Here is a 137497-nt window from a genome sequence, read left to right as displayed (position 1 = left end):
ACAGAGCAAGGGCATCATGACCACGTCCATGAGTGCCACAGCAAGCAATCATCGCATTCCACAAAACCAAGTCTCTCGAGGAAACTCTATCGAAAAGCTTTTGTGCACTTTTCAGGGAGCCGCATTTGGAGTACATGTCAAGGATGGATGTACCCAAAATACAGTTAAGCTCAAGCCTCCTCAAGATGAAACCATGTATAGACTTCCCTAGCTTCAGGAGTCCCATATCAGCGCAAGCTAGCAGCGCACTAACATGTGCCCCTGAATCAGGCTGAAGCCCAGAAGTTGACAACTCTCTGAACAAATCAAGTGCCTCATCCGCATGACCGTTCTGCACAAACCCAGATATCAGTGCGCTCCATGAGACAGCATTCCTGTACGGCATCATTCTAAACACTTGGCGTGCCACATCAAACCTCCCATTCTTGGCATACATGTCCACAAGGCTCGTCGTCACAACAACATCCATCCTCATACCATGCCGCAGTATGTACCCATGAACTGAGGCCCCCATTTGGGCATCCCCTGTTGCCGCGCACGCTTGTACAACCCCAACCATGACCACCTCGTCCCCATCCAGGCCATCCTCCCGCATCCTCCTGTACATACCAAGCGCCTCCACTGGCCTCCCAGCGCTCACGAACCCAGCAACCATCGTGCTCCACGCGACACGGTCCCTCCTCGGCATTCCGTCGAACACCCTGACAGCGTCCCCCATTGCACCGCATCTCGAATAGAGGTGGAGCAGCGCCGAGCAGACGAACACGTCCTTGCTGTAACCGGCCTCGAACGCGCGGTCCTTGATGCTTTCCGCGGCGGCGAGGTCCCCGAGGCGCGCGCACGCGGAGAGCGCGAGCGTGAAGGTGGTGCTGTCGGGGCGCGCGGCTGGCGGGAGGGCGCGGAAGACGCGGAGCGCCGTGCTATGGGATCCGCCCCGAGAGTGCGCGGCGAGGAGCGCGTTCCAGGCGGCTATTGAGGAGGGGGAGGCGGGGGAGGTCGCGAGGGTGGACTCCGCGGCGTCGAGCGCGCCGGAGCGGGCGTAGGCGGCGGCGAGCGATGCGAGGAGATGGTTGGAGGAGGAGACGATGAGGAGGGCGTGGAGGCGGGTGAGCGTCGCGAGCGTGGCGCTGGAGGGGGAGAGGACGCGGCGGAGGCGGCGCTGGTCGGCGAGGAAGGCGGGAAGGCGCATAGCATTTGGAGCGGCAAGGGAAGGGATCTCCGGCCAGGCGGGCTATAGGAGGCAGTGGTGGTGGTGCGACCCAAATTGGGCTAGCTATCACGCAGGTTAGGCCCATTAGAGAAAACAGTCTTCTGGCCCAAAATACCACAGGCCAGAGGTTACAAACAGAGTGACGGCCGAAGTTTCAATACTTTTTTTTTAAAAAAATACAGTGCTAATTTTTTTAGTTCAAGCTGCTGAGCAAAGTTAGCATCAGTGAACGTCCACATTACTGTTACGATACTAGTAGTATCACCTTACTTTCTCAGCTCCTCTGTTTGCGTATCATTATCACTCAGTTTGAAGGCGCAGCCGTGTAGAAAAACATCCCCTCCAAGTGAAGGTTCCATGGATTTTACTCTGCTTTCCAGTTCCATGAAATCACTTAGCGTCCAAGTACATCAACGAATATACAGGGCTCTAGGCTCCTTACACCTGAATTAGCGCCCACACCAACCCCCCCCCCCCCCCCCCAAAACAAACATTTGCAGTTCATCAATCCACACATCACTTACACCAAGCAGCTATACTACAAAGCTGATGAATTACTAGTTTACTATTACTACTAATAATCTAGTACTATCATTTAAAGCACGGTCTCATATAGGTTAGCATCAACTAGTATTACTGCTGCTGCTGCTGCTGCTGCTAAGCACTAACAGGCTGCTCTTTCAGCTCACTTGTCGTGGCGAGGAGACAGCCTCGGGAACGAGAAGCTGTCCTGGTGGCCGTCGCGCGGCGCCGCCGCCGTCTCCACAACGTCCACGCGCACCTCCTTGCGCCCGGTGTCGAGGCTCCGCTGCTTCGCCGGCGGTATCAGGTGCCTGGTCTGCGACGACGACACCGGCTCGGCGTCGTCCGCGTCGCTGTAGTCCGAGTCCGACAGCGGGCTCCTCGCGCCGCCGACGTGCGCGATGGTCTTGTAGCGGCGGAGGTGACGGACCGGCACCTCGTGCGGCCGGTGCCACTCGCTCGCCTCCGTTCCTCCTGCTGGTGTGTCCGCGCTCTGGGTCTCGGAAGGGTCATCTGACGACTCCTTGTTGTGCTTCTTCTTCACCACGGCCTTGTGCCACTTCTTCAGGGCCTTCGCTGTCTGCTCGTCGAAGATCGTTGTCTTCATTTGCGACCCCATCTGGAAAACAAACCTCTCCCCAGTTAGTCTTCCAAGGGATAAATGCAAGAGACAAATAAAGCTAATACTAGCTCAGGCTCAAGAGAGTTTGGCAGCCCTTCTGAGTTCTGAATGTTAGTGCGGTCTGTGCAGTGAAGTAATTCAGTTCTCGCTCCGACAAAAATGCTGGCTGGTGATTGATTTATTTATTGATAAAGTTTGTTGGTGATTGAATCAATGTCAGTATGCACTGTGAATGTGTGTTCACCTGAGATACAAGGGCATAGAGTGGAAGGGTGACATAGCTGCACGTAAATTGGACGACAGCCCTGTAAAAGGGAATAAAGAGGTAGAAATGGTTAATAAGAAGTAGAAATTTCTGAACAATGAAACAGCAAAATCATCTGAAACTTACCCAAGGCAGACTCTCGCAATAATAAGCTCAAAGTTGTCGTGGAAGCAGGACCTCAGCCCAAACTCGTACTGCACAGAGGTTTATTATCAGCAAAGTCTTGCAACATACTACAATTGTGGCACGAAAAATGCTTCCAAATCTCAAAAACAATCTTACCCAAATCCAAAAGAAATATGTAATCTCAAATGCATTCTGCAAGAAGAAAGAACACAGTTAGATAAAAGCATAAGAACTATTTGCAAGATTTCTTTTCTAAAAAAATATCTACCAGCACTGTTGATAAAAGTCATTATGGTGAAATCAAATGTTCTCTGCTTTTCATTAGATCTGCTTTTTTTTCATTTGATTAATGCACACAACTTAGGTTGAGAACGCCATGCATATGTTTGTCCAGATGCTTTTTCGTTATAAGAGTTTTTTTCATTTGATTAATACGCACAACAAAGGTTGAGAATACCATGCATTTGTTTGTCCAGATGCTTTATGTTCCAGTTAGCATGCTTGTTCATGAGGAACTTTTCTGGCTTTCTGGCCTCTACTGACCTGGAATGATGCGAAATGGATGAGATGGAGAACCAGACGAGGCTTCCCGAACCAGAAATGATCATCACTCAGTTTTACCACTGGCATGCCCTGAATAACTGTATGCCTCTCTGTAATTGCAATAGCCATCATAGCAATTATTGCCTGCAGCTTTGTTCCAACTGCTAGAATCAGCTACGAATAGGAAAGTGTTGTTAGCACCAGCCACGCAAAACCTTTTACCACCAAAAAGATAATAAACAAACACTGTAAGAACTTACTACAAGGGGAATTGTTGAGAACCAGAACAAATTGTGCCATCCTGGTAAGAGAATAATCAAACCAAAAGAAATTAATAATGGACCTCTAGAATTTCATGGTGTCCTGGAAACCATCAAGCCAAATAGCACATGAAGTATAGCCAGAGAGTTGGTCTGTTGGAGGGTTGGATCTTACTTAGGTGTAATCCAAGTTACTTTCAAATCAAAGAATGCTCCACCAGTATAGACATGCTACGAGAATTACAATAAATAATTTGGCAGCATGTAATTTTCTGGGAATATGGGAGTTTAGGAAATTAGATAATGACGTACCATGAACATTGACGAGCATGACAGCCAGAGCAGAGGCCCATAAAGGTGGACTGAACAAATAATTGATGTTGCAAATGAGTCATGATGTTACTAGACAGATGAAAGAAACCAAGAAGCCATAAAAAAAGAAACAAGCAGAATAATTTGGATGTTATGTGTACAAAGTTCTATAATTGTGAATGTTCTAATAATTCTTTGATTAAAAACATGAACAAGGAAAAGAAAACCTATCTTTTTCTTGAAATAAAAAGAATACCTATCATTAACACATTTTGGGAATAATACTGTCAACTATCAATGAAATGAAAGAGCCACTTAGAAATGCCTGAATTGTATTTTCTAATTCAGATAATATACTTTATGTGAATTATGTAGGTATAACAGTATAACTACACAAGCGAGATTATCAGGCTTCCTTACCTAATGGCAACAACTGTTTTGAAATCATCCTCCAATGACCTCTTGATGTACTTCCGAAAATTGAACTTGGTCCCCGGGGATAAATGAGCCTATACAAACATTTGTCAGAAGCTGGATCCGACAGCAGGAAATAACTCAAAATCAGAGGCTACTTACAGCAATGAATCCATGCCGCAAAGTAAGGTAGTCTGTCCTCCGAACAGATCTGAAGAACTGTCTAAAGAAGCTCACCTACAATTTACATCAAGTACAAGCATAGCAAGCAGTGAGCTCCAAAGGAATTAAATTCATCTCTGGGCATATAATACACATATATGTATAAGAAGCTGAACTTTAGTCAGATCATTTTATTCCCGTGTTGCATGCACATTATGACTTTATTATAAAATCTTTAGGTTCAACTGGAAATAACTCATCTGTTGAACTAAATACCATTGGCATTCAATATTTGGTACTATTAAACCATTTGTGCATATTAACCAGAGAAAATATTCAACATGAAGTAAAGTGAACAAATGCAGCCATACAAAGGAGCCATGAAACAACTTACAACATAGAGCAGGATCGTGCTTTTGCTCCAACAGCTTGCATGTTGCCTCACAAAGGATGTTTGATGAGTAAGCCTGAACTTTGAGGGATCTGCAAAAGTTTAATATGACAAAAAAATTTCAAATAAAATGGATGGACCAGACCAGCATTAGATTAAGAATCTAATCAATTATGTGAATGTAATAATTTTGGCATAGGAATATAGCAGTTTACAACTGTATGTCATACATTTCACATAAACCATATGAAACAACGGCCAATCAAAAAATTAGATAGCACAGTACCATATTGGAATTCATAGGTTGGTAAGCACGTTTCGTTTTCCCACACCTTCCATATACGCGTCTGCGTAGAAACAAAATTCAGAGTGACTGCAAGCTTGCAACTTTTGTCCATGACTGATTTGAGGTGGAAAAAAGTAATGCTTGAGAACCGACCATACCTTTGCTCTACCTAGGGACATTGTAAAGAAACTGAATGTGACATGGAAGACGGCCAAGAAGAACACGAAAATATGCAGCTGATGCATCCCGTCGGCTGAAACAAGCGACACCATGCCCTGCCATGTCATTTGGATCAGCACAGGCGAGCAGACAGATCGAAATGGCCTGGCACCTCTCCACAGATACACCCAAACATAAGGACAAGAGCTATTTCTTTACCCCGACAACCCGGGCACTCAAGATTCTAACGAGACAAATTCTGCCTATGCACAAAGTAAACTACTACTGCACCTTAGTCGCCACTCACTTTGGGGCAGGAGAAAAAGTAGCTCGGATCTTCAGACAGGTGCCGTCGGCCATGGCCCTCGGGCTGTTTAGCCTCCGAGTGGACGGACAGGCGGCAGGGCAGCATGGTGTTGGCGGCTCCCGCCGGGATGCAGATGCGCGAGATGTACCTCCCCGTCACGGTCAGCAGCAGCGATATGAACCCCAGAGTCATCAGCTCTGCGCATGCCGAACTCGAAACCGCGTTAGATTCGTGCTCGCTCGCCTGTGGATGACAGGAGTGCTACGGATGGTTCGAACTGGCGGAAAGGGACGCAACCGCTTACCGGATTTAACCTTCTCCAGGGCGTCGAACAACGCCTTCTTCCGCCTCTTGCTGAGCAACTAGGAGCAGAGAAACAGCGCCCAAGAAAACAAAATCAGCGGCGCCATCCAAAACGCAGCAGAGGAGGAGCGGATTAATTAAATTAGAAAAGGCTCGCGACAAATCGAATTATATCCCTCCTCAAAAAAAAAATCAAATTATATTTGAGAACGGGAACAAGCGAAGCGGAGAAGGACGAGAATCCCGCCGGAGAGGGGACTGATGGGGGGAAAACGGGAGCGCCGGCGTACCTGGCCGAGGTGGTGGAGGAGGCCCTCCAGCAGGATGGACGCGGCGACGATGACGGCGCAGACGGCGGCCACGGCCCACGTCGGCGTCTGGTCCAGCGACCTCGTGCCGCTGGCGGCGGCTCCTCCGCCGGCGCCGCCCATCTCCTCTCCGCTCTTGCGGCAGTGTTAATGGCCGGCCGTGCGCCCGAACCTTTCCCGGCGTGGAGGAGCGGAGTGTGCGTTCATGGAGACGGCTGCCGGTGTCGCCCGCCGCGTGCCTGCCCAGAGATAGGCGCTTGCGCGTCTATTAGTAGAGCAGCGCCCAGTTCAAACGACAGGGCGCAGTAAAGAACCGTGCCTTGCGGCGGTGGCTGATTTTGGGATTTAGTCCTTGCCTTTTCCGTATCGCTTCAGAATGGCCCCTGACTAATTTGTTTCCCTCTCTCCAGGGCTTTTTTTTTTGTCTGAAAGGAAAACATGAAGGAAAGAAAAGCATTGGTTTAGCTGGCTTTAGTCATGCTTTCCTATTTCATTACAAATCCTCATTAAAAAGCACAGCAATAATTGCCTTTTAAATACAAGCTAGCGTTTGAGGGCAGCTGCCTAGTCCAGTGACACTTTTTTAAAGCGTTCTCAATAGAAATTATAACTTGGATTTTGGTACCTTCCTATTCAAAAAGATACCCCACGTTCCAAAATTTAGTACTCCCTTCGTTCCATAAAAAAAAGTTAAAAATATTATAAATAGTGTAATTTTAGAAATTGGATCTCCACTATTTACCTAATTAATTAAATGGTCAGATTTAATTATATTAAAACTAAATGCACGTGGCTAACAAATAAGAGTACCATGAGAGTCCTTTTACACTACTACTGATATATCTTAAAAGACTAGAATTGTATTTTTTTATAGGACAGCGGGCTACACTCCGGTTATAATTATTAGTGGGGCACCTCTTGATATCCTATTGACGAACCATAAAGAGGTTCCTTCTCCGTTTTCATCCCAGCTTATTAGCTGCATTAGCGAAGACAGCAAACTATGTTCCTGCTGAGCTCGCGGTGTGGGGCAATCAGTAATGGTGCGCGAACGTGAGATCCGTCGTCCCTGGCTTCAGACCGGTCCCTTTCGTACCACGACGCGCACAACTTGGTGGATGCAACTGGAGCCATGGACCAGCAGCGTGCCAGCGTCTGTGACGCTGCCACACTCGGTGTCGTACAGTCGCGCAGATCTAGCTAGATACTGATCTGGTGCGCGTGCCCATAGAGATGTCCCAAATCGAAATCGATTTCGCTCCAAAGAGAAACAAAAGAGATCGATTTCACCTGCAACTGAATGTATGTGAGGTTCGTTCAGCGGCCGGCCTGGCCAAAAAACAAAAAAAAAAAAGAAAAGAGCTGTGCGTATCTTCATGTGGGTACAATTCGTCACGAACGACGTACACGCTACGCGTCGTCACTTTCTTGAAGGGAAAAAGGATGGCTAATGACTCTGCTACGAAGAGACGGGCATCTGGCTCTGGGCATCGTGACCACAATGTCTCCCGTCGCTGCACCGCGCGCGAAGGTAGCTACTGCTCATGAGCGCTGCTGAGGATTTTGATGGCAGCCGGAGAACATGGCATGTTTGCAGATCTGACAACGACAGTAGATGGTCTGAATCGGAAGAAAAAAAACACCGACGTGGTGGTCTTACCACCAGCAGTCTCTAGGCGGGCCATGCTTTTGTTTTAATCCTAAGCTAGAGCACCATGATGAGCAAGCAGCAGCCGCAGCAACAGCGCCAAAGTCTTACCACCAGCAGTCTCTAGGCGGAGCCAACTATACTGTACTGCAGCGCAAGAGCGAGAAGTTGAGAGTTCACTTTTACTAGTATAACAAGCGCACGGGAGTGTCGTATCGTACGAGGATGTCCTTGTTAGCTGTGGTTCTTGGATTGGAGTGTCGTGGGCTCGTGGCAATCATCATGTCATCATGGGGACAGGATGTCCATGTCCTCCACGCTCGCTTAATGATTCTGGATAATTGTAAGTATATGAGTATTCCCGTCCGACATGTATAAGTGTATACTAGGAGCGTGTTTGGTTCCAGTAGGATAAGCTATCATATCAAATAAAATCTTATCATTTAAAAGTATTAAATAAAATCTAATGGTAGAATTAATTGCAGAACCTCTGAGCTAATTCGAGAGACGAATCTAATCAGATGGTTAATATAGTACCACTGTAGCAAATTATAGACTAATTAAACTCACTAAATTCGTCTCGCGAATTAGCACCTATCTATGTAAAAAATTTTGTCCTCTAAATAGCAAAATTTTCGTTTGATGTGATGGGGCTAAACTTTAATCCATAGAAACCAATCGGGCCTCAATCCTCCTAGGCAAGTCGGCTTCAACTTTCTGTCACTCAGTCCGTGAGGGTGTTTAGTTCCACGGACTAAATATTAGTCTCTATCCTATCGAATATTTATTACTAATTAGGAGTATTAAATATAAACTAATTATAAAACTAATTGCACAGATCGAGGCTAATTTGCGAGTAAATCTATTAAATCTAATTAGTCCATGATTTAACAATATGATGCTACAGTAAATATGTACTAATGATAGTTTAATTAGGCTTGTTTGTCTCGCGAATTAACTTCCAAATTTTATAATTAACCAAACATTATATAACAGAGATTAAAATTTTACTCCCTATAACCAAACACCCCTCTATTAGCCGTCCCCAGTGGCGTAGCTAGGATTTCAGTCTAGGGTGGTCCAATGCAACTTAATATGAATTTTTAATAACAATATATAAATAAGAACTTATCGAAACCAACATTCTAAAATAAATATTTTTGAAATTTGCTTAATGCAGTCGACACAACCATAATGTACAAGCGTGCATACGTGCAATGGCGTCGTGGCTCGCAGGTCTCCGGACTCCGGTAGTCCCTGCCGTGGTGTTGTGCTTGCCGCCAACAAGGCCTAGCTGCCTAGTACCAAAGTATTTGCCGATGCTAGCTGCTGCAGCGCTGTTCTTGCTCAACGGCCTAACGTTCCGTGCTCTAATTTCAGTCAGTGCCGCACGGTTGTCTCGAGGGAAAAACTGAACGCACAACAATGCCTCAGTGAAAGGAGGCGACGGACACGATGTCTTCTTTTTTCGGAATGGATCGATCTAGATTGCTAGACAAGGGGGTAATGTGCCTTGGACTGGATTCTCAAGGTGGTCCATGGCCCATCCGAACCACCCCCTAGCTCCGCCCCTGGCCGTCCCGTGCCAAGGAAACAGGGCAGCGAGCCAGTGGTCCATCCATCCACAGCTTCTGGCCTTCTGCTGATCACTAATAGAGACAGAGGGTGCGTTCGTTTCTTAGGGCCTTAAGTTTAGAGAGGTCACATCAAAGAGAATCTTATCATTTAGAAGTATTAAATAAAGTCTAATTACAAAACTAATTGCAGAACCCCAGTGCTAATTCGCAAGACGAATATAATGAGGTATATTAGTCCATAATTAGCGGATGATACTGTAGCATTACTGTGGCAAATTATGGATTAATTAGGCTCATTAAATTTGTCTCGCGAATTAGCACCCAGCTGTGCAAAAAGTTTTATAAACAGATTTTATTTAATACTTCTAAATAGCAAGGTTCTCTTTGATGTGATGGGTCTAAAATTTAGAAGGTAGGAAACGAACAGAACCAGAGTCCGGAAACATTCATGATCTGGGCCTTTTAGATTCCAAGTTTTTGCAACAGTGCTACTGTAGCACTTTCGTTTGTATTTGACAAATTTTATCTAATCATGGACTAATTAGGCTCAAAAGATTTGTCTCGTAATGTACAATTAAACTGTGCAATTAGTTATTTTTTTACATACATTTACTGCTCCATGCATGTGTCCCAAAATTGATGTGATGAAGAGAGAGCGTAAAAATTTGGAATTTGGAAGTGATCTAACGAGCGCCCTGTTCGATAAGATAAAGCATGCTGCAACTGCTGCGTGGAGACACGCACGCGATGCGTCCATGGCCAGCGGGTGAAACTTGAAAGCAAGTGGCTGGCCGGTGGGAGACTTTGGTTCCAGCAGATTGACTCGGGCTCAGGACCCGAAGAAGAGTGTCAGATATCCACAGCCAGCCACCGCTAGTTTACTGTGCTGTGTGCAGAAATCAGAATGCCGCCGCGCGAGTGGTTGGGTGATTGGGCCAGGGTGCAGCAACCAGACTGACCGCCGCGCCGCCCCCGTCGCCGACTGCCCTCGGGCTCCCGGCAAATCCAAGTTTTCCTGGGGGCTCGCGTAGTTTACGCAGATGATTGGCATCTGCGCCGCGATTTCTCCCCGTCCCGGTTCCCACTTCCGTCGACGCGGATATGGCGGTCACGCGCGCGGGACAACCGGCGAAGGGCGGCGCGCGCGCATGGCGACCGGGCCGGGAACCCTACTCGTGTATGGATGGGTGGGAGGGCGTTCGTCTCGCGTGGGCTGCGTGCATGCACTTGGGCTGACGAACTCGTGGTAAAGCGAGCTGTTTGCAATTGCGTGCGGGGCCTGTTGGCCCGTGGGTAGCTCGTTCCGCGCCGCCCGTGGAAGCTTGCCTGGCCCGGTATCGTCTTTGGTGGATAAGGACGACGAGTCAACAATCCAGCCCGTCTGTCAGCGCTTGGTTTTGCTCAAGGAAGAAAGAGAAAAGTTCCTGTATGCTATTGGAATTTATAGTCATCTCTCAACTTTAGACATCCCTTTACTGCCATCGACTTTTGCTTTTTTATCCCTTCTGTACCATTCCGTTAAATCTACCGTTAATAGTGATGGTTGGTGCTGAAGACCATACACGTGCAAGGGGAAAAAAATCTGCTTCCTCTTCCTTACCAATGTTGCCGCTGCAGCTGTTCTTCAAAAATTAGTGACAGATCTACACACCCTAACAAACAAAAGCTTAAACTTGCCACCAGTATTAGCAAACATAAGCAAGCGGCTAATTCAATATCCGCTTATCTCTTCGGGCATGGCGGCGCTTGCGTCTCTCACCCGCCGCTTGACCAGTGCAATGGTGCAGCGGGTGAAGGATAGCATTTTTAAATTAAAGTTATAAATCGGTCTTTTATATCCACATGGTGGATACATACAGCTAAGAATTACCAGAGCTTTTAGACTATAAACCTCAAAACTCTAAAACCTCAAAACGAGGATTGCAAACACAAACACAAAAAAAAAAAGAAAACTCTAAAAAGAAGAAAGAAAAACTAGAAGCTCTACGGTTTAATCTTCTTCTCCATTCACATTTTAGTCTTGCAATATCTTTATGCAGCACCAATCCAAGACATCTCTCGTTTGTTTATAAATTTGATGTCTGAATTGTCCGTTGCTTGCCAAATCCTTTCAGGTAGAAACCATATAAGTAAACTCCACCTAGGCAATGAATTTAGGTGCACAGAACCTCCAGGACGACGCCTCCAAGGAGAACACGACGTTGAAGACGCCATCGTCGCCTATCCAACGAGCTGGAATTAGGTTTTCACCCTGAGAACTACTGACCTTTGCAGAAAGCATCGCAATAGCGCCTCAAGGGAGGAAAACGACGCTCAAAGAGCGCCACCAGTGTTGGCCCAACAAAACAGTCAGGTAGAACTTTCGCATGAAGCTCTTGCATGATAATATCATCGCCAACGTGGGTAAGCAAGCCACCGACGGCCACTGCAGTCCCATAAAACCGATCTGAGTCGGGTGGATCAGACCACTGGCCTCTCCCATGGCCACCACGAAAAGGGGAACCAGGGGAGGCATCGGCGGCCGCCATTTCCGAGGTCGAGGAAGCGCAGAACGGGCCTGGCCGTGGCGCCCTGTAGATGATGGCTCGCACGGGCGTGCATGCAGAGCAGCAGGACGGGGTGTCCCCCGCGACGTCTCCGCCACCAGCACGAGCACCGCGCGGCCATCTCTGCGGGGAAGTATCCCCTGCGTCCTCGGCACAGAATGAGAGATTGACGGGGAAGAAGGCCACCCCGAGCCACAAAAGGTGGATCTAGGACACGAAACCACGGATCTAGATGCACCGAGACCGACGCCCGACGGCCGGCGGCAGCGACCCAAGTGACAGGAGCGGCAAGCGGTGGAGCGAGAGAGGGAAGGGCACGCCGGCCCATGGCCCTCGCCCTCGCCACCACATGCGGCTGAGCTGCCGCACGCAGCCGTGGCGCTCTGCATCGAGCTAACTCGCACCAGATCCTGATGAGGGAAGCAGGAGATGTGAGGAACTAGAGATGGAGACCCGCCACCGCCGTCCTTGCCGCTACCAAACTTCCGACACGCTGCTCGGGCGGCGACAAGGTGGAGGACGGGGCGAGTGGCGGTGTTGCTGGGAGCCGCCCGAGAGGAGTGGATGCGGGCGTCAGAGGAATTTTGTTGAATTGCCGAATTGTACATGTGATCAATACTCCCCAAATGTAGTTTTTTTTATTTTAACCTATTTTAAAACTTTATTTTAAAAATAACCCACCCGAATAAATATTTTCAGATCTAAATCTTTTGGTCGCACCGGTCCGTGTGGCGTGACAAAAAATGTTGTCGCGCCACATGCATTGGTGAGACAAGGTGTGCACGTTGGAGCGCGCGGAAGGGGTCTGCCAGCATATTCCACGTGTCAAGCTTGTCACGCCACTTCCACCGGCACGATAGTATAGTCTGACCTTAGAAAAATTATATTTTTCATACGAACTCGGATGAAGCTAATTTTTATATGCAAATTGTAGCCCTCGATGAGATCTACAACTTTGTAGATTTGAGTTTTTTTCATTTGAAGTCATTAGGATGCTTCAATAACTGATTTAAACTTTAGACAGTATATTAAGCACTCGTGCCTCTACTAGATCGTCTCCAACTTGATATGTTCATCATGGTTCCACCAAGTAAGTTCTATATAACATTTGATATATGAAATACGATAGAATAGAAAATTTATATATTGATAGGAACTAATACAATGAAAAAATAAACTATATATAATTATTAAGTACAAAATATAATATAACACACTAGATATTAATGATAGCTCTAAGTTAGATCAAATAACTTGATGAAGAATTAAGATCTTAAAATATAGCTATGATGGTAAAATATAGTTGCTCTTCATTTTTTTTGGAGAGTTTTGCTACGATAAGATTAATATTATACTAAGTATGGTAGTTGACAAGATTTACCCATCTCATCAATATAAATAAATTTTTACATGGACTTGCCGACTTAAATTTTGCTGTAGAAGTTCAATAAGAGTAGATGCCTAAATTTTTAGGCATCGTTTGGGAAAGCTTCGGCTCCATGCATTGTAGCGTACTGTTGTGCTACTGTAGCACCACCGGAGCGGGAGCCGGAGCCGGTGGAGCTACTTTTTCTGGCTCCACCGGCTTCACCTCTTTTCTAGTTCATTTTGGACCTCATTTCACGTTCCGGCTCCTTGCTACAGTACAAAACAGTACCACTACAGTAGCCATGCCAAAGAGGCTCTTAATGTTGTATCATAAAGCTTTATTATGAGCTCTTCGTGGCTAGAGTAGAACTACAATAGTTTACATAGGTTTACTGGTTGCATATGCCATCATGTTATGAGTACGCAAAACTTGACCAACGAACGGGTATTCCATAATTTCTACTTTACGAAGGTGCATTTGTTGTTCAAACTTCATTCACAAACTTATACATAAAATCAATTCAAATTTTCATCTTTTTCACTGCATTCCAAAACTTAGGTTATCTTAGCTTCATCCTGAAATCAGCAATTTTATCCTATTTTGTCTATTTGATATTAACTCAAATATTTTAATTTTTTATTCAAACTTTTTTCTATGTTGTAGTACATGATTCATAATGTAACTTTTATATTGGATACACCTTCACTGCTTAACTAAAATTTCAAACTTGAAACTCTCCAAAATGACTAATTGATCAGATTTCCCTTCTTCAAACACTTGCCCAAATTGAATTTTTTATAACAATACTTGAACTTACTTCACTCTTTTGGTCAAGTCTCAATCTTATCCACCTATTCATACTAACTTTTACCATTTCACATTTTAAATCCCCAACTTCCTCACTTTAGTCAAATTTAGCTCAAATTTGACTAGATTTTGATATTATTATAACATGTGACTTTTTTTTCCTCAAATGCCACTTAGTTGATTCAAATAATCATCTATAGCTTAATCCCTTCTTAAAATTTTGAGATGTTATATTTGACCACCTTTTACTCCAAATTTTAAAGTTGTTATTCTTCTATGCTAAAGCACACGATAAATACTACAACATTTGGATTGGCCGTTTGTCAACTATTTAGTAGGAAATTACAAATCAAACCCCTCAACATGGCTACTTGATAACATGTTCAATATTAGAAAATTTAGCTAGTTATTGTAGTTGTACTTTCTTCCAACTATCAGTGTCTATTTTGATTATCTTAATCCAAATTTCAACCTTAGATTGATTCCATCGTAAACTCATGTGGATGTGTCACTTAGATCCATCAATATTAAAATTTTATAGACTTTTTAAGTTGTTCACCGCAGGTCCATACCTATCAACGTGTGCACGTAATGTACGTTTCCCTTCTCTTTGGGTGCCAATTTGGTTTACAATTAGAGTTAATTAATCTTCCCAAAGATAGTGGAACTCATCAGTTTAAATCAATTTAGCTTTGAGAAGACCTTGTAAACATGAATTTTAACGTTCAAAATCATGAGAAATCGAATACTAGCTCCATCTATGGAGCCTCGGCGAGCTGTCTATTGATATTTTGATCAAGAAGGAAGAGATGTGATCAAAAGCTTAATATTTCAAGAGAAATGCAGATTTTTTATTGCTTGATCACATAATTGTTATATGGATTAATTTTTTGAACAAATAAAATTCAATGAGTACATATTGTGGTGCAAAGCTATGTGTAATTTAAGATGGTAAGATGGTTAAGAGTTAGTAGGAACTTGGCTACGAGGTACTAAGCGAGGGAGAAGGGAAAGCAAAGGGCTTTGGCATCGATGAACCCATGCTAGTGTGAAGAAGCAAGTTAGCACTAGTATTTATGGACCAATCAAGACCATGGATAGTCACAAGTTGATAAGCATCAATCATTATTGAATCATATGGATTTAGGTGTCTTGAGGATGTCAAGTTGATTATTGATCATATATGGTGAAGAACCTCAAGGTACTAGCTCAAGAAGGATAGTGCTCAAGAAAGAGGCAAATGAAATGCTTGCAAACCCTCAAAGTGTGATATTAAAATAAAGCAGTATGGTAAACATATTCAAGCTCAAGAGGTTTATATTGTGTTATTCATTTGATGTTGACTATAGGTAGTGCAATACTATCAAGAGGGATGCGACATTAATAGCTTTGCTTATGTCTCGGTGCTCAAACCTAACATTTCAAGTGCTAACATGAGAGAAATATTTATTATAACACTTTCACCAGATATTCTTGGACCTCATTTTCAGTTGGAATGGATAGTCCTCTAAATAAGCTTTCTATAAAGTCCAAGATCATCGAATTTGGAGTCCAAAGTAAAAAATTATGGCGTTTTCTCTTTGGTCACCTAAGCTATCTGGTGGACCTGCGTAGATTCCAAAGATTTCTGTGGAAACTCCGAAAGTTTCAGAGATTCCGAAAAATTTTGTGGAGATTCCGAAGATTTCTAAGGAAAATGCCAACTTTGTCCAGAGATTTAGGAGATTTTTGCGGAGTCTCGGGACATGTTTTGAACCTAACGGCTAGTTTTTGGCTCCAGAGTCTCCGGAGATTTTCAGGAGATTCTAGAACTTAACAGCCCAGCGGTTAGTTTTTGGGGGATGGTACTTGTACCCTCACAACTCACATTTGTTGCTGCTGAGTTCCTCCATAAAATACACATTTCCACAGACCTAAACCTCTCCCGACTCTAGATTTGCAAGAGATTTCAGAAGAGAACTAAGTTGGGGTTGAGAGAGAGATTGGGAAGGAAGACTGAGAGAAAGTGAGCAAATCTATTTTTGAGCACTCGAGTTCATAATAAGAGGTCATCGAAGCATTGTTACTCTTGGAGGTCAAACCTCCTAGACGGCTAGGCGTCGTCCGATGAGCACAGAAGATTGTGGTGTGCTGCGGAAAGTTTGTGAAGGCTTCGATTTCGTCTCCGCAAGAGAAGAAATCAAGAAGTGAAATGGAAAAAGGGTTGAGAGCGATCCGGCTTCTTTGGAAGCACACAACGGAGACGTAGGAACCCGTGAAGGGATCCGAACTTCTGTAAACAAATCCTTGTACCACTTGTTCTTGATTTGTTTATTTCACTACTTGTTGCTTGTGCTAGCTTCTTTCTAGGTTCTTCTTGATCTATATTTTGAGAAGGTTTGAGCTGCAAGTATCTAGTGAAATAGTTTGGAAACAACTTACGCTTGTATGGTAATTCGTCGATCTTTTGGTTGTGGTTTCCATAGACGTGTTCTGTAGTTTGTGCTATTTCCGGAGACTCCGAAGATTTATGCGGAAGCTCAGGAAGTTGCGGAGATTCCAGAGAAATCTCCGGAGATTCCATAAGTTACTAATTTCGCTGCTAGTTTTTGTGTAAAAATTTCAGAACGGTATATTCACTATCTTTTAGACGATCTCAAAGATCCTTTCACCGCTAAGGCCACCACTTAAAGAGTCAGGGTGCCTCCTGATGGGGGTGGACCGCCGTCGCCGCCGCATCCCTGCCATGATTCACCTTCCCTACCTTCCATCCACCTAAATCAATTCTATTATAAGCATTAGGACAAGGTGGTGGTGCTTACTATCCCCTTCCCTTAATAATTGTTAACATATTTAATCTAGCTTAAAAGGTATTGTTAATATCTGGAGTGTTACACTCCATGCATCATTAATATCTAGAGTGTTACATTATATTTCATACTTAATATATTAGTTCGATTTTTCATTGTATTAGTTTCTATCAATATATTATTTGCTATTCTATCATATTCATATATCGAATGTTATATAGAATTTACTTGGTGTAACCATGATGAACATGTCAAGTTGGAGACGATTTGGTAGAGGCACAAGTGCTTAATATGCTTTAATATGCTATCTGAAGATTAAATCAATTATTTAAGCATCTTGATGACTTTAAATGAAAAAAACTTAAAAAGTTGTAGATCTCGTCGAGGCCTACAATTTTCATTAAAATTCATTTTTTATCCGAGTTCGTATGAAAAAGATATAATTTTTCTAAGATTAGACCTTATCACGCTTGACACGTGGAATATGCGTTGGCAGACCCTTTCCGCGCGCTTCAACGGGGCACACCTTGTCGTGCCAATGCATGTAGCGCGACAATATATTTTTGTCATGCCACGCGGACTAACGCGAGCAAAAGAGTTAGATCTGGAATGGAATGTTTGTTTGGGTAGGTTATTTTTAAAATAAAGTTTTAAAATAGGTTAAAAATAAAAAAATGTACGTTGTACCAACATTATTCTCCCTTGCGTTTGCCCTTGCGTTTGCTAGTCGAAGGATAGCATGAAGCATGCCAGTAACGTGTCCTCCCTGCTGTCGGCCTCATCGCAGAGCGTGGGGTCGGCCATCCGGAGCACGGCGGCGTGCTCCTCGCGACGAGCCCCGCGTGCCATTGGCACAGCTCCACCTCCGAACTGACCAGCCCGTCACCTCCGAGTGGACCTGAACCCGTCCAGTAGGCTGCGTTGAGTTCATCAACTGCTTGCTCGCGATCAGCCACACCTCAACTCTGAGGTGCTGCGGTGACGACGCCGTGAACCGCCCAGCGGTGCCGTGCGCCGTCCCCGTCCCAACGCTGCTCCTGCCTCCGGCCGTTCGCTTAGGCTGTCTCTAGCGATATCCTCCAAATCCCATCCTTTACATCCTTCGTTTACAGAATTCTCTACAAGATTCTCTCCTCTATATCTCATTTCTCTCCAACAACGTTCTCTAAATCTCATTCTCTATACATTAAACCCTATATTAGAAACGTATTTTGTTCCAAATTTTTGTATATACGTATTTATCATACCTCAAACGCTATAGACATATTTTATTTTTATTTAATTCAGTGTTTGAAACGTAAAGAAAAAATAGAGAAGAGGAGAGAGAATCTCTATATATAGGAAACCTGTAGCGTTCTCTAATTTAGAGGACCATTTAGATAACGCTGCTGGAGCAATAGAGAACGGAATCTTCCTCTATATATAGAGTACAGAACGCTTTACAGAACGCTGCTGGAGACAGCCTTACCTCGCCGGCGATCACGCATTCCGCTGCCTCCGTCGTCCGCTGCGCCTGCGCAGCTGCCCCGTGCGCCACCGGCGGAGCGAGGACCAAAATCAACCTATAGCGAGCCTGCTACTGATTTATATTAAAACACATGCATACTATAAAAAATTATAATATATTATAATTATCAAATAACATAGATATAATCATCAAATACATATATAAATATACTAGAAATTAGCTTGTGAGTCACCGGCCGGGCAGGTTTTACGATCGCCGTACCTTGCCATATTGGTGGCTCCGCCGCTAACCTGCGCTGCAGCTTGTCGCCCTGACTGCTGGCTGCCACCTGCCCCCGCCTAACGCGAACCAGCACATGAGATTGTGGTAGGTGCGGCTCACGCTGGGATGGCCACGGCAATCAGCGCGCATGGCGTGCGGCGCAGGGCGAGGTGGTGGTCAGGCTTTGGCCGCAGGGAGAGGGGGTGAGGGGCAGCTGATGCCCGCTAGCTGCTGCGGCTGAGGGGAAGGGGTACGACCTCTCTTGGAAGGAGAGGGGAAGGGGAAAAAGAACTGACGCATGGGGTCCATAGCATCATCTATCAAGATAAATCAGAGGTGGTGGTCAGGCTTTGGCCGCAGGGAGAGGGAGTGAGGGGCAGCTGATGCCCACTAGCTGCTGCGGCTGAGGGGGAAGGTACGACCTCTCTCGGAAGGAGAGGGGAAGGGAAACAGAACTGACGCATGGGGTCTATAGCATCATTTATCAAGATAAATCTAACGGAATGGATGAAATATTAAATCCAATAGCAATGAAGGGATGAGTAAATTTTCAATAGCATATAAAGGATAACTATAAATTTTGATGGCATTCAAGGAATTATCTCGAGAAAAAAACGATGCTAATGCTTGGTCTCTCCCGGGTACAGACTTGGTTGGTACCTTCAGAGTCGGCGGGCGTTCGCTCTGTTGCCACTCACCTTCAATTTTTACAGCCGCAAAGAAGACCTGAAATGCCAATTTGCCTACATCTCCCTAGGGACAGATGGGAATATGTGTACGCGACGTAGTAGGATTAGCTGATTAGTAGTTTTTGTTTGTTTAAGATCGTTGTGAGCTAGTACATGTTTAAATTCGACAGCTGCCTCAGCCGTAGCAAATCCAGCAACTCTATGACTGTCCCGAACCTTTCTGCCTGTGTTTCGAAATTTCACCTCAGGTCAGAAGAACAATCTGTCAAAACAATTTTATTCTTTTTTTAAAAAAATGAATCTAAAACACTAGCTAGGTTATCCCCAGCTTTGTTAGGTCACTGATTTGACACCTAGTAAACGCTACCTAATCATCGCAGCGATCTTGACTCGCTCCACTATCAAACCATGTCGGCCTACTGATTTCTACGCCGCCAAACAGCAGCACCCGAGAGCTGAAAAGCCCGAAACCAGTCGGACGCAAGCCGGTTTCCCCCTTCCTTCGAGCTAGATTCACCGCCCTCGCTGCCGCTGCCTCTCCTTCCATCCCAATCCCATGCCGTCAAAGGCGAAGCAAAAAGGATCCGTGAATTCGAAGCAGCAGAATACGATGCCGACAAGGGGGAAAGCGACCGGTCGAGTTGATAGGCATGGCCAGCCCATTACTGACCCGGCCGGGCGCCGTGCGCTGCATCCTGTCCGTTCCTTTGCCTGCCCGGGCAGGCAACAGGCGTCGGCCGTGACCGTGACCCACAGGCAGTACCAGTGGTACGTCGCACGAATCCCCGTTCGTGCCGCCGTCCGGCCCCGTGCACCGCCTGGCACGACGCCGTCGCCGCTTTCCACGCACGGCGGGCGTGCCGTGTCAGGGACCAATCCGGCTTAAGAAAAAAACAAGAGACCGCCAGCGGTGCGTGGCTTTTTTTTTTTCTGTCCCGTTTGTCCCGACATGGCTGGGTACCGAAGGCTACGGGGGCCCTTTTGTTCTTTCTTCCGCAGTTCGCCGGACGCAAAGCGGCTTTCTCCCTCGCCGGAGTTTTACACATCGGCGGCGCACGTTGGGGCGCAGAAACTTGTCGAGCCGGAGGAGTGGGTTACGGGTGGATGGACGGGCAAAGCGTGGAGTTGGACGACGCCGTGCTCGTGTGATGGCGGAAAGCAGCTTGCTCAGCTCACGCCGATAAGCTTTGCCTGCGCGGCTTCCACTCTTTCGGACACTTCAGGATGACTCCGCAGGAAAATATCCTTTTTTTCAAAAAAAACTCTACAGGAAAAAGGGACTCTGCATAATGCCACTGCGGCCTGACACCTTGCTCATACGGTTCCGGTAACTTGATAATAAATCACACGTGTACAATCAAGCAATATCCGAGCCTTCGTTTTTTTTAAAAACAATATCCGAGCCACGCATGTACCTTGTCCCTCGCAAAAAAAAAAAAATCCAGTTATCCACTGGCAGCCGAGGAAGAAGCACCCAAAATACCAAAAAGGAAGGAGCTGAAAAGGGGGAAGGGGAGAACCCGACAGGGACGCGGAGAGCCCAGAGCCGCAACGCGAGCGCCGCCGCGGGCCCACCAGCACGGCCCCGATCCGTGGGTCCCGCCCCGTGGTGAACACACCACATCCAGCCGTGCTCCACGGCACAGCTGCTGCCTGCTGCTATAAGCAGATGGATCACGATCGCACGATCCGGCACGCACCCAAACCAACCCCTCGTTCTCGTCCAGCCGGACTCTGAAATCCACGAGCTCCTCCTCCCACCTCCCCCGCCCTCACGCCCCTGGACCCCCCGCTCTACACCTCCACCCGTCGCCACCCACCGGCACCTCCGGCGATTCCCACCCCACCAGCCTCCTCCGCCGCCCGACTGCCCCGCGCGACCGCGGCCTCCACCCGGCGTCCCCTCGCGGCGACGGCGCGCGACCGTTCCGTTCCCCCCGCGGTGGTGAGCGCTCCCCCCAGATCCAATCTTGCTCGCACGCTCGCACCTTCCTTCGTTCGGCTGGGTTTCGTTCTGGTTCCTGGAGAAAGCTGGATCCTTTTCTCGGCCGGGGCTGCCGCGGAGAGGGCTTGGAGCGGCGGAAATGGCGTCGTTTTTGGCCCCTTTTTATTGGCTCCAATTTGTTGCACGGGAGGGATTTTCTTTATTTTCTTTCTTTCTTTCATTTCGTTGCTACTTTCGCGTTCCTGATATTCCATGCTCCCTCGATTTTCCTTTCCAGCAACGCTCGAGACCTAAGCGGATTGGAACGGCTGGATTTTATACCTTTCAAAAAATTAGATTGCTAACCGTTCGTCTCGTACAGGGACGGCGGTAGCCAATGCAAAACTCTTGCGCCTCTGTTCCCTTTCTGAAATGCTTTCGTTTTCCTGTGCTGCCTCTCGTCGCGAACAGAGTAACGGAGGGCCGGAGCCATGAGCGGGGGAGTGGAGCCGGAGACCCCGCCGGGTAGCAGCAGGAGCGGAGGCACCACGCCGGTGGGCGGCAAGCCGCCGCGGCACCACCTCACGTCCATCCGCCACTGCGCCAGCAGCGCCCGCATCGCCGCGGCCTCCGCCGAATTCGTAAGCAAGCTTGCTACCACCCCCCAGCCATGTGTCCCGCAACAGAACAGATTTGAGGACGTTTGCACGTTTTGTTCTCTTGCAGGAGCTGGATTCGGGGACGCTGAGCTTGATCTCGCCCACAGACATGCGTCCGGGCTTCTTACCCGTGTTCCGGTCGGGGAGCTATGCAGATATCGGGCCCAAATCGTACATGGAGGACGAGCATGTCTGTGTTGACAACCTCGTCGAGCACCTCGGATTGTGTGGCCCGGGCATTCATGCCCCTGGTGCCTTCTATGGGGTGAGTCGGGATTACATTTACCATAAAATCTTGCTAAGTGATGACTAACTGCTCAGTTAAATATTTAGCAATGTACACTCATTATGGATCTATGATTTGTTCTGGTGTGAGTGGCAATAATGTTGCTATCATAGCTTCTAGGCTTGCTGGTTTATTCTGCTTGGAGATGCATGATTAGTCCGGTAGTGTGTTCATGAATCATGATGGTAGAAATGATTGAACCGAAGAGGAATCGGTTCCACATGGTCAATAATAAATGCCTTGGATCAAAAAAAGAAAAAAAACATCCTCATGAAAGCATAAATGCTTTTCTTTCTATTGGTACAACACACTACAATTGGGAATCTTCGGAAGTGAGAAATAAGTGTCCATTGCTCCTTTGCCATGTCCCATGAAACTTTAACTAAGTATCACATTGCAGATGTTTATTGTTTTGTTTGCGGAACATTTAGGTGTTTGATGGCCATGGTGGTACAGACGCTGCCTGTTTTGTCCGGAAGAATATACTGAAATTCATAACCGAAGATTGCCACTTTCCCAACAGCATGGAGAAGGCGATCAGAAGTGCGTTTGTGAAGGCTGACCATGCAATTGCCGATTCCCATTCTCTTGACCGTAATTCTGGGACCACAGCATTGACGGTCCTTATATTTGGCAGGTGAGTTTTGATGTTAATACATCAAAAATGTATGATTTAGCAATTAATTGCCACTTCAGTAAGTTATCATTCAATATTATTACGTTGCTATTCACTAGCATATGACCACATGATACTTTTTAAGTAATAGTCCTTAATGCGCCAAAGATGAGTAAAAACATTTGAAATTAATGGCTTTCTGTAATTCTTTTGTTAGATCAGGTTACTTAGTTGATGACAAGTTACCTTTACAAGAGCAACTAACAATTAAACCCATGTTCACAGATTTATAAATCAGTAGATGCACTTCCTTTTGTTTTGACAGTTCTTCCACATTTATTGCCTCAACCTCCATATCACAACTGCACAGAAGGTTCTTTGCTGTACCAAGCTGTTCTTGGGGCCTTATGACCTTTATTGGTTGATAGCTTTAACATTACAGCCTGTGTACAGTCTTTTTGTATTAATTACGTACTATGGCATCTCAAAGTCATAACCTCACCAACCTCATTCAAATTGCAGGACATTGCTCGTTGCAAATGCCGGTGACTGTCGAGCGGTATTAGGAAAGCGAGGCCGAGCTGTTGAACTCTCTAGAGACCACAAACCCAGCTGCACAGTCGAAAGGCTCAGAATTGAAAACCTTGGTGGTACTGTCTTCGATGGCTACCTCAATGGTCAGCTGGCTGTAGCAAGGGCGATCGGTGATTGGCACATGAAAGGTTCCAAAGGCTCTATATGCCCTCTTACACCAGAACCTGAGTTTCGGGAGGTTAGACTTACCGAGGAAGATGAGTTCTTGATAATAGGCTGCGATGGCCTTTGGGATGTGATGAGCAGCCAGTTTGCTGTGTCAATGGTAAGGAAAGAGCTGATGGCGCACAACGATCCGCAGCAGTGCTCACGAGAGCTTGTCCAGGAAGCGCTCAGGCGGGACTGTTGCGATAACCTAACTGTAGTTGTCGTGTGCTTCTCAGCGGACCCACCCCCTCAAATTGAGATCCCGAGATTCCGGGTACGAAGAAGCATCTCAATGGAAGGGCTGCATACACTGAAGGGAGCCCTTGACAGTAATGTCTGAGCTTTAAAATACACCTTCGCCCGCAACTTTTGTTGTATGATGAGTTTTCTCTTTCTTGTTGTTGATCTGTTAAAGTTTTGTTCTGGCCATTGGGTTTTGAGATATAGATCTCGAAATAAGTTTGGTAGAGTGACTTTGAAAGAAAATTTTGATGAGGTTTAGGCTAATTAATGATTTTTGTTGAGGCAATGACTTATCTGTACCGGCTGCCATTTGATTGTTGATTATTCACAATGTAATCGAGCAATTAACCGACATTGTTGTCCTCGTATGAATGAGAGCTAAAGCATTTGATCAGTTTTCCTCTGGTTCTGAATTCCACTTATCTGATTGGGCGAGCTTCTTGTTCATTATCAGATCCAAATGACATCAAGGTTATGGGATGAAACCTCTCTCTCCATGTACCTGCTAATTGTTCGTATGGGAAAAACTTGACCAAAATATTCCTCGAGTTCCTGCTAATTGTGGTTGATTGATTGATCTGCCAGTAGATGTAGGCTCAGTTTTGATAATGTCCTGAAGCCTTTTTCCTGCTTATAAGTTCCTCCCTCCTATGCAGCTTGAATATCACGGCGTCTGAACTGAATTTTTTTTTTCTCCCATGCCATCATCCATGTGAAGTACTGAAGTAGTGTTCATTCATTGCCGTATCGTTTCACTCGACAATTTTCCAGTGCGTCTGCTGATGTGCAGGTAGTCAAAGAAAGAAAGAAAGAAAGAACGAAAGAGAAGACTGAGTAAATACAGCAATCAGCTTCACGAGCACTGCAGATCGGCTACGCTCCTGTAATATCTTGAAATGCCGGCGAGGCCGGCCGTCAGTCGAGCTACGAAAGTCTTCGCCCTCTCCGTAGGATCGTGCTGGGCGCGCAGCGCGCTCCCGGCTCCGGATCACGTGGTTCGCATCGGGTTCCAGCCGCCCGCCACGCGCGCAGCACACGCCCCACATGACATGCCGACCGCGCGGCGCGAAAGAAAACAACCCAACCCAAGGCGCGCGCTCGGGGTCGGCCCTTCCCCTTGGGTTGGTCCGCGCCTCGGCGGCCGAGGCCACGAAGAGCTGCGACTGTGAGCCACCCGCGTCCCGGCCGACCTCGGTTTTGGGCCTCGATCACCGGCCAGCCTGCGATCCAGATCGCCCGGGGCCCTCGATCCGTTCAGGAACGGGGCGATATGTCGGCACTGGCAATAGTTTTTCTTTTCTTTTTTTGCGCTACTTCGCTCGAAGAATCTACCCCCAACCCTATCTGTACCCGACTGCCCGTGAATCAGCGGTAGTTTCGCTAGCACAGAACGCGTCTTTCATGTTTGATATTTACCCCGTTCGAAGTTGGATCTGAAACTAAGGTAAAAATTAGTCCTTAAACATTTGCGCCGAATCCAACGGCTAGAGGATGGGAGGGATCTTCAGTACCTGAGTAGAGAGCCCGATTGAACGTGACTAGATCATCTACGGATTAGTTTAAAAGAAAATCATTCCAACTAGACTCATATGCGTTGTGTAGGTGGGTGGTAAGAAAGCTATACGACCGTAAAATTTTTTTAATATTAGGATGCTTTGATTGTAGCAACCGGGATTAAAAGTTGGAAAATTGGGATTAAAATGGGTTCCCAACCGTAAGAGAGCTGGAGCGTGTTTCCGTACCAGTGTTTCCTGCTGGAAAGCTCGAAAGGTCGATGCTCGTTCAATTGTGAGTGCGCGCCCAAGCCCAACTTAAGTCGTGCATGGGCTGGGCCGGTACCTAAACCAAGAGGGATTCCGGGCCCCCGATAGAAATGTAAATCTCGCCGGAGCAAATCCAAACAAATGCATCCTTTCTTTTTCTGCACCTTCTTCTTTACCCTAGTAGCTCTGGTTCTGGTTCTAGGTGTACATGGGCATGGACAGTGAGAGGTCCAAGCTGATCCTGTCTCGCCCGCCGTGCTGTCCCGAGCAACCGCGGGCCCCGCGACCAGCAGAACCCGTCGACGGGGAGGAAGCGAAGCTGCCTTGGCTGTTGCGCCGGCCGCTGTCGGCCTCGTCCCTGCTGCCGCAACACCCAGAGTCCAGCGTTAAGGAGAGCGACGGCGAGGACCGCTCGCGGTCCTCGCCGCCGCGTTTCTTCACGGCCGCCGGCCATCTGCTGTTTCCTGCCGTTGCATCGTGGCCGCAGATCGCTTCTCCTCCCTGCTCCTGGAGAAAAAAATAATAAGCACAAATTAGAGCGAAATGCGGCCGTGCATGTCCCATCCATGCATGCCGCGGACTCCTGGCCCAACTCTTTTTCAGGGTGGCGCCGCCTCACCTGCAGGAAGCACAGCGGTCCGGGCGGCGTGTCGGGAGCAGGAGCCGCGTGCTGTTCGCCACCATCTGCGGCGGCGGCTGTGGGAGTGGGGCACCGCCATGCCCGGGAGCGAAGCTGCTGCCCCTCGTCCACCGTGGCACGCGTGCAGTGGTAGCCTACGCCTGCTTGGTGGTGGTAATCTGAACGACGACCGCAGCGCATGCCGAAGGGCACGTCCCCGTCACGCATTCCGTGGCCTCTGAGCAGCCCCTCTTGGCGTTGGACTTGGAGCTGGAGGCGTGCCTTCTGTGTGGTCCGCATCTCTGAATCTGATACAGGTCTGCACGGGAGAAATGTTTCTTCAGGCTCTGGTAATAACCGTTGTTTCGAATTCGAATGACATTTTCCCATTGCTTGATGGCTCCAGGGAAGATGTTCTGAAGACTTAGCCAGAGTACTTCGATGTGACCAAACAACTCGTTACCCTGACAAGACGCATCTCTGAAGTCTCTCACTTGCAGCAATGCAAGCCACCAAAATTTGCATGAAGCTTTTAACTAACCTACTAACCTAGGTAGAGTAGGATTGTAGGAATATCTGATGGAGCCTTGACTCTCTGAGCATGCAAAAGGAATGCACTGTTTTTGCAACGTGAACTGGTACTGCGTACAGCTATCAGCCTATCACCATGTGAGAAAAGCGAATGAAATAGTTCCCTGACGTGACTAATGAGCCTAGGAGATGGCCGAAACAAACATGCATGCTACACAACAATAAAGGGAAAAGGAAGCGACCTTTTGAGTTGCAGGTCGTGCAGCAGCGATTCCTTTTGAGAATAGCAGCACCACCAGCAATAGTAGCCATGCTGATCTTGCTCCGCCATATCTGTCCAAACTCGAACGCCTCCTGCAAACATCTGCGTCCGATCCACTACTTGCTGCATCTCTGGCCACAAGAATAATGCATGGGAGAAAACAAAATGGTTCAAGAATTCAGCTCGTTGCTGCATGCATGGAAATGGGGGAGTGAAAAAATAGAAGGGACTCCTTTAAAATATGACTGTCATTTCTTTGTTTGCCAATGATTAATCCTATGGTTATATATGCATGATTAGCTAAAGTGAAGCTCTCATCATAGATAAACCTTTCATGTCCAGATCGTCGGTTCTCATGTTCCTGTACATCTGTCCAAGTGCAAAAGGTTTCAGTGAAAAACTGAAATATGCAAACTAAGCTCAGATAAAAAGGTTTAATATAGGGATAATAAGCGCACACGGTCTTGCATACCTGCAGATGGCTCTTGACATGGGATATGGTGAGGCCTCCCACGCCCATCATCTGCAGGACTCGCTTGGGCGTGGCCTCTGAAGCATGCACATCGATCACACGCAAGAATGCAAAATACAATCTATTAGAAACTACTAGTTGTGCCATCTGTAGAATGAAAAGATAGCAAATCAAAGATGAGGAAGTACTGTGTTGGCCTCCGAGGTTGTGTATGGCTTGGACAAAGCGGCGGTGGAGATCAGGCGTCCACCTCAGGCGAGGGACCTTGGACCGGTTGTACTGCCTCACCGCTCCCTCAACCCTCTCCCTCCCGGCCATTGCTCTCTCTACCGTCATCCCAAGGTCGGTCGCCCAAAGAAAGGAAAGGTGTTTCAGCCTTCAGAGCAGCAGACACTACTACAGATGACCTCTCCACAAGCCTCTCAAACCGTCTACGTGACTGATGACTGACTGAATGCTTGCTGCTTGGTCGCTAGTCGCTACCCCAACTATCCACGAGATACGGCGGTGACCAATAAATAGCCGGCTCTGCATCGTGCAATTCGTTCTTGGGAGCACGACGAGGTGAGAGCTTATCGAGAGGCATGCGGCGCCAGTGCAGGAAGAGACAAGAGGTTGGGGACAAAGGAGCTGCGCAGGCGTCCTCAGAGGCGATCATGCCGTTTGCCGGAGGAGGCCAGGTGTGATCATGGAGCTGGAGCAGGGGCGTTGACCCCAAGCGAGCATAGGACACGAAGAACGGGGGGAAGCATGCTATGCTAGTAAACAAGTACTACGCCGCCTGCGTGCACTGCCTCCCTGACACTCACCTGGCTTGTCCGGCTTTTTGCAGCACAGTTTGCATTAGTGGTCCGAGATTAGCTAATCACTAAACGATACCTCTATGTATAATCTATCCTGTCTATCACGCAAATCTACTTTTTACTGAAGAAACAAGTACTGTACATGTTCTGTCAGGAACAAGCCAATAGCATGGTGCAGTGGCGATGTTTTTGGCCGAGTCTGAAAACCAGTACAGTGCTGCGAGGGCACGAGAACGTGTGCACGTACGTGTTGAGTTCCTGAATCGACTCCACCGTCTCCTCACGCAGCACGATGGATCGAGCCGGTACGGCGCCAGTTTGTTTCTCTTTGTCATCAATTCATCATCATGGCATGCATGCAGCCATACAGAGGGCAAAGCGAACGGATCATGCGGCGCATCATGGCCTGCGGCCTTATGGCCCTGCGATTCTTTATGCTCCTGGCCTTGTCGTCAATGCCGGCTCTATAGGTTAGAGGGTCCTCGGGCTTAATATATTCTTACATTTGAACTAGTATTATATTAGTTTCCGACAGCGAGGCGCCGGTGATTTCGTCAATCTTAAAGATTCGCCAGTGCAGTTTTTGAAGATGCTCATAGTGGTAGGATTTGCATTCATACTCATAGGGGTAAATGTGCGTGCGTTATGAGTGTTTGAGTTGTACTGTGTAATCGCAAAAAAAGATAAGAGTTAATTTGCAATGCATGTTTTTAATTCATGATGAGAAATATCGATACTATAAAAAAACTAAAAATACCATAAAACAACTAGTCTGATTACCTCAAACAAGAACAATCGTATTTGTGGAGCTTTGTATCTGATACACACTCTTTATTCAACTCTTGCAACGAGTATTAGATAAAGATTTGATAGTCAGTTTTGGAACATTGTTAAACAAAATCTTCCAACTTTTAGTAGAACATGAAAACTTGTAAGACTTCGCCATACACAGAGAGTGCTATTTAGAGTGTCACATGCACATGGCATATATAATGCTCTTCGGTTAATTTCCAGCAAACATTACTTGAAACCGGAGAAAGACAAGTAAAATGCATAAGGCATACATCTAAATCTTTTACTCATCTTCACCATCACTTCTCCAATTGATGCCATGGAAAGCAAGAATCAGACCGGAGCCAAGTCCTCAACCACCGGTGAGAGACACCAAATTTCAATGAAGCCTTTGAACTCATTGACGAGATGGATCTAAGCCCGTGAATGAGGATTGGCCAAAACTTCACTCTCCACAGGAGGAAGAACAGGAAGGTCCCATCTCACTAGGCTTTTGTTGTGGCAAAATCACCAATTTAAAACTCAAATTAAGTGTAATGCCTATCATTTGAACATATCTGGCTCAAGTACCTAACAGTTTAAGTTGACAGCCTGCTTTCAACCAATTCAACAGTCGAAACAAACATTGGAAGTCTCACATGACAGTCACATTCATCGTGAACGATCGAGCCAAGATAAAACGGGGAAAGGTCCAGAGAACCTTATCCCATAGCGGCAACACAGACTTGGCCTCTCTGTTGTTGTCATGACACATAAATATCCATGCTGAATTACTGTGGAAGTTGTTGATATTGCTACTGTTGCCGTCATTTTTAATTTATTGGATGGATCCGCCACTGAGAAACCAAAGCCATCCTACATCCTCACTATCACTAAGAAGTTAAGGGAGCACCAAAACCCGCACACAGAAAATCACGGCACGAGAAAACCTAAACTATAGCACTACCACTAAGAAGACACAGGTCCTCGCTCCCATTGGCCGTTGGTTAGATCACCAGCGGCGGCGCGCGGGGTGTGTGTTAAGTGGTGGTGGTGGTGGTGGTGGTTTGGGGGGGGGGGGGAGGGTGGGGAGGTTGGGTGCGCCAGCAGCCCTGTTGCTGTTGCTCTAGAGGCTACGTTAGTGGCGTAATTTGCAGTTAATTATATTTCACTTATTAAAAATATCAACTAGGAGAGTGTTAAGTAAAAGAACATGACGAGTTGTTTCACAAAACCACCCTCGCTGTTCTTGTTGAAGTAATGGGCTAATTTATTTCTGCATTTCTCCATTCTTGTAGAAAAAATTGAAAGATAATTGTATAATGGGAATTCAAATAGATGGAAACAATGAGGCCAGAGCTATCATTTGTACCGTAACTTAATTAATTTGTTTAACTTGTCTATAAAGACACTAAAAACCACCTGAAGTCTGCACATATTTAGGGATTGCATTATTTTCTAGTAATGTTAAAGATGAGTAGTTTACATGCAAATTTAGAGGATTATTTATATAATTATTCATAATAACAGGTATGGCTAACTTTTTAGAAAAAATGTAATAAATTTAATGCTTATTATTGTCAATGCTGATTAGAGTATATCACTAAATATTTAATGGTTATTAAAGATGGTAATGTTTATGATTTGTTTTAGAATTTTTAGGATTCGCCTTTCTTTTTCTGGTGTGCCACCCTGTATAAACCTTTAATTAATAATTCATCCGTAAGAAATTGTGAGGTTTATTTTGATTCGTTAGGACATAATTCTTGGGAGACAAAATTGATACCATTAGATTCATATTTGAAAAATAGTTTCTTGTGAGTATATTTTATATCATATACATAAAATATAAAAAGAAACAGAGGAAGTAACACATTGATTAGTTATAACTAGGAAAACTGGCATCTATCCATAGCAGCATTTAAAGCATGGAACAAAATAAATAGCTAAAACTTATTTGCTACCTTGCATTTTAAGCAGTAATGGAAACACCCTAAAATAGATCGGTGGATATTGGGAGTCCCCTCTCAGATGATTAAGAGTTTTATTCTCTTCACTTTATTCAATTCCTCCTCTTCTAGTTCCAGATGTGATACATATGTATATACCCCTTCAAGCATCCAATGCTTTTTGATTGTCTTCTAAAGTTCGAAGGAGGCCAACCTCCGCGCAGAGGATAACCGCCAACATATGCTTTTCTCTGGACCATGCATAGGTCTGAAGGTGACACATTCGGAGGTCATGGTGGATGAAAGACGACTACCCGGTGAATCTTTCATCTCCGAAGTTAAAAGAGGGCGTGTGGCTGTGGCCGAAGGTCACAAAATCCATAAGGAATGCGTGAAGGCCTTGTCGAAGATTATACGAGTTACGAGAAAAACGTAGGTATAAAGAAAAGTTCAATTTATACATTCCAAGCTGTAAAATGACCTTAGAATATAGAATATTTTGGGTATATTTTAGATGACTAAGGGTATTCTTGGTAGTGTGCAATTATAGGATGGAGGTATAAATACCCCTCCCCACACTGTAGCACAGAGGCTTTTTCACCCATCTCCTTTGTTCATTCTTTTCTTCCCCCACTGGACGCACAACCAATCGACGATGGAGGCTTCACAGAGGAAGTTCTCGGCAGCCGTCGTCGTCCTCCTGCTCGTCATGGCCGCTGGTACGTGGACGTCTGAGATATGTAAGAGGTCATCCATCCCAAGGTTTAGCTAACCACGGTTGATGTGCTCGAATCGTGCGCACGCATTGTACCTGCAGAGATGGGGCCGGTTCAGGCAGGCGAGTGCCTGTCACAGAGCATGACGTTCAAGGGGCCGTGCTTCAACTCGAATCGCTGCAATGACAAGTGCTTGAAGGAGAGCAGCGCCTACTCCGGCGGCAAGTGCCGCGGCATCAATCTTATATGCTGGTGCATCACGCCGTGCGCGGCGGCGCCGCTGGCGCCGGAGGCCTCGCCAGCCCGACGGACCGGACTCGGTGGCGTTGGGGCCTCGTTAGAATGAACGCAAGACAAGAAGTGTAATGGTGGCTTGTGGCCACGGCTTTTCTTGCAGAAAGCCCGGTCGTGGTAATAAAGGGAAGCGCTGAATTTTAGATGACTCAAACTACAATCTAAATCGAAAAAGGCAACTCAAAAAACCAAGTATCAGAGTTAAATTCCAGTTTCACCGTTACGTTTGATATAACAGGATATTTAACATATGACCGGTCTTAAATATGTTTAGATGGTTTTTTAATTGGAAAAATTGCAATGTGAATGTACAAAAATTGTTCTACCTTTAAAATAAGATATTGGTCTGGAACACACAAAACTGTTTCATGAAAAATTATTCTGAACAAAATACACAATAAAAAATATAACCTATTCTAGAACAAAACGAAATGTTCCAAAACAAAACAAGATGGTTTGAAAAATAAAATTGTTCTGGAACACAAAAAATATTCTAGAAAAATATAAACTTAGTTAAATGTGATTTATTTTTAAAGATCTCAGAGTAGAAAAAAATAATGGTGCAATCGAAATTTAATTTGAATAATCGACGTTAGCATAAAAATTATCACGTAAACTTAGTTAATTGTGGTGCAATTGTAGCTTTTTATGTTTGAATTATTAAATGTATGTTGCACGAAAATCTATTCGCATCAGGCGTTGTTTTTATGCTGACTGATGAAGGACGTGGTCAATATAGGTTGAACCTCCAGAGGAAAAGGACAAAACAACAGCTTTCTGTTATCACCAAGACACCAACGCCCGCGGTCGGGGTGGCAGCCTGCTGCGTCCACCGCCGACATTGTGCGGGACACGTCATGGAAGGCCGTCATGCTCTGCTGCTCATTCTTCTTCGGCGCCAGCCAAGTCGATCCCAAGCGAACAAGGATGGAAAGCTCAGCGACTCCAATCCGATTTGCGATTTCCTAGCGGAAACCAGTAAAAGCGCTGCCGCCCCGAGCCCGCACCCGTTTCGGACTCGAGCACCGCCGCCAATCGCTTCTGCGGCCGCGTGGCGATACGCCCCACACCACGCCGTTCTCTGCTTCTTCCGCACGCAAATGCAATCCGATCGGATGTATCGCGTAATGGCGGTGCTCGTCGATCCTCGTCCGACTCGAACACAGCAGCAACCCCAACAGCATTATAAACCCCCACTCCCGCACCGCCGATCTCCCCACTTCCATCCGTCCACAATTCGCCGATCTCGCTCTCGCGTACGCCGCCGCCGCCATGGCCGGGCAGAGCCCTCTCCGCCGCTGGAAGCCCTTCTTCGCGGCGTTCGGCCTGGTGGACGCGGCGATCGAGGCCGCCGGCCCGGCGCTCTGCCGGGACGAGCTCCGGGGCGCGAGGGGCGAGGTCGTGGAGCTGCTCTGCGGCGTCCCCGCGGGCGGCGGCGGCGAGGCCGAGGAGCTCTGCGCCGTGCTCGACGGCTTCATGGCCGAGTCGCTCCTGACGCTGCAGGCGGTTCCCGCGGAGGCGGTGCCGAGGGTGCTGGCGTCGTCGGCCGATCTCGCCGAGGCCATCGGCGCCCTGCGGTGCCACCAGTCCGCGCGCGTCCGCGGGCTGGCGCGCGACGTGGTCCGCGGGTGGAGCGCGGCCGTCGAGGACGACATCGCCAGGGCCAGCGCCGCCATGGCGAAACTCGATGACCTGTGCCGTGTCCCGGCGGCCGAGGCCTCCCGTCCCTCGCCGGTGGCCCTCAGCGTCAGCCATGGTCCGAGGACGGTGACCCCGAGAGCTCCGACCGCGATTCCACAGTCGCTGCCCAAGAGAACGCCGCCTCCCGCTGGCCGCGCGACGCGTGACTGCCCCGAGGAGGAGAAGAAGATGGATGCCACCAAGCGCAAGCTCCGGGAGGGATACCGGGGGGTGGAGGACGCCAAGCGGCAGCGGAAGATCCAAGTGATCCAGGCGCCCAAGATCTTGGAGCGGAGGCAGCGGGAGATGCACCCGATCCTGCGCGAGCGGAGCCAGGCGAGATGCGGGACGTCCGCGGTTGCGAGGCGTCGGTTGCTCTCGTGATCTCATCGTTTAAGAGGGTCTAGGGCGCTCTGTTCCGTAGGGGTTACGATTAAGGCCTTCTCGTAGCTGTGGCGTTGGGCTATAGGAAGGTTGATAATGCATCGCTGGTTAATCTACTGCAATCCCCGAGCGATCGCCAGTGTCTGGATTATGGCACGAAATTCAATCGGTGCCGCATTGCTGTGCGAAGAAACCCATGGGTTTTGATCGAGTCTGTGCTTGGTTTAGTCACTTTCCAGATTGGCTACGGGAAGTGGCTAATCGTGATTATAATCCTGCACTGTTTCATTCCAAGAACACACGGAGATACAGTGGCACATGACGGAACAATCTTCACGACACCCATGCACGGATGGTCACTGTTATTTTCTCTTTCCTTCATTCAGGAGCGTACGTGTTCCTTGAGAAAATAACATCTTCTAGAACGGCTTGGAGGGTAGGTTCGTGTTGGCCAGGAAGTGCCTGAAGAGCTCGAGCGCTTGCGCAGGCTGCGTGGACGGGACCATGTGCCCGGCCCCTCTCACGGTGACAAATGTCAGGCCGTCGTACACCACGCTCCAGCCGCCAACCTACAAAAGCACGAAGACACAGCGCTGCATCAGAACAACAGACTACTAGCATGTAATGATGTGCGAGACAGTGACATGGAATCATTTTTTAGCAAACTTAATCTTGTCGCTGTTTCAAGTTGCGAAACGCATGCATCTTTTCTCTGGGACCGAATCAGGAGGTGCTGGACCCGGTCAGGGGCTCTGCGTTTTACCTGCTTGCGATGGAACCACGGCGACCAGTCCTCTTTGACGGGCAGGCCGAGCTTCTTCAGCGTGTACCGGGTTGACGTCGTAGGGATTCTTGCGTCCGTGTCGCCGCTGCTCGTCACAAAAGAACATGAGAGATTTAAACTACAGCGGATGTAGATCATGTTCTTGACCAGTGCTCTGCACTGGCTAAACACCATCTCGGATTGTGTTTCAGATGCAGAGAAATTTTACCTGAAAATCCATATCCGGAGCCCTGACTCCACGAGCTTCTTGACTACTGGAACGACCGTCAGGTCGGAGTCCTTCCATGCGTTGCTGATCGAATTGCTGAAAGAAAAAAGATTCATCGAGATCAAGGTAAAGCCTGGGCTGTCAAAAACGATAGCTCTGTTTTCACCATAAAACAAGCTTCTGGATCCAGGTAAAGCCTCTGCAGTAACATTACCGGCAAAGCGAAAAGGGATGCGGCGAGCCTGCGATATCTGCGTGCAGAGCCTTCCGCACATCTCTGCGGTTGAAATACTCGGTTGCGTACGTCTGCGTGCACGGGTCGTACCCCATCGGCATCTTCATAAGGTCGAGCTGATCATTCGCGCGGCACGAAAGAAAAAAAACATAGATCAATCAGACACACGATAATGAGACGATTTTTTTTTTAAAAAAGAGAGACTGCAACTCATGCTGGTGCTGATGAAGTTCAGGGCGCTTACACGCCCGCTGCTGGTCCGCCCGATCTTCGCCGAGGACGACGTGTTGAAATCCGGGTACCCAAGCTCGCACCGATCGGTGTACAAGCTGTAGATGTCGATGACCTTGTAGAGGGCGGTGAACTGGCCGACGGCCGCATCGCACTCCGGGGACAGCTCGACCAAGCTGAAGTCGCAGCTCTTCTTGAAGTCGCCGTAGAGGTTGTCCGAGATGATGGCGTGGTGCCAGGCAGAGTCGACGATGCCCCAGAGATCAGTGTCCCCGTCCATGTAGGCGTTCCCGATCTGGTTGGTACCCGAGTTCAGGCAGATGGATGCTAGTGGTCAGCGTCTTGCTTCTGAAGAAAAAGTTCAGTGATTTCTAAGTGGTTCAGAGCCTCAGACACTGACCAGGATGCCTTTGAAGTTGATGTAATTTTCCTTGGAGGCCTTCTTGTTCTCCTCCAGGATGACGTTTGCGAGCTGGGGAACGTAGTGCCCTACAAAGCAGATACGCAAGTGAGACCAACCAAATGTGCATGAGCTGAATTAGTCCTGAAGATACCTCTGCGAGCAAATAAAAATCCTTCAGTTAAGTATACTATGGATGACTTAGCTGTACCTGCGTAGCTCTCTCCGGCTATGTAGAACTCCTTTGCTTTGTGCTGGGGGAACCTCTGGAACCATCTGACAAGGAAAGTGTATGATCCGTGTGCTGCAGCAGGTGCAGACAGTGATTCAGTTACCTGTCATGTTTCTTACTTTCTTGTGTTTTAATTTTACAGTGAACAGAAATATCTGTCAGAAATATACCTGTGGAATTGTCTCCCGGTGGATCTTTTTCAAAGGGCGTGTTCGTGTACGAAAATCCAACGCCCGCTGGAGAGTCCAGGAACAGCATGTTTGCAGCTGAAATACCATCAGATAGTTAGTTACATGCTTCCATTGTTACAGTAAAAACAAGACTCTGACAGGTTAGTTCTGCCAATTTTGACATGCCTTGGTTCCAAGCATACGGGTTTAGCTCAAGCTCAGGCACGTCTTTCTTCACCAGGAATGGCCCAAGCTCCTGCGACTGTCCAAACCCAATTGAAGAACAGCCAGGCCCTAAACAATGCAAGAACGCACAGAGTCTGAATTTTTCACTTTTTAAAAGAAAAAAAAGATCAGATGTTAGTACATATGCAGTCAGTTAGTCAGTAACCTCCATTGAGCCACAGGACCAGTGGCTTCTCGTCAGGCTTGTCCGTGGCCTCGAAGAACCAGTAGAACAGTGCCTTGCCTAGGTACACATCGGTCGTGACGTACCCGGAGTACTGCTTGAACGCAGGCGAGTACCTCGGCTGCCCCGGCAGCGACAGAACACGGTCGAACTCTTGCACGGCTATCGTGGCCGCATCGAGGCTGCCTGCGTCAGGCCGTGCTGCCAGTGCAAGTGCAAGCGTGCTGATGAGCAAGCAGGATAAGGTGCAGACCTTCATTGTTCGAGGTTTCCTTTACCTGCCCCTTTACTTGCCGTTGCGAGAACGTTAGGGAAGAGGGTGCAGTATTTATAGTATGTACTGAAGCGTTGCGTAGGGACTAGTGACAAGTAAATCATCCTTTGCCGGCCTGAACTTTTCTTTGATAGCTTTGTTCGTGCCTCGACTAATTATATGCCTTGTTCGGCAAGGAAAAAAACTTTGGTTTCTCAGTGTTACTAAGACGGGAAAAAAGCATCATGAAAATGACTCAAACTTTAGTTATTGATCATAATCCAGTCCAGAAGATCCAAACATTTTTTTGTTCTATAATCTATATAAAGCTGAGCATAGAAATAGCTGTTAAAATCATATTGATTAAAAGACATGGATGTATCGACGAACTGTCCAAGGTTACATCAAGCTGAATTTTTCAGCCAAGTCTAATGCAATCAGATGCTGGTATATCTTGACTGTGATTGGGTAAAAAACCTGAAGACTAGCAACTGCAATCTGCAGATAGCTTATCAAGTGTTACCGCGTTGAGAGTGACAAGCACTCCACTTTTGTGCATCTCATAGGATGAACGCAACAAACAACTCGAACTGAATGAAAGAATCAAGAAGGCATTATTCCTCAAGGCATCATCATCTGAGAAGGACACTTTTATTGTGTAGTACAAAAGCTAGGTCTCCGATAGCTACAAAACCAAAGACAACGTAATACGATAGGAGTAAGAGGACGCAGCAGAAGCATCCAACCAGCATATCGAGTGGTCATCGCAATGGAATATTACAGCAACAGCAAACTGCACCGAGAAGCAGAAGGTGGAAAGTGCCCGAATTTGATGTCTATAGAATAGCAGAACTGTTGAAAGGCACATAGTGTTCCAAGTTCCAACATGACAGCAAAGCTGGAAGGCACAAAGTGCCCGAAGTGGAAATGGCTCAAGTTTGATGTGTACAATGTGACAGTAGTATTGCAGAATGATTCTTGGCCAGAGTAAATCTTCTAAAACCTAGGCAATCTCCCCTGCTCAATCACTGTCATCCTGATGGGATCAAACACGAGGGTAAATGTTGTGGAATGTCCGAAATTGGGAAATACTATACTCCTATAGAGGCCTATGGCCAATGTCATCTGAACATTTAGAAGTGGTGTACACTAGTTGACATGTGCTCTAATGTATTCTCATATTTCAAATAATCAATTATTCAAGATGGGATAACACGGCAAAATAATCAGAGGTACAAAATATTTATTGAATAGACAGTACCTCACTATCACTGTCAATAAGAAATGGGAATGTGCTATCGTCATGTCCTCCAGCGTAGACACTGTCGGAAGCTGGATGCCTTAAGTCAGGGTCACCTTGATTTTTACAACCAAGGCATCTTCCTGCAAAATAGTTAAAACCACTAATTAGCTTGTCCTAGATGTCATATATTTAAAAACAGAGGCAGTACACAAGAACTAAGAAAACAGTAAGGAAGAAATGCATGGCTCGAGATTTGTGTCGATACATTAGACAGCTATGGAGTGCACAAACTACTAAACATCAATAACTTTATGGAATTGTATAAAAATCAGAGTATTACTATTGGAACCAAATCATACCATTGTGATTATCTTGTAGAAGTCTGCAGCAAGACACATCACAACTCTCTCCATCCGGGATTACTTCAGCAAAAAACAAGTGAATGGCACTACGTTGCATAGCTGTGAAGTTAAAATGCCGATAAAAATTGACCGCTCCTTCAACAATGAAGCTTTCTTTTATTGCTTTCACAAACTCAAAACCCAAATCCTGAAATTATGTCACATTAGCATATAAATTTTTTTTTAAAAAGGAAAATGTAATATCAAAGACTCACAAACCTCATCAAGGTTTTGTTCAGAGTTGTACTTCTTTAGAGCTGACTGCATGTATCGTTCCATAAGATCATTATGCAGCTTCATCTTTTCTTCTTTTTGAGTGTTCCCTTTCTGTTGTCCTTGGCCTATTTGATTCATCCTCTAGGTGCTTAATGAAGTCTTTCTTAAGATCGCTCCACCTCCATTCTGTTATGGTCTGGATATAATAACGGCAATAGAAAAGGGTGAAGACCATGTTGAGAGAGGAGATGTGAGAAGAGGATCAGATTCTCATGTGCTTACACGGGCTCCGGTTCTTGAGTAGCCATCACGGTCTGCCCCGATCGCAGGTGCACACCTTGCGAAGAAGAAAGAGGCGGCGAGTTTCTCCTAGAACGCAAGACATGGACGGACGGACGGACGGCCGGTTATATATGTATATACACACGGCCCTGTTCGTTGGCAGTCACAAACCGATCCGAGTTCGTCGTAGCTCGGCCGCCGCCATCGAAGCCGTCGTGACCGGCGCAGCCTCGGCGTCGGAGATTCAGGTCAGAGGGAGTCTCGTGCGAAGTTGGGAAACCGTCCCAGATTCCATCAAGGCAAGGCGCGTCTCGATTGAGAAGACGCATTACGCAAAGTCAAAGCCTGTTTCTTTCGTTGGATTGGGAGTATAGAGCAAGCCGGCGTGACGGGCGAAACGGGCCGCGGCCATGAGATGGGTTCGAACAAAACGAGAAGCGGTTGCACGGACCACCACGGAGCAACATGGCAAAATCGTCCTGAGCAGAGCAATGAACGCAGCCAACCACCTCCGCGGTGGTCCATGCCCAGCGAGGCAGCGAGGGTACGGAGCCCTGCCGCCTGCCGGCCGCTGTCCCGCACCTCTGGATCGGACTCGGGGCCGAGCGAGACCTCTTCGTCGTCGTCGCTTTCCCGAACAGTGGCGATCACCCTGTTGCGGCAGCTGAGCGCGCGGCACAGAACCAAATTAGGTGCAGCTCCTCCTCAGTTTCGCTCATCAGTCGCATATTCGTGAAGGGAGCTCGCGCGTGCCGCCTCGCTGGGCGTTCGTTGCTCAGGCGATGGATTGAAAAATATGAAACGCTATTTAAGAGTTATTTTGATATTATTAGAATGGAAATATACCTGCATTCATGTTCCCGAAACATGAACCGTTACACCGTACCACGTTTCTGAGCAGCACTGTGGTTCCCCACTCTCTCACTCTCGCTCAGCAACAGCGGCATTGCGTGCATGCAGCTGGCTCCAGCTCCCCACCTCCAATCCCATCGGTGCCAGTTGCCAGCCCACCCTGCCTCCCACCACCGCTAGCCCTCCGTCCTTTTTTAATACCCGCCCCATGCTCCTCTCCCTGCACTCACTCACAGAGTCACAGTCGCACAGCAAGCACGAGCACGACCACCGCGCGCTCGAACAGGCCGACGAAATGGCGCTCGCCGCCGCCGCCGTCCTCCTCTTGCTGATCCCTGGCCTTCTCCTCACGGCGATGGCGGCCACGCCGTACCCTCACGGCGCCCGCGGCGACCCGCTCCTCGGCGCGTCCAAGAGGTACGAGGGCAGCTCCGACCTGGTGGACCTCCGCTACCACATGGGCCCCGTCCTCTCCGCCGCGCCGCTCCGCCTCTACGTGCTCTGGTACGGCCGCTGGGACCCCGCGCACCAGGCCCCCGTCCGCGACTTCCTCCTCTCCCTCTCCGACCCGTCCCCGCCGCCGCCCTCCGTCGCCGCCTGGTGGGCCACCGCCGCTCTCTACGCCGACCAGACCCTCGCCAATGTCACCCGCCGCGTCGCGCTCGCGGGGGAGGCCGCCGACGCGTCCGCCTCGCTCGGCCGCGCGCTCTCCCGCCTCGACATCCAGCGGGTGCTCGCCGCCGCCGTCGCCGCGGGCCGGCTCCCCGCCGACGCGCGCGGCGGCGCGTACCTCGTGCTCACGGCGCCCGGCGTCGGCGTCCAGGACTTCTGCCGCGCCGTCTGCGGCTTCCACTACTTCACCTTCCCCTCGCTCGTGGGGCACACGCTCCCCTACGCCTGGGTCGGCCACAGCGGCGGCCGCTGCGCCGACGTCTGCGCGTACCCGTTCGCGCTCCCGTCCTACATGTCCCGGAGCGGCGTGGCGGCGCTGCGCCCGCCCAACGGCGACGCGGGCGTCGACGGCATGGTCAGCGTCATCGCGCACGAGCTGGCCGAGCTCGCCACCAACCCGCTCATCAACGCCTGGTACGCAGGGGAGGACCCCACCGCGCCCACAGAGATCGCCGACCTCTGCGAGGGGGTGTACGGCACGGGCGGCGGCGGCGGGTACGCCGGGAAGGTGGCGGTGGACGCGCAGGGGAGGAGCTGGAATGTGAACGGCAGGAACGGGAGGAAGTTCTTGGTGCAGTGGCTGTGGAGCCCAGAGGCCAAAGCCTGCGTGGGGCCCAATGCCAGCGACTAGGCTGTGTTGTTGGTCAACAACGCTAGCATGTACTATACTAGTATTATTAGGGGGAAAGTAGCATTATTTTGGGGATTTGTAATCGTATTTTTTCGATTTACATATAAAGCTATTAACTTGATTGTCGTATTTGGGCTTGGTAAGCGAAATTCAGCTCGGCGGCATTGACCAGGCCGTGTGTTTCCGGCCCAGATGACAGAGTGCGTACGAGAGGAGTGGCGGAACCGGAGTCCAGTCCGATCTCGACTCGATGGTCTGGTCCACACCTTCCATAAATCCATCCGGCCTGGCCCAACCCAGCTGCAGGAACAAAAACCAACCTGGAGAAGAGTTGTTCTCGGTGGCACACGCAGCTACTTGCCGGCGAAGCCATCTGAGAGGAACCGATCGTCCGCCGTCGTCGCCGTGAGCGACTAACCAGCGTCGTGGCCATGGCCCAGATGCGTGGCAGGGTGGGCGACCCGGCGTTCTTCGCCGGCAGGCAGCTGCCCGGCTACGGCGCGGGGAAGGGGGCGCCCGAGGTCGACGCGCTCGCCGAGAGGATGAATGCGATCGACGTCGACGGCGAGCCCGCGGCGGACATGGCGGTGGACGACGTGGAGGTCGCCCGGAGGATCAAGGTCAAGACGCTCACGGGCAGGGAGATCGACGTGGACGTGGAGCCCACGGACCCCGTGGGCAGGATCAAGGAGCGCGTCGAGGAGCAGGAGGGCATCCCGCCCGAGCAGCAGCGGCTCATCTTCGGCGGCAAGCAGCTCGCCGACGGCAAGACCGTGCGGGAGAGCAACGTCACGGCCGGTTCCGTCATCCACCTCGTCCTCGCGCTAAGAGGCGGTCGTCGTAATAATAAGTAACTTTTGCTACAGTTACGAGGTTGCTGATTGTAGAAGGTACACTTAAGGCTGCTGTTCTTACATCCAACGGTTCATAATCCTTGGATGACTTGTGGATTTGTAGGTTTTTTTTCTAATTGTCATATTCGGGTGCATGGTGATCGTTTTTGTGTATGCTTTTAGTAATTTACACTCCCTTCGTTCCAAATTATAGTTCATTTTAATAATTTAAATATATAATTTTTTCTCTATATCTAGACACAGTATTGCGGAGGGAGTATAATTGATGGAAGTATAATAATATCAAAAAAGGACAATAAGGTTACATGGGTGTTGGATTATAGCAGGCGGGAAAAAAAATTAATCAGGTCACGTGGCTAGGTCACGACAAAAACGTAGGAAAACTATGAAGGAAGGCTATCTTACGCAAAATACTTGAATAAATTTCGCTAACCTGTCAACATTTGGGGTCAATACTATTTACAAACCCACGAACTATTGTGTCTTTCACACCCCCTGAATGCTCATGATCGACTCTTTGGAGAAGTTATTGCTCCTTTGTGCCACAAAGGCAAGGCAAGGCCTTGCTTATTCTAGCTTACATATCGAGATTGCAGCTTACAGGTTGTTACCATCTACAAGAAACAAACATGTCTTAGATTGTAACAATTCGTACACCCCATACTGTAACAAACGGGGCCTATGTTGTACAACTAGAAATTCTGATAAGAGTGAAAAAAATGTTAACCTTTCATACAAATTTTGTATTTTTTTTGCGAAAGGGATTTTGTATTTAAATTGATCCAATACCACTGCTTGATTCGTTCAAGGTGGTTGCCAAAGAGGCAAAGAAGTAAGCCATTGGCTAGATAAAACTTAACTAGAGCATAAGCTGAATGATCCCACAGAGATTCGTAGGTTATTGAATTTTAAGAACCCACGGACCAGCTTACTGGAAGAATCACGCTACGAGCTGCCTTTAAAAGAAGGTTTGGTTTGATTATAATGGCTAAACATTAGGCACCAAACCAGCATCTAATTTGGACCTCTATATTACTGGGACCCCACCAATCTTTATAGTGTCTTTGTTCCTAAATATAGATCGTTTTCGTTTTATAACAGTCATATTTCTATAACTTTAACTAACTTTATAGAAAAATACATTAACTATAGCATCAAAAAAACACAATTAACACAAATCTGGTATCTAGATGGTAGTGCATTTTTTATAAACTTAATTAAAGTTAAAAGTTTGAGTTAAGATAAAATTAAGATAATTTATATTTTAGGTACTTTTTTCAGATTACACAATTTTACTCAATTTTGGGGATGCAATTAAGTTTCTCCGAAACTCAATAACAATGAAGTTTGTGTGTCGGAGAGAGAAGACGGGGAGGCGGGATGTCTTTTCGTGGTGCTATACATGGCCAACTCTTGGCTTAGTGGGACTTTGGATCTATGCAAATGCTAACACCACATATAATAACAGACACCTATGCTGACTCTCTCAAAAGTTCAACATATGCAGACTATAAAATACGCAAAGGCCTAGCGCTGCTGCTCAAAATATATGTATGTCAAAGCTGCTGTTTGCAGCTGGGCAACATGCGAACCATACTGAGTCGTATATGTATGTCTTATGTGTTATTGAAACTAAAAACAAATTATTCACTTGTAATTATATTAATTATATATTCCTCCGTTTCAAACTGTAGATCATTTTGGTAAATCTAAATACATCATTTTGTTATATATCTGGATATAATGTATATCTAGATGCATAACAAAATTTATGTATCTAGTTTTGCCAAAACGACCTACAATTTAAAACGGAGGAAGTATGTGTTATGCATAGTAGAAATCACCAGATTGGAAACAATCTGTTAAAACTGCACTCAGCTAAATGCAAATTTTCACTTCAAATCAGCCCTTCTTCCACGGTTGATAGAAGGAAAGGGGATTACTGATCCAAGAAAATTAGTAGAAGATGGCCCCAGGGGAATGCAAACGTAGAGAAAGCAAGGCTTCCAAACTTTGAGATGGCTTATTGCACAGTGAGACAGCTATTTTCCCTAGCAAACAAATGACCTCTTCAGCATCCTTTGTTGGATCATGCCCATGATCCTCGCAGCATACTGCTGAGCAGAAAAGATAATACAGTTATTACAATTAAATGTATTTTTGGACCCCACAACAAAGTATATTAAATATTTACAAGTTTGCTTCTGATTTACCAGAAACCTAGCCAGACACAGAAACGGTTCTGACATGCTCAACGATACATATGAACTAAAGGAAGATCAACGAAATTTGATCATCTGGTTAGTATGTGACTTTCTCCGAGGACCCTCCATATGAACCAAGCTTTTTTATAATGATCAGTGCAGTGACCAGGCTACAAAAACTTGCCCTTTATTCCCTAAAATAAAACATTCCTCTTCATTCCTTAGAAAGACTTACCGCTACATTCCCTAAACAAAACTTGCCCCTTAAACAAGAAAAAATGATTTATTATGAATATTTATTGAAGAAAATACTTTTTTTAATAGGCATTGCTGAAAATACTTAACCCTTCTTAATAGCAGACATTCTTCTTTCAGTTTTCCTGATTCCATCAGGATCTTCACCTTTTCATCTTTAACATGCATACAAAAGGTGAAACTAGTCAAGAGACACATTCATCCATTATGAGTTTATGACACGAGTGCTGATGTGCAACAGAACCCCCTGGCTCCAAACATGAAACATGTGACATTCTAAGGGAGTAGGGGACAACTAATACTGTATCGATCAAGGATGGTACTAGCAGACTACCAGGGCAAGCAGTGTTGTTAATCTAGTTCAGAACATTATTGAAGAATTTCCCTGGGGAAAATCTACATTTAAACTCATTTTGTCCATATTTTTGAAAAGAATCATATGGCTCAGTTTTATTTTCCAACAACTAGGAGCAAAGTGTACAAAAATGTAACAGCATTATGAACTATGAAGTATCAACTTTGTGACAATGTCAGATGAGACCCTCACAAACAAAAAAAAAGGTCAGATGAGACTGCACCATCCTTGTAATATTTAAAACACTCGTCACAGCATTCAAAATACATAGCTTTGAAAATTAATGACAAATAGAAAGTGTAGAAGTACTACTAAAGATAAGTTCTGAAGATCCTTAACAAAAATTTGATCTCTACCCTAAAAAAATAATAGTTCGATCTCTCTGTTTCTCTAATAGGTATTTGTTCCTGTGAGAAGAGCACAAGTGCTTAGATCTGTAATGGACACCACTATAGATGTCAGATTATTCAATCTACAGGGAAAAAAAACTCTCACTAGAACTTCAAGAACAAAATTTAGACAGAGTGAAGATGTACCTTCTTCTGAGAGGCTTGTGCAAGTGCTTTAGATTCACCAAAGTACACGGAAATTCAACACAAATTACAGTGAAGGATGTTCAGACTATTTCAAAGCAATATCTTAGCCATCATGTAATGATGAAAGCTCTAGCTAAAACAACATGAATTAAACAGGTGGCTCAGGCTACAGGATATTACGATATACCAAAGAAGGCAAGAACGGAAAGGTTGCATGGCTAAAGACATGCAACTGACGTGAAGATATACACCATCATGTCTCACTGTGCAATAATTAGCAAACGAATCATACAAACAGATACTATAAGATTTTCAAGCCTTTTTTATAATATAAAGAAAACAGATATTATCAGAATCTCATACACTTTAACGCATGACCAAAGAAAATAAAATCTGATAAAAAACAAGAATATTCTGTGATAGATACCATGGTAAAAAATCTGGAAGTTAGCAAAATGTTTGCATAAAAACCAAAAATAATTTCTGATACGCATTTAACATTAAAGCAACATCATTGCTTTCATAATGATCAGATCACTGGCTAAACTAACATGAATATGTCTACAACATTCTTACAGCTTCATCACCTCAGACATAAAGTGAACAAAACAAAGATTTATGAGGCTAAGGGACTAGATGCAATTGGTGTGGTGGTATATCACTGAAAAAAAAGGTCATTGCACTGTGGTTGCAACAATCATCAATTATCAGTCTTAGACTCATATATTGAGCACAAAACAAAGCACAGCTCATCTTGTAGTGCTTTGGACTCATAACCATAAGAATAACATCCGAGCCAGAAAAAACAAAACTATCTAATCCACATCACATTTTCGTCGTTTCGCAGTTAATTATAGGCACCATGTTTGCATCAGTTCTTGGAACCAATTACAAACTAATCTATGATTTTTTTCAATGTACAGTGTGACATAAGGCACAAAATAGTCAAGATCAAGCACTTCAGGGGAAAAAAAAGATAACACAGGAAGTCAGGAATATTCCAAAAAGACAATTGTACAATATATTACAGAATACGAACATAAAACCTGATATACATTTAATATTAAAAGTGAAATTTATGTCACCTTGCAACATTTATTATGTGGTTAAATACCATATGCAGTTCATGTGGAGGTATATCACTGAAAAATGTCTGACGGAACCATAACTCAGAACAAAACATACACTCAAATACTACCATATTCTCAGGCTTTCTTATAACATAAAGTAAAGCAAGCACGCCTCATCTTACATTGTTTCAGAGTTGTAACCATATGAATACTCTGCAAACCAGAGAAAATAAAACCCACTAATAGTACATGCAATTTCAGTGCAAGAAAACAGCTTGTTCTACAAAGAACATGCAAAGCACTTCTGATTTGGAGCAGCATTATTCTTCAACTTCCTTCTTTATTTCTTCCATGAGTTCATCCTTGTAATCCTCAAATGTACCATCATATTTCTTCACTGTGCCATCCTCCACAACCCATATCTCACTCCTTTGCTCATCCTCACAAACACGAGATATCAACCGTGAGTCATGACTAACCAAGACAACACCTCCAGTGAACTCATCCAGTGCATCTGCCAATGCATCAATACTTTGCATGTCCAAGTGATTTGTTGGCTCATCAAGCAGGAGAATGTGAGGTTGAGACATCGATATAGAAGTGAACACAACACGGGCCTTCTGACCACCAGACAATTTAACAATAGGAGTGAGATGGTTGTGTCCAGGTAACCCAAACTTCCCAAGCTTAGCACGGACAGCCTCTGCTTTGCTCATTCCCTCCTGATCTGGGTGAAGCCTCAACAAATATTGAACTGCATTTTCCTCCATTGTCAACAAGTCAACAAAATGCTGTGAGTATCGCCCAATCCTAAGCTTCTGACTCCTCCTAACCTCCCCTTCTGTAGGGCTAAGATCACCAGCAAGTAAATTAAGCAGGGTAGACTTCCCTGCCCCATTGGGCCCAACAATAGCTACACGAGTACCCATATCAATGCCAACATCAACATCGGACAGCTTGAAGTCTGGCCTACCTGGGTAGCTGAACCCTACCTCAATGAGCTGAAGGAGAGGTGGTGTAAGCTCAGTAGGCTCTGGGAAATGGAACTCAACACTGTAGTCACGCCACTTCTGTGGCACAGCCACCTGTTTCTGGTCATCATCATCATCTGCTGCATTCTTCCCTTTACCCTTGTTCTTGGCAGCCTCTTTAGCAGCCTTTGACAGCGCCTGACCTTTAACCTTATCCTGCGCAGCCTTGCTACCAGACTTCCTGGCTGCTTTCATCTGCTTCTCGTACACCTCAAATTTTCGGTTCATCTCCTTCCTCTTCTGCTCATAGCCACTCTCAAAATCATCAAAATTGCCACGGTAGACATGCAGACTCTTATCATGCAAATGTATGATCTCATTGCACACTGTATTCAGGAAGTCCCGGTCATGGGACACAACGATCAATGTCTTCTTCCACTGTGAGCACAAGTATTCCTCCAACCATAGCACAGCTCTGAGATCCAGATGGTTAGTCGGCTCATCCAGGAGGAGCAGCGTTGGCTGCATGAAGAGCGCACGGGCAAGTGATATGCGCATCCTCCAGCCACCACTGAAGGACTTTGTGGATCTGGCCTGCATAGCCTGATCAAATCCCAGCCCCGCGAGGATCTTTGATGCACGCGCCCGGGCCGCATCCGAGTCCCGGAGATTCAGCTTCTCATACACCTCAACAAGACGCTCGTTGTCATCAGCGTTATTAGACGCCTCAAGCCTGGCCTGCTCAGCACGGAGAGCTGTGAGCTCCTCATCAGCAGCAACCACAGCCTCGAGGGCCGACCGGTCATCACCAATAATCTCCTGCTCCACGAGCAAGACATCAATGTTCCGGGGCACGGGGACCTGGCGCCAGGCCAGGAGCTTGAGCAGGGTGGACTTGCCCATGCCGTTGGGGCCGACGAGGCCGTACCTCCGGCCGTGCGAGATCCGGAGGGAGGCGCTCTTGAGCAGCTCCTTGCCGCGCGCGGAGATGGAGAAGTTCTCGAGCACGATATCCTTGACGTTGTCGTCGACGGCGCCGTCATCGGCGGTGGCGGATCCGGGGACGCGCGCGCCGATGACTACGGAGAAGGCGTCGCGGTCGTCGCGGAGCGCCTCCTGCCTGGCGGCCTCGGCGGCCGCGGCCGCCATGGCCTCACGCTTGTCCTTCTTCTTCGCGTCCTTCTGCGAGGCGACGCCGGCGCTGAGGTCGATGGCGGCGGCGCGGGACGGTTTGGGCTTGGCGGCGGCGAGTGCTTCCTCGTCCTCCTCCTCGTCGGAGGGGGGCAGGTCGATGTCGCCCATGTAGGAGGAGGCCGGCGCCTTAGAGGGCTTGCCCTTGGGCTTGGAGGGCGCCGCCGACTTGGAGGGCTTGCCCTTGGCCGCGGGCGCGTCCATGGAGGCGAGCATGGCGGAGACCGACATGGGCTTGTCCTTCTTCCCGCCGCCGCCAGCGGCGGAGGAGGAAGACGAGGAGGAGTCTTTGCGTCCCATCGGTGCGGCGGCGGCGGCGTGGGATGGGGGATTTAGGTTTGGCTTAGCGCCTCAGGGTTAGATCGGGGATGCGTTTATTCCTGTGGATGTCATAGCCCGATAGGAGAGATGGTCCGGCCCGTCTCCGTCTCCGTCTTCGGTCGGTTTCATCGCGGAATTTTTTCTGAAAAAGGTTAAAAAAAATTAAATTCGAAAAAGGTGCCGATACGCAAATTTTCGAAAAATGGATACCTCCCACCCGATCGGGCGGGAGGTATGGGGCCGGAGATCTTCCGCCCATCCAACGGGCGGGAGGTGCCAAAACTTTTTCTAGACCCCTCCCGAGAGTCTCTTCGCGAATAAGTAACTTTTCTTATTCACGAAGAGACTCCTGATGCGGCCGCGGGGGCGTCCCGCCCGTTGGGCGGGAGGTAGTGCGGAAGGGCATCCCGTCCGTTGGGCGGGCGGGAGGTCCCCCCTCCCCCGCTATATAAGCCCCCACCTACCCCTAAATTTCCATTTTATTCAGCAAAAACCAGGAAAAAAAGAAAAGAGAAGAGAGAAAGAGAAAAGAGGAAGCGGCGAAACCCTGTTCACACGTCGGTTTGGAGGTATATTCTCGTTCTAGTTGTATAATTACTTGAAAATAACTATAATCTAGGAAATATTTCTTAGAGCAGTTACATTTTGAATAGTTTTTAGTATTTTTAATTGTTTTTGTATAATTTATATTCTGAATAGTTTACAATCTGGAAAATATAATCTGAAAATCGCTAAAAATTAGGGTTGTTGTGTAATATGTAGTATAACTAGTTTATTAATAATTGACAGATATGTCTTATAAGAAGAGTACTTTCAGTATATATTACGGAGAAAGAAATGAGATTTATGGGCCGAATGGTGTAGATTTAAGTGAATTCAATTGTGCGGTTAGAGGAATTACCAGACCGCACGAGAGGATATTTGAATCCCTATACAACTGGTTAATGAGCAGATTAAGGATTAATCAGGAGACACACACTGTGAGTGTTCAGTGCGTTATAAATCGTACCACTCACGCTTTGATCTGGGAGCTGATGCCACTTGCAAGCAACGAGGATCTCGATCAGCGGTGAAAACCTTTTCTAAATGGATTGACAATGAACCGAAGGAGAAGCGAAGGAGAAGTGGGGGTTGCTTTACGATACCGATAGTGCAAGGTACGGCATAATGATCACCAACTTCGCCGAGGTTTACAATTGGATGATGCGAGGTGTTCGTGGCCTTCCACTGGTTGCAATTATGGAATTCATCGTCCACGGATGTACCGATTACTTTAGGGTTCGGTTCACTAAAAATCAGGCATACATGCAAGATTCTGACAGATATTTTGGGAGCATGATGATAGATTATATGACCAGGAAGGCAGCTAGCGCCTAGCTACACCACGTACGGCAATATGGTACACAAGAGCTCAAGTTTGAGGTAGCTCCTAGAGATAGAGCACGACGTGGCATGAGACGTCAGACTCCTATAAAGGAGTGCATCCTCAAGGTTGATGGTACTTGTTGTTGCTCATGCATGAGTCCAAAGTTGCTGCACATACCTTGTTCTCATTTAATGGCTGCTTGTGCGGATATTGGACATCCTGTCGATATATATGTTTCCCGTTACTTCAGAAAGGAGACAATTGCTAGCACCTGGCAGTATGAGATCTATGGGTTCCGTATAGTTGGAGCGTTCACTGAGGCAGCGAATCCTGAGATCTATATTCTAGATCCGAGAACAGTTCGGGTTAAGAGAGGGCGCCGTCAGACACGGCATATTCGTAATGACATGGATGAGTCAGAGCTCCGTACGAGGATACAGCGCTACAGTGCATGTAACCAGAGTTGACACACGTATAAACGTTGTCCGAACAATGATGCTGGGTCTAATTCTGCTGAAGCAGGCCCTACAGATGATGCTACAGATGGAAGACCTCCAGTTGCATCAAGGAGTGGGAGACGTCGCTGATCGAGTGCTACTACGACATCAGGCATCGTTTAGTTGTAATTTTATTTGAACGTTGTTTGCTCATGTGTAATATTTGCCGCGTTGAGTTTGTATAAGACCTGGATGTGTATTTGTAATTTTAACACACCATTATGTGTATTTATAATATTTGCCGCAGTGACTTTTAACAGATCATTATGTGTGTTTGTAATTGTAACTGTGACTTGGCATTTGTATATTTAAACTATTTTTTTATTATACTATTTTATTTTTAATAGCTTGATGTATCGTACTATTGTAATATTTGGATTCTACGTTGCAAAACGTTATCGCTTAACCATCTTCAGATAAGTTTTAGATACCGTAATCTTTTTCGTAAAATTGAACTAAATTTTTTATGTATACGAAAGAGTATGATGAATAAATCTTGTATTTGAAAAAGGTATGAATTTTAAATAGTTTGTAAAACATAAATTCCAACAAAAAATAAGAAATAGGGCACCTCCCGCCCGTTGGACAGGCTGGATGCCTCCCGCCCGTTGGGTGGGCGGGATGCCTCAGGGATCTCTTCGCGAATAAGAAAAGTTCCTTATTCGTGAAGAGGCTCTCGGGAGGGGCCTGAAAAAAGTTTTGGCACCTCCCGCCCGTTGGATGGGCGGGAGGTCTCCGGCACCTTCGGGCGGGAGATACCCATTTTTCGAAAATTTGCGAATCGGCACCCCTTTTCAAATTTAATTTTTTAAACCTATTTTTTAAAAAAGTCTTTCATCGCGGGGCGTCGGGGATTTCGTGTCCAGCCCGTTTCTGCTGTTGAGTCGGACCACCACCTGTCAAGTGCGGCGGCACCGCCACCGCGACTCGTGCCGCTCGACGAGATTCGACTTTTTGCCAATTAAGTAAAGAGTCTTTTAGAGTTTTAGCTTCAATTTATAAGATGATTTTCAGGATTTAGTTGTTAAAGTTGAAGCCTAACCAATGGGATGTCGTACTATAGCTGTTGTAAATGTTTAACACATTTGAAGTGATACAATACAGATTCCAAACTTTTAGTGACCTGAAGCTCATGACTACGAGAAAAATTTGTTAACGTTTGATGGAGTAATTTGTCAATGTCCTCAGAAAGTATGTTTGTGTAGCCTGCAACTGTAAGCATAGAAAGAGGCTCCGCATAAATCTAGACGGAAAAGTTGACTGTCATCTGTAGTAACATGCACACCTTTTCAACTGCTGTCACAACATTGCATTTGCCATCCCTTGGACTGGGTGTTCGCTAACTTCGGTGTTGATGCAATTTTCACTTAGCTCGTCTTGGATCTCTGCAACAACTTTGCTCAGCCGCGCGGATTCTTCTTCCAATAGTTTCATAATTTCGGCCCTTTGATATCCATACAACTTTTCAAGTTCTGACAGTCCATTTCTAAAAAAACCATCATACAGTGCCTGCACTCCAAAATAAACTGTGCAAATTAAAGACGTCAAAAGGAAGAACAATATGATACATCAAAACTGTACCTATCTTTTCTCTATATTCGTGCATTCCTTTGCAAATGTTGTTCCATTTCAAGGCCCTGCACGTCCAAAAAGAATAGTTCTCAGCTAACAAAAAAAATGATTTTCTGTTACACCTTAACTTCTCTTATCCTTTCCAAGCTTATCTTGCTATCCTTAAAATTGCTCTGCAGCTTCACTATTTTAGCTTTAACTGACTCTTCTATTTGCCTCAAGAGATGCCTACACAAAAAAGAATATGTTAAATACATAAAATAGAATATCTCCAATGCAAATCAATCAGTAGCAAGGTACAAGTATGCAAACCACATTGGTTTAGCACCAGATCAACTCGAAAAATTCTCAACAAACAGTACTCGTGGAAACTTTGAAGGCATCGGTATTGCAGCACATGAGAAGGAATTAGGGTCTGCCAGTCATGTTTTATTACATCAAGTACGTGGCATAATTTGGCCAAAGAGGACATGACAATCTCAATCTCAATGGACTATAACTTAGCTGAATAAGACAACTAAGGAGACAAACACTAAATATATGAGTATCATCAATAACACAGGTAGTTTTTATCCATGTATGGAGCAGTATGTTGCATGAGAAACTGGAACTGCACAAGTCCTGAAATAGCTGGCAGCAAAGTTTCATACTTTCATTATTCCCTATCTTTCACATTCCTTAGGTTCCTGGAATAAAACTGACCAACATTGCATTACGATGTTCAGTGTCCCAGATAATATGTATCTTGCAAGACAAGTGAAAGGAATTAAAATAACTCAGTTGAATATGAATTATTCTTTATAATGGATAAGAGCTTAAGGTTTACAATGTACTTCAAAGTTGAAGTTCCACCATCAGAGTTAAAAATTTCAATTGTCAGCAGGATCATCTGGAAAGATAGAATCTCTTCAAAATAAATGTGTGAAGGATATTCGCAGTCTCTGCAATGAACATCATAGAACTTTAGAATAACCTGAAAGAAAACAGATATACATTAGAAAATTACACAAACTGTAGAGACTATAACAGAAAATAAACAACCAAGTAGGTAAATTCATAGGTGCTGGAATTTCTTGTATACTCAGAAGTTCATCAAGATCACAATATTAAATAGCAAAGAAGTCCTGCTAGGTCCAACCAGTTCGCAACCTGAGAGCTGGGAAGAAGAAAAGACAAGACAATTTGAATCCTAGGTTCAACCAAGGCATATAGTAGATAAATACAGTGTGGACATAGCAATGTAGCAGTTTTCATAAACATACCAAATTGCCAATAAGGCAACAGATGCATATGCACATGCAAAAAAAAAAATATAGCATGTCATTGATATTTGTTATACTTCGCATGGGATCTATATTCATGTTGTGCCAAAAAAAAGGTACAGAGGAAGCCTCCCTCCCTACCTTAAAGTTAGAAAAAAAAAAGAAAAGCAGTTTTGAGACGGAAATGATTCTGACAAAACATATAAAAAATCCAATAACGATATCTTAGGACAAGTGGACAACCAAAGTAACGAACCGTTGTAAATTATAAAAGAGCGGTAACCTATGTTATGTGTTTCAAGTTACCTAAACATCCAACAACATAGTAGCTTTAGGCAACCGAAGTACAAATGTGTTCAGGGATAAAGAAGTATGAATGATCTTGAATCTTGGATAAAATTATAACATCTGCATTTGGTTATATTTAGAGCTGGGCAATGCTTGCACTGGCACATTGCACCCCCTTTAGCAAACATTTGGGTGAAAACTAAAGCTGATGTTTGAGAGATACTGAACAATCAATAAGCTTGCTCAACCAAATAAATGAACCGACAGTATTTTGAATCAGAGCAGCAGCAATTTTTTTTCTTTTGTGAAGAAAGGAAATGGGGAGATTGTTTCTACACTTCTGCCAAGTTTGCTATATTCCCTGTATACAAGCCAGAATCAGCACATGTTGTGGAAATAACAATAAGTTACTTATCCACCAGATGTGGTCAGTTTGATTTCTTTTGCTAGCCTATTTTCTGCACTGCCAGTCCTCTTCAAGCCAAAACTGTGCACATGGTCCTGGCTTGCTTTCATGTGAACAATCGTCAGTCACATGCATCCTAAGATCAACAAGAACATGCTTACATGACATGGCCAGGTAGAAAATTGAGTTTCTGCCTCAGTGCCATTTTTAGTATCACTCTCTGCTGGCGGAATCTGCCAAGTTTACATGAAGGCAAGACAGATTAATCACCGATGATTCCAAGCAAATCATCTTGCTCAGATGCGCTCCCCTCTTCATCAACCTCAGCAAAAAGGGCTGAAGCAGGCTCATATCCAGAGAGTTTCATCTCACCAATCAAATCATTCAACATCTCATACACCTCCGTCGATCTTGGATGGACCTTATCTCCTACAAGGAAACCATGCATCTCTGATTGCACTTCAATCCAGCTACAACCAGGTTCCTTTTTCAGCCGTCCCTGCCTCATTAGCCTTCTAGTCCTTGAAACATCAACCCATTTTCCTGATTCAGCGTATACATTTGAGAGAAGAATGTAAACTGATGAATCATCTGGATCTAGCCGTAGAATATTGCTAGCAGCAATTTCAGCCACTTCAACATCTTGACGGATCTTGCAAATGCTTAGCAGAGTCTTCCATATGACTGCATCTGCTTCAAAAGGCATGCTTCTGATAAATTTCAGAGCTTCCTGCGGGCCCTTTGACCGTCCTAGTATATCGACCATGCAAGAAAAGTGTTCCAGTTGAGGTTCCAATTTGTAGCGTGTTGTCATCAGATGGAAGTAGCGGCATCCGTCGTCTAGCAGACCAACATGGCTGCATGCCCGAAGAACTGCCACAAAAGTTGCATGATTTGGCAGAGCGTTTGCTTTCTGCATTCTCTCAAACATCTCTAGGGCTTGCAATCCCTGGCCATGGAGTGCATAGCCACATATCATAGCATTCCACGACACAAAATCCAGTTTCTGCGCCTTCTCAAACATCAGCAGCGAGTCTGGCATGTTCCCGCACTTGGCATACATGTCTACAAGAGTGCTAGAGATATATTCATCTCCAAGCATTTCCTGCTTGATAATCTGACCATGGATCTGTTTTCCCAACTCAATGGTAGCCAGATTAGCACAAGTATCAAGAACCGTGGCATAAGTAAAATGATCAGGCTTTACCCCCATATCTAGCATCGCTGAGAAGAACTTCTGTGCTTCATCACTCTGTTTGTTGAGTGAAAATCCTGATATGATGGAATTCCACGAAACAAGTTCTTTCCTCCCAATTCTTTCATGAAGTTTCTGAGCCTCTGTGATCATGCCACATTTACAGTACATGTCAACAACAGTGCTTGCAACAAAAGCATCGAAACCAAGTCCCGACTTGATAACTTTGTTATGAACCATCAATCCATATTCCAAAGATTGTAAGCCTGCACAAGCCTTAAGGACGCTACCATAAGTGAAATCATCAGGTTCCATACCAGAGCGCATCATTTCATTTAAGTGGGCTATGGTATCCTCATAACACTCATTTTGCTCAAGAGCTGCAATAATAGCGTTCCAAGAGACCGAGTCTCTTTGCTCCATCTCCTGGAATATAAGATATGCTTCTACCAACACTTTGCACTTCCCATATAGATCCAGAATTGCATTTTTGACACAAACATCCGCATCAAACCCTGATTTAACTGATAAGCAGTGGACTTGTAACCCTTGAAAGTACCCCTTAACCTCGGCACAAGCACTGAAAACACCTGATAAGCTAACTACATCAAAACCAATACCAGACCTGGTCATGAATTGAAACAGTTGCATGGCCTCAGGTCCGAGCCCTGTGCGCACAAGCCCAACCATCATGGCATTGCATGTCTCCACAGTATGGTTGGGCAAACCAAAGAATGCCCTTCTAGCATCAACCAAGCTATCAGCCTTGGCATACACGTCTACAATTGCTGTGCCAACAACACGGTCAGAACTAAACTTATTCTTTATGGCATGCGCATGTAACTGCCTAGCAGTGTTCAGACATGACATTGCTGAGCAGGATCTAAAGACACTGGCATAAGCCGGCTGGCTCACCCCAAGCCCCAGCCTCTGCATCTGCACAAACAGCTCCAGCCCTCGTGTGTACTGCTCATTTTGAACACATCCCGCGATCGCCGCACCCCAAGAGACCCAATTCCTCTCACCCATTCCATGAAAGAAGCACAGTGCGTCTTCCAAACTCCTGCACTTGCCATACATGTCCACGAGAGCACTCCCGGCTCGGACATCAGCCTCCAGGCCCGTCTTTACCGCCAATCCATGGATTTGAACACCAAGTGCCAAGTCTTCCAAACCACTGCAGGCCTTCAGCAAAACAGCAAACGTCGTCCTGTCAGGGGCAACACCCCCGTGAGCCATCTCCAGAAACAGACCTACTGACTCCCGAAACAGGCCGCGCTGGCTGTAGCTCGAGACCAGCGCGTTCCACGACACGACGTCAGGGCCCGGCATCGCGTCGAACAGCGATACGGCCGTGTCGATGTCTCCCGCGTGAGCGTACGCCGTGAGCATGGTGTTCCACGAGACTGTGTCCCGGTGGGGCATCGCGTCGAACACCCTGCGCGCGCGGGCGGCGCCCGCGCAGCGGGCGTACATCTGGAGGAGGCAGTTGGAGACGAACTCGGTGGGCACGAACCCGGACACGAGCATCCGCGCGTGCGCGGCGCGGCCCGCGCCGAGCGCCGGGCGGCCGGCGTGGGCGCAGAGCTGGAAGAGGTGGGAGAAGGTGGCGTTGGCGAGGGCCCCCGCCTGCGCGGGGGGCGGCCGGGACATCGGGAGCGCGCCGCGCTACGGGTGGCGATCATGTGCTATTGGCGGGAGACGGCGCGAGTGGTGGAGTGGTAGAAGTTGCCACTGGCGCGCAGCGCCATGCCGGGCACGCGACCTTGCTCTATAGCAAACGGCGCCATCGCCGGGCACGCGACCTTGAGATGGAACACCCGCCGCCCTGGTGCCGGGGTCACATGTCGGTGAAAAATCACCATACCTCTGACTGTTAGGTGGGCCGTGGGCGTGGGCCGGTTCAGCCCAGCGGTTCAACGATCTCTGCTCACTACAATTCACCCTCATCCTATTTTCTTTTCAGCGGGGTTTGGTTTTTTGTTCCCGCCGCAATTCCCGTGAGAAGGTTTAGGGGCAGGACAGCTGGATCTTCGAATCAGCGACGGGCATCAATAACGAGTACTGTGCAATTTAGCTCGTTTGATTCCTGCAAATACAAACGGCCGAGTGATAAACTCGGGCAAATTCAATCTGATTTCTGCAATTTAAGCACGGAACACACTGAATTCTGAAGCCTGGCTGCCTTGTACACCTGCTTTGGCTTGCTTTGCTTTTAACTGACGCGAAAGTGAACTTTTCGGTAGTACGGTACGTGAGATTGCATTGCGTGTCGAGTGCAGCCAGTTTAGTCGCCATTGGCGTGGTGGATGTCTTTTCCAGCTGCTAACCAATACTCCAACAGAATGCACTATACCACAGTACCAAAATAGTGTCGGATGTGGGTCGCTAAAAGTAGAGAATTATAACAAACTATTAGTATGTAAAGATCTCTAACGGACTATCAGTCGGTAATTCAAATTTTCCAACTGCATATCGGTTGGTATGGATCTTAAACCAACCGTCGGTAATTCATGGTAGTAAGGTCAAACTATCAGTTGGTATACATGGATCATAATGAAAAGCAAGCGTGTGGTTCATCTTTCTCTTTTTAATCTGAAATTAAAATTTGCAATTTGTATTTCTCCCTCATAAGAACTTCAAATTTGATAAAAAAATTTCCTAATTTTTTCTAAAATCAGGATCTTTCATTTAATGGTATTTTTTATGTTAATTGCTATTTCTTGGATCTTTTACATATGGCTTATTTTCTTCCACCCAATTAGAGAGTAGGAAAATATATTAGTGCATAACAATTGGTAATGTAACTTCATACCTTCTAATATTCTGATAAACATAAGGTATCTAAATTTAAGGTGCACACGAGTTCAAAAATATTATGAGATATTTCAAATCTCAAAGTTTGACTTGAGTTATGATAAACTGTGTGAGAGATGTATCATTTTATGAACAATGTATGGTCTTACTTTATTAAAATTATTTAATTTTTTTATGCTTATGTGCCAAAAATATGTTTCCATGTCAATTTGTAGAATTTTCTTACCAAATTTAAATATTTATTGTAATTATTATGTGGTGATTTGGAGATAGAAGTTTGAATTTTCTCTAAAAGACAATTGAAATTTTCATCTATCTCCAAGACATGAGCTAGAATGGAACATATGAGGCTAATATAATTTTTCCATAATTTTTCAAATTTTATTGGAGGTACACGTAGTTCAACTTGGAGTTACTTTCGATAAGCACGCAGAAATTTATTTAAATGATAGAAAAGACCAAATATGTTCTATAATTGTTGAAACTCCTACATAACAACTTATATGTTATGTATTACATGTAACAAATGTATTAGGGTATACAAGATAATTATTGTTGCAAGTTACTTCAAAGGGTGCCTTAATTAGTTATTTAAAAATTAGGAAAAAAACTTTTTTGCACAACAAGCGACAATGAAATCCACAAATGTTAATAGGATAGTTAAGTTAACGATATATCCAAATTTCAAGTGTATATGAGCAAGAAAAGAATTTAAGGTTGACAAACTTCATAGTTAGACTTAAGTTGTGTGAAATATTGTGAGGGATCTATCCATTTTGTGAATAGTGTATGTCCAATTTTTGTAAAATCTTATGAAATTTTTGTGTCTAAGCTCATACATCCATAAAATGACTCTATTCAAATTTACAAAATTTTTGGAGAAATTTATATATTATTATCATTATTTTATAATAAGGTGCAAGTAGAAGTTAGAATTACTCCTAACAAACATTGGACTTTTCATCTATTTTCAGTATATGAGCTACAATAGAACATAAGTACTTAAAATATATTTTTGTGTAAATTTTTAAATATTATTTAGATACATGTAGTTCAATTTGTAATTACTTTCAATAAACACTCAAAAATTCATTTAAATTATCGAAAATAGTAAATGAGTTAAAAATGATTAAAACTTCTACAAGACAACTTATATGTAGTCTAATATATATGAAAAATATATTGTTATATATAAGATTATTATTTTTGTGTGTTAGTTCACAAAGATAACTTAATTAGTTGGCGATAAAGAAAAACCAAATGGACTAAAAGAAACTTGAGATTGAGCCGTTTTCTCAACACTCATGCACAGCCCAAATTTTCTTTGTCCATCCATCTCTAATCCGACGGCTTAGATCGCTTCCTTATTGTATATATAAATTCAAACCTCAGATCCACGCCCCTCGCTACCCACCGACGCCTGCTCCCCACTGACGCGCGGCCCCGTAGGCGCTCCGCGGCGGGCGACGGCTTGGCCGAGCGGGAGCCGCTAGGCACGCCCGGCCCGCGCCGCGCAGGGGCTCCGCGGCAGCATTGCTGCAGGCGCGCCCGAGCGGCCGATGGGGCAGGGCCTGGGCCTTGGGCGCCGAGCACCTTGCTCCCTCACCTGCGCGAGCACGCGGCTGGCCGGCGGCGCCCTGCAGCGGTGCGGGCGTGCTGCATTCAGCCTGTGTAGCGAGATTTGAGGCTTCCCGACCTGAGTATGTTTCCTTCCATTGTTTGTCTTGCTTGTTTAATGTTGGTGTCATCTCAAAACATTAGATTTGTTGTTATATTCTGCTAGCTTGTGCTCATGATCTAGCTGATGTTGCTCTACCCATGGTACTCATTTTGACTAGAGTCCACTCACTCTTAGTTAAAATCTAATGCTTCTTGCCAATATGCACATATTTTGGCTGTGCACGCTAATATCTTTCCTTGGTTGACAGGAGGTTAAACAAGGGAAGGAGGCACACATCTTGAAAAGACCAGACCAAAGGAGGCAATATATCTGATGACATTTATTTTTGCTCTAATTGAAAATAGTGACTGCTAAAACATGAGCTCGTATAGAACTGTGACTGCTAAAACAGTAACTTGTATAAAAAAATTCACTATAGTGTTTATATGATTTCTGAAGAAACATGACTGTTGCCTTCAATATTGATTAACCATGTGTGACTGTGTTTTTTCCTTTTCTTTGTTCAGCACACATGCATTGTCAAGAGACTGCTTATAAAATGGTGTGGATTCTGAATCTCCAAATAATTTTGTATTGCAGGTAGCAGTTCCGAGTTCAATTTATCATTTGTGTAGCAAAAAAGCGATGCAGCTGCAGTAGAAAAGCATACACATACCTCTAAGTTTAAAGAAACCAAAGGTTTTGTGATAGTATGTTGATCTCTGTGTTTTGTTTATTGCTGCAAATGGGAATTGCTCTATGGACTTAATAGTAACTGTTCTGTGTGCCCAAATAATGTCTTGTGCTAAGTCAATTGCTGCTCTAATGATTAAACATATAAGTGTAGTTTGTACCTAAGTGAAAAATAGCTCTATACCAGATAGCTATTTTTGTCATCCAATAATATTAACACTAGCTGCATGTTGTGTGGTTGTTTGCCATTCCCTTTTCTGAAACTTTACTGAAAATTGTTACTCACATGTTCAAATTGACTTTCAGGTAGAAGTGTTAGGTGGGACGGTTGATGAAGACGGTTGCAAGTTGATCACAGTTTTCGTTGAAGCTTATGTGTTTGTTTTGTTAGGAACTTCCTGGAGATGAAATCTTTCGCCCACAACCTTGTAGTGAACTGTGATATTTCGATCACAATTATTTGATACCTTGCTCAAAATGATAGATGTAGCAATGTTGATTTCTTGACCATATGCAAATTTTATGGCTGTGAGCTAGGTCAGTTTGTTTTAATGATCTATGTGACATCACTGGGAGCTATTATTTATCTCCTCACAATTTGATTCATGCTTTTCATCTTGCCGTTTTGGACAGTAGAACAAGTGGCTTTCTTTTTTTTAATTCATATAATTGATCCCGTTGAACCATCAGTTGGTAAAGCTCCTAGTACCATCAAACAATCAGTCGATAAAACTGGTGACACACAATGGTAAAACTCTTGAGCTTGTCGAACTTGGTCGGTGAAAAGATGTCGGTCGGTAAAATTTTATATCGACGTCACTTACAGCGATAGATAGGTGGAGTCGGCAAAGCTAATTGATGGTTAGTCGGTATAACGGCTTATACCGACTCCTACGTAGTCGGTGATCGGGGGCTGTGGTACAGTGATGTTAGCCCTGACGCAAGAATTTTTTGTACAAGTTTTTCCGTTCCAAAGTTTCTACTTACTTCATGTCAGCACGCAAAAGCTTGCGCGTCAGATTTGTAGGAGGAGGACCGCAAATGGACCGGTTACAAGTGCCATAGGCCGAAAACTAAACGTTTGAGAGCTACAGGCAAATCTTTTACGGTCCCTCTGCATGAAGTGGACCTGAAATTTGATGTTCCCAGCCGCATAATAAGTCGTGTTAATTTCGCAGCACCTGAAACTTGAATCCCAATGGAATCTCCAGTGACAAATAATCTCCATTCACTTATCTTCTTCCCAAATTGTTAAATCAGAAGGACTACGGGAGCTCTGCCGTTTTTATAGTAGACCTGTCTGTCGCCTACTACATTGTTTGTCATATTTATTTCAAAAATCCGTGGTGCATTCCATTCCATCTTTGTGCAGATGCCAGACGTTGCATTGATTTGTTAGCAAAAACAAACAAAAATGCAAGGGATTCCTGAACACGGAAATTAGCTTTGGGACCTTATTGGATTCTGGCATACCAAAAATTCAGAGATGTCTAGGTGCCTCAGGGCTAACTAAGCGTGAGATACTGACGGCAAGATCAATCAAATTCATTCAAAAGCATAGCCTAGCATGAAAGGATTTAATTCAAATAATAGTGCAATCTGCATCACTATATTGACAACATTACAGGAGTTCATCAACGATCTAATCTAGGTCACGCAAACAGCATGTATGTGATGTATCCTCCGTCTCTTGGGCAGCGGCGACAACGCCTCCACTTTGTTTGGCAGATCCAGCGCGTCGATCTTGGCGAACCAGGGGTGCTCCAGCGCGGCAGCTGCCGTGAGCCTCTTGTCGGGGTTGCACGTGAGGAGGCCGCTGAGGACCTCGAACCCTTCCTCAGACAGCTTCGTCTCGGGGAACAGCTCGCGCAGGTGGTTCTCCCGCTGCATGTCGGCCAGTTGCGGCGGCATCACCACGGTGGACGAGAACCACGGCCATGTGCTGTCGTCGGGCGCGCCGAGCAATTGGAAGATCGCGTTGAGCTGCCCTTGGTCGTGGGAACCCTGGAAGAGAGGTCTCCCGCTGTCGATCAGCTCCGCCATGACGCAGCCGAGGGACCAGATGTCGACTTGCGTGTCGTAGTCGGGCTTCTCCAGCAGCATCTCGGGCGCCATGTACCACAGCGTGCCGGCCGGCTGGTACGGCGGCCGCTCGTCGGTGGACATGGCGAGCCCAAAGTCGCAGATCTTGACGACGTTATGACCCTCGCCGACGAGGATGTTCTGGGGCTTGATGTCGCGGTGGACGATGCGGCCGGCGTGCATCTTCTTGGCGGCCGTGAGCAGCTGCCACATGGCGGCGCGGACCGTGGCCTCGGGCAGCGGCGGGCTCCCGCGGGGGAGCTGGCGGAGGACGTCGTGGAGGCTGGGGCCCACGAAGTCCATGACGAGGCGGAGGTCCATGGTGCCCGCGGCGCGGACGACGCCGTGGAAGCCGACGACGAACGGGTTGGCGGCCTCCTCGAGGAAGCGCGCCTCCCGCAGCGCCGCCCCGGGGCCGCCGTGGGCCGCGCCGAGGCGCTTGATGGCGACGATCCGGCCGGTGTCGCGGTGCCGCGCCTTGACGACCGTACCGAAGGCACCCTTGCCGAGGCGGCAGGTGGTCTCCTCGTACTGCTCCGTGCTGCCGACGGCGATGCGCCTCCTCTTGAGGCCGGCCGGTCCCGCGGCGGCGTGGCTGCGGGCGGCGGCGGGGGGCTCGGCCATCGCGAGCGGTTCAACTGTAGAAGGCGGGACGGCGGATTTCTTGCCCTTGCCCTAGCCACTAGGCAGAGGATGACTGCGCGAGGCAGGGGAGAAGCGCGAGTTGAGTGCCGAAGCAAACCAAGCATTTATTATGGGAGTGCGTCCGGTCCGACCGCGAGTTGAATTGAAACCGATGTCAACACAAAATCGATCCCTGATGCCTCTTCCGGAGCAACCGCCGGAATGCCGGATGCGATCTGCAGACGCGGGAGCCTACTTAGGGAAGGTTTGCTTGCCCGTGACGCATCTCTCGGTGCGCATGGTCTGCGAAACCAGGAAGTTTTTGACGGGCCCCGCTGCCAGCAACGGAAGTACACAGATTAGGTTGGCTGAGCATAGGAAGTGATTACCATTTGAGCGGAATCCAAACACCATCAGACTATATCACCCCTAGGGTGTTCGTCGCGCCCGCCGCGGTTGGGCATGGCAGCTTGGTTTCTCCCAGACCGCGACAGCGCCGGCGATGGCGCTGGCAGCCGTTGGTGTAGCTGTAGTAGATGGAGTAGGTGCTAGGAATTTCGTCGCCGGCGTGTGCGGTCAGCGTCTCGCGCCCCGTTCGACATCTGGCGTCTGATCCTCTGCAGAGGATCACAAGATTCAGGTGCCGAATCTTCAACTTCTGCAACTAGCAGGCGATTTCCTATCTTTCAAAGAATTCAGGTGCTGGTTCGTTAGTCAATAAGTCAAGACACATAAATTTAGCATGAACTGATGATCATGCTGCCTGTCGCAAAAGGGCATGATTTGCAGTCTCATACACCACACACCAGGGTCGCAACCAAATTAAAGCATTCCCAAATTCAGGAATCCATTTTTACTGAACATTATGAAGAATAGCTCAAGCATTCGGACAATTTGTATCATTTTCACTAGGTTGACCTACCTCAATTAGTATAAATCCTGTAGTACTGCTACACGGCCAAAATAATACCAGCATTCCTCAAATCACAGCAACAAATTCGATATATCATCAGATCCTTGTGCACTGTGCCACTAATCTGGGTTCTACTCCCAACCCATTCACTGCCGGAGAATGTCACATTGGTACCAGCACGTTAGTGCCGGTCAAAAACGAGCCGGCACTAACGTGCCTGAACAGTGCAAGGCGGGCACGTTAGTGCCGGCTAGAAATCCCAGCCGGCACTAACGTGCCATCCCCCAACAGTCAGACGGCTGCCACAATGGTCAAAACGCACGTCAGTGCCGGTCGGCATATCTAGCCGGCACTAACTTGGTCAATTACAAGTTAGTGCCGGCTGTTTGCTCTAGCTGGCACTAAACGTACACAGTTAGTGCCGGCTAAAGCCACCAGCCGACACTAACTTGCCCTGTATATACCGGCCACTACATCCCCAGCCCTCCATTTCATTTGGCAGTCCTTCTTCCCGAGCCCTCCATTTCCTTTAACCGAGCTCTTCCTCTCTCTCTCATGGCGTGTTATAGGGGAGGTGCTGCCCATTTTTCCCCAAATTTGTGAGGATTTCACCCATCCAAGTGCACCAAAGGTTAGTAGCTTCTTCCACTCTTCTTTCACGGTGTTTATTCTTTGTTTCATGCTTTCTAGATAAAGAAAATAGTGATTTTAAGGTTGAGGAAAAATAAGCATAATTTTCCAATTTGTTCATTAATTTGAGCAAAATAGAATCAATTTGTTACTTTTTAGAGAAGGTTTTCTAGATAGTTTGACTATGACACATTTAGAGTAATTTTTTTGAATTATTTCACGGGGACATGTGTATATGTTATTATGCAAAATTTTAGGGATTTTAAGGATGAGGGACAATGAGCATGATTCATTAATTTGTTCATTAATTTGAGCAAGGTAGAATTGATTAGTTGCTTTTTAGAGAATGATTACTATATAGTTTGACCATCACACATTTAGAATGATTTTTTTGAATTATTTCATGGTGACATGTGTATATATTATTGTGCCAATTTATTTTGCTATTTAGTTTAAATTTACTAGATAGGTGGCCTATGACACATTTACATTTTTTTTAATTACTTCATAGTAACCTGTTTTTAGGGATAATGAGCATGATTTTTTTTAATTTGTACAGATGGACCGGCAATGGATGCACGGAAGCCGGAGCACCTCGGCGTGGATTCAGGGTTTAGATTCTTTTCTCAAGGCGGCAATGGCAAATAGGTCGCCAAAGGGTTTAATGTGTTGTCCATGCAGTGTTTGCGAAAATAAAAAGGAATTCCGAAAAAGAGAAACTCTATGGAATCACCTGGCCTTGAATGGTTTCATGAGTAACTATAGCCTTTGGACTAAGCACGGCGAAGTTGGAGTTATGATGGAAGATAATGAAGAAGATGACGATGGTGATAACAATCTTCCAGATTGGGCATGGGTTCATGAAGCAGGTGGCTTTCAAGATGAACCAATGGACGAGGGTGAAGCAAATGTTGCACAAGAGGAGCCACCTGACGAGCTAGGTCAGGCGTTGCTTGATGCACAGAAAGACAGTGACACTGTGAAGGAGGCATTAAAGTTTGAGAAGATGTTGGAGGATCACAAAAGGTCGTTGTTCCCTAGTTGCAAACCGGAGCAGAAGAAGTTGGGTACCACGCTAGAGATGCTGAAATGGAAGGCAACTAATGGTGTCACCGATAAGGGATTTGGTATCAGCTATTAAAGATTGTAAAGAACATGCTTCCTGAGGGTAATGAACTGCCGTCAACAACATACGAAGCTAAAAACATGGTTTGCCCTCTAGGATTGGACGTGCAGAAGATTCACGCATGTCTTAACGATTGCATCCTGTATCACGGCGAATACGAGAACTTGGAAGCTTGTCCTGTTTGTAGCGCATTGCGGTATAAGATCAGGCGAGATGATCCACGTGATGTTGATGGGGAGCCGGTAAAGAAGAGCGTTCCCGCAAAGTTGGTGTGGTACTTCCCAATAATACCACGTCTGAAGCGCTTTTTCAAAAACAAGGACAACGCTAAGTTGATACGGTGGCACAAAGAAGACCGTAAGGAGGATCGCATGATCAGACGCCCAGCAGATGGGTCCCAGTGGAGAAACCTTAACCGAGAGTATCCTCAATTTGACAACGACTCAAGGAATATAAGATTTGCTCTAAGTGCGGATGGAATGAATCCGTACGGTGAGTTTGGCAGCGCTCATAGTACATGGCCCGTGACCCTATGTATGTTCAACCTTCCTCCTTGGTTATGCCTGAAGCGTAAGTTCATCATGATGCCGGTGCTTATAGAAGGGCCAAAAGAACCTGGCAACGATATTGATGTGTTCCTGCAACCCTTGATGGATGATCTCTTACTGCTCTGGAAAGAAGAAGGTGTACATGTGTGGGATGAGTATAAACAGGAGTCTTTCAACCTCCGAGCTTTGCTTTTTGTATGCATCAATGATTGGCCTGCACTTGCAAAACTTTCGGGACAGTCGAACATGGGATACATGGCCTGCACCCACTGTTATGATGAAACCGATAGCATTTATTTGAAACACTGTAAGAAGTGCGTATACATGGGCCATCGCCGATTCCTTCCTACCGATCACCCCCTAAGAACCGAAGGGAAGCATTTCAAAGGAGAGCCCGAAACTCATCGTAAGCCTCTGTTCCGCAATGGAAAGCGTGTGTTCTCGATGATCAAGGATGTGAAGGTAGTATTTGGAAAGGGTCCCGGTAGCCAACCTGTTCCGAAGGATGACCAGGGACATGTTCCAATGTGGAAGAAGAAGTCTATATTGTGGAACCTACCTTATTGGCAAGTCTTACAGGTTCGCAACGCAATTGATGTGATGCATCTGTCGAAGAATCTTTACGTCAACCTACTAGGCTTTCTAGGAGTGTATGGTAAGTCAAAAGACACATTGGAAGCAAGGCGCGACATGTGGATGCTAGTTGGACGACAGGGCTTGCAACCCGAGAAGAGAGACAATGGACGTCACTATTTAAAACCTGCCAGCTATAATCTGAGTAAAGAGGAGAAGGAAAGATGGGTACTCCTCAAATATACAGGGCATAATAAATGTTAAAGAGAAGAAAATCCAAAACTTGAAGTCCCATGACTGCCACGTTCTGATGACACAATTACTTCCGGTTATACTGAGGGGTGTTCTACCAGAAAATGTGAGATTGGCAGTTGTAAAGCTTTGTGCATTCATGAATGAAATTTCACAGAAAGCAATTAATCCAAATAATCTAATAAAGCTGCAGAAAGACATTGTCGAATGTCTTGTCAGCTTTGAGATGGTCTTCCCACCTTCCTTCTTCAATATTATGACACACCTTCTAGTTCATATTGTGACAGAAATAACTATTTTGAGTCCTATTTTTCTACACAATATGTTCCCTTTCGAGAGGTTCATGGCAGTATTGAAGAAGTACATGCGTAAACGTTCTCGCCCAGAAGGATGCATTGCTAAGGGCTATGGAACCGAGGAGGTCATTGAGTTTTGCGTTGACTATCTTCCTAATCTCAATCCGATTGGGCTCCCCGTGTCACACCATGAGGGGCGACTAAAGGGAAAAGACACACTAGGAAAGAAATGTAATGTGAACGTCCACTAGTTGCTAGCAACCCGCTTGATAAATTTGCGATTCTTTCAGGCATCAGGATCAACGAAGCCTAAACGGAAACGTGGCTCCAAGAGGAATATGGTAGGATGTACGACCATCACGGAGATCAACGAAGCAACCAGCGAGCCACTAGCCCCTGGTCAAATTAAGACAACCTTTGTCAATCAATTGGGATATCTTGTTAGGGAGAACGTCCCCATAAAGTACAAGCTTTGGAAGAGAAATAAAGTCTCTGATCGACCTGAAGATATCGTGCCAGATTCAGAGAAAGATTTGTTATGGAAAGAGGTGTCGTTGCACTTCAACTTTCCCCCAGGCAAAGCTGACAAAGTAAAGGGATGGGCATTTAAGAAGATGGCAATTCAGTTCGGCTCGTTCAAGAAAAAATTGGTGGCAAACTTTGTCAACAAGGGCCTCACACCAGATTTTGATAAAGTCTAGAAGAAGCAACGAGAGTGGTGGAATGAATTCGTGAATTACAAGCACAGTGCTAACAGCATGGCAGCCTCGATTCAAGGCAAAATGAAATGCTAGCAAAAAGACAAACTTCCATAGACTTGGGCCTGGAGGTTATAAGGTTGCTGTTCCGAAATGGGAAAAGATGGAAAATAATTTAATTGCAAAAGGAATCGTACCGCAGACCTTGAATTGGCCCAAACGAGCAAGGTATTACTTCTATGCTCATGCGACATACTAAGAGAGGCTGCCCAAAGACTTGACGACGCAATGAGGCATACGGAAGAAGGAACCTTCCAGCCCAACAGAGAGAATGACGAGCTGACTTACGCTCTTGGGAATGCGGAACACACTGGACGGACCCGAGGCGTGGGCATAGTTCCATGGAAATATGGCTTTTCCGGAGATCTCGAAACCTACCGAAGCCGATGCAGAAGCAAGGCAGTAGTGGCAGAGAAGATCTGTAGCCTAGAAAACCGGATAATGTCACTTGAGGCAGCAGTTGGGCAACGCTCAGACCAACCAGCTGCCAATGTGGAGTTCAGCACCCCTTCTCAGCGTCGTAGCAGTGTTGCTTCCACAGAGCACCCTAATTTGGGTGCCGACAGGACGAGGGACCCCATCGACGACATCCCCGTTAGGACCCAATGTGAGCTTCTGGTTCTTTATGGGAAAAAGCTCAAAGTTTGTGCTGAGGGTTATGCGGAAGTCCAAGAAGAAGGCAGGACAATACATTGCCAGCCAATTCCTGAAGGATTCACCAGAGTCTTTGTTGACCGAATTACTGAAGAACGCTGGGAAGACTTGGACCTCCCGATCCCTATAGGTCCTGAAGAAACAGAACTACAACATGCCGTACACACATGGATTGCGTGGCCAAAGCGCGACATAAGATTGGTGCAAGCAGCCACAGATTCCGCTCGGTGCTCAAGGCAAAGATCACCAACGCCAGCTGACAGGAATCCTAGTGTTGGCCCACCTTCTCCACCGCCTGCACGGGACCCCAGCATGGATCCGCCATCACCAACCGCACAAAGCGAGCCAATTTCGGCATCATCACCAGCCGCACAACAGAATCAGAGCCAGCGACAGAAGGCATACACGGTACCTTCGGTCCAGCCATCTCATAAGCAGCAAAGAAAGAAGAAAGCGAAGGCTCCAGAAGAGAAAGAGGCAGAAGAATCGTTTCAAACCTTCTTGCTGAAGCGCAAGCTACTGAGGGAGGCTGCGAATAAGAAGCCAGAAATAGATCCGGTTGCGAAGGCACACTTCATTAAACACTTCATTAAAGATCCCACCAAGGAGAAAGAAAGGGAGTCGGATTATGATCGGCAGATCAGAAAGTGCTACAACAACCCCAAGAATCGACGGATCAATGCCAAGACCGTTCCCCAGCTCAGAGAGCAGTCCAAACAATCGATCCCTCCGTTGATAGTGCCGCGTGAAGAATGTCCTGATGAATCAAGAGATCCGTTGACCATGGCTGGGATGATATTGCAAACTGATCTAACAAGGGCTCAGTTGCTTGGGGAGGCCCTACAGAATGCCCGCGGCAAGAAAAAGTTTGTACTTGGTGAACCTTTGATATGGCCAGAGTTGCTACCATTCCTACCAACGAGAATGGCCGAGTTACACAAATGGTATGCCGTGCAATCTAAAGCTAATGAATTAGAGATGTTCCCAGCTCGGATTAAAGATGAGCATTTCTGGCGGGGGCAGATGATGTATATATCGAGTTTGAAGCACTTTACGATTTATACCATCAAGATGCCCTTCACAAGTCCCTCGTGAGTGTATGGTGCATGTGAGTATTGTCTCTCGTTTCATTATTTTTAGCCTTGTGTGTTGACTGATCTCCGTTTTTCTTGTGTCCCGTAGGTCAAAAATTCAAATTTGCTGAAAGAAGAACTTCCATAAGGTCGGGTTCTTCGACCCCAATATTATACACGAGAAATCGGTAGAGCAAAAGACTGAAGAAATAGTCAGTGTTATATACAGGGTGTTGCGTAAGAATAGCATGTGTCCCTTCATTCTCTTGCCATACAACCATCAGTGAGTCGTTCTTTGTTAGCCTATTTTTTTCAATCCCTTCATATTAATAATACTATTTAATAACTATTATAATTAACATTAATTGGTTATACGTATGTATATGCACAGCTTTCATTGGATATTGCTTTGTATTCGGATTGACGAGCACAAGGTCTTGGTGTACGACTCGTTAAGGCAAGATAAATCAAAGTACCAAGATCTCATCGAGGTGGTAAATACTGCATGGCGTCGCTACCTCCGCAAACACATAGGCTTGCCCATAGGTGAAATCGAGCCTCTTTGTTGGGTGACTGATTTTCCGGTATGAATATACTCTCGCTACTATGTCATTCGCAATAAACATCAGAAAAATTCTATATCTTAACCCACATTTGTCCATAGTGTTGGAGACAGGAACAAGGAAACAACTTATGTGGATACTACGTATGCGAGTGGATCAACTCTTTTGCAAGTGAAAAAGGGCAAATGACAGTGGAGGCATTCAATGTACGTGAGCACAATCACATCTGCTCATCATTTTAATTCATTATCTTTTATTCTCATGTTTTTATCGAAAAATATGACAGCATTGGCGGATGAAAGAAGAACTCATTGAAATGGCTCGGATCAGGGCAATTCAAGAAGCTATATGCGGATTCCTGCTCGATGAAGTCATAAATCTTAAGGGCGAATTTTATGGCGATGTCCGTACAAGCGTCGCCAAAAAAGATCCGACGACGGAAAAGCTGATAAATTATTATAGTTGATGTTCTTAATAATTTGTAATATCTCAAGTACTTTTGAACTCCTAAGTGTTCCATACATGATGAATATATATATATATATAATATTAGTGTAATATGCTGTCCTAATATTACTGTGCAATGCAAAAAGTAAAATTATGTAGTCGCATACGGTAGAAATACGCATAGCCATACATATAAAAATGAAAAATAAAAGATTAATAGGAAAAAAGATTTAGTGCCGGTCAGTTATACCAGCAGGCACTAACCTCGCTGCCAGGAGCCGGGCGGGGTCGGGCACGTTAGTGCCGGCTGGTATTTCGGACCGGCACTAACACTCGCCCTTTAGTGCCGGTCAATGTAGCCGGCACTAACGACTGTCACGTTAGTGCCGGCCATTTAGTGCCGGTCATAGGGACCGGCACTAAAGCTTCCTATGACCGGCACTGATGTGCCTTTCTCCAGCTGTGATTAAATCATAAACAATCTCTCCTGACCTACACTAGCAAGAGCAATGCTGCGTATAAATCTTGTTCCTTGGTTTTGGGGTCTAGATATCACCCACATCTGCTGAAGGGTTCAACTCATCCTGGGATGTCATTAGGGATCTACTCTGGCATTACAAATCTAAGAGAAGAAGACTGACTTATGGCGACTAGCTGTGTCAGTGTGATACAATGATTTGTTTCAAATGACATGGTACTTACCATAGTAGTTTCAGATAAAAGTATATATATTGACATCATCAACCTTGGACCTTGGATTTGTGAGAAGGGAATGTGGTATCGCATGAAATTCACAGAGCTATTTACCAAGATTCTTGTTTTATGGGTCTGTTCTTGGAGCTCTGGAGTCCGATGCCATAACGACAGTTGCAAAAACTATGGGGTTAGTTAGCAGAAAAAATGTGTTTCATAGTTTAGACGTCAATACTTGAAACTTTTGAAACTTAGTAACATTGTTTCCAGGCCGGAGGCGAGAGGCGCGCACCAGTAGAAACCCACATCCATCTCTTTCATTTATCGCGGTAGAATTTAGACTCCAACTAATGCCCTTATTAGTTCCGCGACTAAATTTTACAGATACCAAACGACTTTTAGTCCTCTGGACATTAGTCCCGGTTGATAGCCAACCTGGACTAGAGGGAGACTCTTTTATCCCGATTTTTTAAACTCTAATTGGGACTAAAGGATTTTTCGCGGGTTAGTTTAAATGAAAAGCATCATATTTAGAGTTATATATGCTGTGTAGGTGGGATGGTAATAAAGAAGCTACACGCGAGACTAAAGGTCATGGGTTCAAATCCCATGGAACGTATTGGTACTGGGTATGAACATAGACTTTGCCATCAACCCTGATAGGGAGGAGCGGAGGCTCAGCAGGGCCAAAGAGATTGTTGTTCATAGAACCTTCGGAGCATAAGACTCGTCAAATTGTAATAACAAGGGATCTCTACATGACGTTTTGTATAAGAGCAATTTCAGCAGACCTTCTAAACAGTCTTCTATCTCAAGTTTAGAGGGTTAAATAAAAAAAGGATGCACTCCAGCAGACTCTCTATTAGGTCCTCTATTTCTATAAGACCTACAAATTCCCTCCTCCACCCAAGTTAAAGCAAATTTGGAGAGCTTTAAAAAATATAGGCAACCCCATTTAGTATTTAAGGTCTGATTTAGGAGCTATTGCTGGAGTTGCTCTAGGTTCCGCTCAAACTTAAAACATGGACCATCAGTGACTCCTATAATATTCAAATTTGAGAATATAAAAATCATGTTGCACGTTTTGTTGCAGAATGCTTTCAAAATATATCTGAGACCTTGCAACGTACTTTTTTAGGGGTACTGCAAATTTAGTGAAAACAGTGAGCTCTATCTATGTCGATCTGAAAGGTAATAACGACGGCCTAGATTGCATCACGCGAGAGCAAGATGCAAGCAGCGAGGGCGCCTTCGAGCTTCCAAGGATCATTAACTTGTAGGCGTGTTTATTAATCGGTTTTATGATGATGTGTGCCTAATTTTTTAGGTCATCGATCATATTTTTTTCCGGATGTTGTCAACAAAATTTCAGTGGTCTTTATCCTTTAATTTATTTGGTCACTTTATGTTGTGTGTTGTTGTTCTTCTTCATTCTGGGTTAGCGGTTCACAATTGTTGTGTTTCTTGTGATTGTTCAATTTCAGCTCAATTTGCAGACGTAGCATTTTGTTTAAAAAAGTGGTTAGTACGGAAGGCTAACTGTTGTGTTCGTTTTTGTCACGGTCGTGCTTCCGTTTAGCAAGGTATGCGGACCATCATGCCACTCGAAGTCCATGGCCATGCGTATCTTAAACAGGAAGTGTGTCTAAAATCCCATGCAAAACGGCACACTTCTCAATTGTGCTTGTGGATCCCATTGCACTTTACAGCTAGGTAAGGATGTACTTACTCTATCCTGAAATATAAGATATTAAAGTATTTAAAATTTGTATCTAAATATAAGGCATCCTAAGATATTTTGGAAACTAATTATTCCTAAATAGTTATGAAATCAGCAAAATAACAACCAAATAAAGCATTTAATAGAGGTACATGCGTCCTTTCCTCATCTCCTTAATCTGTCATGAAAATACTAAAATACCTTACATTTATATGCTAGCCCCCCTATGCAGTCCACGAACACAAATTAAATTCTACTCTACAAATAATATCGTCCAATATCTTTCTTCTAGGTTATGCAACCTAAATAAATTATCATTATTAATGACATGCCAAGAATATAAATACGAGGCTTTGGTTTATGTGAAGATCTCATGTAAAATATTTTTATATTTATCAGATCATTTGCTTAAATCCAAAATAGATACAATCCACACTTGCATTCTTAGCGTATTGCAACATCCAGGAGTGGATCGAAAGTTTGGGGGTTGCTAACCTCCCCTTCATCTTCCTCCTCCTTCTTTTATTTTTTCTCTTATTCTTCTTTCTCCTCTCTATTAATGGCTAGAAGTTGTAGGAGGGCTTGGGGGCTCCATAGATTATATGAGGAAGGGGGGCTGAAGTTCCCCCTCCCCCCCCCCCCCCCCCCCCCCCACCCTACCTGGATCCACCCCTGCAGCAATATAATGGCTTCCAGTTCGCCGCTGGTTCCATTTCTAGCGATGGAGGGGGGCATAGGGAGCTTGAAGTCATAGGAGTTGGCTGCGGCGGCAGAGACAACTGTGGCGAAGACGATAATGGTTAACGTGAATCGTGTGCACACTCTGAAGGAGCCAACCACGTTGGCGAGCAGCGGGGCTCCGATGTGCATGGAGCTAAGGTCGATGTCATTCTTCACCGTGGCGATGATCGTCTCGAATGCTTTAGCACGTTGTTGATCTCCCCATATACTATAGTAGTTCATCATTATAATATAGCATTAAGGTTACGTGGAGACATCTATGGTGGAAACATACTTTGAAAACCAAATAATAAAGATTTAGATTTCCAAGCACACATCCTTATTGTGATGGTTTGAAAACAGAACGTACGGAAATAGTTTCATCAAATGTAACACTAGCTCATTCCATTTTCACATTAAGGCAAATGCATTTTGCAACCATAAATAAAGAAGAGGAAGTACAAAAAAAATGAGGGAGAAGAAGAAAAATGAGGAGAGAGGAAGATGAAAAAGGAAAAATAAATCTTCTAGGCTGAAATCTTGAATCCACTTTAAACCTACCAGATGTCAACAATACATATCGCGGCTGACGATGGCAGATAATAGCTGTCCAAAGATAGCGCTCATCGCTTCATCATGGCAGAATGTTGTTGCTCCCATTTTAAAGTGGACGAGATTTTTAAAATGTTGTTGCTCCTATTTTGAAGAGGTGTCTCTTTTTAGTCGGTCTTTTCACCTTTTATCATAGGCGGAGCCAGTATTGATACATAGGTATTCCTACGAATACTCAACTATTTTGCTTAAAAATCAAGTAGCGTCAAGTATAAACACATGTATATATTATCTTAGGCACGATTTCTAGTTTTTAATTTGTAACTCAGCCCAACGCATGCCCCACATCCCACCCGGCCAATGCATCACGCGAGAGAGAGATTAGAGATGTGCTGGCGCCCAACATCAAGTGCCATAGCTGTTGTTCCAGGAGAAGAAGAGGTAGCAGGCCAACCAGCACCAGCCCCTAGCAGTTGAATCAACCATGAGTCTATCAGCATTTGTGAGGGAATCTCACATCCAAATTTCTCTGATTTTCTTGCACAATTATTATGATTTTACGAAGGGAGCGCGCGACAGGCTGATCCACACGCGCGTGCCTGGCGGCGGAGCCCACGCGGGCCCGCATTGCACGCGATGCTTCGCCTCACGCTTGCCGTCGTCAGCGAGGGATCCGAGGATACTTACGAACGTGCTAGTCGCAGCGGCGAGGGCACGCACACCGGGGAGGCGGGGAACGCTCGCGTGGCCGCACGTGTCATCTCGGTATCTCACTCGCGCCCGCGTGTCCGCCCACCTGTTGCGCATGGCGCGCCACGTGCGTTCGCGGAGCCGGCCGGCCGCTCTAGAGAGCTCGCGCGCGGCTCGATCCAGCCCCAGCCCCTCTATATAGGTGGCCGGCCGGTGGAGCCCCCGTTTCGCCAGCGCTGCTGCTCTGCTCGCGCCCCGAACTTGGAACACTCGGCCCTCGGTCGGACAGGCAGCGGAGCCCGGAGGAGGGGAAGGATCGGAGGCATGGGGTGCGACGACAAGTGCGGGTGCGCGGTGCCGTGCCCCGGCGGCAAGGACTGCCGGTGCGCGTCGGCGAGCGCTGGCGGGCAGCGGGAGCAGCACACGACGTGCACCTGCGGGGAGCACTGCGAGTGCAGCCCCTGCACGTGCGGGCGGGCGACGCTGCCGTCCGGCCGGGAGAACAGGAGGGCCAACTGCTCCTGCGGGCCCGCCTGCAACTGCCCCTCCTGCAGCGCCACGGCCTGATCCACGCGCAGGCCGAATCCCGGCCGGCCGGCCAGCCAGTCCGGTAGACGTAGTCCGTCTGGCTCGACTCTAGAGCTGGAAGCTCGCATGTACCCCGTAGTTTGCAGCTCGTAGTAGTAGGTAGTACTAAAGAAGGGTAATAAAGGGCTTATGGAAATCCAGGTATGCTCGGAACTCGGCAACAGGCGATGCGGCGTGGTGATGTGCTACTACTGTACGAGAAGACTGAAGGCAGCATGTAAATTATAGCATGAGTTTGTAAATATGTGTGTGATAACAAATGAAATAGATGAATAAAATGTACTGTCAGTGCTGTTCATCCAGTTGAACAGCTTGCTCTAGCGACTGCGTGCTACTGTGCTGTGCGCGGCATACAACGTTTGCTGCCACTGCACCCGCCTCTCGGAAGAAAAAAAAAACTGAACCTGAACATGTTGATCTTGGCGCTGCCGCGTGCACCAAGGCCATGAGAACAGGGGAGAACTAGGTCACTGGCATACCGCCCAGTTCACCTCGCGGCAAGCTCATTCAGGTGCAGGATCTATCTGCACTCTGCAGTGAGCCAGTAAAGATGCACCGCCTGCTCTATAGTCGCGCAGGTACCGCAAAGCCACGATGCTTTTGAACCGATAACCATCCGTCAGAAAAGGATCAGCTCGTAGACCATCAGGACGATGTAACCCACCAAACGCGACTGTCTGCATTCACTGTCACCCCCCACAAGATCACTCATTCGGCACAGGACATGAAAGCAGCCGGTATTGGCTGCAACTTCGTGGAACCCATATCCTGAAGACTGGAGTGGCTTCCAAGGTCAGCAACTTCAGTGACAGATCATTAGTACTGTACTGGACCTCCTTACTGAAACCCCCAAACACTGCTAATTCCTCATGGTCTCATGGATAACTCTACAGCCATCACAAAACACAGCTCACATGTCAGCGTCGAAATGTATAAAACATACCTGAAATCCGGATGCCACAGACCACAGTGATCAACACTGCAATGCATCACCGCATTTTCCATTGAAAACCACCGGTTGAATCAGATAGATGGATAGATGGGGAATCAACAGTTGGAAAGACTACAGGCATATTCTATGGGGCAACATCCGACCGATATGTATGTACACCAATCCAAATTGCAAATACAACACTGTAAAGCAAAGACACGACGACCATGTATGGCAAAGTTAATGGCTGGCTGACTTCTTTTTTTATTTTGTTTTCCGAACTATGGACACCGCCTTCAAATTCTGGGGCTCAAAAAACAATAAGCCGAACACTCCTGCAGATGCACGAATTTTTGAGATTTTGGGCGGCGTCTGACTCAGCTTTAGCTACTGGCCAAGATTCCCAAGGAGGCGCTCCACCGCGGCATGTACATTCCCAGCAGTTGCAACCAGTGCTTGGATGTTCTCCGCATTGTCAATGAAACCCATTTCTCGGAGCTGAGTAAGCTGTGTTGCATAGAGCTCCTCCGGCGGCACTGAAATTAGATAATCTTTAAAGATTACAGACCAAGAAATAATAGTCATATATAAGCATGCGAGTTTTTCAGTAATAGTCTATACTCACCATTGGAATTATTTGGAACACCTAAGCCACCTCCTGACCCAAGCCCGCTGAGCATGCTCATCAAGGTGTCAAGACTAGGGTTTCCTCGCGTACCTGAAAATATATCATAGCAATTGCTCAACTAGAGTACTCTCCCACATACTTGTCTAGCAAGAATGCACAGCTGCAATCTAACATTGCTCTAGAATGGGGAACTCATTGCAGTTAGCCTGAAACTGGCCTGAATGCCTTTCACTTCATTATTTGGATGGTACAGTAAAGGAACTGTAAAGTAGCACAGGCATGTTCAGCACTTAACAAATTCACTTGAATGGTTCCAGTGTTTCCAGAGTGGCGATATAAAGACCTAGGGAACTTTCATATGTTTCCCAGTCATCAAATCCATTTGAGTGCAGCAGTATATAGTCATATCCAGACTAATTCAATTTCAGTATATTCAAGCATTGCCTGATAGAGAACTTGAATGGGACTTTTGGGATAAATGTTTCTGGAAAACTTAATGCACTTAAGTTACACAGCCTCAGCAGTTTGGCACTAAAGTAAGAAAAGATCAAATGGTAATCGGTAAATAGTTCTCATGCTAAAATTTATGGCTTAGATCAAGGCATGACTGAAACATTGAGGAATCCAGTCAGTCAAGCACCAAATGCAAAGCAAAGCAATAATTACTGCACAAGCAAAACAACACTCACAAACATTCACACAGAACGTGACATAGCAACATACAAATTCAAGTGAAAGAAAACATAGTGGGCAAAAGTAACTGGGAATTACCTGTGGCGCTGCCTGAATTGTTGCCATCCCTGAATCAAATCAAACAATTAAAAAGTAACTCCAAAAAACATAATAATGGCAGTGTTCAATTTCTATTTCAAAAACAAATGTAAAAAATGAAATTATAAGATATATGAAATCCAGGTATTGTTGAACTATGAACACTCACTGGCTAGGTTGTTGTTGACCAAGCTGTCCTAATAAGGTCTGCTGAAATGAGAGTAATTGCTGAAAGAAAGGGCAAAACATTTAGGCTTAGTAACGGATGGAAGTAGTTAATGTCTTGTATCATAAAGTACCTGCAAAGTCTCCGGAGATGTCAACTGGCGAAGAAATTCTGGATTTTGAAACATTTCCCTCAGCTGAGTGTTTGATTCCATCAGGTTGCGTGCATTCGGGTTGAAGTTAAGCAACTGTGAACAAGGAGAGATTACAAAACGCCCAATGCTAGGATTCCACCATCTAGAAAAGAACAAAAGAAATTTAACGTGGGCTCAAGTCAAACCCTACTGTACCTGGTTCATGGTCTGTGGATCAGACATAATGCTCTGCATCATCTGCATCATTGCCGGGTTTTGCAACATCTGATTCAGAAAAGAAGCATCAGGTGAACCACCAAGAATACTCCCAAGATCTGCTGATCCCAACCCTCCTAAACCACCAGCAGCACCAGATCTTTGACTGCCAGCAAGACCACCGAGCAAACTACTCAAATCTGGTGAACCCGACCCTCCCAGGCCACCAGTGGCACCAGTTCTTGCACTGCTAGTAGGACCGGACCGTGCTGCTCCTTGTGCACCCCCAGCTGGTGATTTTAGTAGGCAAACGAAAAATAGTAACACATGTCAACATCAATACCAAAACCCTCAAAAAAACACATATCCCAAAACTGAATTATTCAAAACCTACCATTGGTGCTCCAGGGATTTGGAAGTGGATTAGTATTTGGAGCAGGGGTTCCTGTTGTTGACTCTGAACCAGGAGTTGGAGCATTTGTTGCAGGTTGACCAGGTTGGTTAGACCCCTGATTGCCAAGAAGAGCTGCAAATGGGTTTGAGGCTGTGTTGCCTTCGCCGCCCATTGTTGTTGCATTTAGGAAAGGCTCCTGGACAGTTTCATACATGCGTCGGAGCATATTAAACCCTTCAGGAGAAGATTCAATGTTGCTCATAGCTCTGTCTGTGTTCCGCATCATCTCTCTCATGATTTCAGGGTTTCTAGCAGCTTCGAGAGTTTGGCGGAGGACACTTGGGTCATTGAGCACATGGGCAAGATCTGGATTCCGATCCATGATCTCGCGCAACTGTGGGTTGCTCATGATCATATTGCGTATTAAATCTGGGTTGTTCATGAGATTTTGCATTGCTGGCATATTCATTATCTCCCTCATCAAGTTGGGATTCTGGCTTAAATGCTGCTCAACTTGCTCCAATTCTGGAAATCCTGGCCCAAATATACCTGATGGCCTGCCACTTCTTGGAGCACCAACACCTGGAAATAGGCCTCCCAGGCCACCTGCTGGGCCACTGCTAGGAGTAGATGAAGCAAGGGGACTGGCAGCAGCTGGTGCACCTGATGCAGCTGGTGAGGCAACACCACGCACCAAGTGAATTGTGTGATCTGTCTCAACGCCTACAACATATAAGAAGCATGTGCAAAATGATTAATAATTCCAACATTTAAATTGTACATGCTAAACTGACAGAAAGAAAGAGAATGTTCCTAGATCTGATATAAACAAAACCAAGAGAACACCCAGATAGAATACCTACAGAAATTATACATGTGCGGAAGGCAAGCATCTTGTGAGTATGCCATAAATCTATAGTATCATTAAAAATGAAGTTGCCACCACATACAGTGGCCACTGCAATACAAATGTACTAATAATGAATCTATACAATAGCACTAAAAGCTTACTTACACTGAACAACACAATCATTTAGTGCAAAATTACATTACATCTTATACGATAAAAAAAGTAGATGGCGGAGCCATTCACTGGAGTGCTATCAACCCATAATTTAGTTTTTAAAAATAGCACTCGAACAATCAACTGTGGGATGCATCAGATAATCGAAGCCCACTGATTTTTTTGGTTGCCATGACCGACAAACCAAATAACTTTCAGGAAAGCTGAGAACTTTACAGAAATTACCCCCCCCCCCCCCCCAGAAAAAAAAGTATAGTGCATTAACACAAAACGAAACTACTCAGACCTAAGGCAAATATAAAATTTTGAACTCACCACATTAGCTTGATATCAATAGCTTATATCTACACCCACATAAAATATATACGAGAATCAAGTGCACTCTAGCAAAAAAATTACAAATGATATATAACGTATCTCCCCACATGCCAATCATAAGCTAAGAATGTACCAAATTTTACTTGATCTCCCAATCCATCCAAAGGTCATAAGTGTTTCCTACGAATACACACCGAGACATGCACAACCAACAGTTCTAGAAAGTCTGCATAACATTTGGAATTATTGCGAATCGTGACAAAAGAAGCTGCCTTCTACTTCATCAAATACTAGGCTGTAATAAATATCAATCAAGTTAATGCTTTTACGTTACGATCGGGACACTACGCAGCATCCAAGTTAACGGTATACGTTACTTACATCACCGAATCAAACGTGTCAGCTAGCGCAATACACAGTAAATCTACTACTAGCTAGCATGCATAGCAAGGAAAAAAACCAAATGCAGAATCTAGCCACCACTAAATACGCTATAAGCACAGGCATTTAGCCGGCAACCCGAAGCACGCATAACTCACAACCCCACCACCGAATTCATGAGCCGAGCTGGCCAATCCCACCCTACGAGGCTAAATCGCGAGCTACTTTACTCTACCAAAGGTGATTCAGCGTGGGCACGCACCGTAGCTTTCTAGGGTTTGTTCGTCCTTGAGGATGCGGCCCTTGTAGATCAGGCGCTGCTGCGGCGCCGGCACGTCGCAGCTCCCGGCCACGACCTCCTTGAACGCGCCCACCGTGGCGGCCAGGTCGGCCTGCACCGTGAACTTGGAGCCGTTCGCGCACCGGATGTGCAGCGTCGCCCCCGCCGGTGCCGGCGCCTCCCCCACGGCAGCAGGCGGGGACTCGCCGCTCCCGGCGCCTTCGCCTCCGCTCGCCATGGACTCGAGACCTTGCTCCGATCCGGTCGGCGTCGGCGGCCGCGGCTCCGATTGGGGTTTGGCGTGTGCGCGTGAGCTGCAAGGTCTCTCTTTTTTTTTTCTTCCTCCCCTGTTCCCCTCTGCTTGCAAAGGAAGAAGAACTGAAGAAGAACCAACAGTGTGTGACGCGTGGGATTTAACGGCGGGGAGCGGCGCGTGGTTGAGGCGATGGACGGCCTGGATCCGTCCCGTGACGTGGAGGTGTGTGTCTCTGCGGGGTGGGGCTGGGATCGGGGGCGTGGACCGGGAGCGTGATGGTCGGTGTGAAGAAGGTTCTAGGCCTAGGCTTGACCGCGTGCCGGCGTGAGCTATAGCGTCCCAGTGACCGGGAAGGTTCCTCTTCCTCCTTCCTTTTGTGGAACGGGTCCATAGACTTCGGCCTCTCGCGTGCAGGGTGCTTGTGTTCAGACTCCCGGGTAGGATCCATGATTTATGCTAATATGATCCATGGAATCTACAGGGTGGCTCTTGGTGGTAGGCGCACTGTGCTAACCGAACGAGATCAATGGTGCATGAAAGTTGTGAAGAGAAACCACTGAGCATAGACTTTCACCTTCTGACACAATACGATAATACTCTCTCCGTTCCGCAACGTAGGCCGGTTTGGAATTTTTAAATTTATTATATTTACTATATATCTAGATATAATATATTTAAATGCATCGTAAAATTTATAAATTAAAAAAATCAAAACAATCTATATTTTGGAACGGAGGAGGTAGTTAGTTACCGAGAACAACAATATTTATCTCCACCAATTCTACTGTAGCATTAAGGAACAACTTGCGTTGGATTGAGCAACTAACATATAAGAAAACCCAACTCAAGTTATTCAACCCGATACCTAGCTATAGCATTAAAAGCAAGCACAAAAAAATTGATTTTAGTGGTTGTTGATGACATCGGCAATAAGTGTCCCCAGCCACGAAATCAAGAATGAGCAAGCTGGGGGTCAATAAGATGGGCCAGCAAGAGTAAAGATTTAAAGTTTCTATAATTAACCTAGCATTTTATAATACATATGGCACGAGTCCTAACATAGAAGGAAGTTGCATAGAGCAATCTCTGCCAACATATCTCTAGTGTATCAAACTATCTATTTGTAAAATCCTAAATCGTGAGTAATAACTTTCGTATCTTTGTTTTCATTCTACCGAGGTGCCTGGCTGAAGTCTATTCATCATAAAATGTCATAGGCCATACTTTCACATGAACATGTATAGAGAAAAAAAAAAGCTTTGCAAAAAAAAGGCACAAAAATTTTGGAATTACCTTAGTTGTTCCAAGACGGGCCTAAAAGCTGATGATGGACTCAATGGGCCTAAAATGCTATTATCCAAGGCCCAAAGTCTAGAAAATCATAGCAAACTATGGGCCCAAAGATTTCGAGGCCCCAGCGAGCCCAACAACGAACAAGGTCGGGCACGACACCGAAGCAGCACATGAGTGCCACCTATCGCACCACGCACTCTGTGAGCCCCGAATGTCCTGGCCGCCCCCGCCAAAACCATCTTTCCCACCTCCTATGGTTGGGCATATTACCAAAAACCTGAACCCGAACTCGAAAAACCCGAGCCCGAACTTGAAAAACCTGAGCCCGAAAAACCCGATCACTACTTGGGATAGCAAGTCCGGTACCCAAAATTATTATAGGTAAATCAGGTTTAGAACCCCGGTACCCGAACTCAAAAAAAACTGAACTTCCAGGCAGTCCAACAGCCCAAGTATTTTCAACACAGCCCATTATTGTACCCCATAGCTGCAATTTCAGCCCACTCCATCCTTTCATACGTCTGACCTAGCTCGAACCCACGCACCGATCAACCTCAGTCGGCGTCTGGTAGCTCCTCGATCAACGTTGCCTCAGGGTCGACTGAGAGAACGGCTGCAAGTCCATGACGTAACACTGGACTAGGTCCCGATAGAAGTCTGGTCTTTGATTTTTCTTTTAGATGTCGATCCGTAAACAATTTAATGCTAGTGCTCTGCTATCCTTGAATGCTTCGTGCCTTTTAGCTGATGTGAGATCTGCTGCCTTTGTTTTGTAAGCTTGTTAGCTCGTTGTGCGGCTTTATTACTATTGATATTTTTTGTTTTTAATTTCTTTTTTATTCGTGCAAAGGTGATACAAATTTTGCAAACAATCTCACAAATTCTCGGGTAGTTTGGGAATACCCAAACCCAAATTTTCGGGTATCAGGTTCTTCTTTTTTCAGACAAATTTCGGGTAGGAATTTTGAAAATCCGAAATTCCTAAAATCCGAATTACCCGACCTGAAATTTTCGGGTTACCTGAATGCCCACCCATACTTCCAGCTCTGCGCCGCCCACGCGTCTGGGTTCGTAGCTATCGCTTTCATCTCCAACTGCATCCCCCAGATGCACGCTCGCTGCGCAGGAGCTGCCCGCGCGCGCAGGGTGTTCGACGCGATGCATGGTCCCGTGGAACACTATGATCACGGCATACGCTCATGCTGGGGACATTGTAAAACTCAGATGGAGTATTTGTAAAACTCAGAGCTTCCGCATACATTTGAAAGATTCCCTTATCACAGATGGTGGTGCTACTGATGATGCTGAGGCAGAAACTCTCGAAATGTACCTGGCCATTTCATGTAAGCACGTTCTCGTTGATTTTAGGATGCCTGCAACTGTCATCTGTTGGCATGAAAACAAGTAATGGCCATCTCAATTAGCTATGACATCATGAGGACCGAAGGTGCGGAGTTTTTTTTTCTCGAACGCGCAAAAGATCTGCGTATCAATATATTAAGAAGAAAGGTAGGTGAGAACACCCAGAGTACACAGTTTTTTTTCTTTCCAGGGGAGAAAAACAAACCTATAAAAACAAAACACCCCTTACACACAAACTATCCCTCTAAACCCTTGACACTTTTTTCTAGACCCAAGATTGGAAAAACCAAAACATCCTAGCCAGCTGGTAACTGGGCGAGGATGTGAGCAACAATACCCCACAAGTGTAGCTCCTCCCTGATGGATGAAAGAACTTCATTCAGGTTTGGCTGCAAACCATCAAACACACAACGGTTGCGGCGATTCCACAGCGACCAAGCCACCAAGGTTACAACAGAGTTAAGCCCATTTTAACCGGGGCATCCACCCTGCTGTTCGCGTTGTCCCACCAATCATCCAAGGAGTTTTCATCCGGTTGTGGGGCTAAAGCCTGCAAGCCAAGCCCTTGCAACACACTGAACCACACCTGTCGTGAAAAAACACAATGCAGCAGTAAATAATTTATTGTCTCCTCTTCTTGACCAGAGAAAAGGCTCAGGATGAGGCAGTCCCTTCCCAGCGAGTCGATTGCCGTCCAGCACCTATCATGTGCGACTAGCCACATGAGGAATTTACATTTGCCCGGGGCCCAACTTTTCCAGATCCCTTCCCATATTCTGAACTGAGTGGCTCCCATGAACATAGCCTCATAAGCTGACTTTGCTGAATACCTTCCTGAGGCTGGGAATTGCCAAATGTGAGTGTCCTCTACCTCTGGTTGTAACGCAACATCCGAAAGTAAATCCCAGAGCCCTAGATACTCAGCCAGGACATCCACAGTTAGGGCCCCTCTTATGTCAGATATCAAAGGTGCAGAAAATTGGCTAAAGAAAGAGATCAAAACTGATCTCATCTTATTTTGTTATATAACCTGATCCCGGCTTTTTATAGAGGGAATTGAGTAATGCTATGTTTTTTTTTTTACCAGATGTTTCTTGAGAGGTATTGGAAATATAAGAAGACAAGTCAGGTTGAACTGTTGTCCAGAGGAGATGCAAGATTCCGGAGGAAGCATTGTCCAGCCCTGAATGTTACTGGGGTATAAATTTGTCCAAGGTCCGAGGTCATTCATACTCATTTAAAGAAAATTATCATATTTGAATTCCTTTTAGTTATATTATTTTTGTCTGTTTAGGCAACTTGAAACACAACAATGACAAGCATAGAATGCTGCAAGAAAATATTTCTGGGTACTTTTTCACAAGAATGTTCTGGCTAGCTAGCAACGTCCATCAAGCTCAGCTTATATCACCGTAGTTTATAGTCTGTTACCAGTAATTCCGGTGTCATATACTCATCCCAACTGTCACTTTCCAGAGTTCCACTGCTCAAAAATTGAATGGCAGAATGCTACAAAAAGGGTGGAATATCTCATAGTTACTTGCTTCGATTACTGTTTACACAGAACGAGTCTGGTGGTCTGTTGGGTGTACAGACGCGAATCTGTCATACAGGATTTGACTTTTCTTTGCAACCGAATGGAAGGTGGTTGAACATATCTGGAAACAAAAAAAGCTCTGTTTCCGAAACAAAGGGCGAGATATTGTGTAGGTTCCATTTACAAAGCTATGATCATCTTTCATGTTGCAATTTTTTTTGAAACGTCTTTCATGTTGCATTTTAGTAATAGCTGCACCTCTCCTTTGATCAAGTTTCCTTTTTCGATCCAAAATGTTTAAAATACTCCTCATTTTGGTGGTGGTCCGGTTGGTCTTTGATAGTTAGCTACAGCAGAAATAGCATGGGCATCGTCCCTTGTCAGTGGGTTCAAGCGTCCTCCTCCATCCAAACACGTCTCCTGCTGGGAACCTTGACGTACATAGCATGACCACCAAGTTATGGATTTTAGTTCACTACTTCAATGAAAAAAAAATGTAGCATTTCACAAAGTAGGGCACTTCCTGGATTTGTATCATCTAATAATATGCGCTTTGGAGGACAGTGCAGAACAGATGCCTTGCATGCCTGTGGGCACTATGATAATCGTCAGTCCCCGAAGTTTCTCGCTAATGACGTGTGCCTTGGTTCAGCACAGTCCAGCAGGCCCCGATCGCATTTTGATTAGCCCAGTCCGGCGTGATTACTTGTTGTCATGGTTGTGCTAATGACATGCAACTAATATTCTGTCGGTTAAACCAGTGTGCTCCGATTCTTGACGGCTTAGCCCACTCCATCGCTGTTAACCCTGATTGATACCACTCGACACGACAATATAACTGCGTGCGCGGTAGCCGCAGGCCTTTCTGACCTTGTCCATGTCAATGGTTACCTTTCCTTCCAGGCGAACGCAAAGCAACCGGGCAGACGACATGGCAACCGCCGCTGCTGCCGCCGACCCACCAGGCCGCGGTTCGGCCGGCGCTAGCTGCCGCGCATGCAGCGAGCCAACAGGAAAGGTTTGGAGGCCGCGCGCACGGGCGGGTTCGCGTCGCGGACGGGTGGCGCCCCCCGATGCGCGTGGCGCGGAGCGAAACGGCGAAACGGTCCTGCGCGAATTGACGAGCTATTACGCGCGCGCGCGCACGGGCCCCGCACGGCGCGCCGCATGCGTCGCCGTCGGCCGCGTCGGCGCCGCGCAGCAGAGCACTGCGGCGGCCGAGAAGCTGTGGTTCGGAAGGGAACGGCAGGCGCGGCGCCCGCCAGCGCCCAGCGGCATCCGCGTCGCGTCTGGAACTGAGGCTGCCGGGCTGCCGGATCGCGGAGGTCACGCGGAGAGTCAAACGTGCAGCGAGTGGCTGTGGTGGCGTCGTATGGGACGGCTGATCGTTGCGTCGACGCATTTTTTCTTTTTAAGGTTTCGCTGACTGGCCGAGTGTCCGGGTCAGCGGGCGGGTGTCGCTGGTCCTAGTGCAGCTGCAGGACGGCAAAGCATGGAGCAGAGCAGCACAGCCGCAGTAGTAATTGGGAGGTCGGTACTCGTTACGCGTTAACGGCTAGCGGTTGACTCGGGCTCCGTCCCGCCATCGTGCGATACCGTGCTACACGGGTCCGAATCGGAGTGCCAGGGGCCAGCTACTACCGGCCCCAAAAGCTGTGTGGATGGATGGATGGACACCCAACGGTATTAGATCGGCGTGACGCCAACGATCACGCTCCACCAGCGATAGCATGGTCATTTGTGCTGCCTGCGCACGCGGCCATCTTGTCTTTGATCGGATTCGTACAAAGCGCAGTTGCTACGCATGATTTGAGCCCAGAATGCGACCCAAAAAGGATGCCGATACGTATAATACAGGACGTCCGGAATCCAATCATGGTCGGTAGGAGGCTACGGCCCGGATCCGGTCACTCTCGCAATAAGATTCGGAAAGGAACCCCAGAAGGCCCGAACCATGATGGTGGGGGTTCAAGCATGATTGGGAAGAGCACGGATGGTGCCGCCCACGGCCCCGCACTGTCACAGGCCACCACTCGCGAGCACACCATGATGAACAGCACCACGTACGTGGCACCACGGTCTGCCCCTGCCCATCTGGTGCGCTCTTTCACAGTTCATGGACGGATGGGATCGAGCTATACCTTCACGTGCAAACGGCAAAGCAATGATCCGTCGACGCCCTACAACAGTAGCGGTCTCGGCTCCCAAATACTAGCTTGCAAGCTCACAGTCTCGCAGAACGCGCGCTGCTATGCTTCTTCCTGGTTGTAGCTGCCTGCTTCCGGTAGGGCAGTCTTGCGCTGAAAGGGACGCCGGAAACATTGCGCGAAAGGGGAGGGCAGGAACGCCCGGGCCTAGGACCCAAGGTAGACCCCAGGTATCTGTCCTCTGCGAACAGCTCCCAGTTCGGTACGCGCGTGCCTTTCCCGGCGCGGCCTACCGCCACTGCTGCGATCGAATCAACGGAACGGGAAGTTCAGATCGAACTCGAACACACCCCATGCGCGCGCGCAAGAGACGGTGGTTATCCGGAGCGGGCGGCCGGCGAGGCGTCCGACGTGTCGTGATCAGGAGTCAGGGCCGGCAGCCGTGGTGGGCTTGGTTACTGCCATGGCAAATGATAAACGAGGCGCTTATCCACCGGAGCAGGGGCCCTGAGGGAGACCGGAGAGCGAATGGCGGCGCCGGCACGGGGAAGGAAGGAAGGAAGGGAGCAGCGGACGGACGCACGGTGGCACGCGATAAGCCTCGACGCCTTCCCTGTCCCCTTGCCGCTGGCTTCCCTGCTCGTAATCCTCGGCCACGTCGGCAACTCCCGGTCTTATCCCCTCGAATCAAATCCCATTCATCTCCAGCCCCTTTTTTTGTTCTCCTCTCATCAGGTCCTCGTCCTCGAACCCCTTAATTCCAGCAGCAACTTTTCCTCCCAACGCTGGAGTACATGCGGCTGTCAGCGTGTTCAATCATTGCCAGCAAAAAATTACCGTGGAGTGGTCGAATGCAAATCACAGGATTAATGAACGGCAACCGAATTACAGTCTGCCAACGGAGTGCTGGTCACCAGCACCAGGTTACTTACCGGCGTCCACGTGCCAGGCTGCCGGGAACGGTCTGCGCCAGGCTTTCATCCGACGCCTCGCTGACGCGCCCCCGCGCCGCGGCACGCGTGTCCGGGGGTCGGTGGCCGCCCCCCGGCCTCGCCGTCCTCTCCTCCTCCCTTCCCCATGTCCCCTCCCCACACCAGGCCACCACCTCTATATCCGTCCCACGGCGCCGCGCTTCGCCCCCAACCGCGTCGCGTGTCCAAAACATTCTGCGGCCTGCTGGAGGGCAGCACCAGGTATCATCAGTCCAGCGTCCACCCTGCTCTGGCTACTAGAAGCACACGCGGGCACCAGCTCACCTAGATCCCGCGCCGCGGTCGGAAACCAGAGCGGCAACCTTGCGGCGCCCGCGCCGAGCATAAAGCCGGCGCTCGTGGCATTCCAATCCCCCAGTTCAGTTCTGTGTTTCTGTTCTGTTCTCCCAAGCGAAACCAATTCGAGCCTTCTCGTCTTCGACCTCGAGAGCTCGGTCCGTGGCCGTCGCCATGAGGAGCGCCGCGCCCCTGTCCCTCGTCTTGCTCCTGGCCTTCATCGCGGTCCCGTCCCCGGCTCGCGGCTGCGACCGCTGCGTGCGCCGCTCCAAGGCCACCTACCAGGCCTCCTCGCTCGCCCTCAACGGTAACCAGCCGGCTCCGCGTCTCGATTGAGGGTTCATCTGTTTGCCGCTTGCAATTGATGGTTTTGTTCCTGAATCGCGCAGCCGGTTCGTGCGGGTACGGCCCCCTGGCCGCGTCCTTCAACGGCGGCTTCCTCGCCGCGGCGGGCCCCGAGCTCTACAGGGGCGGCGTCGGCTGCGGCGCCTGCTTCCAGGTAGGCTCCTTCTTCCCCCCAATTCCTCAGTTTTTCAGTCAAAGAATTTGGATTGAGCGAGGATCGCCCATTGCAGGTGAGGTGCGGGGACAGCGAGCTGTGCAGCCCCGCCGGCGCCAAGGTGGTGGTGACGGACCAGGCGCGGACCTCGAACCGCACGGGCCTGGTGCTGAGCGGCGCGGCGTACGCGGCCATGGCCCGCGCCGGCATGGCAGCGCGGCTCAGGGCGCGGCGCGTCGTGGACGTCGAGTACAAGAGGTAGGTGCCCGCCTGCCGCCCGGCTCCTTGTCGCCGCCCGCAAGTACGGCGTGTCGGCGTCGGTAGCGTGCGTCATCTCAGCTCCGCTCGCACGTGCCGATGATGCAGAGAACAGCTTAGTTTGTTTCACCCCCGGGATTGGGAGAAGAATTAACACCTGAATTCTTGTGGGGGCAGGATCCCGTGCGAGTACGCGAACCGCAACCTGTCGATCCGCGTGGAGGGGAAGAGCCGGCCGCCGAGCGAGCTGTCCATCAGGTTCCTGTACCAGGGCGGCCAGACCGACATCGTCGCCGTCGACGTCGCCACGGTAAGCAGCAATTCCCCCGGCCGCTTCAAACAAAGATTGGGAGCTGAGGTCAGCCAAGCAACGCTCTAATTCACGGGCGGTTGATTGACGTGGTTGCCGGTGTGGTTTTGTTTTGTCGGCACGCAGGTCGGGTCGTCGAGCTGGCGGTTCATGACGCGGGAGCACGGTCCGGCGTGGAGCACGGCGCAGGCGCCGGCGGGGCCGCTGCAGCTCCGGCTGGTGGTCACCGGCGGGTACGACGGCAAGTGGGTGTGGGCGGAGTCGGAGGTGCTGCCGCGGCGGTGGGAGGCCGGCCGCGTCTACGACGCCGGGGTGCAGGTCGCCGACGTCGCGCAGGAAGGGTGCTACCCCTGCGACACGCACGAGTGGCAGTGACGCGCGCGCGCACAGCCTGGATTGTAAAACTGTACAGCCCTTTTTTTTTTGCCTTTTCCTGTCCTTTTCTTGACCGTCCATTTTTCGACGGATGGACGGATGGATGAAATTACGAAATGATGAATCGGATCGGAGAGAGTCAAACGTGCCGTGGCAACTTGGGTTCGGCCTCCCTGTTCCCCCACTTCTAGCTGTGCCGCGGAGTTGGAGCGCACGATGTGGCGTGCGTAGTGTGCTGCGTGCATGATGGCCTTGGTCGTCAACGACGAGCGCTTCCACTTGCCGGCGGTCAGGGCCACTCGTTCCGAGCGGGCACTGGCGGGTGCCGTCGTCACGACGGGGGAGGTGAGGTCACGCGGACGTAGCTGAGCCGGAGAGACATGCTCGGCAGATGCGGCCAGCGTGCCGCTAGCATTTCTACACCGAGCAACGGCTCCCTTGTGCGGGCAGGCATCTGCGATGCTGCCCGGCCGGTGAGATCGTGCGGTTGTTGAGCCGAGTCTACTACGACGTGTGGCCGGCTCTGGAGCTGGAACTGGAACAGAGTGACCGGCATTTTCGAACTTTGCGGCTGCAGCATGTATGCTAAACGGGCGGATTAGGTGGGCGTTCAGTGGTTTGAAACGGTGCAGCCGAGATATTCTTTCTTATTTTTTGACATGAGGCTTAGGGCTCCCGATGCAGCTTTTTGGTTTCTTCCTGCTGGAGCGTCATGCTCGGAGAAACACGGTTGGTGTTTGATACCAGAGTCCATGGCAGAGCAGCTACGGCAGAGCGCGGGTGGTGTGTGCCTCACTCTTCGTCGCGAGCACACGATGGCATGCGCCGCCTGCTCCGTACGGAAACGTTCGGCAGGTCCAACGAGAGCGCTTCGACGTCTTCGGCACTGGCTACCGAGCAAAGGCTCGAGAAGCATTGGTTTGTGATCCCGTGGTTGGGCCGGTGGAATCATCTGTTCTTCTTGTTCAGTCTTTTTTTTTCCCGTCCAAGCAGAGTAGCCGGCATTTTGGAATTTCGCTGATGCAGCGTCCTTTTTTTTTTTGCCGTCGGCGCCTTGACTCTTCTCCCTCTGGCTGCCGCGGCACGTCGTCGTCGGATCGCGGGTGGTGGGTGCCTCGCGCGACGCCATGCGCCATCTGCCTCGTAGTACGGCTGAAAAGCCTCAAACATTCGCGCCACGCTGCCACGCGGCCTCATCGAGGTCACCTGCTCTGCTGAGACGGCGACCGTCGGATGATTGTTGTTGCTGCGCGAGGAGCTCGCGCGGTCGCGTCGGGATCCGGTGGGCAGCGTTTGACGCTTCTTCGCTGCCGCCGCACATCAGCGTTCGGCAGGGAGGCGGGCGTGCGTCGCCGCTCCTCATCGGACGTGAACGGGTCTTCTGCGCACGATGGCATGCGTCGCCTGAACCGTACCGCCGAGACATCGCGCGGCCTGCTGTCACCGATATCCATTGTTGGTACTAGATGCAGCTCGGAGATGATAAGAATTACTCAACTATCCATCGTACGGTTGCTGCCGAGGTGGAAGAAGGCCATCGCCTTTTTGGCAGGCCCCGCCGCCAGCCTACTCGTTGGCCCACCACGGCATGGCTCCTGTCGCCCAGGCCCAGCGCTGCCTGTGGTCCGAACAAATAGCGGCCTGTTTGTTTATCTTCAGTTCTTCTTCGGCCTAACAAAACCGTTGCAGCGTGCGTCATGCAGCCCATTCCAACTGCAGACTCGAGGCCCAAGCTCGGAAGCGAAATGGACCTCTCTCCCTTCTCTTCTTAGGCAGAGCTTTGGGCCACGGTTTGGAACAGAGAAATTCACGTGGTAACCTTGTGGCGCAGAACAGTTCTGACTTTTCCCGGCGTCGTCCTCCCGACGCCGCCGTCTTCGCGTCGAAGCGTTGGTATATATATGGTACAGCCGTGACAAGGCCAGCAATGGCAGACCTCCATCGAGCTAGCTGGAAGCATAGAAGGAACTGCGCGCGTGCTGCAGTCGCCAGGCCCTGAAGTAATAGCCTTTGCTTGCTTGATTCGGTTCGAACTTCGAAGAGGTTGACTTGGTAGCGATGCGCCACTGCCCGATCTCTGTCCTCGCCTCGCATTGAATACACGCTGACCAGCGTCCTCCCGCGCTGCACCATTGCATCGCTGTCTCGACTGGTAGAAAAGGCAGAGAGCTCAGAGCTGGGTCTCGTGAAGCACGGGCGGGGACGGTTGACTTCATGGCTCGCGCTTGCCTGCTGGCTAGCCCGACACGTGCAAGTTGGGCGCCGTACAGGAGCCTCATGCTCGGCGTAAAGGCTCTTGCCTCTGCGATCTCGCAGCCGTCGTCCCGGTCCCGTTGACATTTCCACGTACTGGAGTCGAGTATGGACGGGGGGACGGCAACAACTTGACGCCCTGGCGTCAACGCGACAACGCCTACGTCCACGAGCGGCATACTGTACCTGTCACGACCCAAACTTAATTAACATGGTTAAAAATTTAAACAACATCATCATGAGCATCATCCAATCATAATCAAACATCATGTGCATTTTTTTATTGAGAAATTTATTTTCCTTGCTTGGTGTGAATGAATGTTGTGAAGCAAGTTCAAATTTTTCTATGTGGATATGCCCCAAACATTTTATTCAAATACTAGATTTCAAATTTTGAATTTTCAATAATTTTTTAGAATTTTTGGATATTTAACCCGACCCATAAAATTCTTCGAAAATTTGAAAACTACGGTTTTGCTCGAATTTTTGTGAGCAGTATTTATTAGATTTTTGAGTTTTTGTTGTCTCATTGTGTTCTTGGTAGTGTGATCTTGCTCCAATAAAACTTTGGGAAATTTTGGAGCCCGGGAAGTAGTAGTTCTTGAATTTGGAATTTAGAGCTTTGCTTTTTCGGGTGATTTTTCCTTGCCGGTCCCACCTGTCAGCCGCACACCAGCCTCTCCCCGCGCCCCCAGGCCCGCGCATCAGTCCCTCCCTCCGCGTCTCCTGCGTCTCCGCCCACGCCCGTTGGGCTCCCGCGCGGCGGCGCACGCTGGCTGGGCCAGCATGGACTGCCCGGCCCTTGACCTCCCCCGCGGCCGCCCGCTCTCTCCTCTCCTCTTCCATTCAAACGCGTCGCCTTTTCTTCCCCTGAAAACCATAGCTCTTCTTCTCCCCCCGCCTCCTCTTCCCTCCACCCGCAGGCCGCCGCAATCCGCCACCGACGACGAGCCTTCGCCCGATTGCCCACGCGTGCACCACCACCTCTTCCTCCTCGCTCGGTCCCCACCCTCCGCCGTCTCTCTCTCCGCCCGCAGCCACTCCCCCGACACTCGCCTCCACCCGCCGCCGCCGCTCTCTGCCGCGTCGCTGCCTGGCGCCTTGCGCCGCCCGTCCGTGCCGCGGGTGAGCCTCCCCGTCGCGCCCCGCTCCTCGTGCGTGCGCTTCCCCGCCCCGTTCGCGCCCCCGCTGCGTCGCCGCCAGTCAGCCGCCATGACGTCGCGCCGCGCACGCGTTCGCGTGCGGGCTGGGTCGTGGGCGCACCGCGGCCGCACCAGTGGCGAGTCAAGGCCTGCGCCCCGGCCTTGGCTCAGCCCGGGCCTCGCTGGCCTTCCGGGCCCACTTGTCGGCGCCCGGAAGTGCTAGATCCGGGTGCCCGTAGCACTTTTAGGGCTTTTTTATTTATTTCAAATATGCTGTGAGCTTATAAAATTAATAGAAAATATTCTAGGTCTCCAAAAATTGTGAAACTAGATTTTTTTGATTCCACTGTAATAGATCTATGTAGGAAAATTAAGTTGGAGCATGTTAAAGCTCTGTACAATTAGTTAAATTTTGTCCTTTCCAAATTTACTTAAATGCTTAACTATTTGTGTGATGCTCTAAAAATGTTAAAGTAAACTTTGTTAGACTCCCTGCTAAAAATGCTAGTTGTTGGTGCAGCTTGTGCAATTGTTTCCAGGATGTTTGTTAGAGTTTTAGCGTGTTTTTGTATCTCCTGCCAGCAAGCTTGTGTACCTTATAACTTTTGTTTGAAAAGTGATAAAATGTCAAAACTACTTCTGTTACCTTTTTTGTCATGTCTATACTTCCTGGTAATTTTCTATGGATTTATGGAGATGTTTTGCATGCCATTTAAGATTTAACTTGTGTAGGGCAGCTGAAAATTGTAAAGTGCATAAGTAATTCTATAAAAATAATTTTGTTGCAAATTCAACTCTCATGAGTTCCTTTTGAGATTCCCTATGTGCATAATTTAAATGATGATTTATGCTTGTTAAGTACCTTGTTTGAGCATATTTCGCTTATTGGTCCCTATGATTAAAGTGTAGTGATCGAGTTTCCTTGTCCTTATCATTTGTATTGCTTCTTTGTTTGGAGTGATATTTTTCTTCTATTTCATATCATACATACCATATTTTTTTTCACATCATCGGTATCATTCTAATACATACATCTCATTCATACATTATAGTGACCGAAACGCTGGATGACGAACCCGTTGAGCTCGCCGAGACCGTCGAAGCCGAGCCGGGAGCTGAGTTTGTCGTTGAGCAACAAGATAACCAAGGCAAGCAGCTAAGCATGATTTCTTGACCCGCTTAACTTGTTTAGAATTAGTTATATCACTTGGGTATATATGTTCATGCTATATGTTTATCTATTGCATCGTCGATCCTAATTTTATGCTATGACTTCACTTGCTTTTACTTCCATATCCTTGACACGTGTAGTTAACAACTAATTGATTAAGCAAATGCTTAGCCATGCTTAGAGTTGGTTTTTAGTTTGCAAGAAGCTTCGAAATAGGGTCACCTTGCTCACTACACCACTTTTAGCTACATTCGCGCTTATTCGGTTTAAATGTTGGAAGTTCGAAAAGGTCTAGTTGGGAAGTTATGTCATGATTCGAGCAGAAGGTAGGGCCTAGAGAAAAGAGTTTCAGAGGCATAGTCCGCTTGAATCGGTTAAGGACTATCGGTGGATGACCTCGGTTTTGAGCACTTATCGTACTACCACATATCCATTCATGGGGTGGATAAACCGATTACCTCCTAGTTCTAATCTTTGATGCATGTTCCTAGATGCGTGGCCTTAGGGCTTTGTAGAGAGGCTTAGGGGTGTCCCTGGTGGACCTAGGTAACTCTTCGCGCAAGTTAGGCGTGATGTTCAACGATTGAAACTTGTCAGGAAAGGTTGATGCGAGTACCCCCTTGCTCAACGTGATCGGTTGAGTGAGTCGCATGGTCCTTGTATCGTGTGGGTAAAGAAGTACCTTTGCAAGGTTAACCAATCAATTTGAATTGCCGCGCTCTCGGTCATGAGCAAGCTCAATTTCCAATGTAATCTTCGTAGAAGTATCGGTTTTGTTGGATGGGTACATGTTATCTCTTTTACGATGCATAGTGGCACCTCGTGCGCACCTGCCGCTCAGAGCAGGGAGCCCGGAAGGGACCGGGCAGGATAGACGGGAGTGGGAGCAGGGAAGCTGGAGGAAGCGATTAGCGAGAAAGCCGTAGGGCCAACGGGCGGCAAGCCGGGCAGCCGTCGGCCGTCGCTGGCGGTGCGACTCAGGGGAGAATTGGAATGACCGAGATGGAACCGCTCAAGTGGGTAGGTGACTCTAGGGTTTAGCGGTTAAATGGGCCGGGAGCTTATTGGTCCGCTATGTTTGGGCTGGCAGCTTTTTAGTGGGGCGCAGCTCGTTGAGCTCGCGAGCTGACTCGAACTTGCTCATTATACTAACGAGCACCAAATTTTGCTCGGCTCATTAGGAATTGGACCGAGCCGAGCTGAGCCGCGTGCAAAACCGAGCGAGCTAACAACCTACTAGCATTTCGTCCAGCCGTACTCGTAGTAGCGTCGTAAGGTGAGAAACCGAACTGTTAATGACTTGATGCACCGATGGACCTAAGGCCCGGCCACCCTGGGCGCTGGCCCGGGCTCCGTAGCCCATTACCATGCCTGTAAGATGAAGCTAGATAGTGCTAGCAAATCACAACGGTAAAAAGTATGTGTGAAGTTCTTGTGTGCTTTGGCCACCAGTAGATGAGTTAACTGTTCAAATTTGATCGGTTGTGGTCGCAACCTTCTTCTTCTACCGGAGATGATAATAAAATTGCCTCAAACTGAGCCCAGGCTCCTTTCGATCTCAGGGTCCGCCAGTAAAGGCTACGCAGCATGCAGACCTTCTGCCTCGTCGACTCCCGCACGTACTGGAATTAAGAATACGGCGGGCAACTTGGCACCCTGACTTGACTGCAAACATGACACGTCCCGCTAACAGTGCTTAGCATCTTTCTGTACGAGGAGAAAGAGAAGTCGACGCCTCAGAGCGCCCGTGACTTGCCAGCTTGGAGGGGATGTGGGAACGTGTGACCGTCTGGGACGTTTAGTTAATTTGCACCTATTGCTTTTAGAGTTCAGCGACCTCTCTCTGGCTCGGAGCGCCGCTAGTTGGTAACGTACGTGCTGATCTGTAGTGTATCAGGGATTTCGAACAGCCCCTGAACTAATCCATGACGTCACAGCATGTTTACCGGCTTCAAGACTGGCGATTTAATTTCTGGACTAATTAGTAACGAATTGACTGGGCGATGGATCGGTGCAGCACGCCGGTGTTGTCGTTTGAATTGGCCGATTTGGACTTGAGGCTACCTGGGACGGACGTCTAGCTCACTCTGTCAGTAGCTGTTGCTTTCGTGTCTGGCTACTCTTCTTGTATTCTACTCTGACCTCTCGAAGTCTTTGTTGATCGCCACATGTCTAGGTCGATCATCATTTTATCAGGAAATGCAAGCCGGGAGCGGCCCTCGCGCGTCACTGCAAACGGCGAGACGGCACGGGACGTAGGCACAGCTCTCGCGGCTGATCGGAAAAGGGTCCGCCCGGTCAAGTCATCACCACTAGGCGTTACGTACCCGCTGACGCGAAGCTGCCAGCTAGTCAGCGCGAGATTTGTTTGCCCTGTCTCGATGCCCACCGCTCTGTTGGCGGCGCTACGTACCGTGGTTGAACCGGTCTCGCAGGGTACTCGCTCGCCGGTCGTGGTCTCGCAGGAGGAGAGACCGGTTCCTGCGTTCTGGCTGCGCGCCGCGTGCCGTGTGCACCCAGCCCCGGAGCGGTTGGTTCGTGCATGGATCCGTACGACCGACGCCCTCCGCCCTGGCCCTGCCAGATGTGTGCTGCCTCAGATCAGATGCGCGACGAACTAATGATCAATCGCCACTGAAAAACACGTGACGGGTCGACGTCCTGGCGCCTAATAACGACGGATCAAAGCCTAAGCAAAGCGTCCCCTCGCGTCGCCGTCGCTCGCCCGCCGGAGTTAAGTGCCCGCGGGTCCCGTCCCCACCCCACCGTCGGCTCCAGCATCATCCATCGATCTGAGGCGAGGCCCGAGCGGATCAATCATTTGTTTTGTTGGGTGCAGCGCACCCGTCCGTCGCCGAACCGGACGAGCGAGCCGCGGCCCACCACCCTGCCGAAAAGGCGATCCACCGTAGCCGGAGGGGGGGAGCATCGCGCCGCGCGATTCAATGCGAGCAGGCCTACGCGCAGGTCACCGATCGGAGATCGATCGGTTTGGTCCGGACTCCGGAGTGCCTGACCGAATTGGTGGGGCGCCAATCAGTGAAGGTGGGCAGCGGCCGCGGCGGGTGGGCGCGGCGGCCGGACGCGCCCATGTGACAGGAGGTGACCTCCGGCGCCGGGCACCGGAGGCACTGTGCACCGTCCCTCATCCCTGAGCCACGTGTCCGCGCCGGGATGGGGATACTAATGATGTGTGGCCGTGTGGGGAACAAGTTTAGTTCGATGCCGAGCTGGCATATTTACGACTTCATGATTCGGGGAGCACGCATGGATCGGAGCACCCGGGTATCTTGGCATCCGTCAATTGTTGTGTCTCCACAGGTGCCTAGGATCGTAGATGTTGTCCCGACCAATGGAGTATAGCGTCACCACTTCAACTCCTCATACCTTCCTAACACAAAGCAGAACCCCTCTTCCCCCGCTTTCGTGACCCGACTTAGAACCCCACCCATGACCTCTACATGTCAAATGCGTATAAAACGAAAAAAAAAACACACACCTTTAAGCAGATTAAAGGAGGTGCAAAAATTGGGTGTTTATCGGAAGAAACTATATGCATTTTAAGACTGATAGTACGATATTATATGACATTGTAAAGAATAATATCATATGACTTTACTTGACCAACAATCCATGACTACACTATTCTCTGCACACGGACGATTCCCCCTGTTTTTTTTATCCAACGTGGAATCCTGGAGCAGTACCACCGGACAGCGTGGTCTTACCTAGGTAGTTTCAGTTTACAAGTCATCACACTGTCCAGCTGCACAAAAGTGATGTTCCACGTCAGGAAAGTGGAAACCAGCCCTCATCGACCACAAACAGTAATGTGAGCTTGCTTAGCACTGCTGTCTTCTCCAGTTCCAGCACTTGCCCGTAGCTAGACTCCAAGCTCTAGGCTCTAAGATAGCTGGCTTTGCAAGCATCTTTCTTCGGCCTCAAGCCAACGAACTCCACCCGAGGCTAGCCAAGCCCCGGTCAAACGTGTTCCACTCACCCGCTCGCGAAGCCAACACCCACCCGTGCGGGCTCCGCTCTCTCCTACCAGTCTACCGCGCCCGCGCGCAGGGGGTCCACCCATCGTCCCATGTCACATCAGGGCGCGATACCCATACGCCCCTTATAAAACACCGGGCGCCTTCCCCGCTCACCACCACACCACCAAGTCGCCACCGCACCCAAAGCCAAGGAGCCGGCCTCTTCTTCGTTCTCGACCAGAGCGGAGCAGGATTGCAAGAGCAAGCCAAGGCCGCAGAAGGAGCAGAGCAGAGAGGCGCGCGCGATGGCCGTCGGGTTCCGTCGGACGCTCACCTCGCTGGCGTCGCCCAAGTCGGTGGCGCCGTCGTTCCTGCTGGACTGCGCGCGGCCCAAGAAGCTGTCGTACGCGCGGGTGCGGTCCACCAGCCTCCCCGTGCGCCTGCACCCGCTGGCGGCCGCGCTGCACGACGCGGCGCGCGGGCTGCTGGCGTGGGCGGACGCGCCCGCGCAGACGGGGCCCGCGTGGGTCGCCGACGGCGCCGGCCGGGCCGGGCGCGTCCTGGCGGGGCTCGCGGACCTGCTCCACCACCCGCAGGCGCGCGACGCGCTCCGGCGGCACCCTTGGACGGAGCAGCTCCTCGACGACCTCCTCCTCCTCGCGGACCTCCACGGGAGCTTCCGCGAGTCGCTCGTCGCGCTCAGGCAGCTCCTCGCCGAGACGCACGCCGCGCTGCGCCGGCGCGACGCGAGCCGCCTGGGCGCAGCGCTGCGGGCGCAGCGGCGGTCCGCGCGGGAGGTGTCCCGCCTGGCGTCCGCCGCGCGGGACCTCTCCCACCGCGCGGCGCCCGACGACGAGGCCGACGAGGCCACGCTCGCCGACGCCTTCGCGGCCGCGACGGCCGCCGTGTCCGCCGCCTCGTCCGCGGTCTTCGCCGGGGTGTCGACCGCGTCCGCGGAGTCCGCCTCCAGCGCCGCGCCGTCCCCGAGGACGCCGACGCCCTACTCCCCGGCCCGCGCGCCCGCCAGCCCGATGTGGCTGGTGACCGACCTGCTCCGGCGGCGCCGGACCGTGTCGTTCGAGGACTCGTGCAACGAGGACGAGGAGGAGCGGAAGGTGGCCATGGGCAGGGTGCGCGGGCTCGAGGAGTGCGTCGACGCCGCCGAGGCCGGCTGCGAGGAGCTGTACCGCGCGCTCGTGAGCGCCAGGGTCTCCCTGCTCAACCTGCTCACGCCCACGTTCTGACGCCCTCTAGTAGCTTCTCCCTCGTGAAAATTCTCGAGGGATCAACGACCAGGATTCCATTTTGGTTCGTTCGTTTGCGGTGGTGTGTAAATGATGTAAATACTCCGGATTGTAAAGCGAGAGGAGTTCCAATTAGCTGAAGACACTCGGCTTTTGCGCTTGCCATCTCCCCGTCTCGCCATTTCAGTCTATTGAGCAATGCACCATTGCTTCAACTCGACACTGGACGTCCGGGTTGTGAACAGAAGATTGCTGTTCCATTCCACCGCTAGAGAAACTGTGACGACGGCCGTTAGTACTGTCTCTGAGCGAGCCATCTCCCTGCAACTCTCTCACTTTCTCGGACGCACGGGCGCAGCATGCGTGGAGAAATCGGAAGCGAGGCTCGCCGATCATGGAACATTGCCGTGGGGGAGGCACTGATTCGGCGGAAAATCTTTGGGGGTCCCGTGGTCTGTTCGTTCGGTTCGGCGTCACATGCACATGTATCTGCGGAGTTAATGTGCCACGCTGGGGCGATGAGTGGCTGGCCAGGCAACACCACTCCCTCGCCGATGCCAGCGAGTTCCAGGCTCCCACTCTTCCAGAGTTCCAGAAGCCAGAACGATCCTGAGCCAACTGATTGCCGGCTGTGTGGCTCATCGCACGTCACATTCGCACGATCACATCTGCTGCTGATCTAGCTGCCTGTAACATCCACTCATGTAGTCTTGTACAAGCATCGGATTGCCGGAAATTTCCTTTACATTTTCCGTCCATGCAGGAACTCCTGTTGTTTTCTGAGTACATGGGAGCTAGAACTTGTACTGATACCAGCCAGTCAGACATTCAGACCTGTACCACCTCGTTTGAGACTTCCAGATCGGCTGAACCATCAGCTGGCGCGGCCACGGAGATCGCCGTACAAGCTCGAAAGGCGAAAGCAACCCGTTACCGGGCTCGTCAGTTTGAGCACTACCCCAACAAGAAAAGACCTTTTGGGGGTAGGGTCTCCTCCGCCCTCATCCCAAGTCCTGCGTCCTGACCGAACCACCACCCAAACCAATTATCTAGCGGTAGGGTACAGTTCAGCGGCTCGCTCGCGCGCGCGCGCGCGCGCGTCGGTGCGGTTGGCTCGCTCCCGCTCGCGCTCGGCCCCGGGGAATCATTGGGCTCCTTGCGATCGCGCGACGGCAAATAGTAATTGGAAGGCCGATCGCATGATATGGCTAGCAGCCTGATGATTGGGGGCGGGGATTTGGACGCATCCGTCGACCTCCCATGCTCTCGCGGACGGGCGAGCGGGGGAAATCCGAATCTAACTACGACGAGCGTACGCGAATGGTACGAGTCGGAGCGAGCGCGTCTTGGACTGAATTGACTGAATCTAACTCGGATCTATGATCACCCGGTGGTTGGGACGGACGGTAGAGTTGGACGAGGACGACCATTGGCTGTCCGATTCGGGCCTGGATTCTGCCGTTCGTTCGCGGCTGGATTCCTCGGCCGGGCGGAGCGCGATCCGATCCGACGCCGCGTGCGTCCAGCTTACCGGGGCATCGCTGTCGAGTTGTTGACGACGACGGCGACCAGGACGTACGGGTTACGGCTGCGTCCCGTGGGTTGGGAACTGCTAGCGCTAGCACGGCGCGCTCCGTTCGTGAGCTCGTGCGCGCCCGTGCTGGTGTATTGTATTCGCCTCCTGCCGGGAAGTGGGGGGGCTTTGGTTGCGACACTGGTCTTCTGGACGCGCCCGGCGACCGGAGAATGGAGGATTCCTGTTTGATTCCATCCGCATCTGCAGCCGGTGATTTGCTTTGGTTTTCATAGTGACGAGTCTGCAGTAGAATAATGTGGAGAAGGTCAGGAGCGATCTTGGCGAATCAGTTTGCCAGTGTGAGGAGACAGAAAGGTGGATAAAAAGGCAGGTTTAAAAATTGAAAAGTGGCGAAAGAGAGAACCGCCACTTTTTTGCTTAGCAGGTAACGCCACCACTTGTGCTTTGTGCATGGATCTCTCTGCTTTCGTGGTGCTCTTGGGCCCTGCGTGAATGGACGGGCCTGGCTGGAACGGGGCCGGTCGCTCTCCAACTTTTTCGGGGGGACTTTGATGCTCGGCCCACCTGGATCCGTCCAAAGCCGATGCCATTCGGCACGTGATGAACGTTGGTAGTGGAGTTTTGGGGGTGGCCATGGCCCATGGATATACCATGATGGATGGGGACGGCGACTCCCGAGCCGCATGCAGATGCGGTGGATGATGCACCTCGAGCAGTAACGGGTATGGCGCAAGGACACGCACTTTTAGATCGAGAGAAGCTGAAATTGCTTCGGGGAAAAAAAGAGCTGAAACTGCTGAAGAAATGGGTCGCGCTGAAAAGTTGGCCCAAAAGGCCATATCAGGCCCAGTGTTCTCCGTGGGCGCATCAGAGAAGTAGTCGACGCAGCAGGCGGCGGACCCGGCGACGAGCGCCACAAAACCCAGGCCACCGGCCGCACCCTCACCATGGCCACTGATCTCTCAGCTTCATGCTTGCGCACAGGCGTGGAGACTATATATATCCCGCGCGTGATATATTCTGTTCCTATCGCCTGAAAGACTCGCCACCAGGCCGCGGCCCAATGGTATTTTAGCTAGCCCACGTACACCTTCTGACGCGTGCATGCATGAGATATGTATTGATTTAGTCAATAGTATTTATTTTCTGTTTTCTATCTCTTTCCTTATTCTTTTTACTCATTTTTTCTTTTTCAGCTCATTTTTTTTCTATTTCTATTCCTTTCCTTCCTCTTTTCTTCTTTTCCTAGTTCTTAATTTACTTTCTTTTCTTTCCTTTTCCTTCCTTTCTGTTTTTCCAATCTTTTTACTTTTCTTATTTTAATTTTAATTTCTCTTTTCTCTTCTAGTTTTTTATTTCCTTTTTATTTTCGGTAATACTAACTTTTTTCTTTAATTTCTCTTTCCATTTAATTTTTAATTTTTAATAACTATATATATTTTATTCGTTTGAATAATTTTATTTGTGATGCGAACGTGTTTGTTCTCCATATGAAACCTATTATTATATGTGGAACTATTTTTTAGACAAGTTTGTTCGTGAAGCTAAATTATTTATTTGCCTTTGTAGACTAGATTGTTCGACAGTGTTGACTCATTAGTTCGCGATTTTTTATATATAATTAAATGTTCACGATGTTGAATTTTTTGTTTGCAGTATGCTAACTTTTGTTCGTCTTGTTTAATCATTTGTTCACGAAAAAGAATCATTTGTTCATGTTGCTTTAATATTTGTTCACAACAGTCAACATATTTTAGCTTTATAAAAAAATTTAAAAAATAATTATCCAAATATATTCATTTGCGGTCTTCAAAGAAGATCTCATCATAAGAAATACAATGATGCAATCAAAATTTAATTTTGATATACGATTTAAGATTTATTAATTTTTTAATTCCCAGCATCTTTGCATGCCGATGACGTGACTAGGTTTGTCTCTTTTGTATGTGCTCATGCTCACGTGATGCGTATGTATAGATGCTTGTTGTGTGTTGAATTTTGATTGGGCCGAAATTTAATAGGACTCCTAGGCCAGCAACGTGCTGTTCGGCCTCGCGCGCCTGGGGTACATGGCGCCGGAGCTCACCGTGACCGCCAGGGCCACCACGGCCACCGATGTGTTCGCGTTCGGCGCGCTGCTCCTCGAGGTCGCCTGCGGCCGCCGGCCCATCGACCCCGTCACCGGGGTCAACCTACTGCGGTGGGTCTGGGACCATGGCGCCAGGGGCGACCTGGTGGGCGCCGTGGACAAGAGGCTCGACGGGCGCTACACAAGGAGGGGGCGAGAGGCCGGTGCTGTGGTTGGGCCTCATGTGCAGCTAGTCGCGGCCGGAAGCGAGCGAGGCCCAGCATGCGGCAGGTTTGCCAGTATCTGGACGGCGAGGCGGAGATGCAGGAGGAGGCCGTGCTCGTCTTCTCGGACGCCGGCTCTTTGGCCGTCTTCTGCTGCCGGCGACTTCCCTAGGAAAACTATTATTTTAGTTAATGAATAATGATAAAAATAGTGCCTAGCGTTTCTCTTCTCTACTGTCCCACACATTTTCGGGTGCTGCTCCTCTTCACGTACACGTTTCCCAAGCGTCTGCTGGCCTTCCGCCAGCCTCACCTCTCCTCCACGGGTGGTCACCAGAACTGATGGAGCCGTCCTTCGACTTTTAGGTCGTTGCCGACCTTGACATGGTCGTCCTGCAACACAATATCGGAGGGTTCCCTCCTAGGCGGCCGGTAATCATGGTCGGTGATCTGCTCCTCCATCGCGTGCCTCTACGGTTTTATTTCCATGATGCTTTTTGAATAAAATTGGTGTTATCTATGTTATGTGTTCCACGCACCGCGCGTACCTTCTACATGTATCCTGGTTACAAGTTGCAAACTAAAACTTTATGTCTCAGAACCCATTCTGAAACTCGACAAAGACGACATTAACCTTTTCGTTCAATTTGTTAGAAACTTTCAACGCAACCCATTTTTGAGCTTCAAGTTTCATATTTCAGTAAGTTCTACCATTTTTGTGTCCCGGATTTCTGTAGTTCAGAAAAGGCTCAAATTTCAGAAGCAAGGTTTTCATCACGATTTCAGGTAAATCTCACTAGTTTAGCGCTACAAGCCTAGACAGGTATTTCCGATAAATCTCGCGAGCTCAACCATTTTTGTGTCACCGAGCAGGACTCGCAGATTGTATCGGCGGGGTCCGTGCTGCCGCTGTCGCACTGCGAGGTGCGAGCTACGGCGACCATAACTGTGATCTGGGGTGTGTTGGCGAGGGCATATCCTTTTCACGGTAAAGTTGCCGCGGGTCGTCCCGGCTCCCGGGGAGGCCGCCTGGCCCGGCGAGCGCGGCCATCTCGTCGCCGCCGGCTACGGGGGGCGACGGTTGCTGGTGCGCTGGAGCCTGCAGGAGGACGCCCTCTTTTCGGATGGATGGAATGGATCACGTGGGTTCAATCTCGGGCGCAAAGAGACCACCCTCTGTACATTGTAATGGCGTGCCGCGTGCGCGTCGGCTGCCGTATTGCAGCGGAGCTCAGCAGCTCGTTGTACTGGCAGTTGGGCACGATGACGACCGAAGGAAGTTCCCAGAAGGTTCTTCAGTTCCAAGCTACCTAACGAGAAGGCGAGAGCCGTGCATGGAAGAAGACGGCCCGTCGGCCGTCGCCTACGAAACGTGTTCGCTTGGACGCCACTCGAGGGCTGTCTGTCCACTGCGACGTGCGGCGAGTCTCCCAGCACCAACTGGGCTTGGGCCTGCTGTGTCGAATCGCGACGTGCCTCCCGGTCCATTTTGTTCTCGCGTTGACTTTGAACATGTAGTTGCGACACACGAAGGTTCTGAGCACAGCGAGCACGGTCCATTTTGTTCTCGTAACACGCTCGCTCTCGATCGGTCTGCCTCCCCGACGAATGTGTAGTCTCCTTTTCCAGCATGGACTCCCCGCCGCTCCTATATCTTAGCTATCGTGTGAACCGATTTGGATTGAAGATTAGTAAACCCTAGACCTAACCTCCACACCCCTCTTCCCACACGGCCAATTGGCCACAAATCTCACCAATCCAAAGCTTCGTGCTTGTGCCACGCACGGGGTCGGTCCACGAACACGAGCCGCGCACGGCGTGGAAACCCCCAAACCCCGGACCGGCCGAACGAACCAGCGGCCTTTGGACAGGGAAGGCGGGGGCGAGTTGGACAAACTCCAGCCAAAGCCAACCAACCCCACGCGCACACCACACCAGCCGCGGAAAGGGAGGGGACCGGCCCGGACCGCGAGGCCGCCACGCCTTTCACACTTGATGGGTTGCTGCCGCTCCTCGCTGCGGCCGGGGGCGGGTGCGGGGGCCCACGCCGCGGAGAAGCCACCCCGGCACCGCCCGCCTCCGCCGCCACCGACGACGAGCCGCCCGTCCCCGAACGCGCACCCGGCCCGCGCGGGCGGCGGCGGCGGGGGCGGGGATGTCCCGGCGTTCGCGGAGTTCTCCCTGGCGGACCTCCGCGCGGCCACGGGCGGGTTCGCGGCCGAGAACATCGTCTCCGAGAGCGGCGAGAAGGCGCCCAACCTCGTATACAGGGGCCAGCTCAAGGGCCCCGCCGGCGCCCCGCCGCGCGCGATTGCCGTGAAGAAGTTCGCCAAGCTCGCGTGGCCCGACCCCAAGCAGTTCGCGGTGGGCGAGCGCGGCCGTTTTATTTACGGAATTGGGGGCTTCGGGATGCGTGGGTTTTTGACGGGCGGTTGATTTGGGTGCAGGAGGAAGCGAAGGGGGTGGGGGCCCTGCGGCACCGGAGGATAGCGAACCTGATCGGCTACTGCTGCGATGGCGACGAGCGCCTGCTCGTCGCCGAGTTCATGCCCAACGACACCCTCGCAAAGCACCTGTTTCACTGTGAGCCCCTCTCGTCCTCTGCAAACCGTTACCTGTAACATTTGATCATTCCCCAAAGTTTGGGACTCGTTACTAAGCAAATGTTGTGCAATTCTGGTGAATGGTAAGTAAAGTAAGTGAGATACGTGACCAAAGACAGGCGAATTGTTATGCTTTGTTTGTACTCTCGCTGCCGTTGTCTGTGCCTGCTGTGCTGATTCTGATTATTGCATCAGTTCAAATGTGAAAATAATTTGAAATTCATGAGTTTAGGCGTTGAAATGGACTTTGGTAGCTTGTTTTCCTAATCTTTAGTAAGGTGACGAACATCGATTGCATTTACCAGATGGCTTTACTTAATATTTATGAACAAACACGATATTGGAAACAACAATTGACTTGTTCTGATTTATTCGTCACGGTGATTTTCCTCATGTGCAGGGGAAAACCAGACTATAGAATGGGCTATGCGTCTGAGAGTTGCATACTACATCTCCCAAGCATTGGAATATTGTAGTATCAAGGAGAGGCCTTTATATCATGACTTAAATGCATACAGGGTCCTCTTTGACGAGGTAAACGGGCAATCTGTGCAGTTTGTTTGGGCATAGAGTACTGCAAGTGGTGTATAAAGCCTTATTATGGTGTTGTGTTGCTGACCATGTGGCATATGCCCTTGATAATTTTATCGATGACATTCATTGTTTATGGCAATATCATTAGTACATACTGGGATGGTGACTTGCAAGTCTGGATCTCTGCCTCTTACTAAACCAAAAAATTTAAAAATTGAGGGCCACTAGACATCAGTTTGCCATTTGCTCGCTCCAGTTGTTGGAAGAATGGGCTAAAAGTTGAAAATGCCAGCTGATTTCTCTGCTGCGGTGCTGACTAGAAGGGTATAGAAACACTTAAAGAAACCTATACGAGTTGCAGATCTGAACTGATATTGGACTTCGTAACATGGCATGCATTATGTTCTTTTGTTAACAATTTCATGTAGCATGTTTTATAAGATGGTAATTGCTTCCAGCAGTTGAATATGTCATGTTATACCAATTATCTTATTTTCAAATAAAACGAAATTGTTACAATGAACTTCCTGATTGCAGAATGGTGACCCGCGTCTGTCATGCTTTGGTCTGATGAAAAACAGTAGGGATGGCAAAAGCTATAGCACGAACCTAGCATATACACCTCCAGAATATCTCAGAAATGGTATCTATCTCTTCACTTGATGCTTTTTCCTGAAAGAAGTTTCAGTTTCATGTTTAGTAATGAAATCTTTCACGTTTTTTAGGTATTTCAGTGGTTTCTCTGAAACTTAGTTCTTTTTATAGTACTATTTTTCTGACTGCAATTTTTCTGCTACACTTACAAGGAGAATTATTTTTTTTCTCCGCTTGCTCAACACTAACTAGAACTGATAGATTCTAGCAGAGAAGCCTTTTTTGGTTGTTGTTGATGTAAATTGACAAGATTCCTATTCAAGAAAATGCTGACAAGATTTCCCAAAGTTAAGTTCTATAAAATTGTGTTTATCTTTTTCTTTTGAAAGACAAAATATAGTGTACATCTGGAATTTAAATTTTTAGAAGGACTAGTGACTTGGTTTATGGTTTTCTGATTCATTTCATAAGTGCTATTCAAATTGAGCATATTGCACCCTTGCTAAGGCAATTACCAAGTGCCATGAGATGGTGTGGTCAGTGGGCCATATCTATTATTTCCTCCTTGTGTTACTGAAGTAGCTAAATAATGACAAAACAAAACAGCAAGAAACTTTTCAAGTTCTTTTTTTTAGCCAACTTATGTTCTTTCAGGCAGGGTTACTCCAGAAAGTGTCATATTCAGTTTTGGCACCGTACTTCTCGACCTTCTCAGTGGAAAACGTATACCTCCTTCACATGTAAGTTTCTTGCAAGAAATGTCTTACGCTTTCTTAGATACAAGGCCTGTTTCGGCAAATACAGAAATGCACATGCCAGTTGGATACCAGTGAACACCCATGCTTGCAAATTGCAGTGAAATTGTTTCTCAAACTTAATCTCTGGCACATCTTCTGCACTGTGGAAATTAAACCCTGCATAATTCTTTATCCAAGCATAAACTAAAAAATACGTACAGTAGAAGTATGCCACTGGTAATAATGTATATATGCATTCCTTGCATTCAGGCACTTGATATCATGAGAGGCAGAAACATCCAAGCAGTAATGGATTCACATCTGGAGGGAAACTACTCGGCAGAGGTGGCTATTACACTGGTGAACCTTGCTTCTCAATGTCTACAGTATGAGCCAAGAGATCGTCCTGACATTAAAAAGTTGGTTTCCATACTGGAGCCTTTGCAGAAAAAATTAGAGGTAACCATATTTGTTCTGTATTTCATATATGATTAAGTCTTTGTGAAAGGAGTACATTTAATGTCCTAGCATCACACATATCTCATGCTAATGACTGTGTTCCACAACTACTGTGTGATGTTGCTTTATTTATTGCCCTGTAAAAGCTATATTTGGCATGATGCGACAGTAAAAGTTAATAAGAACAGAGAAATCCTTGGTATGTGTCCAATTTATCAGACTCTGTATGGTAGATGCTTTCCTGCACCACTGCACAGATAGATTATGTTACCAGCTTGCCTTCGTATACTACATTTACAAAATATTTAGATCAAAATGCGCAAATATTTGATTTACTACTATTGTTGTTAGGTATATTATATCTCTTACAAAAGTGTACGGTTTACCACAAAGTTTTAATGCACCTGATAATTGCTGCTGTTCCTTTGCAAAATATGGAACAGGTACCATCCTATGTGATGCTTGGAATTCCAAAGCCTGTGGAAGAACCACAGGCACCTCCTACTCCACTGCGCCCTCTTTCTCCCATGGGAGAAGCCTGTTCCAGGATGGACCTAACTGCCATCCATCAGATCCTATTCACGACACATTACAGAGATGATGAAGGGTCCAATGAGGTAAAAGAAATCAGTGCATCCTGGTTCCAGTCTTCCTGCTCTGTATGATCTGTTACACCCACTGTCATTCTCCATGCTGCAGCTATCTTTTCAAGAATGGACACAGCAGATGAGGGATATGTTGGATGCAAGGAAACGTGGCGACTTTGCCTTTAAAGACAAAGATTTTAAGGCAGCAATCGATTGTTACAGTCAGGTGGGCATGTGCTTTATTGTTCATGAAAGCCCTTATTAGTGTCCTCAGATATATCAATCCAATGTAGCTGATTCATCCTTTCCCTGTGTTTCACAGTTTGTTGATGTGGGGACAATGGTGTCACCAACTGTGTTTGCCAGACGCAGCTTGTGCTACCTTATGTGTGACCAACCTGATGCTGCCCTCCGTGATGCCATGCAAGCACAGATCGTCTCCCCTGATTGGCCAACAGCATTCTACATGCAGGCAGTTGCGCTATCCAAGCTGAACATGCAGAGCGATGCTGTGGACATGCTGAACGAGGCGTCAGAGCTAGAAGAGAAAAGGCAAAAGAGCACAAAGGGTCCTTGAGAAGTGGCATCCCTTATATATAACATAGATTCACGCTATGTAGTAAATTCCCCAACCCTTTCCCCTGTAGAAAGTGCTTAGTATATTGCGTGGTTAAATCTTAGATGGTTAAAATCTAGAAGTTAGGAGACCTCTGTGGAGAAGAGGCTCTCTAGAGAAGAGCCTTGTGGTCAGAATAACTCATTTGGTTTGTCGACATTTCCGCGATAGGTTCTGCATTTTTTGGGCCCATGTATATAAGATCTGTTGCAGGAGAGCTTGAAACTTGATATAGGTGCTGGTCGTTCAGGTGGGCCGCTGTAGCCGAAGCTAATAAACATGTCTTCGTTTGTGCAAAACTGTTTATCTATGGAATCGATTCCATTAATACAGATTTGAGTAAGTTGCTGTGTTACTATACGATGCACTCGCATGGTTTGCGCAAAGATGTGCATTACTCATGCCCACTTATGATTTATGGCTGACTATGTCAGAATTGAGTTAGATTGGGACGCCGCATTCCATCCTCTCATCAGGCACTCATGGCCGTGCTTCCGGCTACGACGGTCTACGGACGAGGTCACTCTCATCATCACTCCCTCAGCCGGAGACCGCGTACAACAGAAGGTTGTCAGTCTGTCAGATCCGCGCGCTGCCCAACGGGACGCAGCCATCCAGATGGACGGCGAGAGCGAGCGACTGGCCGCGATACTCGAAGCCATGCGTCGTCCTGGCCAACCGGAAGTGCTAACGACCATGGAAGTCATTGCAGTCAAGATTGTACCACAGCCCGACTCCGTGACACAGAGAGAGGGAGGGGAGGGAGGGAGAGATATCCCATGCTCTGATACTAGATAGATATAAAAAGAATTGTGTGGAATCTAAGATTTCTGATTAATGTATTTAGATTTTGATGTTTGGCTTATATGCTTAGAATATTTGGATTAGAATATAGCTTGTTATTTGTTTATATGTAGGATTATTTTTGACCTTTTGTGGTTATTGAAGACTTTGTTTTATATGCTTTTGAGCTAATTAATTTTATATATTTTGCAGGATCTTTTTGGATTGGAGAGACCAACGCGACAGCCGGTGTGCTCTGTGGTTGTAATATCCTACTCGTTACTCATCGTATTTATCATGAACTTGTATTTAAAAGGCAGTCTCCTTTCTCTAAGATATCTACAAATGTGATTATGCGGTTTAAATTTCTATCATCTCCCCAGGCAGTTCCACTTGAAGGGAGCACTTCTCTGCAGCTACGACGTTCTCTCAATAGCTAGACACGGCTTTAAACGAGAACTGCCGAAGAGATTTCTTTCTAAAGGATCCTTAGCACAAAAATTTTAATCACACAACCGATCAGTGGATTGAGCATATTTAAAGAAAAACTACCTTATTAAAACAAACAAGCTTTTTCCCTTTCAGAAACCCGAAACTTTTAAAGAAAGAAAGAAAACTTCAGAGAGGATATGTTACAACGACTTTGTGGCTAATTTACAGGGATACTACAGGGATTTTATTGGTTAGGAACTTTGCAGGTTTCTTCGCTCTTAAGTTTTTTTCTGGCTTGTCCTCGGATGCCTTCTTCTGTGCAGCAACTCCTTTTATAGTGTTGCGAAGAGCACTTCTATCTTCGTTATTCTTATCTTCTTCGTTGAGGTATGGCACAAACTTTTACTGCATGGCCTGAACTGTTTGTAACCGTAGCAGCTGGCCTGCGCATGGATTCCTTTGAATAGCACAAATTTCTAAGTGCATGGATTCTTCTGGACAAAACAACATCCTAAGGGTCCCTTTGGTTCCAATTCGGATGACCGATTCGCGTCATAGAATCTACTATCGCAACCAAAGGGGTTGGACGGGCGCAGCGATTCCGGAGAATCGATCGATTCCCCTAGTTCACTCCGAAATCGGCTAGCACCCCAGATTTCCACCGATTCTACCCGTTATTTACTCACTGCCATCGGTTATGAGCGTACCGCTTCGTTCTTCGTTCTTTTTTCCTTCCTCCCGAGACTCCCCCGACTCCTGCTCTCTCGTCTCCAACGCGGCTGGGGTAGGGGCGCCGCCACCCCCCCTACTCCGGCGGCCGGAGTTCCTGCCCATGTCCGGCAGCTCCTCTCCGGCCTCCCCATCGCGGCGCCCTCTCTGGCCTCCCGAGGCGGCATTTGCGTGGATCTAGCGGTGGCGATCACCATCAATGCGCGGCTCCGTCGGCGGCGACCACCACCGAGGCGGCGTTCGTCGAGGTCATCCTTCCCGGCTACGATTCGATGAGGCGGCGGGTTCGTTGAGGTCATCTAAATCGGTTCAACCGATGTTTATTGATCAACTAGTTTTGCAAATGCACTGGTCAGCTATTTGTGCCGATTCACAAATCTAGTACATGCGCACATATCAGCTCGGCTGATGTTCACACTCTCGACTAGTTTACCAATGCGCAATCAAATAGTTACATGCTACACGAGTCGAGTAGTTGTTGCACAATCGGCTACTTCCAATATTAAATAGTTACATACCCTGATCGGCTAGCGTGCCGATGTTCACAGATTGACTAGTTTGCTAAAAACACAAATCGGCTATGCCGATGCGCACAGTGATCAGCTAGACATCCGATTTAGATGGCATATCGGCTGCACCTGCCGAAACACACCACCACAGATCGGCAAGTTGATACAATAAGAGTCTCTGTTAGGCACGGCCGATACAGCTTTGGCCAATCGGCTAGCACCAGTAGACATCCAATCGGCTAGACCTAATCCACATGAATCGGCTAAGGCCAAGGCCAATGCACCAACCAATCTGATAGACCAAAAATATGCTGATAATCCAATCGGCAAGATTCTTTCTTGTCCTATCCTTGAAGCATTGTACCTTTAACGTTCCTATCCATATCAGCCAGTTTGACCCCAGGTGAACTCAAATCGGCTAATCTCTTCTGCTCATATACAGAGATCGCTCCTGCCGATTTCTCTTCCAAACCGAAATCAGCAGATTTCCTAAAACTGTGTAGATAGCTCCCTCCTTTACCAATTCTATCGGTTGAACTTCCGTTGTTTCCAATCGGCTCTGTTGTAGTCTTCAACAAATAGCTGATTTTAATTAGTTGTCCACCTAAAGCTCTATCTAAGTTTAGTTTCGGATCTTTTTGGTTGTTATATGAGTAATATGTTAAATGAATATTGGATTGCAACTTTATCGTGAAGTAAAATAGATTTATATGCACACTTTGAATGTAATGTTGCATTGCATGTAGACATGACTACTTCTGTAGACGGTACCTACGAGATCTCCTAGGAGTCTGCAGAGGATGCTTCTAAAGACCAAGTGAACATCACCAAGGGATTATCTGAAGCCCCGAATCAAAGTTCGGAAGATAATAATACTAACATCCCTGACTCCAGTCCCACCAGTAAAGGCAAGCCCTGGTGCATAACCCAGTATTTCAATTTACTACAATTTTATGCTTATATATTATATCTTGCATCAAGTCTATGAGTTGAAATGGAACCCTAGATGCATTGATACTAGGAATCTATGTATTGTGTCTGAGTCCTTATCGAATAGATAGGACCGGTAGAAGTCGGGTGATTTCCTGTCACTCGCGCGATATAGGAGTTGAATGTTTATTATTCTGCAGTCACTATAAGGATCATGGATGGGGTCATGTGCAATACCATAGCTCGGAAGGTTACCCCATCTGCGTTGATAAAAGTTGATAAGATCGTAGTATGTGGTAGTGGTGGCTAAGCGTTTGAAAGTACTAGCCACATGCCACGAAATATGGTAAAGCGGTAAGCCTAGTACCCGATTGGCCCGGCAAATGGACATGTCTCCACCACTCGATTATTTAGTTTCTGTTGTACACACGCACCGACGTGTGGGAGTACGTTCTGCGTAGCAGACAGGAGTACGATCATGTAGTCGCGCTACAGACGTATGTCTTGCATAATTGGTGTGCGTACGGTCCTGCAGTTGCTTGTGGTGGCCCTGATCCATAACCCGGAATATGAGGGAAACGGTTGCTTCAGAACGATTTTTGGATGTTCCAAGCGTGTGAGTTAAGTTTACCTTGCAAGGGTGAAATTCGATTCAGAATCGTCCGTTTCTCGCGGAGATTGAGACTGCTTATTTCTTCTGCCACATAGAGTAAGAACGAAAACTATTGTTGGAATAATCTTGATGAATGCTAATCTCTATCTTGCTTGTCTAGTATAGGTGCTTACCTATAATGGTTAATGAAACTAGAATCTGAAAGCTAAAATAGGAAAGTTAGATCATACTCTTTGTTGCTTTTCAGCAAAAGAACACCAGAACCTCTCAAATCCTCCATGGTCTAGTTATGGGCTAAGTATACCTAGATGATGGGTAAGCCTTGCTGAGTACTAATATACTCAGCCTTGCTAATTATATGTTTTTCAGGTATAACTTATGAGGACCAGACTCCGAGCTCCAAACAGCGGCAGCTTGGTGTACGGAGGTCCCCCACGACCTGCACCCGCTTCGCCGGTCACCAATTTGATAAAGGGATGCTCGGTGACGATGAATTTCAAAAGGGGGCGGCGTTTACCTCGATGCGGGTCTAGTTCTCCGCGCGCCTGCTGGAGCTCCTCCTCCTTCTCCCCGACGCCGCCGTCGACGACGTCGACTACCTTGCCGCGCTCCCGAACCCGCACCTCGTCGCCGAGCTCGCCGCCTTCGCGGCCGTCGCGGACGCCGTACAGAGCGCCCCGCCCACGTCCGCCGCCGCACGCCGACCTTCCTTCGCTGCGCGCCTCCCCTGCCTCCTCCAACAGAGAGAGAGAGATAGAGAGATGCTGGGGGATAAGCTCGCCGGCCTCCGACAGGAGAAGTTCGCCGGCCCTCCCAGCCCTCCGAGTACGGGAAGGGAATAGAAAAGGAAAGGGAAAAAAGAGAAAAAGAGAGAAGGAAAAAATATAAGAAAGAAGAAAGAAAAATTGATGTCTATTTATATGTTATATATAATTTTTAGAATGAAATACAAAAAGATGATAATTATAAAATTGAATAAATTAGTATATATATTAAATATTGATAAACTTGAAAATTTTCTCTCTAAAACGGTCACCTACAGGTCCATGTGATTAATTAGAATATAAACGTTCTTACACGATCTCAGAGGCATAACCGACATTTCTTACAGAAATCCACAGTTGCCAGTTGATTCAGCTAAACAGCTTTCAACTTTCCGCCACACAGCAGCTTTTCCATAGCTGATTTCAGAAATCAGATTTTCAGGAATCCACAGCTGAACCAAACACACCCTAAAGTGTGGCCACGCAAAGCTTCAGCGATGCTGTTTGCTGTATCATATTCTGATGGTTTTGTTACACATATTTCAACTATTTACCGGTGCTTGTTATACATATTTCAACTATTTACGCGCGTTTATATTGTGGATGATGTGGAAAATTTTTGGACTTTTGCTGGGATATATCTTCACGTCCGAAAAATTCATAGTACTACTATCAAATTAAGGTAGAGAGACCTCTTTGTGTGTGCGATACGCAACATCACGCCATTGGTGGATGGAATGCATGATGCCTCCCATGGTGCGAGACACGTACTCTGGATTCCTCTGGATTCATGCGCAGGCGCAGCGAAAAGCATGGCAAAACAAAGTTAACGTGCCACAAACTATTGGAAGTAAAAAATAAGATCTCCACCAACTGTTCCCAAAAAATATTTTCCCAAAAGGAATTAAATGGTGCCACGTCATCAATATATGTGGAATCAGGACAGAAGAATAACGAACCTAATGAACTCGATGAACGGGAGATGGAGGCACAGCCGCACAGGTCTCCTTTTGAGGCCATGCACTCTCCTCATCCCTTGAGCCTTGCGCCAGCATCTCCTATGGACGGGCTCTGCGATGAAAGCGGCGGGGGGAGCGAACTGTAGGGAGCGAACGGTCATATGCCTCACGGCGCGAGCCGTGGCTGCTCGCGGCAGGAGGGCGGAGCGCCCTGCGGCGCGCCGTCGGCCGTCGCTGTCTGCGAGAGAAGGGCAGAGGGGCCAGCGCCCCGGAGCGACAGTACGACTCGACGCGGGAAGAGGTGAAAGAGAGTCAGGATTGGGAGCGCGGAACAGTCGCGCAAATCCCGAGGCCAGCGTTTTTTCGCACGCGAAGAAATTAGGAACTGGTTTGGGCTACTGTTGAAGCAAGAATTTTCTCTTTTAATGCTAAAAAGCGTTTTTAGGATTTTATTTTAGGTATGCTCTTACCGTATTTCCACGGCGAAAGGTGGCACAGGGGCGGAGCTGCGAAATGCTCAGCGTCGGCTACGGGAGCAACGGCAACCGATCTGGGCGTTCAGCGGAGCATGTACCGGCCTAGACGTGATCACAAGGCGCAACGTACGTGTAGGGATACGAGACGACTATTTGGCAACAGGCGTGGGCATTCTGGTAATCTGAAAATTTCGGATCGGGTAATTCGGAATTTTAGAAATGCGTGTTTTTAAAACTGGTACCCGAAAATTATCCGAAAAAATAGAAACCCGACATTTCGGGTACCCAAAAAATTCGGGTCGGATCGGGTAATCCCGAATTACCCGATAAATCCCTCCCTCCTCCAGCAGTACCTTCTCTTTCCCAACTCGTCGCCTACCTGTTGTTGTCGCTAGATGCCGAACCGCTGGCGCTCCGTTGCAGCAGCAGTGTAGTGGTCCCCGGTCCCAATGGCCGCGTCACCCCAGGCCGCACGTCGCTCGCCTCGCCGGAGCCGGAGCTGCGCCGCATCGACCTCGCGCACATCAGCAACAGCAAGCCCGCGGGCGCGGGCGCGGCCACCTCACCTCCATCCTGTAGACCACACCGCATGGCGCTTGCGTTCGCTAGCTCTGGACGCGTCAAGGCGAGAGAGAAGGGAGGCAGATCGGAGGGGGGGGGGGGGGGGAGAGATCGAGACAGTCTGGCCATCGGGATCTAGAGGAGAAAGGTACGTGAGAATTAAGATAGAGGAGAGAGATGCTGGGAGAGGTAATGGGCTGCATACATAGCTACGGTGGTGGGCTTGGCCTATAAGGAGATGGTGTGTTGGGCTGAATTGCAAGAACCTGTCGGTATTTTAACTATGCGCGAATAAGCTTTCATCTTAGAGTATAATGCAAGGGTTATCGAATCTAAAAGAACGCGTGTGCCCTAACTTCTATTCCAGTCAGTCCAAGAACACATCAAGATAGATAGTGAGGGTAGAAATGATTCCTAAGGTAGCACTATTGGTGAGTTAAAGATCAATCTCTCGGACAAAATACTCGCTTCGGGCCACCGGTTTACTCCTGATCTGTCAGGCGACTCCGGACAACAGCTCTACGCTATATCCAAATATGGAGGATTACAATGGACCAATAGGTCTATCACCACCTACGGCTTACCTCTAACAATCCGTGGTATATAAGGCAAACGAAAGATAACCCTTAGCCTATACACCATGTCTACACTATTGATTACTACTGTAGTATTTTGTCCTGTAGCAAACTACAGCACTTCGTATAAGTAAGGAGCGACGAACCCGAGAGCAGGAGAACTGATCTCACTCAGATACAAGCACTACTAGTGTATACTGTATCAAGATTTATTGCCATACATGAAAAGCATACAAGACTATACTATGCAAGCAAGGGTTATAGACTACTTATGCATATATAAAGAGAACCAAGTATAACAATATAAGAAAGAATTACAAATACAAACTTACTTAGCTCCGCCAGCATCTGTAGAGGTACAAGTTGGGAGGAGAGTGCCGACACCCCGGCACTCCACCCAGTTACCCTCACTCTCTCAATATTTCCTAAGCACTACCAAGGCAGCACTAAGCCTCTAAGGAGCCTTGAGCTCAAATGTAAGAGCATAAGCACAAGAAAAGAATGGTGAAGTGTGTCTTGTTTAGGAGCCCCTCCCCTCATATTTGTAGGTGTGATGGTGTTCATGGCCGGAATTCAACGCCATTGAGAATCAATGAGGAAGCTACACGTTGCAAAGATAAGTTGGTGGAGCTCAACCTAGTTTGGCTGAACCACTGGTTTGGCCGACCTGGCCAAGACTCCAACCGACCTCTCCCTTAGCAGGGTGGCTGACTAGTGCACCCTCTCTCCCTTGGCAGGTTGGTTGACTAGTGGGCTCTTTGGTCCATGGTCGGTGATTTGGCTAAAGTTAAGTTGGTTTGCCTCGGTCGTGGGCTCTTCAATCCATGTGATGTTGAATGCTTGCGCCTGATTGGTCAGAAGGGTGTTGCCTTGGATTGAGAGCGTGTTTCCTTGCTCTTGAGGTGTGTTTTCTCCTCTAATTGACTTGCATACAAATATTACCAACACTTATGGAATTTATTAGTAATAACCCTACCACGATACTTATTTTCCATGTATTTATGCAGGAGTTGACGGTATGAATTTGCCAGTTAAGCGCCAACACCTGGGTAATTGAAGCTAGGCTTGGCTTAATTTGGGTTTTTATGGGTGATTCGGGTACCAGAATTTAATACCCGAATTCCCTGAAAAGTTTTAGGTTTTGAGATTTGGAACCCGAGATAGTTTCGGGTTCTATAAATTTTGGATATTTCGGGTTCGGGATTAGATTTTTCGGGTTCGGATTTTGAATTTTATGCCCACCCCTTATTGGCATGTATTGTATGCTCTGGATGTATGCTATCTGCTTGCCTTTATCAGAACGGTAGCATAAAGCTTGGGTGAAGTTCTATTAGGCTATTCCTTAGAGTGATGAAGCGGGGTCAAGGTCACATTTCTCTAATTACCTACTCCCTCCGTCCTGAAATATGATATTTTAATTTATTTTTTAACTTAGAGTTAAAATGGTCTAAGTTTGACCAAATTTGTAGAGAAGAATATTAACATCTAACATAAAATATTATAAAATATATTTTATAATAGATCTAATTATTTTTATTTGATATTTAATATATTGTTACTCTTTTCTATAAATTTAAATAAACTTAGAATAATTTAATTTAGTATAAATTAAAATATCTTATATTTCAGGACCTAAGAAGTAGGTTGAATTTTTTTTTTAACAAAACCAACTACTAGTCCAATTATCCAAGGTGTTTTGGCCTGTATACCTGAAGAGGGCCTTACTGGGCATTTTTCACCAAATCTTAAGACGATCTATCTCTGGACCTGGACAACATTGATTTTGTAGATGGACTGGGCTCAGCGTGGATCAGGAAATTTGACTACATCGATTTTTGTAGTTGTACTGGGCTCAGCTTGGACCAACAAATTTGACCAAGTCCGTCGTTGCTGTTGGGGAAGGGCAGGTCTGCTACGCTTGATGGGTTATCTGTTAAAGAAATAATGAAGTAAAGTCTTGATTGATGATGTGACTGATTGCGGATTCGATTCCACGGGCATACATTATTTTTCCGTCGTCCGGCTACCGAAGAAGGTGGTGCTCTTTCATCTGATTCATCCGCTGCGCAAGTATGACCACGATCCAACTCGACACTGTTAGTCTGTTACCATAAAAAATTTCCGAGCACAACCCCGGAGAATCCCTCTAAGCCGCCGCTGGTCCACTCAGGCTATTGGATTCCTTAACTTATTTCTTAGAGAACCTAAGCTGTAATTTTGGTATGCCGATCTCTTAGAGTTTTCATAACTTGTTAGCAAGTCTTCCATCCTTTGACTTGGTGTGGAATGGTGACGATGATTTTATGCGGGAGACAAGTAGATCACTCCTTCGTGGGAAGCTCCGCAGTGAAGGCGGCGTCAAGATGATTGGGAGATTTGGCATAAGCCTTAGTGGCAAGTTAAGAGAAGTTCCGAAAGAGACTTGGTGACCGGGAAGCAATACTTTTTGCAAGTGCTTCAACAACGTGGACTAAGAATGTCTTAGTGATTAACGATACCATAGGATAAATTCTTGCATCGAGAGTTTGCTTCTTTTCATCCCCTCTTTTACGTTTCCGCATTTTATACTTGCAACTTGTGTGCCTTTACTTTCTTAGTACATAGTATCTTGCTAGAATTGGCTATAGGATGTAAAAATTTATTTTGGGATGAGAGTTTCACCATAGATAAACTGTAGTTGCGCATTTAGATAGCATGTTATAGATTATGTTTTGTGCAATTTAGTTTGATCTTTAGATTAAGATTTTAAATTGCTTAATTCATCATCTCTCTCCTAAATTACGAGCACCGATTCCTTTCACTCGAGCGCCTGGTACTGGAGGAAGAGCAACACCTCGGCTAGTTGCAATCAGAGAAGAAGCTCGGCTGAGCTCTGGCCATATATGCCTTTACGAAATACTATGTGTGATGTGCTGCTCAATGTGGAACGGTTTTCTGATCGAGCTGACATCAATAATGTGAAACGCTGGTTTTCTGTGAAGGAGTATGCTAGCTGGACTGTTGCTGTGCATGCATGGGTTGGAATAAAATGGTCATGGCACGATTCTTAGAAGCATCCTCGACAGCCTGGCCGTGACTTTTGTGCGGTCTCCGGCACATCACTGCGTTTTAAACTAATCTATTCTTTTAGGGTGGTGTATCTGAAATTCATTTGCCAAGGTAATAATATAGAGTTTTTTTCTATACTTCACTTTTTGTATAATATAATACACAGATTGACAGTTAACCTGCTGTCTTCTTGAAAAAAAAAGGAAAACAATATAGAGTAGATGTTTCAAGATGGAAAGAGACAACACAAATAAATAGATCTTAAAAGTTTCACTACCCTTTGCACAATGATTCAATGAAATTCACCATCGTCTCTTCTAGACCGAGGAAGAGAGAAGCTAAGGTTTAAGCACACTTCTGGTCTTGTACCAACACTGTATTGCTTAGGGCGCGGAGCGAGGGGGTGATGGCTAGCGAGGGCTGACCTCCTTCTTCCTTCTACACACCCTCTTTTCTTCTTCCTCTCCTTCTTTTCTCCTACTCCTCTCTGTTGTACTTCTCCAAGCTGGATCGGTCTCTGCATACTTTTTTGCTTAAAATCGGCATTAGGCTACCAAGTACCGCTCTGTACAGACCACCATCTCACCTGGCTGTAGGTCGAATGCAAGCTAGCTTAAGCCTAGTCTCGCAGATGCACTCCACTGTATTTGGTTTACTTATTACAATGAGCAATGTTAACTATCACTGGTGTTTCGTTGGCCAGTTACAATTGCATGAGATTGATGAGCTTACACTTGTACATAGATGAACTTTAAGGAAACGGGAGTGGAATTTCAACAGTCAATATTACCGCAGTCTTAGATAGCCATCAAAGATTGCAGCAAGGACGGTGAGGGTTATGATAGGATCGGAACACAAAACAATGCGTCAAAGGGGTGCCTATATATGGGCCTCACATTGGATCATCCTAGCTAGAAGATGAGAAGCGGGAAGCCCAAATCCCACATTTCATGAGTCGAGTTTGGCGGCAAAAGGAGCTAACCAACAAACATGATCAAAAAAGCTGTCATGTGTCGGGTGGCCCTTAGGTTGCTCACAGATCTAGATGCAACCAAAACTATTTTTCTTTTATATGCACCATTGATGTGCTGAAAAAAACAACTCAAAAAATATATGTTACACAAAATTATAATAATTCAAAGTATCAACCGCAGAAATCTACCATACTTCTCATATTGGACCCACTCATTATCATCTATGCCACGTTATAGTTAGGCCCACGATGTGGGTCTCTGTGTTGGTCTTTTGCAACGAAGAGTCAAAATAGTTGGCTGTAGGTTTCCACATTAAGAACCAAAAGCTATAGTTTTCTTCGATTTGCATCAAAGAGTTGCAGCTAGGTTTCAAAATATAGTCCAAATAAAAGTTAGGCCAGTCAACTATGTTAAAGAAAAATGTTTCATGTTAGAGCTGGCATGGGACTACTGGTCAGAGGTCGCTGGTGACCGGATCAGCTTGATCCAGAAGTTGAACGAGTTCATATCAACATCCTCATCCGCCGGCCCCGGAAAAACATGCGAAGCTTATCTCCCAGTCGACGCGCGTGCAAGCTAAGGCTGATCAAAACACTCGCATACACAAGAAGTTACAACCTCAAATAGCCGCTTGTCCACTCGCCTCCGCAAGGAGCGCACTCAGTCACATGGTCGGAAAGTCTTCGAGCGTACGTACTCCAAACGCTGTGAAAACCTCTCTCTTTTCATTTTGTTTTTGTAAATTTAAGGGCCTTTTGTGGTTGTGTGCAGGGTACCGCAAGCGATGCCGTACGCTCCATCGACATCTCGCCCGGTCGCCCTCATCCTCTAAAAACCTCTCTCGCATTCTCGCTCTTGGTCAGAAAAAAGTCAGAAATTTACGTAAAATGGTTGGTTTTCTTAGACTCTGGAGAAATTCCTAGTTGACTAGCAGGTAAACGCACCCAAGAAAAAAACAAAACACAGACGAGAGAAACCGCCGCGCACGCCACGGCGAAATCTGACGGGAAAGCACGCGGCAACAGGGCGCATGCAACGTCGCGCTCCTCCTGCCGCGTCCTGCTGCCTCCTGGGCGGCTATATAAGCCGCGGCAAGCCCACCAGCTTGGCCATCATCCAGACCAGCTAACCAAGCGTTCCAGCTATATAGGAGCAACGAGCCGAGAGCTTGAGCAAGTTGAGGCACACTCACGGCTAGCATGGCGAGGCTCGCGCTCGCGGCGATGGCGGCGGCGCTGCTGCTGGGCGTGGCGTCAGCGCAGGGCGTGGGCTCCATCATCACGCAGGACGTGTACAACGCCATGCTGCCCAACCGCGACAACTCCATCTGCCCCGCCAACGGGTTCTACACCTACGACGCCTTCATCCAGGCCGCCAGCGCCTTCCCGGGGTTCGGCACCGGCGGCAGCGACGAGGCCAACAAGCGCGAGCTCGCCGCCTTCTTCGGCCAGACCTCCCACGAGACCAACGGTCAGCACAACCCTATGCTTGTTTTGCATCGCTGCACAAAGTGGCTAGCTAGCTTAAACACTAACCCGGGCTGGTGGCAACGACGACGACAGGCGGTGCTGCCGGCCAGTACACATGGGGGTACTGCTACAAGGAAGAGATCAACAAGGGGACGTCCCCTCCCTACTACGGGCGGGGACCCATCCAATTGACAGGGTAAGTGACTGAAACTACGTGTACCAAATTAGTAGCTGATCCATGCATAGAAGCCACATACAATGATCACTGCCATAACTTCATTAAAAAACAACAAGCCATATATCTGAACGATAAATATCAACCCATCACACTTGAAAGGTACGCGAGCGTTGACATCTTAGCCACCGGTTCCGACCTGGTCCGATGCCTCGTTCTCGCGGTGCCGACATGCATTTCTCTAGCTCGTCATGCATCCTGACCGTTCTTCCATGCTCGCATGCACCACGCAGGCAGGCCAACTACCAGCAGGCCGGGGACGCGATCGGCGAGGACCTGGTGGGCAACCCGGACCTGGTGTCGACGAACGCAGTGATTTCGTTCAAGACGGCCATCTGGTTCTGGATGACGGCGCAGCCGCCCAAGCCGTCGTGCCACGACGTGATCCTGGGCAATTGGGCGCCGTCGGACGCCGACGCCGCCGCGGGGCGGGTGCCCGGGTACGGCGCCATCACCAACATCATCAACGGCGGGTTCGAGTGCGGCGTGGGGCCCAACGACGCCAACGTCAACCGCATCGGCTACTACCAGCGCTACTGCGATATGTTCGGCGTCGGCTACGGCGACAACCTCGACTGCTACTCCCAGCAGCATTTCTGATCAGCTGCGGAGCCGCGTTACTGCTACTCCCAGGCTCCCAGCAGAATTACTGTGTGTGTGTGTCTGATCTCTACGAATAACTGGCTTATGCGCCGTCTTTAAGTCAATAAAGACACTGATGATTTGATCCTTTCCTGCCTGCTACGCAAATTTTCGCAGGTTTGCACAGCTGCTCTGTTATGAGTTATGGCAAATAAAAAGATGATCGTGAGCACAAAAGTTGGCTCGCTCAGAACTGTATGCTAAAGAGCAGAGCACAATTGGATAAAACGGCAGCGAAACGGATGCACCCAAAACCAGATAAAGAGGAATCGACACAATTTGTTAAGTGAAAGTGGAATATCTGAAAATAGTGTCTCATTCAACAAACTTTCTTACGGACCATCCTTACACCCCAGATACTGTATCTTAGTTCAAGGGATAGCCAGTAGTCACCCATGAAAATCATGGTGGAGAGAGTGCCAACTGAAATTGAATGGGCCCAACATGATTTCAATTTAGTATCTTCCTACATGGTGTGAACTTTGTTTGGATTGTCTTTAAAATGGTAGCCGCAGCATTAGCCTCCCCTTTGTGCACTTTGGAGCTCCAGTTCGCAATCCCTTCGGTTTCTTTGTCGTCAGAATCCAGAGCTAGTGATCATCTAACCTTAAGCCTTTTGATGTATCGAGTGATCACCTAAAGCTCTGAAACAATATGGCAAATGCACAGCATCAGCCACTGGGTTGTTCAACTCTTTTCCATGTTCAGCAGATTCAGGCTATCTGTCTACAGTAGTAGGCAAATCTTGACACACAATATCTTCAACTGACCACCGTTGCCAAAGGGAAAGCTGTAATGTTCTGCACATGCCGATTGGCGAGAAATTGGATACAATCATAAGGAAATAAGGCACAACCAGGTACGCTCTTGTTTTGCATAACTCGTGTCAATATACTCGTTCCCTACTCAATACATAGTCTGCATAACTGGATAGTGTGGAAATCTCGTGCTGTTTAATAGTTGAGATTGAATGAAACGACACAAATGGTATATCAGAAGTTTTTATTTCAGAATCATGCAGTCTTCGGTACTGTGGTCGTCGTCTCTCATCGATCATTCCACATGCGCCATCACAGTATTGTCTTCCTTACTGAAGAAATCTTTCCTGTGAACGAGATTAACGTGGGTTATGCCTCTTGTTCGTCAAATTTTGCATAAAAAAAATTACGACACGGCACAGCACTCAGCACAGCAAGTCCGTGGCTCAACGTGCGTACCGTATTTTTGCGTGAGATCTGGTAGGTGCAGGTAACGGCCAATGCGGAGCTGACGCTGAAAAGGTTCCAATTTTTCTACATAGAATCGGAAAGGAATGGAATAAGCATATACCCCAAGTTGTCTGAAAGAGTAAACAGAACAGGACATGAAATTGCGAGGATGCATGCTGCCAAAAAACAAAGGACATAATGTGATCTTTGTGGGGTATTCAATTTGCAATCACTTTCAACAACTCAGATCACTTTCAACAAATTTTACTTGCTTGTTACTCCTAGAGAGAGTCATAACTATTTTCACGAGTACTGCATTGACAAGGCACGAGATAAACCTCGACCAATATTACTTACTGGAACAACATTTGTGAAATTCAGTTATATTAGAAAAGGTGACAGGTACATCAGCATATATACAGAGAATAGCATGGTGGATTTACCGGTGTGATGACCATACCATAGCGCGCCCAAATGAGTCCGCTGCAGCCTAAAGCTACAGAGTACAGCAGAGACAAACACATTAGCGGTAGACAAACTTTCTTTCAAAAAAGAATTAGCAGCGGCACATTGAAATGAGGATCAAAGTGGATCATTTGCAACGTAACTGTACCTAGTTGCTGCGGATAGGATATCTCCTCGGGTGGCTTAACAAATTCAGCAACGTTGGCGACGTTGAGGCACCACTTGAATGTGGGGCCCAGAAATGAACCGCAGGACATGTCAGGCTAATGATGATCTAGAAAACACAGAAACTAAAGAAGCGCATGAGCAGGAACGGTCCAAGTCCTAACACCAACGGTTAAGCGCTGCTGAGAGAGGAAACATGAGTGGAGGAGGGAAAAAGCTAACTGGTTTTGGGGCCAGCAGGATGATTCCAAAACGCCTGAAATTTCGAAGAAACCATCTGGGCTGATCTTATGATACGATACTGATCTGTTCGTTGGCAGCCTCCTGTGTACGTGGTTGCTCTCTTTCCTTCCCTGCAAATGCTTCAAAAGATCTGAGGTGAGGTGATGAGCAGCAAGAAACACCAATCCAATCCAGCATTCAACGCCGACGCTGCTGCTATCCCAGACGGATCTCCGCAGCCAGCGTTTGTTGCTCTACATCTAGCTAGGCTCTCACACTCGCCGACTGCGATTACCAAGCAACCGAAAGACGATCATCATCGAACACTCGTCGGATACTGACCTGACGCCGCCGGAGCCGAGGCGATCGCAAGCCGGAGGACGGAGGTCGTGGGGGACAGGATCACAGGGAGTCAGGGAGGCCGAACAAGTGGAGTGCAGCGACAAGCTAGAATAATAGCATTGTCTGTTGCCGACTTCCCGCTTTGGAGTGGAGAAGGGCTCGCAGCTCGCGCATTGACCATCCGACCGCGAGAGAGCCGCTTCCATGGAGGTCGCGCCTGCGAGCCGTCCGATGGTCCGCGCGGAGGCGATCGGACGGGGCCATCGCGGCCGCGTTGCATGGACTCGGTGCTCGCAGATTGGTCGGTCCGTTCAGCTCTATCAACCCCCCGGCCGGCGGCGGGGTTCGGTTCCGCCGGACGCGCCCTCGGCATCGCTGTGAATCTGTGATGTATACGGCCGTCGTTGGGCTTTATTCTGACGGCCCAAAATGCAAAAGTAGCTGCTGCGGGCTTTAAGTTAAATATGGGCTAACCCCACCCGACGAAGAAGAAAATCGAGACCGTCGGCCCAGCTGGTGCCGGCGGTTGGCCCGGCGCTGGAAGACCCAGACGTTTTCTTTTTTTTGAAGAAAAGAGGACCAAGACGTCGCTGCAAACATTTCGGTACACATCGGGTGGACTGCGCGTGCTGCACGGCACCCTGCAGGATGTACAGGAGAGGAGGGTGCAACACGAGGGGTTGCCGGGGCCCGGGGGGCACTCGTGCAGAAGCATTAATCCTGACCGGATCCGGTGCTCGCGGCGGCTTTTGATATTTTATTTTTGGTCGAGGGTAAATCTTAAACGTGAAAGGATCTGTACCCTAATGGTTACGAGAATGATTAGTATCCCACTGATTAGCATCTCAAATTCTAAGTTCGACTTCTCGTGGAAATAAATTTTTTAATTTAATAATGTTGTATTTTAGTGGTAGGCGACGTTCCCGTCGATAGCGAGATGTCACTGGTGGCTTTGTCAATTTTAAGAATTTTCCAGCTCAGTCTTACAAGAGCAGCTCCAATATGTGTGCTAAGCCTTACTCCAACCGAGTAGGCAGCAGGGTACTCAAACTAAAAAAAAGGTGCTGGAAGTGCACTGTAGCAGGACCTATCTCTCTCCAACCGAATAGGTAAACGCGATACACATTTTAGGCTGAGGGGTACTGGAGACATAGAAATGGGTCATCCCTCTCCCGCACAGGTCACTGTACGACCAACTACCCTCGCCCACCAGGCCAAGTGCCGGAAAGAGCGGCGGCGGCAAAGCGCAAGATCCGGCGTGCTGGTGCGGCCAGGACTCGCCGACGGATGGGAGAGCGGTCGCCGGCAGCGGCGGAGGCTCAAGGTAAAAGAATCTGTCACCTTGTTGTGGCCTATCAATTTCCAGGATGCCTCCCCCTCTCAATGGATGAACTCGTAGGTAGAGCGGATGAACTCGTTGGATCTTGCTGCCCCCTTTGCTGATCCACAATTGATGTGCCTAGCTTGTTTGGAACGACGTACACTTGTTAATTTGTGATGTACTTCCAGTGATTGTTAACTGTGGTGTAGTTCCAGTGAATGCTTATTATTGACATTGTTTATTCCCTTTTATGTGTCTATGTGTTGTATTGTTGTATTATTGCAAGTGATTTTGTCCATCAATAGGATGGACCTCAATGGTACAGGTTCATCAAGCATGATGCAGGGGAGCCACAATCAAGAAGGTGATGGAGCTCCACAACAATTATACCCACAAGCCGTGGCAGTTCAGTTTGCACAGGGTCAGTTCATGTATCCAAATGATCAATGGAACTTCATGGTTCCTGGTAATGTGCAAAACTCGGCCGCAAATGAGGTAAAGTGGCAAGGCTAATTCTTAACTTACCTTCACATGTTCATAGTGTGATATATTATCTGGTGTTGATAACTGGAGGGTGATCTTGTAACAGATCCAAGTTGGGGAGGAGCACCCTCAACAACTTAATGGCCATGACGATTTAGTTACCCATATTACAACAGAAGAAAATGCTGTGACATCCAAATCTAAGATACCAGCTAAAGGCAAGAAGGTTGCCAGAAGGGGATCAGGGTTCTCAAAGGAGGAGGACAAGATAATATGCTCAGCCTTTCTGAACATCAGCAAAGATCCAATAACAGGTGTAAATGGCATTCTATTTATCCAATTTTGTGGTCTGTTTTAAAAGCACTCTGAGAATCCTTTGAACATGTAGGAGTGAATCAAAGCAGTGGCGGGTACTACAAAAGGATTCATGACTACTACAAGCAACACAAGCCCGAGGGATCAGAGAGAAGCCAAATTGCTATTCAACATCGATGGGCTGCCATCCAGAAAGCTGTCAACAAATTCTGTGGCTTCAAATCAGCTGTAGACCGCAGGGATCAGAGTGGCACGAACGAACAAGATACGGTAAGTGTTCAGATGGGCAATGAACTTAATATTATGTGATTAATTCTGATGGTTCTAATAATGCACTGAATATATTTCTATTATGTATCTAGATCGATGAAGCTATCAAGATGTTCGAAAAAAATGAACCTTTCACCTATTTACATTGCTGGAAGTTGTTGAAGGATGAGGTAAAATGGAGTGACAGAATGGTGGAGTTGAACGCAGCTGCATCCAAGCCACCACAGGCTGCAGCTGAATCAGGCAGCAACAATGGTCAACCTGCTCGGCCTGAGGGTAGGGATGCTGCTAAACGCCGCAAGACAGACGGTGGTCCTGATTCATCAGCTTCAAGCACTGCCTTTGCTGTGCTGCAGCAAATGAATGACAGGTGCGAAGAATCAGGTCAACAGCAGGAAGCCCATATGCAGAAGATTTTGGGCATGAATTAAAACAAGATAGCACTAGAGGAGAAGATGTATGACCTGCACAAGCAGGATGTAGAGAGGAGGGCTACGCTGAAGGAAGAGCATTTGAAACTCACCAAGATGGACATTGAGGTGAGGGACAAGCAAAGTGAGACTCAGCTTCTAACTGCTGAGATTGGTATCATGGGTGCAGACTTAGAGAAGCTTGCACCTAATGTTAAAGCGTACTACCTTGCTATGCAGGCTGAGATTATGAAGCATAGGGGAATTAGAAGCCCTACCAGTTCTGATATGTGATGTTCTGAGAATAATTTATGTGCTGTTACCATGTAGACAATGGTTTGTATTTCATTTGAAATCTGTAACTTATGTGTGCAGATAATGATTTTCCATTGTGTTGAGACTATTATTGGTCAGACCTTAAATGTTTGGTGTCGAGGAAATGGGATCTCCTGAAATGTGAATGTTGCCGTCAAGCCTCTGTGAATGTTGCCAACTCGTGTCTGAGCTCTTTGTATCATCCGATGAGAGGTCGGCCGCTGGTCGGCCGTGCAGCTCGGTTAGGTCGGCCGTGCAGCTCGGTTAGGTCTGGGGCGTGCAGGTCGGCCAGGTCGGGGAGGTCGGCCGTAGGTCGGCCATAGGTCGGCCTCTCGGCCATACTCCTAGAATGCATGCATACATACTCCTGTATACAATCTCCTGAAATGCATACATACTTTGTGATCTCCTAAAATGCATACATACTTTGTGATCTCCTGAAATGCATACATAATTTGTTTCGCATACAAGACAACACCCATGTTTAGAGTAAAACTAGTTACTGCAACCTGACATTGTTCTTTCATACATTGAGGGAAGGCAAAAAACTGTAAGCCTCATGCATGAACAACTATCCGGCGAAGCAAAATAACATGGCTTCTTCCAGTAGCTTGTCGTCACAGCTTCTAGCACCTGTCATCAGTCTGAACAAAAGTATGACATGTACAAAAGACTTGCATCCTCATCCGTGTGCTGATGGCTTCTTCCAGTACCTTACTGTCTAGTTGTCCTAGCAAATGGACCAGAGTTAGAACCATAAAGCATCCACATGTGCTCAACCAGATCAGATTTGAGATATCGTGCAGTACTCTGGTCCTGGATAATCGAGTATGCATCTATTAGCTCATCAATGCTAGGAATATTAACAAGATGATGTAATGGTGGATTGTCCCGGCCAGGCCACTCATTGCGACCAACTGTAGGTAACTGAACATTACGCTCATCTTCAATGACCATGTTATGGAGGATCACACAAGCTAGCATTATAGCATTCAGGTCTTTAGCCTTCCAAAGTCTTGTTGGACCATGCAATATCTTCCACTTAGCTTGTAGCACACCAAATGCTCGTTCAACATCCTTCCTGCAACTTTCCTGTTGTTTAGCAAAGACCTGCTGTTTATTGCTCACAGGTGCACTAATGCTCTTCACTAAAGTAGCCCACTCGGGGTATATTCCATCTGTCAAGTAGTAACCCATACAGTAGGGGTTACCATTGACAGTGAAGTCCACAGGAGGAGCATTCCCATTAGCTAAATCATCAAACACTGGAGAACGCTGCAACACGTTGATGTCGTTGTGAGATCCTGGAAGCCCAAAAAAAGCATGCCAAATCCTAAGATCCTGGGTCGCCACAGCTTCAAGAATTAGAGTTGGCTTGCCTTTGTGCCCCTTGTACATTCCTCCCCAGCCACTAGGACAGTTTTCCCACTCCCAGTGCATACAATCTATACTCCCAATCATCCCAGGAAAACCACGTGCCTTATTAATAGCAAGGATATGTTCCAACTCTTGTGCATTTGGTTTCCTAAGATACTCTGGGCCATAAACAGAGATGATAGTGTACACAAATTCTTTCAAGGACTTAAGAATTGTTGATTCGCCCATACGTTGTCCATCATCTAAAGCATCTGCAATTGACCCATAAGCAAGCATCTTCATTGCAACCACATATTTCTGCTTTGGTGAAAAGCTTAGCCTACCAGCTCGATCACGCTTAAGCTTAAAGAAGTCATTGGCCGCTGTCACGTCATCAACAATTTTCAGGAACAATGACTTTCTCATACGGAACCTGGATCAAACAAACACATGTTACATTTCCTCGCTGCAAGGCACATGGAAGCATTGTGAGCTATATAATCACAGAAGGATCAATGAATACTATATTGAATTTTACCGGCGACGAAACATTTCCTCGTTGTATAGTGCATTAGGCCCGAAGTAGTCGTTCTCCAACCTAATTGCAGCTGCCGCACGCTCGCGGTCATAGGTAACGTGGCCTCGAACAGATCCGCCCCATTTGCGCTTCTTCCTCGCCGATGCAAGGGCATACGCAGCAACAGCGACTTGAAGAACTTGCGGAGATACTACATCTTTCCCCCAACTTGTGCTCCCCGTGAACCACGACCCCATCCTACGCCAACCAATGACCATGCCGAGGTAAAGCTCCAATGGAGCAGAAACAAATCGCGCCGCATCTTCAATCATGGCTCAAAGAGGAAGAAATTCAACCGTACCTGACGCGGACGAGACCTGGGCCGCTGCTATCGCTGGCGAAACCCTGTCCGAGAGAGTCCGAGAGAGGCGGAGCCGGATCGACTTGAAGAACGCGGGGATGCGGTAAAAAGGAAGGCGGGGAAATTTCACGGTTTCCCGCGAACCAGGGTCCAACCTGCCCACTACGCTTTTTACCTGCTCGGGTTTTTGCCTACCTAGGTGCCCGTCGCCTATCTCCTGGCCACGAGACCTATACAGCAAAATGGGTCTCAGTTTTTTTCCTACTCCAACCCTAAGAAGGTGCAAAGAGGAGAGAAGAAAGCAGGAGAGGTGCAATACATTGGACGAGAGGTGCTAGCTTAGCATTTCTTTGCACCCGTGGCTTGATTTGCATCTGGTGCCAAGAATAAACAAACAAGATTTCTTTCCGCTCATTCTCTCTCCACCACTAGCACGAAGGATCCGTTAGAAAGTTAGAGAAATCAAATTTTTTTATTAACGTGGGATCTATCTTAATTTGAACTAGTAAATTTTATACTTTGTGACATGGCAGGACTTGCACCTTGCCAGAAAACTAAACGCTAGAGCTGCTTTAAGAGCAAGAACAATAGTTTAGCCCGCTGCCGACTACAAGAATTTACTATGTCATCTAAAGTTAATATTGTAGTCAACAAATATAATAGATTGGCTATTATGTTGGCTAAAAGAGTGTTGTGTAATTAATATTAGACCCACTTGCATACTCTCATTCTCTCACCTCAGTCTGGGAATTTGTGCTATAGCCAGTTATGAGCTGACTACTATCCTACAGCCAGCTCCTTCTCTCTCTTCTCTCTTCTCTCCTCCACCTCAGCATAAATATAATAAAATAAGGCTTATAGCCAGCTGACTAGGACTTATTGTACCTGCTCTAAGATGCTTACAAGCATAGAATTTAAGTACATGTGTTTACAGGGATGAGTGTGCGTGCGTTGTAAATGTTCGAATTGTACTTTGCAATCTCAAAAACACATTGAACAGAACCGGAAAGACCTCTGCAGTCAACGGTTTGGTTTTAAGTCGGTCATACATTAGAGTAAGAGCCCGAGATTTCCGTAGATTTTGTTTTCTGCGAGTCCGTAGATCTTTTATTTGTGGATCCTTCCTACTGTTTCTCGTAAATCCATGCGAAGCTGCCCTTCAAAAAGAAAAACCTGGTTCAAGACTTCGGACTAGTTCCGCCGCCGGCAGATACTATACTTTCTGATTATGAACCTCTATCAGAGCCCTCATCATCAACTGATTAATGAAATGGCACGATCATACAGCGAAGTACTGACGTACCATGTGGACCCGGTAAAAGAATCCCGCCCCAAACAACAAATCCAAGCTGCCAATGTAACCAAGCATAGCAATAAAGCTTTGGCAGTTTAAATGCAGATTAGTCTTCATATGTGAAGATGATACATCATGCTGTGGAGATGGCATCAATGAGATACACTCCTGATATGCTTATCACTAAAATATTGGTTGAATGTTCCACGATCCACGTAACAACGAACTAAATTTTAACGTTATGAGACCACGTTTATCCGCTATTGTACAAGTTGGTATTACCATATACTCCCTACGTTCCACAAAGCCTTCAAATTTTATCCCACAAAGAATTCTTTTAGATTGCAGTAAAATCCATCTAACTAAAGCAATATTGAACACTAAGAAATAATTGCATAGAGAAGCGCATGAAGCTAATCGAATGATCAAATAGATGTTACTTTTCAAGTTCCATTGCATTTGCATTTATCGAGGATCTAGAAAACTAAATAAACAACACGGTCTTTAATCACAACTGTTATAATTAATTATATTATAAGTAATTAGTGGTAGTATGGTCATTTTCACTATAATATATCTGAAATTTTCCATACGAACAGTGGAACGGAGGAATAACTCATATTATTTTTATTAGACAACTTAAAAGATAATCTATTGTCCATATTATCTGATAAGTGTATTCTCAAAATTACATGTCAATGCACGAGATCGACATCAAAATACTTATCCTTAAATAAGGTCCAGACAGATCGAAATGATGACACGATATTGGAGTTACGTGGAGAAAGAGGCATCTGGATTAAACATCGACCTTTTAAATATGGAATGCATGCAAAAGACCCTCCGAGGCTAGGAATGCAAACCGATTTATCCGTGGACCTGTAAATAGTGACGGTTGGATAATGATCTTATAGTATCTATAAGAATCTTTCTAAATTTTACTCTTTAATTATTATTTGAAGAGGCTTCTACATAAAAATTATTTTTTATATATTTTAACTCTCCAATAGTTTTTATATCTTGTGTACACTCTAAAAAACTATTTTATTATCTAACTTTGGCCAGTGAGAAATACGATTTGGAGGATGACTATATTTGGATAACCATTTAGAGAAACTGTTGGAAGATATTTTTCCATCAAAATATCTATTTCTAACGATTAGGAAAGATACGTAGACTCCCTTGAAGTTGCCCTTAAGGCTAACTTCCGGAGCCGATTAGAATCTTAAATCTGAACAGTGTAAGTACTAGTTGGCCTCAAATAGGGTTAGACTAATGTAAGATCTATCTATGTTTTAGCTCTATTTTCTTATGGATTAAGATTTTATGTGGTCAACTAGACTCGGCAAATGTTTTACTCATATTTCGAGTTCAGTTTAATGGTGTAAAATTCATTCAAAGTCGCCAAATTATGCAATGGTTTCGGAGTAGCATAAATAAGGAGGGACCAAATCGAGAAAAATCATAAAGCAAACCCCATCACGAAACCTCAAATCCATTCATCTGGAGACATAAAAAAGAATGAACTTATCAAAAAAAAAATGAAGACGGCGCTGGCCGGCTGCCAACTGCAGTCTACAGCGCGTCAGCAGCCACGCACCGGACTGCAGCTGTGCCTCGGGCCGGCTGCCTCTGCTAGCATCGCTAGCACAGGGCTGGCTGCCAGCGCCAGCTCGGGCCGGCTGTTCACCGCCCGCTGGTGCTGCGCTCCGCTGCGCCTTGGGCTGGCTGCTGGCCGCCCGCCGCGGCTGCCGACGCGCAGCTCGGGCGCACCACGCGATGCCGCTCGGCGGCGCCGCGCGCGGCTTGGCCGCACGCGAGCGCCGCCGCCGATTCATTTTTTGCGGGTTTGGTGGGACCCGAAAAAGGGCCTATGTGCGGTTTCTTAGACGATCCCGCTTGCATCTGTGGCTCTTCTACAAAATAAAAACAGCGACGTGTGAACTGGCCATATCCTATAGAACAATACACGTGTAGCACTACCTGTAAGCTTGCAATAGAGTATCGCTAGCCGGTTATCTTTCACTATCGCCCAAGTCCCAAACAGTCAAAATCTTGCTCGGTCAATCCGAATCTCTTTAGTACACTCGTCCTTGCTCTTGCTCCTTCACTCATTTGTTCTCCAGCTCCGTGTCGTGTTCTAGCCGAACACTTCACCGTTGAGCTGTTGGCTCGCGCGAGCGCGACATGCCGAGAGCCCGAGACAGATGGTGTGCTCCAATGTCTGGTCTCGATCGAAGGAAGAGATAAAAGCGTCGCGCGTGGTCGGCGCTGCCCGAGAGCAAGCAAGCGCTCCTAGTCCTAGGCGAGGCGTGAGTCAGCGCTCCGTGCCGAGCCCAGCACATAAACAAACCCGCTCGAGTTGTGATCCGATTGTCGCCGCCGTGTCCAGTCTCCGGTCCAACCATGGCGACGGGGCTCGGTTTCTTGAAGGCCGTGGCGCTGGTGCTGGCACCGGTGGCGCTCGCCGCCGCGCTGTACAGCCCGAGGGACTTCTCGCCGGCGCCGATGCCGCCGGAGTACTCGTACGGGCCCGTCGTGTCGGCGCCGCGGCACGAGGCGCGCGCGCTGGCGCGGAGCGAGCGGGTGGGCGAGGGGCGGCTCCCTGGACCGGAGGACCTGGCGTACGACGCCACCGGCGGGTGGCTGTACACCGGGTGCGCCGACGGGTGGGTCAGGAGGGTCAGCGTGCCCGGCGGGGACGTCGAGGACTGGGCACGCACCGGCGGCCGCCCGCTCGGCGTCGTGCTCGCCGCGGACGGCGGCCTGATCGTGGCCGACGCGGACATCGTGGGTTAACTGCTCTACTTCCGTTCATCGTACCGCTCTAGGATTCGTATGGCAAATCTGATCTGATGCCCTTGACATGACAGGGATTGCTGAAGGTGAGCCCTGAAAGGAAGGTGGAGCTGCTCACGGACGCGGCGGAGGGCGTCAAGTTCAAGCTGACCGACGGCGTGGACGTCGCCGCCGACGGCACCATCTACTTCACGGACGCGTCGTACAAGTACAACCTCGACAACCACATGACGGACATCCTCGAGGCGCGGCCCCACGGGCGGCTCTTGAGCTTCGACCCGGCCACGGGGCGGACGGCGGTGCTCGCGCGCGACCTCTACTTCGCCAACGGCGTCGCGATCTCGCCGGACCAGACCTCGCTCATCTACTGCGAGACGGTGCTGTGAGTGCCCGACTGAACACGCTCGTTACCTTTCAGCCCAGCAGCTAGCGAATCTGTACTGTGAGGCCTCTCGCTGCCTGGATGTTTACGACGGCATGTGACCTGACCTGCCTGCCATTCACGTTCTGCTGCAGGAGGAGGTGCTCGAGGTACCTCATCGCCGGAGACAAGAAAGGCACGGCGGAGAAGTTCGTCGACAACCTTCCGGGATTCCCTGACAACATCCGGTACGACGGAGAAGGCCGGTACTGGATTGCCTTGTCCGCGGTAACACCACAAATTTCATCTTCTCATCAATCATCGTCAGAGGGAAAAAAATGTTTTGGCATGGTAAAATTTTTGCTAGGAGCCTAGGCAGCAGTTGATCGATGATCGTTTGAACCTGCAGGGGAGAACTCTTCAGTGGGACATGCTGATGAAGTATCCGTTCGTCCGGAAGCTGGTGTACCTCGTCGAGAAGTTCGTGGCGGTTCCCCACGGGCTGAAGAACTCGGGGACGGTGAGCGTGACGCCGGACGGGGAGCCGGTGTCCATGTACACCGACCCGCGGCTGGCCCTCACTACCGGCTGGCTCAAGGTCGGCAAGCATCTGTACTACGGCTCACTGACGGAGACATTCCTCAGCAGGATCGACCTCACTGAATCATCAGCTGAATTCCGCGAGTGATCCGCTGATCCTTCTTCTTGTGTGTAAATCATTTGCTCTCGTCGAGTGTTGTTTCGTTCGAAAAAAATCATTTGCTCTGAACCTCTGATAGTACTTGTCTAATTACCATTCCATGCGTCGTCTAGCGGAGTGGCCCGAGCAAATGTATAGGTAGTATAGAATCTAGATTGAAACAAGGTCTTAATGAACTGAGATCAAACAAGATACCCAGCTCTAGTTGATGCCATCATGGTCGGGACAACCAAGTTAGGTTGTTTACACAGCGAGTAATAGTCCCTTAATTTGGTTTTGAAAGGACCGTGATGTCGTCCCATGCGGA

General features: G+C 47.6%; 19 protein-coding genes, 1 long non-coding RNA gene and 3 pseudogenes across 21 annotated transcripts in view; 13 read left to right on the top strand and 10 right to left on the bottom strand.

The window, feature by feature from the left end:
* The window catches only part of LOC112874521 (putative pentatricopeptide repeat-containing protein At3g25060, mitochondrial), a 3042-nt gene extending 1741 nt beyond the window's left edge, over window positions 1–1301 (bottom strand). Inside the window, exon 1 of the mRNA XM_025937891.1 lies at window positions 1–1301. This exon is cut by the window's left edge and continues 1741 nt beyond it. Coding sequence (XP_025793676.1) covers window positions 1–1189 — 1189 coding nt within the window. The 5' untranslated portion in view covers window positions 1190–1301.
* Window positions 1302–1703: 402 nt separating this feature from the next.
* LOC112874523 (MLO-like protein 9) lies at window positions 1704–6455 on the bottom strand. The gene is made up of 15 exons (XM_025937892.1): window positions 6173–6455; window positions 5884–5941; window positions 5580–5776; window positions 5272–5388; window positions 5114–5174; window positions 4831–4919; window positions 4437–4511; window positions 4281–4369; window positions 3861–3910; window positions 3549–3589; window positions 3289–3462; window positions 2902–2937; window positions 2746–2813; window positions 2599–2659; window positions 1704–2351 (listed from the first exon to the last, which is right to left on the bottom strand). The coding sequence occupies exons 1-15, from the start codon at window positions 6311–6313 to the stop codon at window positions 1896–1898; spliced, it is 1713 nt and encodes a 570-aa protein (XP_025793677.1). The 5' UTR covers window positions 6314–6455; the 3' UTR covers window positions 1704–1895.
* Window positions 6456–21045: 14590 nt separating this feature from the next.
* On the top strand, window positions 21046–24212 carry LOC112877120 (probable protein phosphatase 2C 47). Of its 2 annotated transcripts, XM_025941332.1 has the most exons (5): window positions 21046–21289; window positions 21740–21909; window positions 21995–22192; window positions 22645–22850; window positions 23352–24212. In XM_025941332.1, exons 2-5 carry the CDS (start codon window positions 21760–21762, stop codon window positions 23908–23910), a joined length of 1113 nt encoding a protein of 370 aa, XP_025797117.1. In that variant the 5' UTR covers window positions 21046–21289; window positions 21740–21759; the 3' UTR covers window positions 23911–24212. The 2 variants fall into 2 exon arrangements, with proteins under 2 accessions (XP_025797117.1, XP_025797118.1); XM_025941333.1 differs by lacking the exon at window positions 21046–21289 and having other exon boundaries at window positions 21717–21909.
* Window positions 24213–33224: 9012 nt separating this feature from the next.
* On the top strand, window positions 33225–34257 carry LOC112877109. Its single transcript, XM_025941316.1, has one exon. The coding sequence runs from the start codon at window positions 33266–33268 to the stop codon at window positions 34055–34057; it is 792 nt and encodes a 263-aa protein (XP_025797101.1). The 5' UTR covers window positions 33225–33265; the 3' UTR covers window positions 34058–34257.
* Window positions 34258–34476: 219 nt separating this feature from the next.
* Window positions 34477–36985, bottom strand: LOC112877280 (annotated as a pseudogene).
* A 1015-nt stretch (window positions 36986–38000) lies between these two features.
* LOC112873184 lies at window positions 38001–38923 on the bottom strand. Its single transcript, XM_025936203.1, has 4 exons — window positions 38843–38923; window positions 38582–38771; window positions 38241–38362; window positions 38001–38015 (listed from the first exon to the last, which is right to left on the bottom strand). The coding sequence occupies exons 1-4, from the start codon at window positions 38921–38923 to the stop codon at window positions 38001–38003; spliced, it is 408 nt and encodes a 135-aa protein (XP_025791988.1).
* Window positions 38924–40212: 1289 nt separating this feature from the next.
* LOC112877106 (protein EXORDIUM-like 5) lies at window positions 40213–41405 on the top strand. Its single transcript, XM_025941313.1, has one exon. The coding sequence runs from the start codon at window positions 40269–40271 to the stop codon at window positions 41274–41276; it is 1008 nt and encodes a 335-aa protein (XP_025797098.1). The 5' UTR covers window positions 40213–40268; the 3' UTR covers window positions 41277–41405.
* Window positions 41406–41603: 198 nt separating this feature from the next.
* LOC112878074 (NEDD8-like) lies at window positions 41604–42260 on the top strand. Its single transcript, XM_025942474.1, has one exon. It carries the CDS (start codon window positions 41708–41710, stop codon window positions 42128–42130), a length of 423 nt encoding a protein of 140 aa, XP_025798259.1. The 5' UTR covers window positions 41604–41707; the 3' UTR covers window positions 42131–42260.
* A 4357-nt stretch (window positions 42261–46617) lies between these two features.
* Window positions 46618–49096, bottom strand: LOC112873975 (ABC transporter F family member 4). The gene has a single exon (XM_025937095.1). The coding sequence runs from the start codon at window positions 49010–49012 to the stop codon at window positions 46871–46873; it is 2142 nt and encodes a 713-aa protein (XP_025792880.1). The 5' UTR covers window positions 49013–49096; the 3' UTR covers window positions 46618–46870.
* A 5260-nt stretch (window positions 49097–54356) lies between these two features.
* On the bottom strand, window positions 54357–57460 carry LOC112873974 (pentatricopeptide repeat-containing protein At3g02330, mitochondrial). The gene has a single exon (XM_025937094.1). The coding sequence runs from the start codon at window positions 57270–57272 to the stop codon at window positions 54687–54689; it is 2586 nt and encodes an 861-aa protein (XP_025792879.1). The 5' UTR covers window positions 57273–57460; the 3' UTR covers window positions 54357–54686.
* A 2562-nt stretch (window positions 57461–60022) lies between these two features.
* LOC112878264 lies at window positions 60023–60396 on the top strand. The gene is made up of 2 exons (XR_003225669.1): window positions 60023–60136; window positions 60365–60396. It is a non-coding gene; the product is annotated as an uncharacterized LOC112878264 (long non-coding RNA).
* Window positions 60397–62436: 2040 nt separating this feature from the next.
* On the bottom strand, window positions 62437–63495 carry LOC112873183 (putative cyclin-dependent kinase F-2). Its single transcript, XM_025936202.1, has one exon. It carries the CDS (start codon window positions 63493–63495, stop codon window positions 62437–62439), a length of 1059 nt encoding a protein of 352 aa, XP_025791987.1.
* Window positions 63496–75922: 12427 nt separating this feature from the next.
* Window positions 75923–76431, top strand: LOC112875128 (EC protein homolog). Its single transcript, XM_025938849.1, has one exon. The coding sequence runs from the start codon at window positions 76028–76030 to the stop codon at window positions 76268–76270; it is 243 nt and encodes an 80-aa protein (XP_025794634.1). The 5' UTR covers window positions 75923–76027; the 3' UTR covers window positions 76271–76431.
* An 836-nt stretch (window positions 76432–77267) lies between these two features.
* On the bottom strand, window positions 77268–81908 carry LOC112875127 (ubiquitin domain-containing protein DSK2a-like). Its single transcript, XM_025938848.1, has 8 exons — window positions 81516–81908; window positions 79531–80253; window positions 79137–79426; window positions 78921–79034; window positions 78791–78849; window positions 78622–78650; window positions 77848–77940; window positions 77268–77758 (listed from the first exon to the last, which is right to left on the bottom strand). The coding sequence occupies exons 1-8, from the start codon at window positions 81769–81771 to the stop codon at window positions 77610–77612; spliced, it is 1713 nt and encodes a 570-aa protein (XP_025794633.1). The 5' UTR covers window positions 81772–81908; the 3' UTR covers window positions 77268–77609.
* A 7178-nt stretch (window positions 81909–89086) lies between these two features.
* Window positions 89087–90997, top strand: LOC112875341 (expansin-like A2). The gene is made up of 5 exons (XM_025939161.1): window positions 89087–89703; window positions 89786–89895; window positions 89972–90153; window positions 90331–90463; window positions 90590–90997. The coding sequence occupies exons 1-5, from the start codon at window positions 89571–89573 to the stop codon at window positions 90836–90838; spliced, it is 807 nt and encodes a 268-aa protein (XP_025794946.1). The 5' UTR covers window positions 89087–89570; the 3' UTR covers window positions 90839–90997.
* An 8581-nt stretch (window positions 90998–99578) lies between these two features.
* LOC112877103 lies at window positions 99579–100761 on the top strand. Its single transcript, XM_025941309.1, has one exon. The coding sequence runs from the start codon at window positions 99690–99692 to the stop codon at window positions 100626–100628; it is 939 nt and encodes a 312-aa protein (XP_025797094.1). The 5' UTR covers window positions 99579–99689; the 3' UTR covers window positions 100629–100761.
* A 3320-nt stretch (window positions 100762–104081) lies between these two features.
* LOC112873182 lies at window positions 104082–104629 on the top strand (annotated as a pseudogene).
* Window positions 104630–106292: 1663 nt separating this feature from the next.
* LOC112875839 (serine/threonine-protein kinase BSK1-2-like) lies at window positions 106293–110886 on the top strand. The gene is made up of 9 exons (XM_025939834.1): window positions 106293–106821; window positions 106905–107040; window positions 107461–107594; window positions 108132–108237; window positions 108843–108928; window positions 109196–109384; window positions 109828–110001; window positions 110084–110197; window positions 110294–110886. The coding sequence occupies exons 1-9, from the start codon at window positions 106453–106455 to the stop codon at window positions 110546–110548; spliced, it is 1563 nt and encodes a 520-aa protein (XP_025795619.1). The 5' UTR covers window positions 106293–106452; the 3' UTR covers window positions 110549–110886.
* A 12172-nt stretch (window positions 110887–123058) lies between these two features.
* LOC112878106 (chitinase 8-like) lies at window positions 123059–124374 on the top strand. The gene is made up of 3 exons (XM_025942510.1): window positions 123059–123410; window positions 123503–123605; window positions 123878–124374. Exons 1-3 carry the CDS (start codon window positions 123140–123142, stop codon window positions 124242–124244), a joined length of 741 nt encoding a protein of 246 aa, XP_025798295.1. The 5' UTR covers window positions 123059–123139; the 3' UTR covers window positions 124245–124374.
* Window positions 124375–124918: 544 nt separating this feature from the next.
* Window positions 124919–126401, bottom strand: LOC112873181 (annotated as a pseudogene).
* A 1429-nt stretch (window positions 126402–127830) lies between these two features.
* LOC112873180 lies at window positions 127831–129508 on the top strand. The gene is made up of 5 exons (XM_025936200.1): window positions 127831–128012; window positions 128315–128504; window positions 128599–128806; window positions 128881–129077; window positions 129170–129508. Exons 2-5 carry the CDS (start codon window positions 128316–128318, stop codon window positions 129506–129508), a joined length of 933 nt encoding a protein of 310 aa, XP_025791985.1. The 5' UTR covers window positions 127831–128012; window position 128315.
* Window positions 129509–130516: 1008 nt separating this feature from the next.
* Window positions 130517–132007, bottom strand: LOC112873179 (protein ALP1-like). The gene is made up of 2 exons (XM_025936199.1): window positions 131697–132007; window positions 130517–131591 (listed from the first exon to the last, which is right to left on the bottom strand). Exons 1-2 carry the CDS (start codon window positions 132005–132007, stop codon window positions 130517–130519), a joined length of 1386 nt encoding a protein of 461 aa, XP_025791984.1.
* Window positions 132008–135593: 3586 nt separating this feature from the next.
* Window positions 135594–137394, top strand: LOC112876361 (protein STRICTOSIDINE SYNTHASE-LIKE 5-like). The gene is made up of 4 exons (XM_025940455.1): window positions 135594–136120; window positions 136204–136511; window positions 136646–136778; window positions 136900–137394. Exons 1-4 carry the CDS (start codon window positions 135737–135739, stop codon window positions 137176–137178), a joined length of 1104 nt encoding a protein of 367 aa, XP_025796240.1. The 5' UTR covers window positions 135594–135736; the 3' UTR covers window positions 137179–137394.
* The last annotated feature ends 103 nt before the right edge of the window (window positions 137395–137497 follow it).

This window comes from Panicum hallii, chromosome 9 (assembly GCF_002211085.1).
Source record: "Panicum hallii strain FIL2 chromosome 9, PHallii_v3.1, whole genome shotgun sequence".
Classification (NCBI taxonomy): Eukaryota; Viridiplantae; Streptophyta; class Magnoliopsida; order Poales; family Poaceae; genus Panicum; species Panicum hallii.
Note: the sequence above shows the minus strand (reverse complement) of the source record. Positions and strands in the feature narration are given on the sequence as shown.

Bases quoted from the DNA above. Each gene is read 5' to 3' on its own strand.
- LOC112874523 (XM_025937892.1), bottom strand. From the start codon at position 6,313: ATGGGCGGCGCCGGCGGAGGAGCCGCCGCCAGCGGCACGAGGTCGCTG. The intron at 4,370-4,436 runs GTAAGTAGCCTC...ATGTTTGTATAG, and splicing joins TGCGGCATGGATTCATTGCT to GCTCATTTATCCCCGGGGAC. The intron at 2,814-2,901 runs GTAAGATTGTTT...ACCTCTGTGCAG, and splicing joins CATATTTCTTTTGGATTTGG to TACGAGTTTGGGCTGAGGTC.
- LOC112877109 (XM_025941316.1), top strand. From the start codon at position 33,266: ATGGCCGGGCAGAGCCCTCTCCGCCGCTGGAAGCCCTTCTTCGCGGCG.
- LOC112875127 (XM_025938848.1), bottom strand. From the start codon at position 81,771: ATGGCGAGCGGAGGCGAAGGCGCCGGGAGCGGCGAGTCCCCGCCTGCT. The intron at 80,254-81,515 runs GTGCGTGCCCAC...TATATGTTGTAG, and splicing joins ACAAACCCTAGAAAGCTACG to GCGTTGAGACAGATCACACA. The intron at 79,427-79,530 runs GTAGGTTTTGAA...TAAAATCACCAG, and splicing joins AAATCCCTGGAGCACCAATG to CTGGGGGTGCACAAGGAGCA.
- LOC112876361 (XM_025940455.1), top strand. From the start codon at position 135,737: ATGGCGACGGGGCTCGGTTTCTTGAAGGCCGTGGCGCTGGTGCTGGCA. The intron at 136,121-136,203 runs GTGGGTTAACTG...TTGACATGACAG, and splicing joins TCGTGGCCGACGCGGACATC to GGATTGCTGAAGGTGAGCCC. The intron at 136,779-136,899 runs GTAACACCACAA...TTGAACCTGCAG, and splicing joins ACTGGATTGCCTTGTCCGCG to GGGAGAACTCTTCAGTGGGA.
- LOC112878074 (XM_025942474.1), top strand. From the start codon at position 41,708: ATGGCCCAGATGCGTGGCAGGGTGGGCGACCCGGCGTTCTTCGCCGGC.
- LOC112873180 (XM_025936200.1), top strand. From the start codon at position 128,316: ATGGACCTCAATGGTACAGGTTCATCAAGCATGATGCAGGGGAGCCAC. The intron at 128,505-128,598 runs GTAAAGTGGCAA...ATCTTGTAACAG, and splicing joins AAAACTCGGCCGCAAATGAG to ATCCAAGTTGGGGAGGAGCA. The intron at 128,807-128,880 runs GTGTAAATGGCA...TTGAACATGTAG, and splicing joins CAGCAAAGATCCAATAACAG to GAGTGAATCAAAGCAGTGGC.
- LOC112873975 (XM_025937095.1), bottom strand. From the start codon at position 49,012: ATGGGACGCAAAGACTCCTCCTCGTCTTCCTCCTCCGCCGCTGGCGGC.
- LOC112875341 (XM_025939161.1), top strand. From the start codon at position 89,571: ATGAGGAGCGCCGCGCCCCTGTCCCTCGTCTTGCTCCTGGCCTTCATC. The intron at 89,704-89,785 runs GTAACCAGCCGG...TGAATCGCGCAG, and splicing joins CTCCTCGCTCGCCCTCAACG to CCGGTTCGTGCGGGTACGGC. The intron at 89,896-89,971 runs GTAGGCTCCTTC...CGCCCATTGCAG, and splicing joins GCTGCGGCGCCTGCTTCCAG to GTGAGGTGCGGGGACAGCGA.
- LOC112875839 (XM_025939834.1), top strand. From the start codon at position 106,453: ATGGGTTGCTGCCGCTCCTCGCTGCGGCCGGGGGCGGGTGCGGGGGCC. The intron at 107,041-107,460 runs GTGAGCCCCTCT...CCTCATGTGCAG, and splicing joins CGCAAAGCACCTGTTTCACT to GGGAAAACCAGACTATAGAA. The intron at 110,198-110,293 runs GTGGGCATGTGC...TGTGTTTCACAG, and splicing joins CAATCGATTGTTACAGTCAG to TTTGTTGATGTGGGGACAAT.
- LOC112873974 (XM_025937094.1), bottom strand. From the start codon at position 57,272: ATGTCCCGGCCGCCCCCCGCGCAGGCGGGGGCCCTCGCCAACGCCACC.
- LOC112873179 (XM_025936199.1), bottom strand. From the start codon at position 132,007: ATGATTGAAGATGCGGCGCGATTTGTTTCTGCTCCATTGGAGCTTTAC. The intron at 131,592-131,696 runs GTAAAATTCAAT...TGTTTGATCCAG, and splicing joins GAGGAAATGTTTCGTCGCCG to GTTCCGTATGAGAAAGTCAT.
- LOC112875128 (XM_025938849.1), top strand. From the start codon at position 76,028: ATGGGGTGCGACGACAAGTGCGGGTGCGCGGTGCCGTGCCCCGGCGGC.
- LOC112873183 (XM_025936202.1), bottom strand. From the start codon at position 63,495: ATGGCCGAGCCCCCCGCCGCCGCCCGCAGCCACGCCGCCGCGGGACCG.
- LOC112873184 (XM_025936203.1), bottom strand. From the start codon at position 38,923: ATGAAGCTGCATAATGATCTTATGGAACGATACATGCAGTCAGCTCTA. The intron at 38,772-38,842 runs GTTTGTGAGTCT...ACATAATTTCAG, and splicing joins CTGAACAAAACCTTGATGAG to GATTTGGGTTTTGAGTTTGT. The intron at 38,363-38,581 runs GTATGATTTGGT...ACTATTTTGCAG, and splicing joins TCTACAAGATAATCACAATG to GAAGATGCCTTGGTTGTAAA.
- LOC112877120 (XM_025941332.1), top strand. From the start codon at position 21,760: ATGAGCGGGGGAGTGGAGCCGGAGACCCCGCCGGGTAGCAGCAGGAGC. The intron at 22,193-22,644 runs GTGAGTCGGGAT...CGGAACATTTAG, and splicing joins CCCCTGGTGCCTTCTATGGG to GTGTTTGATGGCCATGGTGG. The intron at 22,851-23,351 runs GTGAGTTTTGAT...TTCAAATTGCAG, and splicing joins ACGGTCCTTATATTTGGCAG to GACATTGCTCGTTGCAAATG.
- LOC112878106 (XM_025942510.1), top strand. From the start codon at position 123,140: ATGGCGAGGCTCGCGCTCGCGGCGATGGCGGCGGCGCTGCTGCTGGGC. The intron at 123,411-123,502 runs GTCAGCACAACC...CGACGACGACAG, and splicing joins GACCTCCCACGAGACCAACG to GCGGTGCTGCCGGCCAGTAC. The intron at 123,606-123,877 runs GTAAGTGACTGA...TGCACCACGCAG, and splicing joins GGACCCATCCAATTGACAGG to GCAGGCCAACTACCAGCAGG.
- LOC112877106 (XM_025941313.1), top strand. From the start codon at position 40,269: ATGGCGCTCGCCGCCGCCGCCGTCCTCCTCTTGCTGATCCCTGGCCTT.
- LOC112877103 (XM_025941309.1), top strand. From the start codon at position 99,690: ATGGCCGTCGGGTTCCGTCGGACGCTCACCTCGCTGGCGTCGCCCAAG.